Source organism: Lycorma delicatula, chromosome 6, assembly GCF_047948215.1.
Source record: "Lycorma delicatula isolate Av1 chromosome 6, ASM4794821v1, whole genome shotgun sequence".
NCBI lineage: Eukaryota > Metazoa > Arthropoda > Insecta > Hemiptera > Fulgoridae > Lycorma > Lycorma delicatula.
Window position 1 is genome coordinate 14,524,979 of NC_134460.1, and position 126,329 is coordinate 14,651,307.

Here is a 126,329-nt window from a genome sequence, read left to right on the forward strand (position 1 = left end):
ACATGGTCTAAAAACTACTAATGGTCTATTTTAATGGGTATATTATACATATAAGTTATACTCATTACATTGGATTGTTGTTCAAATGAAAGCCTTGGTGGCTATTAAGTTTAGAAAATATGTTATTTGATTGTATAAAACAGTAGAATAAAGATGATATGATTGGTTTAATGAAAAAAAAGTAATAGAATGCATGTTTTTTATAAGCTTTCTGTATCTTGAATATCTAGGAACCTAAAAAGATTATAATTATAAAAAAGGTCAGTTAAAATTTTGGTTTCATTTGGTTTGATCTGATTTTCAAAACTTCAAAACAATTTTCAATTGTCAAAAATTGTGATTTTGATTTTATTTGACTTTCATTTGGTTTTCAAATGAAACCAAATGAGTCACTTGTGATTTCAATTAGTTAATTTATTGATCTGTTATTAGAGCTGATCTGATGAAAAATCTGTTGATCTGGTTAAAGTTTGTAAATTTAACTAACTGATAAATTTTTTTATTTTTAGGTTTAGGTGAATCAACACAGACTAAAGAACCAAGTGTTTTAGGAACTACTGTTGCTAGGGATTCATTAGCACATGTAATTCTTTCCTTCAATTCTAATGTTGCGAAACAAAGCGCATTACAACATATACTGAATGGTTTAAGGGTTTTATGTGCTCGTGATACTGTTGTTGCTGCATTGGCTAGTAAATCTAAAATTGAAACTAATTCTTCAGTTATTTTGAAAGGTATGTATATCTGATAATATTTTTGTAGGTTTTTCAGTTTTTAGATTATAAAATCATATTCTACCGTGATAATTAATTAACAAAAGTGATTTACCGTTGTTATTTTACTTCTATATTAATTTTTACCGCAAATGAACTTGCAGAAACACCTGAAACAACGTTAACTATGACAATGCAGATGCAGACATCTGAAATTGCTCATGGGGGAGGTGAAGCGCCTGCATCAGAAGCTGAAGCAGCTGTTGCAGCTATTGTAAGTTATAATTAAATCAATTAATTGTTATTTAAGTTTATTTTCCTTTCTGTATCTTAATTATACTGATAATAAATATAATATAAAAAATTGGCGTGTGTTTTTTCAACCTGACAAGAATTATGTTTCCAATATGTAGCAGCACAGTGTTACCTCTTTGAACGGTTGATGAAAGTTCCACCAAGGAAGAGGTGCAAATCAGGATGAGTTGCAGTGTTCCACAGGACTTATGTTAGACCCTACATTACAGAACGTCACTTATGACAAATTCTTCTCCATCATGCTTTCTGAAGAGACAGCCCTGACTGGGTTTGCTGACTTAGCTTTGGCCAAGTCGGAATGAGAGGAGTTAGACAGTGGGAACGAGGTGATAAATAGGATTGTCTTGCTCCTGTGAGATATCAGGCTGCAGGTTTCGCTTGAGAAGACTCAAGTTGTTGCAGCTCAGACTAATGACGCTCATCTGAACGTTGTTTAGGGTCAAAGGCTTAGAAGTCCATTCTTTTCCTGCAGTGAAGTACCTAGGGGCATGGATAACAAAAACATCACATTTCTGAGGCACTTGACCTGGGTGTCAAAGAAGACAAAAAAACAGCAACAGCCATTGGTCAGATAACGACCAACATTGAGAGTTCTTGCATATCAAAAAGGAGGGTTTTGCCCTGTTGGTGCTCTCAAAAGTCTTGTATGGAGCACCATCTCAACCCCATAGGGGAAAGACACCCACTTAATGACATTACCGGTCTCCACACCACTCCCTCCTTTCCAAGCCCTGAGGGGCTTTACCGGAAGTCATTTTTAGACCCTCTAACTGATTACATCTCACAATCATCAGCCAGGCCTCAGTCTGGATGCCACCAATGTAAATGCCTCGACAGACATTTGCATCAGTAAAATACAAATCAAATTTTGCCTTCACATAGGTCATGGAGTACCAGTCTGATTTATCATGCTGGAAAAAGGGAGGCCCAGGCAATTCTTAATCAAGTTCTCAAGACTGTCTCTCTTCAATTATGCTATGGCACAGGACATCTTGGGTGAAGCAGCAGGTGCACTGGCAAGACTTGTATCTCTGGATCTGCTTTTCAGAAGAGAGAGTCAATGTACCAGGGTTAAGTAAGGCAGAGATGGAGGCATCACTTGTTCACAAGTGACAGGACAGGAGGATCAGTTAATGAAGGATAGATGGAGCCATAGACTCATTCCAAACCTCCTGAGATAGCTGGACCACAAGCAAGGGGAACTACAGCACAAGATGACTTTGTACCTGACCGGTCATGATTGCTTCAAAGCATACCTGTGTAGACAGGCATTGTAACTTAACACTGAGTGTGGTTATTGTGGAAGGGAGAGCACCATTGAACACTCATTCTTCAAATGCTACAGGTTTTTGCAGCACAAGGAAGCATACCCAAGAGAATTCAGCATGCTTACGCGCAATAAATCATTGAGACTATGCTGTAGAATGAAAGGAGAAGATGGCATGCAGAGTCGAAGATGTGCAGGGATGAATAAACCTTGATTTTACCTTAGGGCTGGTTCATAATTTAGGCATATCTGACTCCAAGAAGAAATAACAGACAAAAAAGATACAAAACAGGATTGTGATTGGATTGAAAGACTGTTAAGATAAGAAATAGATTATCTGGCAGGTACAATTTATTTGTATAACAACTTTTTTAATGAAATTTTGTGGTAAAGTTTTTCTTATTAGGTGGAACAACTAACATTTAATGTAGAAATTTTTCTTCAGTTATACTCCAAATAATAGCTGCTATTTTATTGGCAAGGGGCAAAGAAGATTGTAGTGAAGGGGGAAATGTTCATTATCAAGTAATCAAAATGTGGATTTCCTTTCATTTTTCATTGAACTCTGCTCCTAATATCACCATCATTTATTTCTATTCTTATCTCACAGCTGCTACTTCACTTGTACTTTTTACTCCATATTTAAGTTAACATTTTTCATTGAGCATTTTCCTACTTTGGTATGATATAGGACCTTTGTCAGTTCACCATTCATTAATAGTGTTCTGCCATTAGGGCAGGTCCTGTCATGGCTGCTGTTTTCCACCTTGTTCTATCCTTTGCTAACCTCTTTTTTTCCGCATATTTTCCCTTTTCCATAACCCCATCTATCATTTGAAATCTCTTCCTTTCCTTCCAAGCCTTCTATGGCATCCACTAATAAACCTTCTCATACAATGTCCAGGCCAGTTTCTTTTCTTATATTCAATCTCATTTAGTGTTTTTCTGTTCTCTCCAGTTCTCCTTAATATCTTTTCATTTGTTACATGTTCATTTGTTTGTTAATATCTTTTACATTTGTTATATAAATATCACCTGATATATTTATCATTCCTGCACCACACCCACATCTCAGAAGTCTCAAACGTTTTCTGTCTGTGTTTTTCACTGTTCACATTACAGCTCCATACACCATCACATTATAAATAAAACATTTCATTAATTTCTTCCTTAACATTAAGTTTAACATTTCTGACAGCAATCTTCCCTTCTTATTGAATGCCAGTTTACTTCTTGATATTCTTGTTTAATTTTTACTGTGCAAGTCAGATCATCAGTTAAGTACTTAATAGTACTGAATAAGTACTGAAATTTCTTCTTCACCTGTTCTAAATCTTGATTTCCTATCTTAATCTCAATCCTTTTCTCTTTTTATCTAATACCATACATTTTTTCTTCTTTTTGTTTATCCTCATACCCTGACTTTTAAGTGGGATAGAGTGGGATTTGTGAACTGGAGGTCAGGACAATGTAGAAGTTGAGGGAAAAATTAGACACTGCATTGAAATATTGAGGATTATGATGAAGATAAATGCAAACCAAAGAAAAGAAAGTGTGGGAAGGAGAGTGTTGTGGGACAATCAGCCATGATAAGAATGAGTATTATGAATTAAAGTATGTTAGCTTACTGTGTGGCAGGTTTTTTTAATGAGATAAGTCTTAATGTGTGTTTTTTTTAAGAAGATACAATTGTTTTATATGTTTGAAAACATTCACAGTTGATGAAGTCATAGTGTTTTTGATCCTGTATACTGTCATGGGTATATTTTTTAGAAAATCACTTTTTTTTAGGTGGGAAATGGCCAGTTATTAGGTTAAAGAAAAACTTATGCTAAATTTTTTATGGTTAAAATCTAAAAGAATATTACAAATTTGTAAAGATAAGCAAAAATCTTTTGTTGTTCCTATGTATTTAATTAATGGATCAGAAATTACAATTAAGTGATGGTGACTGATTACATACTAATAGATTTATCAGAGTGACAATAGATTTAACTCAGAGTAACATGGGTAATTATATTGTAGTTAGAGATTCAAATGATATATCGTATCATTTGATCTGAGACTAACTAATCTGTAATTCCTGAGACTCACCTATCCAGTGAGTCCCAGAAATTACAGTCTATGATTAATGCTAATAATAGTTCAGTAGATTGTACTCAAAGAGACACAATTACTAATAATAAAGGCAAAAAGGTAATTGAACTTTGGAAGCATTTAAATTAGTAATTTAAATGGTAGAATGTTGGGGATTTTATGAGCAGTTCAGGCAGTTATCTTAAGAGGAGCATCTGTAATTGACTTCTGCTGTGAATCTTTGGAAAGTTTAACATATTAAAAAATTATCAGCGTTTTCAATGGAGATTTCTCAAATTATATGCCTATTTTAATTAATTTATTAAATATTTATAGCGGTGGGTCCAATGAAAATGTACTGGCACCTTGGCTAAAGTTGCCTCAGTGTACTAAGTAAATATTGTTTTATAAAAAAATTAACAGAGAAATTTAAACCTGTTAGTTTGGCTCCAAAAAAGTAGCAGTTTGCTGTTAAATTAATTATTCTCTATATCAGCCAATTTTAAGCTCTTTGAATTATCATTTAACAGCAAGTTAGAATTAACAAGCAATGTGTGCAAGAATTGACCCCAAATGTTTGATCCATTAAAGTAGTTAAGAAAGGTAAACGTAAAGTTAAAGGTGATTGATTATCTATTGATGACAAAAGAATAGAATATAGTTACTTTATAAGAAAAAGAGAGCAATATATCTTACTGAATTAAAAATAATTAGGGGTTGAAGGTTTCTGGGGAAATATTACAGTATTTTAAGGGGTACAAGGCAACACATGATATGAATAACTTTAATTAAGTTATTTATAATAAGTTTATACAAACTCCAAATGGTAGTAAACATTTTATAATCTTTATTTATTCATTTAAAATTTTTTTAAATTCAAATTTATTAACTTTGAATTGTTTTCTATGTACATGACATATAAAAATCTGTAATTGATTAATATTAATAATTGTATATATTTAAAATAATCAAATACCCATCATTTACCTTAACAATTCTTATTTTTCTTAGAGTACAAAATCAACACCTGAGGAAAATGACAGTCCATTAGCTGCTTTTCCATCTCTTTCTAGTTCAGCCAGTGTTTCATCTAGGGCATCAAAAATGTCTGCTAGTGCAATGAGTGTTATTGCTGCTACAATGAAGTGCAATCCACAGGTGAGTCAGTTTTTTCATGATTATTTATCTTTTTGGTGAATAATGTATTAATAAACAAAATTTTAATATGTTGCGCCCAGTAATTTCATTTGGCATTTAGTAACTGATATATTTTTAATTTGTTTTACTTTTTGTAGGTATTAGGTCTTGCTGAAGCTAGTGCTCCTCCAGTGGCAACATTAGATGACTTTACTTCATTGTTAGGTCTTAATGATGCAAGGATGATGGTCGATTTGCTGAAACTGGCTGTTGCTGGTCGAGCTGGTGATAACGCTAAAGAAACTATAACAAATGTACTTGTTGGTGAGAACACATTACTATTGTTATATTCATTTTGTTATTCCTATAATAGTATCTTATAGAATTTGCTTATCAACTATTTTCTTGCGTTTTTGTTTACCTTAAAATTTATATGTAAATTTATGAACATTAAATATGTGCTTGTAAAAATGAATTTGTTTAGTTATTTATTTTTACATCAAATACATTGATTCTTCATGTGTGTTGTTCTAAATGCCACGTAGCATTTTCCTTGACCGTATTTGCTATGCATCACGTGAAAATTTAAACTAGCACACAATATTATCAATATGTTAGAAGTTTATATGACTGATATCGACAAGCTGTTTAAATTTTGAAAATCTCAGCTTCTGTTTGAATTTTATAACATTTTAGGAGCTGTTATTTTTTGGTGAGAGACATTTATTCAATATTACCCAGTTACCTTCATGTTTACATATTATTTTAAACATTATCTACTTATTTTTTTGTTATGTTTTTCTTATATCTAGACCCTCCCCCCTTTACAATTACTTATTGTTGTTTGTATTGTCCACCATTCTTGAAAAATCTATGCTGTCTTTATTTTGCTCTATTCTTTTAGAGCTTTTCTGTAAAAATCAGTAAGTTTCTCATATTTAACATGAATGCAGTATTTTGTTGAATGTTTTCATACAATAATCATAGTTTATACATTGTACATTTATACATTTTTGTAGATTGTTTTGTTGTTTAAAAACTCTTACTTGCAAATGTTAATAATTCAATTAACTAATTTCATAATGATGAATTATACTACATCATTTTAATCATAAAACTCCAAAAAGCATTAATACAGTTTTTTCGTGGTTCTTTAAAATTTTATTTCTTTATTTTTCTTTGTGTAGGAATGGCCAGAGAATACAACAGTGTAGCATGTATGTTGCTTGAATTATGTGTAACAGAGTTAGAAGATGTGGCTATAAATAATAATTGTAGCCTTCATTGTGCTCCTCAGCCTGTTGTTCAGAGAGCAGTCATCCATATATTGATGATGTTTCACTTAACGGACATGTAAAAATACAAGGTATTAAAAACATTTTTATTTAATATTTTTAAAATTTTATTATTTTATTATAATTCTGAATTCGTACTATGAAAAATTATGTTATTCAAAAGTTTTTGTGGTGTTAAATATCTTTATCTACATGTAATCATATAAAAAATTAATTTTTTTTCATCTCTATCTATTAAACTGGATATTAGATTAAAAACATCACGTAGTCTTAACCTTTTTCAACTTTAATCATACAACAATCAAAAGAAAAATGGAGACTGACTCCAAGGACATATTATAACAACTGCTTACAGGAAATGAGTCAGAAAAATAACTAATTCCATTACTTCATAATTCCTGTTTAACAACAAGAGTTAGCTGAGAGAGGCTGTTAAGTAATATCAGTAATAGGTTTCAAACAATACATCTGTAAGAAAAGATTCTGAAGAACAGAAGAAATCTTATTTATGTTTTAAGTATAAAAACTTATTCATCTGAACTGATAACACATTGAAATAAGTAACAAATTTATTTTGGTAAATCACAAACTTATATTTACTAAGTTATCGAGTCTTCATACTGTAGTAAATTTTTATTCATTTAGGTGCTGAAATGTTGAGAGTTGAATTTGACCGTCAATGTTCAACAGAAAGGAGGCATAATCCTTTAACTATAATGGATTCTGCTGGTAAAACGGTTGCTGTTAAATGTGGCCGAGAGTGGAGTGACTGGTCAGCACCTCTTCTTATACCGGGTAATTTAATTTTTATTCTCTTTATTATATTTCTCTTATGTATAAGGTAAATTGCTAAAATACTCTTTTTTTCTGAATGCAAAAAATATATTTATACTTGTAAAATTATATCAGTATTTTAAATTATATTGTAAATTTAAAAAATGAAATATTTTAAGAGAGTGGTTAATATCTGCTTTTTAAAATGGTATGCAGCTAGGGAAGGATTGAGAAACCTACCAATTCAAAATAAAAATTTAAATAAGTATCACATCCATTTACAAGATGGATTGACAGTTATAGTAAATCATAATTTACAATGGAAATCTTATTTCAGAATTTTAATTAATTATTATTTGTATTAACTTTAATTCATTTGAAGAACTACTGATTGTTAAAGGATTAATTATTATTATTATAAGAATTGGAATAGCAGTGTCAAAATTAATTTTCAATTAAGAGATAATTTAATTACCTGCAGCGAAATTGTTTTTTTTTTCAATTTTTAAATTCTGATTTGTATTTATTTTGATGTTGATATTTCTACAGGAGATGAATTAAAATGGAAATTTACATCAGATGGTTCAGTCAATGGTTGGGGTTGGCGTTTTACTGTTTATCCAATAATGTCACAAAACGGTCAACAGGGTTCTGATCGTGATGTTTTGTCACAGCCGTCAGTGGAATTAGTAATGTGTCTCTTAGAGCCATGCTTACCTCTTGCTCCTCATAGAAATTTAGTTACAAGATTGGCAGCTGCATTAGCTGCTTGTGCACAATTAAGCTCTCTTGGTAAGTATGTTTTTATATCAGCTGTCTTCCTGATCAACTCTATAATTTTGTTTCTTCATATTGTCAGAATATTTGTATTTATTTTCTTATATAAACAATCTAGCAGCTATGAGCTTGAAACCCAGTTAATCACTTGCATTGAATTACAAAAGAGGTATTATTAATTGATCTGTAATAGTTTTTATTTATCTATATTTAAAGTACTTTCTCAAAGCATCACAAAAGTTCTTCATATTATATAAATTTAATTTTTTATTTTGTATTTATGATTGTATTTGGCCTATTAGGATAGTTCAAATACAAACAGGAATTTGTTTCTATACATCTTGTTTGCATCATAATCAAAATCTGTTCCCTGCACCTTGTAAGTGTGCAATACACTTGTTTCATTATTATGTGATTCTCAAAGAAATCTTCAGATTGATTCTCAAGCCAGCTGCTTGCAGCTTAATGACTTTTTCTTTAGTGTGAAGTTTTTTGCCTTCTTAAAAATTCCTTCAGTGATCAAAATAAATGATAGATACCAAATCAATATTGTGAGTGTGACAGATAGTCTCATTTGAGAGTTGTTCAGACTGACCATTCTTACACATACATCAGCAATATAAAGACAAACATTGACCTGCGGATTTGACATTGATGTTTCTTCAATGGTAATGAAGTCCATGTAAGTAATCCTCTTTGAATCCCAGAGTACAGTATCCATGGTCATGGTCATGCCTGCTGAAAGATTTTTGCTTTTCTTGGTAGAAGAGTCACTATGTTTCCATCGTAAATTTGCTCTCCTTGATTCAAGTTTTAAATGGTAGACACAAACAAGTTCCATCACATGTTGCATTCGAAATAATCTCTTTCTCAATTAAACACTTAGATTTTTATTCGCTTCTGCTGTACATTTTTGTTATTTCATGATTTTAATAACTCAAAATCGCTAATCATATGTTAATTTCATAAATTCTTATATCATAAAATGATTTTGTTCAGTCATACAGCTGCCTGTAATAAAAAAATCTTTTCTAAGTTATGCTTGAAGTCTGTTTTAAAATTTCAGAATGCTTGACTCCATTTTTTTAATAATAGTGTGTGCAGGACTGTAAGCACTTCTTATTTGGACATTATTAAGGTGAGTGACTGATGTAGTGGGAGAAGGCTTGAACTAGTATTAGATATGCCAGTTTATACATTCTGTACTTGTTACAATAAGCGTTGACAAGAAAAAGAACAAATTTCTTTTATATATTTGAAACATCTAAGTATTTTTTATTAAAAAAAAAAAGTACAAAGAATGTTTAGCATGTTCATCTAGATTTCATTAACCATTTTAAACAATGTTCAAAAATTATATTATAGACTGATTAATTTTAATGTTGAACTAAACTATTGATGGATAAAAGAGGATATTATAAAACTATACTAGAAAAAATAGTGAATGATGGAGTTTTCAATAATTAATAAAGTTTCCCTTGAGAATTAAAATAAATTTTCCTTAATTTTTTAAGTGTTTGTTTTCTCTTTAAGAAGTAATGCATAAATTAAATTTGGATAGTATTTTTCTGGAAACTAGAGATCCAACATCAGATTTTCAAAGTCATTTTAAATTCTAATTACTGAATATATGAGGTCTGTTCAAGAAATATGTAGACTGTTTGAATTGTTCGAGTCCAGTTGATTCCAGTCAAATATACTTTGCGTCGCCTTGTTCGTACAGATCAGCTGATTACAACACAGTTTTTTTTGTTTGGCAGGTGTTAGAATGAGTGACTTGAACGAGCAAAGAGTTGCTGTGAAATTTTGTGTTAAACTCGGAAAGTCTGCAAGTGAAACTTTTGATATGCTCAAGACATCTTACGGCAATATTGCTATGAAGCGTGCGACATGTTTTAAGTGGTATGGACATTGTTGAAGATGGTCTTCAGTCGATTGAAGACAATGAGCATCCTGAACGTCCTTCCACATCAACTGACGACTCACACATAGACAAAATCAACACCCTGGTTCAAGCAAATCGACGTCTGACCATCAGAGAGCTTGCTGAAAAGTGTGGGATATCAGTTGGATCATGTTACGAGATTTTGACCAAAAAATTGAAGATGCACCACTTTGCTGCGAAATTTGTTCCACGCCTGATGTCGGATGACCAAAAAGCCCATTGTGTCCAGGCTTGTCAAGAATTGCTTGAACATTCAGGCGAAGATGAAAAGTTCTTGGTGATGAATCTTGGGTGTACACGGTTATGATATTGAAACAAAGGTTCAATCGTCCCAGTGGGTGGGTGAAACATCTCCCAGACCAAAAAAAGCTTGCTAAGTTCATTCCAATGTGAAGGTGATGTTGACAGTTTTTTTTCATGCTCAGGGCGTAGTCTACCACGAGTACCTCCCACCAAGGCTTCACAGTGAACCAGACTTACTACATTGAAGTTCTGAAATATCTGCGGGATGCTATTCGGTAGAAAAGGCCAGAAATGTGGAAGAGTGGTGACTGGTTTTTTCATCACGACAACGCTCCAGCCCATTCAGCCCTCAGAACTCATGAGTTTTTGGCCAAACTCGATCACTGTTCTTCACCATCCACCCTACTCACCTGACCTCACTCCTTGTGACTCCTTCTTGTTCCCCAAACTCAAATATCTTTGAAAGGAAGAAGATTTGAGACAATTCTCAAGATTGAGGCAAATGCGATGAAGGAACTGAAGAACATCACAAAAGAAGCATTCCAGGACTGTTTCCAATAGTGGAAACACGATTGGGAAAGTGTATGCATCGGGGAGGAGTGGAGGAGAGTACTTTGAAGGGGATCCAGACAAGGGTTCTAAATAATGTACATTTTGTTTTATGACATTAGTCTACGTATTTTTTGAACAGACCTCGTAATTGCAGATGTTAATGAATGAATTTTATGTATTATTACAGAAAATACAAAACTGCAGTTTCCTTTAGTGCAAGTGAAATGAGAAATGTTACTTATGTACTTTAAATTTTATATTTAAAATAAAAGAGAATCGCATAAATTGATGGTCTTTCTATTGGTTCTCTATTTCCAGTAACATCACCAACCCTGAAGGAGATCCCTTGCACCATGTCTATCTCACCACCAGGATCATAAACTTTTATGATCCTGATAATATTGTTTTCTTTCAGATTGTCTATAAGTTTTACTCTTCTCCGACCACTTTTTATTTATATTTTCTACTTATCCTTCTAGCAATGTTTTAATCAGTCCTTTCTGTCAAGGCACATCTCAGCCAGTTAGCTTTCCTAATCTGAGTTGTTTTAATTAAGCTATTATCGTTAATTCTGTTCACTACTTCTTGTTTTTTCACTTTATTCATTTAATCTTTTACAATCTCATCTGCATCCACATTTCTTCTATACCTTCAGCCCTTCTTTTTCTCTTATGTGTCTCATATCATTATGCAACCTTCTCTTAATTTGGTAACTGTAGGTTTAATTTGGTATCTTCTTCTTATTTGATAGGTATCAAATTAAACTTATTTTGTGCAGAATTACTTATTGTCTTCTTTACTTATTGCCTTAATCTCTTCTATCGATACATTAGTTTTCTTATAGTCTATTTTCATGCTACATTCTATCAAAAGGTCTACTAATTTTTTTGTCGCCTGTTGAATATTTTGTGCTTTATATTCTAAAATAACCACTACATCATCTGTAAACCTAGTACAACTTTGTCACTTTACTCATACACAGATTCCTTCATCTTCTTTTAGAACATTTTTGATACATATTCAATAATTCATATTAAATAATGTTGGCGATAGGACAAGGTTCTAAGATCAAACCATTTGGCTTGAGCATTGTTTATTTTCATAGCCATTTTCTAATTCAGGTACAATTTTTTAATTAATCTTCTGTTTTTCTCCAGTCCACTCTTTGACTACTTAATATTTCCATTAATTACACTTATTTCTTTATCTCTTTCTATATAATAAATGTTTCTCACCGATAATGCTTATTATCTGATTCTATTCCTTTTCCTTTCTCCTTTCCTAAATCTTTATTCTTTTTCCTGTAGCTAAGTCCTCTTTTTTTTTTATTCAAACTTTTGTTCAGAATACAGAAGTTTGAATGTTCAGAATACAGGATAGATAGAGGTTTTACTGAACATGAAATTTAATTAATTATTTTGTAATCTTGATATTTTAGTACACCATTTTTTTGATTGTAATCATGATTGTTCTTCTGTCATGAAAAGTCTTCTGTCATTACCTTACTGTTGTGTATTGTATTGTATATTTTCACAAGTGCTAATAATATCTTATCATTAAGATATTTAATCAGTTCTGTTCGCAGCTCATCTCTTCCTTTAGCTATTTTATTCTTCATATCTTTTGTTGCTTGTATAGCTTGTTTAGATTACTTCTACTTCAGCCTCTCTTCCACTTCAAAATGTATCTTCTATGGGAAGATCATTTGGTTTTATTTTAAGTATGCTCCTTCTTTGTATAACTCTTTGCCAACTCTATGTATAATTCTTTAGTGCCTATATTTTTCCACCACTTATCCTATGTTGCTGTTATTGCTTTCTTTTTTATATTTGTTCATATTGTCCTTTACTTTTTATGTTACCTTTCTTAATTCATTAATTTTTCTGTAGAGCCTCTTACCTTTTTCACCCTTCCTGTTCTTGTATTTTCTTATGGCTTCAATTTTTTTCAGTCATCATTCCATAATTTGTGACCTTTTTTTCCTCTTCATGAAGTCTATTATTTGTTCTGTTGCTATTTTTGAGACTTTTTCATATTCACCAAATTCATTTGCATTACATCCTGCATTGCCCTTCTCTTTAATAATTGAGGTAATAAATTTGATCACTATAAAATGCATCAATACACAAAAGCGCACAATAATAATAATGTACTAAATAAACAGACACAATTCAGTTATAAAACAGTTTTAAATTGCACATTAAAGATATATCTGCTTGATTAGGGAAAAAATAACATCAGTAATAACATCTGTATATTCCAGGATGAGAACAATGTCCCCAGTTACTGAAGAGGTTCAGAGATAGTTTCCTTGTGTCACTAAAAAGTTAAAAAAAATTTTTTTTCCATGACTGACGTAAAAAAATTACCTCCTACATTTAAAAATTTTATTAGTTTCATTTTAAAATAATGTTTATAAGTCTCTATCACTGCTGCTTCCAAGAGTGAAAAACTTTCAAATTAAAGATTTAATGATTCCAAATTCTCATTTACTTCTATCAAAATTCCCGTGACATAGTTTTTGAATTGTTGTTCTGAATGGCATAGCATTTTTCAAATCAAGTTTTATCTACAATGTTGCTGAAAAATAGGGTCTGGTTTTTTACATGTTTTTAATTAATTCTATCTTCATTGGATTGCTTATTTTAAGTAAGAATGTTAATAATAATAATATTATTATTATTATTATTCATAAATTGTAAGTGCACAATGTAGAACACTGTTAGATTGATTTAAAATATAATATAGCATAATAAATTTACTGTATTTATTTTGTATAAATTTACAATTATACACTAAAGAAACATGATGTAGTCTAGTCAGTACAAAATAAATAGTATAAAAAAATTTTTAATTAGATGATTAAGTTTTAATTTGTACATTTTTTATTTAAAAATGCTCTTGACATACTTCTGAATATTAAGGGTTGGTGAATTAGATTATTACATTTTTTCATCTTAATATTAAACACTTAATGCCATATTAAACACTTATTATTAAACACTCAATGCCATTCAAGGAAATGTAGAGGGTTTTCCCTGCAAAAACATTTTTAAGAAACAAATTTTTTATGATGGATTCTTACTTAAATAAGTATTACCTTACTTTACTGATAAGTCAGTTTTATACAACCAATTTCTGAATGAGTATAAAGTACTTAATTTATGACCATATTATATGCATCCATAAGATAACATGATATGCTCATGAAGATCTGAATTTAGTTGAAATTGATTTCTCTCTTTCATAAAAAGTGTGATACATTCATAAACATAGTAAAGATTATAAACAATTTTTTTTAAATCTGTCTTCAATATCTATTACATTTCAAACCAAAAATCACTTGATTGCCCTTTTTCTGGATGAAATACTTAGTTCTTATACACTTATTAGCAGCTTAACTTCAAAATTCAGTTTTATAAATCAGTTACAGGAATGCAGTAACTTTTTTCTATTTTTATAGAAATGCTGTATAAAGACTGTAATTAATATTTCAAGAGGGGTAAGATAGTTTTGCAACAGTGAAATAATGCACTGCATACAAATATATATGAATTTGTTTCACTTTATTAGTGAAATTTGTTACATTAAGGTGAAAAAACAAAGCCTCATAATTATAACATACGATGTCTTAATTGATAAGAATATTTTTCTGAGATTTTGCCAAAAAAAGGAGTGTCTGTAATTTGGGTAGAACTGAAAAAAAGTAAAATACTTTTTTTCATAAAATAAAACTGAAGAAAACTGCATCAAAAAGTAAAAATGCTTTTTAATTTTAGAATTTTTTTTTAATTTAGAGTTTTTAAAGTCATTGCCAAATTGAGTGTTAGCAAGTTATTGGTAATTGTTTTTTTTAATAATTTGATTCCAAAACTTAAAATTGTAAGAGATGAAAAAGTTTTATTTTTTGTTTACCTTTTTAAACGTTTTATGTTTTCAGCCAAATAACATTAAGATTGAGGCCAAGACTCTCCTCAAACTTCCCAATCTGTCTATCCCTAATTGCTGATTTGATAACAATTAATGAGTTTATCATTTATTTCTCAGGTGCTGCGGAACGAATGTGGTGTTTGGAAAAATTAAGAGAGTTGATGTGTTCACCACTTGGGAAACTTCTTGATATACCTGCATTTCTTCAAACAGATCGAGTTGATTCATCTTTAGCAAATTTATTACGTAGTTTACCTCAAGCATTATTACGTCAGTATGAATATGAAGATCCTGCTGTCAAGGGTGGAAAACATCTTATACACAGTCCTTTTTTTAAGGTAAACATGTTATATAAATATTAAAAAGATCTCATGTGGATACCACATGACTTCTTTGTACAGCTATAAAATTACATATACACATTTTTTACAATGTGTTTCTTAATCTTTTTACAATATGAGGTTAATAATTAGTAATAAATCAATACATTTAAATTTAAAAAAGTTAAAAAAAAGGAGATAGACGAATTTGGACCGACGTGCCTTCCTCTTGTAAGATCTAAATATTTCATTAATTAAAATTTTATTTGGCAATAACTTGGGAACCAATAAAAATAAGTACCACTATATCATTGAAAAGCTCTCAGTGATGGCTTATTGCTACAGTTAAGAAAAAGTCAAAAATCCAAATTGTTTGGATTTTGGGCTATTTTGAACACTTTTGGTCCAGTCAAGAGGAGGTGCACAACTAGATATTATAATAGTTACAAATAACAAAATTTGAATATCCTACGGCTAATTGTTTTTGAGTTATGTAAGATACATTTATACGTACAGACATCATGCCAAAACTACTCAAATGGATTCAGGGATGGTCAAAATGGATATTTCTATTGAAGTCTGAAAACCAAAATTTTTCAAAATCACAATATTTCCTTTACTGTACAAGGAAGTAAAAAATGTTGTACTTCTATAAATATTAAACTTTCTATTGATTAAATTTATAAAATATGTGTTATATACTTTTAGGCATTGGTAGCACTTGCTTGTGATCTGAATGTGGATGCTACATCATATTGTGCTGACCGGCACAAATGGTCTTGGTTTCAACGCTACTGTTTAGCTATGAGAGTTGCAGCAGCGTAAATTCATCGAACTCAACTTCCAGCTACATTTTGTGCTGAGGTACAATACATATTACTGGTTATTATTAAAAAAATTCTTAGTTTTTTTATTTTAGGTGGGTATAAAAATTATTTACGTTGTGCAGCTTTTTATCAGGAGGTTGTCAGTCTTTATTGTCTTCATGTATTTATTTACGAGGGATATCTCTAAAGTAAAGATTGCTGGGAAATTTCTCTCCTTTTTGGTGAACCTGTATTGTTCATGGCCATGCTAGTAATGTACACACTGCAATGTTTCTGTAAATTGTCATGTTGTAGTATCTTTGATTATGTTTGAGTTATTACATTATAAAATAAAAGCAAAATCGATATTGCCGCAGACTGTGAAATACGTGGAGTCATATGTTTTTGAACCGTCAAAATATAAAGCCGGCTGAAATTCATGACAGTTGGTTGCTGTGTATGGTGATAAATCTAATGAATGAATGAAATGTCTGAAAATGGTGTAAACGGTTTAGAAATAACAGAATTAATGTGCATGATGAGGAACATTCGGGGAGGCCCTTGATAATCACAGCGGACTTGTTGAAACGCGTCGATGATGAAATCAGAAAAGATCATTGCAATGATTACTGACCTGGTCCTTCTTTTTCCTGGTGTTTTAAGAGCTGTTATTGGTCGCATAGCTCATGATCATTTAGGTTTCAGAAAGGTTTGTGCATGTTGGGTGCCGAACATATTAACGGAACATCACAAAAAAATCTGAACGGGATCTGCTTCAGAATTTTTGATGCACTACACAGAAAAAGGTTATGAGTTGCTTAATTTAATTGTTACTGGCAATGAAACATGCGTTTTGTATTACATGCCAGAGTGAAAATGGCAGTCAAGTGAATGACATCATCCTCAATCACCAACCAAACCAACAAAGGTCAAGCCACAGCCATTTGGACACAAACTGATAGTCACAGTCTTTTGGGATCAGTTTGGCATACTGCTGATTGATTTTATGCCATGTGGAATGACTATAAATGCAGAAGCTTACTGCGAAACTGTACCTAAGTTATAGCACACCATTCAAAATCAGTGATCTGGGCAGCTGACCGATGGCATCGTCCTGCTGCACAATAATGCATGTCCACATTTTGCGGGTCCGACATGTGATTTACTGAGAACATTGGGTGGGAAATTTACAATCACCCACCACATAGGCCAGACTTAGCTCCTTCCGATTGTTTGAGAGATTGAAAGAATTTTTGAGATTTTTTTACAATGAAACGGTCTTTACTTTAGAGATAACCTCTCGTACCATGTGTAACATGAAAAACCACTTAAAGTTAAAATTAAAATGTGTTAAAGGAAAGTTTTATTCAAAAAGTTGAATCTGTGGTCAAAATGTGTTTAATTCTTTGGCTTACTGTATTGGGTATTTTGTTGTTTACTTAACTTTTAGGAAAAAAAATTCACTGTTATGAAAATTTCATTTTTTATGACTTTTTTAGTTCAAGAATGTATTATGAAGAAGACCTGCCTTCTACATTATAATACACTACAGTAGTCTCTTTCTTAACCATTTTTCATTCAACTGATCACTCCGTCAGCCAACTTTTCTCTTTTAAATAGTTAATCAGTGGTACAAAGGAAAGAATTTAATTATTCATTCAATCATCTTATATAAATCATACTGACCAACATCACTGATAGTGATTTGTTTTTAAAAAAAATTATTAAATTTTATTAGTCAAAGGTCAGCTATGAATTATATTTTCTATATGTTATAGTGTTCAGATTTATAACAAATGGAATGCTTAGATTTAATTTTATTGTTTTAGTTAATGAGCTATTTCATTATATCATTAAATAGAGTGTATTATAAACAAATGGACTGTCTAACCTAACATCAAAAGAATCATTTGCATGTATTTGTTTTTTTGATGTAAAGAAGAATAGTGAATCTGTCTTACATTTTAATTTAAATCTCAGGTGATTAACTGAAAATGAATTCTAAAATTAAATATCCATCAGTCTATTTATTTCTGTTAGTAATTCTACATCGCTGGATCTAATGGAATAATTAGACTAAAAAGAGATTTAAAGTTTTCTCTTAAATGGATCCTGAATGTAGATAATTAATATTACATTCATTGCATTGAAACAGTGTATATAACATTTAGGTCTAGTCCATATTCATAAATAAATAAATTTTTAATCTGATTTATTAATCAGTCATATAACATATTCTAGCAACCTGTGAGCAGGGTAAGTTACTGAGATCAGACTATAAGCCCATTGTTTAGAAAAAGCTACATTTAAAAACTTTAATTACAATTTAAGTTGATGATTAAAATTTCCCTTATCCATGGACCTTTCCTTCCTTTTTGAAAGACATTGTGATTTTTTTTTAAAGAACCTTAAATAATACAATTATTTAATTTTAAATGCAGATAAAACTTGCACTGTGCTTCTCAAGTAAACGAAACATTGTGAATTGCATAGTTAGATGTTTCATTAATGGTAATGATTACTTCTGATGCCTGTAGCATGAAATTTCTTGTTATTGTTAGATGATAAATTTTCATAGGATGATCAAATCGTACTGTTTTGTTCTAATGCACATTAATTAAATATTTCATTTTTCAATATTATTTAATTGTATTTATATGTTTATAATAATAATTCACCTCTGAAAAATATCATCTCTTTCAATTTCTTTCAAAAAGGAAGAAGGAAGAATAAGGAAAAAGAATGAAAGGTAAGGAAGATACTATGCCCACAGAGAAACTACAAAACAACTAACAAAAGAAAATACCTCAAGCTTATCTCTAAAGTAAAGACCATTTCTTTATTAAAAAAATCTAATCTGCAAACTTAATAAATATTCTTTATTTCTCTTAGACTACATATCTTACACTACTTTTGTATATAATCACCACATGAATTAAGACATTTATTATAGCAATAAACTAGCTTCAACATACCCTTATCGTGTTTTTCTGTCGTTAGTCCATTTATCCACTGATTTACAGCATTCTTAAGTCTATCGTCACCTGTGAATTGCTTACCTTTTGACAGTGTTCTATCATCCACCTCTTGCAAGGTCAAGAGACATCTTAAGATACTCAGGCTGTGACTTACTGAACAGCAATATTTTATTGACTGGCTCATCTAAATCCTGCAGAATATTGATTTGATTATTTTTTAAATAGCCATCTGATAATCCTTGTTATTACCTGATCCTTGTTATTACCTGAATTGTATGGAGTTTTAACTATCCAGCTGAATCTTAAATACTGTCAGATCTCTTCCAGAGATTTGTTTATTATTATTGTGTACAGTGTAATAAACATATTAATACATATGTTCATTTGTATGCGTTATGATAAAATAAATGAAGGAAAATGAAAATGCATATCATGTCAAAATGTAGCTGTTTACAAGTTAGTAAAAAATTTAATTCATTGGCATAGATAAAATAAACATTTCTTTCCGTGAGAATATTTTATGATTTTGCTGAGTTATCATGGTAATCATTAATATAGTCCCTTTGAAAAGTAGCTATACACCTATATAAACACTATTGTATCATGAGGGATTGTATTCCATGTCCCTGTAAGTAGTTTTTTTTTAAGAGGTTGGTAATCCTGTGTTGTGTGCTTTGCTTATGCGGGACAGGATGCCAACCTTGAGATGAGAAGTATGTCTGGTTCTTTGTTGTACATTGTGTGATCATAAAAATGTTATTAACTTTAGAACAGTGATTATTTCTCATTGAATAAGTCTTCCATGAGCATAGTGGGTACACATAGATAATGAAAGACCAGTTTTCCTTTAGATTTCCAGGTACACTAGTTTCTAATTGTCATAGTGTAAGAACACTAATCAAGAAATTTTAGGAGACAGGATCGGTAAAGGACTGATTGGGTGAAGTAGCAGACTATCAATACTCAAAGAAAAACTTCAAGACCTAGCTGCTATGCAATGTAGTCCCAACGAGTCGTTTGAGAAAGTCGGCCCTACAAAATCTATTAGTGTTGCAACTGCACACGAGGTAGTTCATAAGAAGCTCAGTCTCATCCTATATAAATTAAAAGCGGTTTAAAGTTTATCTGCCACAGTCTTTGGAAAGAGAATTAAATTTGGGTAAATGGTTTCATGTGGTTCTTGAATTTACATGACCAAAAGATTGAGGAGCAGATTGTAGTATCTGAAAAAAGAATAGGTAACCCAATATTCTTCATGGAAGCAATACAGTTCATTATTGTGAAGTCATTCATCAGTTGTGGGAGAGCTAACCAAGGACAAAGTTAATGCTCAGATTAAACAAGACAGTGCGACTGAGCATACAGCCAAGGCAGTCCATGAAATTACTGCAAGAGGTTTTCAGAAATAGAATCATTTGTAAGGCCTTATGGCCGCCTTATTCTCAAACTTAAGCTCACCAGATTTTTATTTTTGAGGTTATGCAAAACGTAATGTTTAAAAATAAAATCCCCATAGCCTTTGAGAATTTCAAAATGCTATTCATGATTTCACCAAGGTCAACAACTTTTGAAAGTCTTCCAGAACAAGAAGAAACGCTTGCAAGTATGTCTGGGATGTTCATGGTGACCATTTTCAACAACTACTGTAAAGTAAGTTAATGTTTTATATTGTTATACTAGTGCATGACAGGTGTATAGCTACTTCTCGAACACTTTGTACTTTTTAAAATTTGTGAGTCAGATTTTAAGTTATGAAGCAAACTAAGTAAAATCTAGAGATTGAAATTATATAGGGTTCAATGTTTTGCAAATTCAATACATTGTAGCAGAAATAAAAAGAAGCCTTTGATTAGCTATGTACATAGGGGTTTTTTCTGGGTTTTTTTTAAAATTGTGTATTTGTAAATGTATGTAAGATTAATTATTTATTTATTTTTTTTAAACTTGTATATTTTAATATCTTTTTTTTCAGGTCCAAAAGAAAATATCAGCAGTTGCTCCAAGAATTGGTGATGTCAAGAATAATCATGAAAATCATAATTTGTTTAAACAGGATCACGATGAACAGCTTTTAATGTGGTTAAATAGGTGTGACAAATTGTTGATGATTTAGTTAAAATATTAATGTAATTATGATGGATTATTATAATCAATAACAATTATAATTGTTATTCATTAATTGTTAATAATTAAAAATAAAAATGTGTTATTACTGTATGAAGTGCATAAAAAATTTTTCATTGTTGGGATATTTTCTTTTGATTAGTGATAAATTCATCTGTAATAGTGTTTATAAATAATGTTCATTATTATAATTATGTTGATCACATAAGTCATATTAAAGATTTATTATTTATTAGAATAGATCAAGGAAAAGGATCAGAAATAGAATATAAAATGTAGTTTGTTAAATGTAGAAAAAAATTGTATTTAAAATTCATTTTATTTAATAGAAATACAGGTTTTCTTTTAAAAAAACAAAGCAATTAATTTTAAAGTAAGAAATATACATATAAAGCTGGATTCAAAATTGAATAGTATTGGAATTATCTGCTTATATTTCTTTTCCTATATTGCAATTTTCCTGAAGAATCTTGAAATGGCAGCAAAATAACTAAACTGCCCAAAAGAAATCGCAGAGAAAGTGGAGCTAAAAATCGTCAAAAAGATGGAATTCATGGTACATCAAAAATTCCTCTCAAGTCTCTAATTATAAAATGTAGAAAAATCTACAAAGCTAATAAATTTAAATATCTGGGATAAATAATCCAAATCAATGGATTTAATAAAAAAAAACAGTAAATCAATGTTTAGATACAGAAGCCAATCAAACAAGTATTACAAAAATTGACAAACTAACAAAAGATATTTACAACAAAAAGAACATCTCAATTAAAGCCAAAAACCAGCCATTGCAATACAATAATCAAACTAGAAGATGTGTAACTTATCACAATACATCTATAGTTGAAATCATGTGAAATAATAAAAAAAAAACAGGAAAATCTTGAGAAAAATCATAGGACCGATAAAAGTAGGTGAAAATGGGTATAAATTCAGAAGTAATAAAGATCTTTACAAATATAATCCATTTTTCATTAAAAAATGTTTCCATTTTACATTCGATATCGTGAAAATTATGGGATTTATAGTTCTGGGAACTGTTTTATTCAATTTTTCAGTTCAAAAGCATAAGAAACCATCAAATTTAACCCGTATATAGTGTGATAAAAATTTCATCATGACCTCATCTCACCGGGGATCTGAAAGTCCTGAATCTTCCTATATATATATATATATATATACACACACACACATTATATTTTATTTACTTATGTGTAAGCTTATAAAATTATCTAATGCAATGTACAAAACCCAATTATTGATCACCTGTTAATATTACAATCTAATAAAATAAGCAATTTTGAAATAATTTAATTAATTGTAAAAACTGTGAACTGTGCTATAAAACTGGTTTGTTGTTTAATTTTTCATTTGTTTTTATTTAGAGAAGTTATTTTGTTGATATAATGCTTATTATTGCAATATTGAAAAGATTTTTTTTATTTTTATCTGTTCTGTTCTAAGTAAATCTGATTTCTTAAACTTTTATTTGCTTTTAGTTAAGTTTACTTAAACAATTTTCTAAGATTCTCTACAAATATTGTTATTAATTTTCTTTGCTTACTGGCAATTTAACAGAAAAAAATTGAATCCAAAAAAGTGTTTTTGGGGCTTTACAGCAATTTCAGAGTTAATGGAGATGCAGTTCTGGGAACCAATTTTTTTCCATTCAAAACAAATATATTATCACCATTTTATCTGATAATTTGTATCCCAAGAATTTCATAACAATCTCATTTTATCATTATGAAAAAAAAACAGGATGAAAATTTTCTGTAGTCTTAACTTTAAACAGCATTATTCCATAAAAGTGTATGTCAACTTTCTTCCTTGCTTTTACATTGAGAACATATCATGAAATTAATAACATATTTGTGAGATACTGTGTACAGATGAGGTATATATCAGTTTTAATATTTGAGCAACCTTTATTTAGCTGCAGGACTGATATTAAAAATTGGCTTGTACTCCTAATTTTAAAAATTGTATTGAAAAAGTTTTTTTGTAAATTACTGAAAAATTGGTTTTACTTTAAATTGATTTTTATGTTTTTCAGGTTTATGGTTGGGGTGATAATGATCATGGACAACAAGGAAATGGTACCACACTTGTAAATCGTAGACCTGGACCAGTTCATGGTTTTGGTGAAATACAAGTGAATAGGGTTGCCTGTGGTTCGTCACATTCAGTTGCATGGTATACACCTGATCAACCCTTACCACTCATGCAAGATCCAGTTTTATTTAGTCAAGCAAAAGATCTTCTTGGTGCTACCACTCTAGGTAATGTAATTATTGTGTTTATTTTTTCTATAACCTTTATCAATTTTCTGCATCTATCTTTTCTGTTAGTGCTATAACTGATATGGTAAATTTATACCTGATATGCTATCATTACCTGATGTATAGATTATTTATGTACCTGACATGAGATACAAATCTTATATAAATGATATGTGCGTGCTTACGAACAAAAACATTCTGTTTTTCACACTTTGAAAATGAAAGAAGTGGAATACTTGTTTTTGTAAAATAAATATAATACTGTTTATCAACATGACAAGCCCACTAAAATGCATTTAACCCACTTATGTAATTTCATCTATCTCTGACATAGCTTTACAATGAACACCATTACTTTCAGAGAAATTAATTCTGATGGTTGTGTCTTGTATCTCAGATGTTTATGCGTTCATTCTCATTAACTTTTCAGTAGATACAGAGTGATTCAAAATGTAGACCAAAAACATTGTTATCTGCACGTTAAAATCTAAGTTTATTTTTTGATGAGGTTTTTTTGTTCCAAGCATCCTTCATCCAAGAATAATTTCAGTAAAATTTATATATATACACACACACACACACACACACACACACATAAAGTATTCAGCATTAAAATTGGAAAAACTTGAAAAAAAATTAGGTATTTTAGAGAGAATCTATTTTATCTGACAACAAATTTAGGAATGTGAGATAATCTTAATTCAGTTTTATATTATAATTAATTTGTGTAAGAAGTCAAAACTTCTATGATTACAATTAAACATTTATTTATTATTTAATATGAAAAGGAATATAAAATTACATATGTGTATTATAAGTGTTTTTCCTAAGTTTTTCATGTATGAACAGCATAAATAAAAATTTAGGGTAAGAAGTAACTACCAGAGGATCAGTAGACCAAAAATGACATTGGTATGCTAGAATGATAGGATATGTTTACCCTTTTTCTAATGAGCATAATGAAAGATATAATTTTTATTACAATACTTATATTGGAAATAGATAAAGTTATTTTATATAACTTAGTCATAAGGTATTTGATCAAAACCTATTGTAATAATAGTTACAATACTAAATAACTAAAAACAATATTTTTGAATCTAGAAAAAATGTACAACATGGTCTAAAAACTACTAATGGTCTATTTTAATGGGTATATTATACATATAAGTTATACTCATTACATTGGATTGTTGTTCAAATGAAAGCCTTGGTGGCTATTAAGTTTAGAAAATATGTTATTTGATTGTATAAAACAGTAGAATAAAGATGATATGATTGGTTTAATGAAAAAAAATAATAGAATGCATGTTTTTTATAAGCGTTCTGTATCTTGAATATCTAGGAACCTAAAAAGATTATAATTATAAAAAAGGTCAGTTAAAATTTTGGTCTGATTTTCAAAACTTCAAAACAATTTTCAATTGTCAAAAATTGTGATTTTGATTTTATTTGACTTTCATTTGGTTTTCAAATGAAACCAAATGAGTCACGTGTGATTTCAATTAGTTAATTTATTGATCTGTTATTAGAGCTGATCTGATGAAAAATCTGTTGATCTGGTTAAAAGTTTGTAAATTTAACTAACTGATGAATTTTTTTATTTTTAGGTTTAGGTGAATCAACACAGACTAAAGAACCAAGTGTTTTAGGAACTACTGTTGCTAGGGATTCATTAGCACATGTAATTCTTTCCTTCGATTCTAATGTTGCGAAACAAAACGCATTACAACATATACTGAATGGTTTAAGGGTTTTATGTGCTCGTGATACTGTTGTTGCTGCATTGGCTAGTAAATCTAAAATTGAAACTAATTCTTCAGTTATTTTGACAGGTATGTATATCTGATAATATTTTTGTAGGTTTTTCAGTTTTTAGATTATAAAATCATATTCTACCGTGATAATTAATTAACAAAAGTGATTTACAGTTGTTATTTTACTTCTATATTAATTTTTACCGCAGATGAACTTGCAGAAACACCTGAAACAACTTTAACTATGACAATGCAGATGCAGACATCTGAAATTGCTCATGGGGGAGGTGAAGCGCCTGCATCAGAAGCTGAAGCAGCTGTTGCAGCTATTGTAAGTTATAATTAAATCAATTAATTGTTATTTAAGTTTATTTTCCTTTCTGTATCTTAATTATACTGATAATAAATATAATATAAAAAATTGGCGTGTGTTTTTTGAACCTGACAAGAATTATGTTTCCAATATGTAGCAGCACAGTGTTACCTCTTTGAACGGTTGATGAAAGTTCCACCAAGGAAGAGGTGCAAATCAGGATGAGTTGCAGTGTTCCACAGGACTTATGTTAGAGCCTACATTACAGAACGACTTATGACAAATTCTTCTCCATCATGCTTTCTGAATAGACAGCCCTGACTGGGTTTGCTGACTTAGCTTTGGCCAAGTCGGAATGAGAGGAGTTAGACAGTGGGAACGAGGTGATAAATAGGATTGTCTTGCTCCTGTGAGATATCAGGCTGCAGGTTTCACTTGAGAAGACTCAAGTTGTTGCAGCTCAGACTAATGACGCTCATCTGAACGTTGTTTAGGGTCAAAGGCTTAGAAGTCCATTCTTTTCCTGCAGTGAAGTACCTAGGGGCATGGATAACAAAAACATCACATTTCTGAGGCACTTGACCTGGGTGTCAAAGAAGACAAAAAAACAGCAACAGCCATTGGTCAGATAACGACCAACATTGAGAGTTGTTGCATATCAAAATGGAGGGTTTTGCCCTGTTGGTGCTCTCAAAAGTCTTGTATGGAGCACCATCTCAACCCCATAGGGGAAAGACACCCACTTAATGACATTACCGGTCTCCACACCACTCCCTCCTTTCCAAGCCCTGAGGGGCTTTACCGGAAGTCATTTTTAGACCCTCTAACTGATTACATCTCACAATCATCAGCCAGGCCTCAGTCTGGATGCCACCAATGTAAATGCCTCGACAGACATTTGCATCAGTAAAATACAAATCAAATTTTGCCTTCACATAGGTCATGGAGTACCAGTCTGATTTATCATGCTGGAAAAAGGGAGGCCCAGGCAATTCTTAATCAAGTTCTCAAGACTGTCTCTCTTCAATTATGCTATGGCACAGGACATCTTGGGTGAAGCAGCAGGTGCACTGGCAAGACTTGTATCTCTGGATCTGCTTTTCAGAAGAGAGAGTCAATGTACCAGGGTTAAGTAAGGCAGAGATGAAGGCATCACTTGTTCACAAGTGACAGGACAGGAGGATCAGTTAATGAAGGATAGATGGAGCCATAGACTCATTCCAAACCTCCTGAGATAGCTGGACCACAAGCAAGGGGAACTACAGCACAAGATGACTTTGTACCTGACCGGTCATGATTGCTTCAAAGCATACCTGTGTAGACAGGCATTGTAACTTAACACTGAGTGTGGTTATTGTGGAAGGGAGAGCACCATTGAACACTCATTCTTCAAATGCTACAGGTTTTTGCAGCACAAGGAAGCATACCCAAGAGAATTCAGCATGCTTACGCGCAATAAATCATTGAGACTATGCTGTAGAATGAAAGGAGAAGATGGCATGCAGAGTCGAAGATGTGCAGGGATGAATAAACCTTGATTTTACCTTAGGGCTGGTTCATAATTTAGGCATATCTGACTCCAAGAAGAAATAACAGACAAAAAAGATACAAAACAGGATTGTGATTGGATTGAAAGACTGTTAAGATAAGAAATAGATTATCTGGCAGGTACAATTTATTTGTATAACAACTTTTTTAATGAAATTTTGTGGTAAAGTTTTTCTTATTAGGTGGAACAACTAACATTTAATGTAGAAATTTTTCTTCAGTTATACTCCAAATAATAGCTGCTATTTTATTGGCAAGGGGCAAAGAAGATTGTAGTGAAGGGGGAAATGTTCATTATCAAGTAATCAAAATGTGGATTTCCTTTCATTTTTCATTGAACTCTGCTCCTAATATCACCATCATTTATTTCTATTCTTATCTCACAGCTGCTACTTCACTTGTACTTTTTACTCCATATTTAAGTTAACATTTTTCATTGAGCATTTTCCTACTTTGGTATGATATAGGACCTTTGTCAGTTCACCATTCATTAATAGTGTTCTGCCATTAGGGCAGGTCCTGTCATGGCTGCTGTTTTCCACCTTGTTCTATCCTTTGCTAACCTCTTTTTTTCCGCATATTTTCCCTTTTCCATAACCCCATCTATCATTTGAAATCTCTTCCTTTCCTTCCAAGCCTTCTATGGCATCCACTAATAAACCTTCTCATACAATGTCCAGGCCAGTTTCTTTTCTTATATTCAATCTCATTTAGTGTTTTTCTGTTCTCTCCAGTTCTCCTTAATATCTTTTCATTTGTTACATGTTCATTTGTTTGTTAATATCTTTTACATTTGTTATATAAATATCACCTGATATATTTATCATTCCTGCACCACACCCACATCTCAGAAGTCTCAAACGTTTTCTGTCTGTGTTTTTCACTGTTCACATTACAGCTCCATACACCATCACATTATAAATAAAACATTTCATTAATTTCTTCCTTAACATTAAGTTTAACATTTCTGACAGCAATCTTCCCTTCTTATTGAATGCCAGTTTACTTCTTGATATTCTTGTTTAATTTTTACTGTGCAAGTCAGATCATCAGTTAAGTACTTAATAGTACTGAATAAGTACTGAAATTTCTTCTTCACCTGTTCTAAATCTTGATTTCCTATCTTAATCTCAATCCTTTTCTCTTTTTATCTAATACCATACATTTTTTCTTCTTTTTGTTTATCCTCATACCCTGACTTTTAAGTGGGATAGAGTGGGATTTGTGAACTGGAGGTTCACTGGAGGTTGAACTGGACAATCAGCCATGATAAGAATGAGTATTATGAATTAAAGTATGTTAGCTTACTGTGTGGCAGGTTTTTTTAATGAGATAAGTCTTAATGTGTGTTTTTTTTAAGAAGTTACAATTGTTTTATATGTTTGAAAACATTCACAGTTGATGAAGTCATAGTGTTTTTGATCCTGTATACTGTCATGGGTATATTTTTTAGAAAATCACTTTTTTTTAGGTGGGAAATGGCCAGTTATTAGGTTAAAGAAAAACTTAAGTGATGGTGACTGATTACATACTAATAGATTTATCAGAGTGACAATAGATTTAACTCAGAGTAACATGGGTAATTATATTGTAGTTAGAGATTCAAATGATATATCGTATCATTTGATCTGAGACTAACTAATCTGTAATTCCTGAGACTCACCTATCCAGTGAGTCCCAGAAATTACAGTCTATGATTAATGCTAATAATAGTTCAGTAGATTGTACTCAAAGAGACACAATTACTAATAATAATGGCAAAAAGGTAATTGAACTTTGGAAGCATTTAAATTAGTAATTTAAATGGTAGAATGTTGGGGATTTTATGAGCAGTTCAGGCAGTTATCTTAAGAGGAGCATCTGTAATTGACTTCTGCTGTGAATCTTTGGAAAGTTTAACATATTAAAAAATTATCAGCGTTTTCAATGGAGAATTTCTCAGATTATATGCCTATTTTAATTAATTTATTAAATATTTATAGCGGTGGGTCCAATGAAAATGTACTGGCACCTTGGCTAAAGTTGCCTCAGTGTACTAAGTGAATATTGTTTTATAAAAAAATTAACAGAGAAATTTAAACCTGTTAGTTTGGCTCCAAAAAAGTAGCAGTTTGCTGTTAAATTAATTATTCTCTATATCAGCCAATTTTAAGCTCTTTGAATTATCATTTAACAGCAAGTTAGAATTAACAAGCAATGTGTGCAAGAATTGACCCCAAATGTTTGATCCATTAAAGTAGTTAAGAAAGGTAAACGTAAAGTTAAAGGTGATTGATTATCTATTGATGACAAAAGAATAGAATATAGTTACTTTATAAGAAAAAGAGAGCAATATATCTTACTGAATTAAAAATAATTAGGGGTTGAAGGTTTCTGGGGAAATATTACAGTATTTTAAGGGGTACAAGGCAACACATGATATGAATAACTTTAATTAAGTTATTTATAATAAGTTTATACAAACTCCAAATGGTAATAAACATTTTATAATCTTTATTTATTCATTTAAAATTTTTTTAAATTCAAATTTATTAACTTTGAATTGTTTTCTATGTACATGACATATAAAAATCTGTAATTGATTAATATTAATAATTGTATATATTTAAAATAATCAAATACCCATCATTTACCTTAACAATTCTTATTTTTCTTAGAGTACAAAATCAACACCTGAGGAAAATGACAGTCCATTAGCTGCTTTTCCATCTCTTTCTAGTTCAGCCAGTGTTTCATCTAGGGCATCAAAAATGTCTGCTAGTGCAATGAGTGTTATTGCTGCTACAATGAAGTGCAATCCACAGGTGAGTCAGTTTTTTCATGATTATTTATCTTTTTGGTGAATAATGTATTAATAAACAAAATTTTAATATGTTGCGCCCAGTAATTTTATTTGGCATTTAGTAACTGATATATTTTTAATTTGTTTTACTTTTTGTAGGTATTAGGTCTTGCTGAAGCTAGTGCTCCTCCAGTGGCAACATTAGATGACTTTACTTCATTGTTAGGTCTTAATGATGCAAGGATGATGGTCGATTTGCTGAAACTGGCTGTTGCTGGTCGAGCTGGTGATAACGCTAAAGAAACTATAACAAATGTACTTGTTGGTGAGAACACATTACTATTGTTATATTCATTTTGTTATTCCTATAATAGTATCTTATAGAATTTGCTTATCAACTATTTTCTTGCGTTTTTGTTTACCTTAAAATTTATATGTAAATTTATGAACATTAAATATGTGCTTGTAAAAATGTATTTGTTTAGTTATTTATTTTTACATCAAATACATTGATTCTTCATGTGTGTTGTTCTAAATGCCACATAGCATTTTCTTTGACCGTATTTGCTATGCATCACGTGAAAATTTAAACTAGCACACAATATTATCAATATGTTAGAAGTTTATATGACTGATATCGACAAGCTGTTTACATTTTGAAAATCTCAGCTTCTGTTTGAATTTTATAACATTTTAGGAGCTGTTATTTTTTGGTGAGAGACATTTAATTCAATATTACCCAGTTACCTTCATGTTTACATATTATTTTAAACATTATCTACTTATTTTTTTGTTATTTTTTTCTTATATCTAGACCCTCCCCCCTTTACAATTACTTATTGTTGTTTGTATTGTCAACCATTCTTGAAAAATCTATGCTGTCTTTATTTTTCTCTATTCTTTTAGAGCTTTTCTGTAAAAATCAGTAAGTTTCTCATATTTAACATGAATGCAGTATTTTGTTGAATGTTTTCATACAATAATCATAGTTTATACATTGTACATTTATACATTTTTATAGATTGTTTTGTTGTTTAAAAACTCTTACTTGCAAATGTTAATAATTCAATCTAATTTCATAATGATGAATTATACTACATCATTTTAATCATAAAACTCCAAAAAGCATTAATACAGTTTTTTCGTGGTTCTTTAAAATTTTATTTCTTTATTTTTCTTTGTGTAGGAATGGCCAGAGAATACAACAGTGTAGCATGTATGTTGGTTGAATTATGTGTAACAGAGTTAGAAGATTTGGCTATAAATAATAATTGTAGCCTTCATTGTGCTCCTCAGCCTGTTGTTCAGGAGAGCAGTCATCCATATATTGATGATGTTTCACTTAACGGACATGTAAAAATACAAGGTATTAAAAACATTTTTATTTAATATTTTTAAAATTTTATTATTTTATTTTAATTCTGAATTCGTACTATGAAAAATTATGTTATTCAAAAATTTTTGTGGTGTTAAATATCTTTATCTTCATGTAATCATATAAAAAATTAATTTTTTTTCATCTCTATCTATTAAACTGGATATTAGATTAAAAACATCACGTAGTCTTAACCTTTTTCAACTTTAATCATACAACAATCAAAAGAAAAATTGAGACTGACTCCAAGGACATATTATAACAACTGCTTACAGGAAATGAGTCAGAAAAATAACTAATTCCATTACTTCATAATTCCTGTTTAACAACAAGAGTTAGCTGAGAGAGGCTGTTAAGTAATATCAGTAATAGGTTTCAAACAATACGTCTGTAAGAAAAGATTCTGAAGAACAGAAGAAATCTTATTTATGTTTTAAGTATAAAAACTTATTCATCTGAACTGATAACACATTGAAATAAGTAACAAATTTATTTTGGTAAATCACAAACTTATATTTACTAAGTTATCGAGTCTTCATACTGTAGTAAATTTTTATTCATTTAGGTGCTGAAATGTTGAGAGTTGAATTTGACCGTCAATGTTCAACAGAAAGGAGGCATGATCCTTTAACTATAATGGATTCTGCTGGTAAAACGGTTGCTGTTAAATGTGGCCGAGAGTGGAGTGACTGGTCAGCACCTCTTCTTATACCGGGTAATTTAATTTTTATTCTCTTTATTATATTTCTCTTATGTATAAGGTAAATTGCTAAAATACTCTTTTTTTCTGAATGCAAAAAATATATTTATACTTGTAAAATTATATCAGTATTTTAAATTATATTGTAAATTTAAAAAATGAAATATTTTAAGAGAGTGGTTAATATCTGCTTTTTAAAATGGTATGCAGCTAGGGAAGGATTGAGAAACCTACCAATTCAAAATAAAAATTTAAATAAGTATCACATCCATTTACAAGATGGATTGACAGTTATAGTAAATCATAATTTACAATGGAAATCTTATTTCAGAATTTTAATTAATTATTATTTGTATTAACTTTAATTCATTTGAAGAACTACTGATTGTTAAAGGATTAATTATTATTATTATAAGAATTGGAATAGCAGTGTCAAAATTAATTTTCAATTAAGAGATAATTTAATTACCTGCAGCGAAATTGTTTTTTTTTTCAATTTTTAAATTCTGATTTGTATTTATTTTGATGTTGATATTTCTACAGGAGATGAATTAAAATGGAATTTTACATCAGATGGTTCAGTCAATGGTTGGGGTTGGCGTTTTACTGTTTATCCAATAATGTCACAAAACGGTCAACAGGGTACTGATCGTGATGTTTTGTCACAGCCGTCAGTGGAATTAGTAATGTGTCTCTTAGAGCCATGCTTACCTCTTGCTCCTCATAGAAATTTAGTTACAAGATTGGCAGCTGCATTAGCTGCTTGTGCACAATTAAGCTCTCTTGGTAAGTATGTTTTTATATCAGCTGTCTTCCTGATCAACTCTATAATTTTGTTTCTTCATATTGTCAGAATATTTGTATTTATTTTCTTATATAAACAATTTAGCAGCTATGAGCTTAAAACCCAGTTAATCACTTGCATTGAATTGCAAAAGAGGTATTATTAATTGATCTGTAATAGTTTTTATTTATCTATATTTAAAGTACTTTCTCAAAGCATCACAAAAGTTCTTCATATTATATAAATTTAATTTTTTATTTTGTATTTATGATTGTATTTGGCCTATTAGGATAGTTCAAATACAAACAGGAATTTGTTTCTATACATCTTGTTTGCATCATAATCAAAATCTGTTCCCTGCACCTTGTAAGTGTGCAATACACTTGTTTCATTATTATGTGATTCTCAAAGAAATCTTCAGATTGATTCTCAAGCCAGCTGCTTGCAGCTTAATGTCATTTTTTTTTAGTGTGAAGTTTTTTGCCTTCTTAAAAATTCCTTCAGTGATCAAAATAAATGATAGATACCAAATCAATATTGTGAGTGTGACAGATCGTCTCATTTGAGAGTTGTTCAGACTGACCATTCTTACACATACATCAGCAATATAAAGACAAACATTGACCTGCGGATGAGACATTGATGTTTCTTCATTGGTAATGAAGTCCATGTAAGTAATCCTCTTTGAATCCCAGAGTACAGTATCCATGGTCATGGTCATGCCTGCTGAAAGATTTTTGCTTTTCTTGGTAGAAGAGTCACTATGTTTCCATCGTAAATTTGCTCTCCTTGATTGAAGTTTTAAATGGTAGACACAAACAAGTTCCATCACATGTTGCATTCGAATTAATCTCTTTGTCAATTAAACACTTAGATTTTTATCGCTTCTGCTGTACATTTTTGTTATTTCATGATTTTAATAACTCAAAATCGCTAATCATATGTTAATTTCATAAATTCTTATATCATAAAATGATTTTGTTCAGTCATACATACAGCTGCCTGTAATAAAAAAATCTTTTCTAAGTTATGCTTGAAGTCTGTTTTAAAATTTCAGAATGCTTGACTCCATTTTTTTAATAATAGTGTGTGCAGGACTGTAAGCACTTCTTATTTGGACATTATTAAGGTGAGTGACTGATGTAGTGGGAGAAGGCTTGAACTAGTATTAGATATGCCAGTTTATACATTCTGTACTTGTTACAATAAGCGTTGACAAGGAAAAGAACAAATTTCTTTTATATATTTGAAACATCTAAGTATTTTTTATTAAAAAAAAAAGTACAAAGAATGTTTAGCATGTTCATCTACATTTCATTAACCATTTTAAACAATGTTCAAAAATTATATTATAGACTGATTAATTTTAATGTTGAACTAAACTATTGATGGATAAAAGAGGATATTATAAAACTATACTAGAAAAAATAGTTGAATGATGGAGTTTTCAATAATTAATAAAGTTTCCCTTGAGAATTAAAATAAATTTTCCTTAATTTTTTAAGTGTTTGTTTTCTCTTTAAGAAGTAATGCATAAATTAAATTTGGATAGTATTTTTCTGGAAACTAGAGATCCAACATCAGATTTTCAAAGTCATTTTAAATTCTAATTCCTGAATATATGAGGTCTGTTCAAGAAATATGTAGACTGTTTGAATTGTTCGAGTCCAGTTGATTCCAGTCAAATCTGCTTGGCGTCGCCTTGTTCGTACAGATCAGCTGATTACAACACAGTTTTTTTTGTTTGGCAGGTGTTAGAATGAGTGACTTGAATGAGCAAAGAGTTGCTGTGAAATTTTGTGTTAAACTCGGAAAATCTGCAAGTGAAACTTTTGATATGCTCAAGACATCTTACGGCAATATTGCTATGAAGCGTGCGACATGTTTTAAGTGGTATGGACCTTTTTGAAGATGGTCTTCAGTCGATTGAAGACAATGAGCATCCTGAACGTCCTTCCACATCAACTGACGACTCACACATAGACAAAATCAACACCCTGGTTCAAGCAAATCGACGTCTGACCATCAGAGAGCTTGCTGAAAAGTGTGGGATATCAGTTGGATCATGTTACGAGATTTTGACCAAAAAATTGAAGATGCACCACTTTGCTGCGAAATTTGTTCCACGCCTGATGTCGGATGACCAAAAAGCCCATTGTGTCCAGGCTTGTCAAGAATTGCTTGAACATTCAGACGAAGATGAAAAGTTCTTGGTGATGAATCTTGGGTGTACACGGTTATGATATTGAAACAAAGGTTCAATCGTCCCAGTGGGTGGGTGAAACATCTCCCAGACCAAAAAAAGCTTGCTAAGTTCATTCCAATGTGAAGGTGATGTTGACAGTTTTTTTTCATGCTCAGGGCGTAGTCTACCACGAGTACCTCCCCCCAAGGCTTCACAGTGAACCAGACTTACTACATTGAAGTTCTCAAATATCTGCGGGATGCTATTCGGTAGAAAAGGCCAGAAATGTGGAAGAGTGGTGACTGGTTTTTTCATCACGACAACGCTCCAGCCCATTCAGCCCTCAGGACTCATGAGTTTTTGGCCAAACACTCGATCACTGTTCTTCACCATCCACCCTACTCACCTGAGCTCGCTCCTTGTGACTCCTTCTTGTTCCCCAAACTCAAATATCTTTGAAAGGAAGAAGATTTGAGACAATTCTCAAGATTGAGGCAAATGTGATGAAGGAACTGAAGAACATCACAAAAGAAGCATTCCAGGACTGTTTCCAATAGTGGAAACACGATTGGGAAAGTGTATGCATCGGGGAGGAGAGGAGGAGAGTACTTTGAAGGGGATCCAGACAAGGGTTCTAAATAATGTACATTTTGTTTTATGACATTAGTCTACGTATTTTTTGAACAGACCTCGTAATTGCAGATGTTAATGAATGAATTTTATGTATTATTACAGAAAATACAAAACTGCAGTTTCCTTTAGTGCAAGTGAAATGAGAAATGTTACTTATGTGCTTTAAATTTTATATTTAAAATAAAAGAGAATCGCATAAATTGATGGTCTTTCTATTGGTTCTCTATTTCCAGTAACATCACCAACCCTGAAGGAGATCCCTTGCACCATGTCTATCTCACCACCAGGATCATAAACTTTTATGATCCTGATAATATTGTTTTCTTTTAGATTGTCTATAAGTTTTACTCTTCTCCGACCACTTTTTATTTATATTTTCTACTGATCCTTCTAGCAATGTTTTAATCAGTCCTTTCTGTCAAGGCACATCTCAGCCAGTTAGCTTTCCTAATCTGAGTTGTTTTAATTAAGCTATTATCGTTAATTCTGTTCACTACTTCTTGATTTTTCACTTTATTCATTTAATATTTTACAATCTCATCTGCATCCACATTTCTTCTATACCTTCAGCCCTTCTTTTTCTCTTTAAATAGTCCCTGTGTCTCATATCATTATGCAACCTTCTCTTAATTTGGTAACTGTAGGTTTAATTTGGTATCTTCTTATTTGATAGGTATCGAATTAAACTTATTTTGTGCAGAATTACTTATTGTCTTCTTTACTTATTGCCTTAATCTCTTCTATCGATACATTAGTTTTCTTATAGTTTATTTTCATGCTACATTCTATCAAAAGGTCTACTAATTTTTTTGTCGCCTGTTGAATATTTTGTGCTTTATATTCTAAAATAACCACTACATCATCTGTAAACCTAGTACAACTTTGTCACTTTACTCATACACAGATTCCTTCATCTTCTTTTAGTACATTTTTGATACATATTCAATAATTCATATTAAATAATGTTGGCGATAGGACAAGGTTCTAAGATCAAACCATTTGGCTTGAGCATTGTTTATTTTCATAGCCATTTTCTAATTCAGGTACAATTTTTTAATTAATCTTCTGTTTTTCTCCAGTCCACTCTTTGACTACTTAATATTTCCATTAATTACACTTATTTCTTTATCTCTTTCTATATAATAAATGTTTCTCACCGATAATGCTTATTATCTGATTCTATTCCTTTTCCTTTCTCCTTTCCTAAATCTTTATTCTTTTTCCTGTAGCTAAGTCCTCTTTTTTTTTTATTCAAACTTTTGTTCAGAATACAGGATACATAGAGGTTTTACTGAACATGAAATTTAATTAATTATTTTGTAATCTTGATATTTTAGTACACCATTTTTTTGATTGTAATCATGATTGTTCTTCTGTCATGAAAAGTCTTCTTTCATTACCTTACTGTTGTGTATTGTATTGTATATTTTCACAAGTGCTAATAATATCTTATCATTAAGATATTTAATCAGTTCTGTTCGCAGCTCATCTCTTCCTTTAGCTATTTTATTCTTCATATCTTTTGTTGCTTGTATAGCTTGTTTAGATTACTTCTACTTCAGCCTCTCTTCCACTTCAAAATGTATCTTCTATGGGAAGATCATTTGGTTTTATTTTAAGTATGCTCCTTCTTTGTATAACTCTTTGCCAACTCTATGTATAATTCTTTAGTGCCTATATTTTTCCACCACTTAGCCTATGTTGCTGTTATTGCTTTCTTTTTTATATTTGTTCATATTGTCCTTTACTTTTTATGTTACCTTTCTTAATTCATTAATTTTTCTGTAGAGCCTCTTACCTTTTTCACCCTTCCTGTTCTTGTATTTTCTTATGGCTTCAATTTTTTTCAGTCATCATTCCATAATTTGTGACCTTTTTTTCCTCTTCATGAAGTCTATTATTTGTTCTGTTGCTATTTTTGAGACTTTTTCATATTCACCAAAATTCATTTGCATTACATCCTGCATTGCCCTTCTCTTTAATAATTGAGGTAATAAATTTGATCACTATAAAATGCATCAATACACAAAAGCGCACAATAATAATAATGTACTAAATAAACAGACACAATTCAGTTATAAAACAGTTTTAAATTGCACATTAAAGATATATCTGCTTGATTAGGAAAAAAATAACATCAGTAATAACATCTGTATATTCCAGGATGAGAACAATGTCACCAGTTACTGAAGAGGTTCAGAGATAGTTTCCTTGTGTCACTAAAAAGTTAAAAAAAATTTTTTTTCCATGACTGACGTAAAAAAATTACCTCCTACATTTAAAAATTTGATTAGATTCATTTTAAAATAATGTTTATAAGTCTCTATCACTGCTGCTTCCAAGAGTGAAAAACTTTCAAATTAAAGATTTAATGATTACAAATTCTCATTTACTTCTATCAAAATTCCCGTGACATAGTTTTTGAATTGTTGTTCTGAATGGCATAGCATTTTTCAAATCAAGTTTTATCTACAATGTTGCTGAAAAATAGGGTCTGGTTTTTTACATGTTTTTAATTAATTCTATCTTCATTGGATTGCTTATTTTAAGTAAGAATGATAATAATAATATTATTATTATTATTATTATTCATAAATTGTAAGTGCACAATGTAGAACACTGTTAGATTGATTTAAAATATAATATAGCATAATAAATTTACTGTATTTATTTTGTATAAATTTACAATTATACACTAAAGAAACATGATGTAGTCTAGTCAGTACAAAATAAATAGTATAAAAAAATTTTTAATTAGATGATCAAGTTTTAAATTGTACATTTTTTATTTAAAAATGCTCTTGACATACTTCTGAATATTAAGGGTTGGTGAATTAGATTATTACATTTTTTCATCTTAATAAAGGCTTATTATTAAACACTCAATGCCATTCAAGGAAATGTAGAGGGTTTTCCCTGCAAAAACATTTTTAAGAAACAAATTTTTTATGATGGATTCTTACTTAAATAAGTATTACCCTACTTTACTGATAAGTCAGTTTTATACAACCAATTTCTGAATGAGTATAAAGTACTTAATTTATGACCATATTATATGCATCCATAAGATAACATGATATGCTCATGAAGATCTGAATTTAGTTGAAATTGATTTCTCTCTTTCATAAAAAGTGTGATACATTCATAAACATAGTAAAGATAATAAACAATTTTTTTTAAATTTGTCTTCAATATCTATTACATTTCAAACCAAAAATCACTTGATTGCCCTTTTTCTGGATGAAATACTTAGTTCTTATACACCTATTAGCAGCTTAACTTCAAAATTCAGTTTTATAAATCAGTTACAGGAATACAGTAACTTTTTTCTATTTTTATAGAAATGCTGTATAAGGACTGTAATTAATATTTCAAGAGGGGTAAGATAGTTTTGCAACAGTGAAATAATGCACTGCATACAAATATATATGAATTTGTTTCACTTTATTAGTGAAATTTGTTTGTTACATTAAGGTGAAAAAACAAAGCCTCATAATTATAACATAAGATGTCTTAATTGATAAGAATATTTTTCTGAGATTTTGCCAAAAGAAGGTGTGTCTGTAATTTGGGTAGAACTGAAAAAAAGTAAAATACAATTTTTCATAAAATAAAACTGAAGAAAACTGCATCAAAAAGTAAAAATGCTTTTTAATTTAGAGTTTTTAAAGTCATTGCCAAATTGAGTGTTAGCAAGTTATTGGTAATTGTTTTTTTAATAATTTGATTCCAAAACTTAAAATTGTAAGAGATGAAAAAGTTTTATTTTTTGTTTACTTTTTTAAACGTTTTATGTTTTCAGCCAAATAACATTAAGATTGAGGCCAAGACTCTCCTCAAACTTCCCAATCTGTCTATCCCTAATTGCTGATTTGATAACAATTAATGAGTTTATCATTTATTTCTCAGGTGCTGCGGAACGAATGTGGTGTTTGGAAAAATTAAGAGAGTTGATGTGTTCACCACTTGGAAAACTTCTTGATATACCTGCATTTCTTCAAACAGATCGAGTTGATTCATCTTTAGCAAATTTATTACATAGTTTACCTCAAGCATTATTACGTCAGTATGAATATGAAGATCCTGCTGTCAAGGGTGGAAAACATCTTATACACAGTCCTTTTTTTAAGGTAAACATGTTATATAAATATTAAAAAGATCTCATGTGGATACCACATGACTTCTTTATACAGCTATAAAATTACATATACACATTTTTTACAATGTGTTTCTTAATCTTTTTACAATATGAGGTTAATAATTAGTAATAAATCAATACATTTAAATTTAAAAAAGTTAAAAAAAAGGTGATAGTCAAATTTGGACCGACGTGCCTTCCTCTTGTAAGATCTAAATATTTCATTAATTAAAATTTTATTTGGCTATAACTCGGGAACCAATAAAAATAAGTACCACTATATCATTGAAAAGCTCTCAGTGATGGCTTATTGCTACAGTTAAGAAAAAGTCAAAAATCCAAATTGTTTGGATTTTGGGCTATTTTGAACACTTTTGGTCCAGTCAAAAGAGGAGGTGCACAACTAGATATTATAATAGTTACAAAAAACAAAATTTGAATATCCTACGGCTAATTGTTTTTGAGTTATGTAAGATACATTTATACGTACTGACATCATGCCAAAACTACTCAAATGGATTCAGGGATGGTCAAAATGGATATTTCTGTTGAAGTCTGAAAACCAAAATTTTTCAAAATCACAATATTTCCTTTACTGTACAAGGAAGTAAAAAATGTTGTACTTCTATAAATATTAAACTTTCTATTGATTAAATTTATAAAATATGTGTTATATACTTTTTAGGCATTGGTAGCACTTGCTTGTGATCTGAATGTGGATGCTACATCATATTGTGCTGACCGGCACAAATGGTCTTGGTTTCAACGCTACTGTTTAGCTATGAGAGTTGCAGCAGCGTTAATTCATCGAACTCAACTTCCAGCTACATTTTGTGCTGGGGTACAATACATATTACTGGTTATTATTAAAAAAATTCTTAGTTTTTTTATTTTAGGTGGGTATAAAAATTATTTACGTTGTGCAGCTTTTTATCAGGAGGTTGTCAGTCTTTATTGTCTTCATGTATTTATTTACGAGGGATATCTCTAAAGTAAAGATTGCTGGGAAATTTCTCTCCTTTTTGGCGAACCTGTATTGTTCATGGCCATGCTAGTAATGTACACACTGCAATGTTTCTGTAAATTGTCATGTTGTAGTATCTTTGATTATGTTTGAGTTATTACATTATAAAATAAAAGCAAAATCGATATTGCCGCAGACTGTGAAATACGTGGAGTCATATGTTTTTGAACTGTCAAAATATTAAGCCGGCTGAAATTCATGACAGTTGGTTGCTGTGTATGGTGATAAGTCTAATGAATGAATGAAATGTCTGAAAGTGGTGTAAACGGTTTAGAAATAACAGAATTAATGTGCATGATGAGGAACATTCGGGGAGGCCCTTGATAATCACAGCGGACTTGTTGAAACGCGTCGATGATGAAATCAGAAAAGATCATCGCAACGATTACTGACCTGGTCCTTCTTTTTCCTGGTGTTTTAAGAGCTGTTATTGGTCGCATTGCTCATGATCATTTAGGTTTCAGAAAGGTTTGTGCATGTTGGGTGCCGAACATATTAACGGAACATCACAAAAAAATCTGAACGGGATCTGCTTCAGAATTTTTGATGCACTACACAGAAAAAGGTTATGAGTTGCTTAATTTAATTGTTACTGGCAATGAAACATGCGTTTTGTATTACATGCCAGAGTGAAAATGGCAGTCAAGTGAATGACATCATCCTCAATCACCAACCAAACCAACAAAGGTCAAGCCACAGCCATTTGGACACAAACTGATGGTCACATTCTTTTGGGATCAGTTTGGCATACTGCTGATTGATTTTATGCCATGTGGAATGACTATAAATGCAGAAGCTTACTGCAAAACTGTACCTAAGTTATAGCACACCATTCAAAATCAGTGATCTGGGCAGCTGACCGATGGCATCGTCCTGCTGCACAATAATGCATGTCCACATTTTGCGGGTCCGACATGTGATTTACTGAGAACATTGGATGGGAAATTTACAATCACCCACCACATAGGCCAGACTTAGCTCCTTCCGATTGTTTGAGAGATTGAAAGAATTTTTGAGATTTTTTTACAATGAAACGGTCTTTACTTTAGAGATAACCTCTCGTACCATGTGTAACATGAAAAACCACTTAAAGTTAAAATTAAAATGTGTTAAAGGAAAGTTTTATTCAAAAAGTTGAATCTGTGGTCAAAATGTGTTTAATTCTTTGGCTTACTGTATTGGGTATTTTGTTGTTTACTTAACTTTTAGGAAAAAAAATTCACTGTTATGAAAATTTCATTTTTTATGACTTTTTTAGTTCAAGAATGTATTATGAAGAAGACCTGCCTTCTACATTATAATACACTACAGTAGTCTCTTTCTTAACCATTTTTCATTCAACTGATCACTCCGTCAGCCAACTTTTGTCTTTTAAATAGTTAATCAGTGGTACAAAGGAAAGAATTTAATTATTCATTCAATCATCTTATATAAATCATACTGACCAACATCACTGATCGTGATTTGTTTTTAAAAAAATTATTAAATTTTATTAGTCAAAGGTCAGCTATGAATTATATTTTCTATATGTTATAGTGTTCAGATTTATAACAAATGGAATGCTTAGATTTAATTTTATTGTTTTAGTTAATGAGCTATTTCATTATATCATTAAATAGAGTGTATTATAAACAAATGGACTGTCTAACCTAACATCAAAAGAACCATTTACATGTATTTGTTTTTTTGATGTAAAGAAGAATAGTGAATCTGTCTTACATTTTAATTTAAATCTCAGGTGATTAACTGAAAATGAATTCTAAAATTAAATATCCATCAGTCTATTTATTTCTGTTAGTAATTCTACATCGCTGGATCTAATGGAATAATTAGACTAAAAAGAGATTTAAAGTTTTCTCTTAAATGGATCCTGAATGTAGATAATTAATATTACATTCATTGCATTGAAACAGTGTATATAACATTTAGGTCTAGTCCATATTCATAAATAAATAAATTTTTAATCTGATTTATTAATCAGTCATATAACATATTCTAGCAACCTGTGAGCAGGGTAAGTTACTGAGATCAGACTATAAGCCCATTGTTTAGAAAAAGCTACATTTAAAAACTTTAATTACAATTTAAGTTGATGATTAAAATTTCCCTTATCCATGGACCTTTCCTTCCTTTTTGAAAGACATTGTGATTTTTTTTTAAAGAACCTTAAATAATACAATTATTTAATTTTAAATGCAGATAAAACTTGCACTGTGCTTCTCAAGTAAACGAAACATTGTGAATTGCATAGTTAGATGTTTCATTAATGGTAATGATTACTTCTGATGCCTGTAGCATGAAATTTCTTGTTATTGTTAGATGATAAATTTTCATAGGATGATCAAATCGTACTGTTTTGTTCTAATGCAAATTAATTAAATATTTCATTTTTCAATATTATTTAATTGTATTTATATGTTTATAATAATAATTCACCTCTGAAAAATATCATCTCTTTCAATTTCTTTCAAAAAGGAAGAAGGAAGAATAAGGAAAAAGAATGAAAGGTAAGGAAGATACTATGCCCACAGAGAAACTACAAAACAACTAACAAAAGAAAATACCTCAAGCTTATCTCTAAAGTAAAGACCATTTCTTTATTAAAAAAATCTAATCTGCAAACTTAATAAATATTCTTTATTTCTCTTAGACTACATATCTTACACTACTTTTGTATATAATCACCACATGAATTAAGACATTTATTATAGCAATAAACTAGCTTCAATATACCCTTATCGTGTTTTTCTGTCGTTAGTCCATTTATCCACTGATTTACAGCATTCTTAAGTCTATCGTCACCTGTGAATTGCTTACCTTTTGACAGTGTTCTATCATCCACCTCTTGCAAGGTCAAGAGACATCATAAGATACTCAGGCTGTGACTTACTGAACAGCAATATTTTATTGACTGGCTCATCTAAATCCTGCAGAATATTGATTTGATTATTTTTTAAATAGCCATCTGATAATCCTTGTTATTGCCTGATCCTTGTTATTACCTGAATTGTATGGAGTTTTAACTATCCAGCTGAATCTTAAATACTGTCAGATCTCTTCCAGAGATTTATTTATTATTATTGTGTACAGTGTAATAAACATATTAATACATATGTTCATTTGTATGCGTTATGATAAAATAAATGAAGGAAAATGAAAATGCATATCATGTCAAAATGTAGCTGTTTACAAGTTAGTAAAAAATTTAATTCATTGGCATAGATAAAATAAACATTTCTTTCCGTGAGAATATTTTATGATTTTGCTGAGTTATCATGGTAATCATTAATATAGTCCCTTTGAAAAGTAGCTATACACCTATATAAACACTATTGTATCATGAGGGATTGTATTCCATGTCCCTGTAAGTAGTTTTTTTTTAAGAGGTTGGTAATCCTGTGTTGTGTGCTTTGCTTATGCGGGGCAGGATGCCAACCTTGAGATGAGAAGTATGTCTGGTTCTTTGTTGTACATTGTGTGATCATCCCCTTCGATCATAAAAATGTTATTAACTTTAGAACAGTGATTATTTCTCATTGAATAAGTCTTCCATGAGCATAGTGGGTACACATAGATAATGAAAGACCAGTTTTCCTTTAGATTTCCAGGTACACTAGTTTCTAATTGACATAGTGTAAGTACACTAATCAAGAAATTTTAGGAGACAGGATCGGTAAAGGACTGATTGGGTGAAGTAGCAGACTATCAATACTCAAAGAAAAACTTCAAGACCTAGCTGCTATGCAATGTAGTCCCAACGAGTCCTTTGAGAAAGTCGGCCCTACAGAATCTATTAGTGTTGCAACTGCACACAAGGCAGTTCATAAGAAGCTCAGTCTCATCCTATATAAATTAAAAGCGGTTTAAAGTTTATCTGCCACAGTCTTTGGAAAGAGAATTAAATTTGGGTAAATGGTTTCATGTGGTTCTTGAATTTACATGACCAAAAGATTGAGGACCAGATTGTAGTATCTGAAAAAAGAATAGGTAACCCAATATTCTTCATGGAAGCAATACAGTTCATTATTGTGAAGTCATTCATCAGTTGTGGGAGAGCTAACCAAGGACAAAGTTAATGCTCAGATTAAACAAGACAGTGCGACTGAGCATACAGCCAAGGCAGTCCATGAAATTACTGCAAGAGGTTTTCAGAAATAGAATCATTTGTAAGGCCTTATGGCCGCCTTATTCTCAAACTTAAGCTCTACAGCCCATACAACCCATACAGTAGAGAAGTCAGGTTCTATAAGTTCTTCCTTATGAGTTTAATTTGAGTATATTTCTATCCTTGTTAACAACCGCAACCAGATGTCCAGACTATTGAGAAAGTTTCTTTAGCGACTTTCCTAGAGACTGTAAAAGCAACTGATTAATGTTTTGCAAAAAATTATCTTCACGTAATACTGATATATGGCCACTATGTTTAAAATCAGCTCATTTTCTGTTTCACAAAATTTAGCCAATAAATGAAAAATATTTGATTTATTTGATACTGCATAATTGGGAAAATTGCTCATTAAATACTTCTAGCATTCAGAATAAGACTTAATGATTAAATGAGTTACATAATAAATATATACCAGGCATGAAAATGGTAAATCTGTTGTACTGGTAGAAAACTACTAACACAGATTGAAGGATAATGCATCATGTAGTCTGTGTGTTTTGACCTTGTCTGATACAGCCTCAGCAAAATATCTGCCTTGCTAGGAACATGTAAAATAAACATAAGTGTAGGATCGGCATCTTTTAGACTGTGTGACTTAATGAAGTACTATATATCTATTCTCTAAAAGGTTTTGTTTTAATATATATGTATATGTACGTATATATATATATGCATATTTATTTATTGATTTTCATTAGATATTTGTTATTTAATTGTATTTATTCTTTCATAAATTATTACATTATTATAATCTATGGATGAAGGTACACTAGATATAAAGGAAAAATCAATCAAAACAATGAAATAAAAATAAATCAATCAAATAAAGCAGTAGGTAATTTTGCTGTTTATTTATTTTAAAATATCTTGTTTGTTATACAGGCTATGGTGCTGGTGGTCGTTTAGGTATTGGTGGAACTGACACTGTTTTAACACCGACATTGATTGAATCATTACAAAATGTATTTATTAAAAAGGTAAATTTACATAACCAAGATCATTTTTGAATTATTGTACAAGTGGTGTTTTTATGGTTGTATATTTTTCATTGTTTTTTGTTTTGTATCTCCTCTGATTTGAATGATTGATGTTAAGAAATGGAAGATCTTCGTCATACTTTTCTTTAAACTTAACAAACTTGCCGCAGAAAAAAAATCAGATGCTAACTAATGCTTTTGAAAAATAAACTTTCAGTGAGGCAGGAATATTATGTGCTTTAAGTATTTAAAATAGAGGTAAGGATGTAGAAAGAATTGATTAATGTTTAAGTTGATTGTGTACAATTATGTAAATAATTGGGAAAGAGTATGCAGTTGTCCCATCAAGTAAATAGGTGATTTGCTCAGACATCTCCAGAAAACTCACTAATTTCCTGGTTTGTGTAATCAGAGATTATGGTTGTCATTTGCTAATGTTTAATTGTGCTGAAAGTGGAAAAAAGTACAGTTCCAATAAATTACCACCCCAAACTAGATTTGGTTTAATATTCTGTACACATAAATAAAGTAAACTTAAAATATGATTTTATCATTCTTGAACTTTTTTTTATCAAGCTGGTTGTATCACAGATTTTACAACTTATTATAATCCACATTATTTTATTTGATGTCTTTATTTATTTGAATTTAGGATTATATTTAATATTCAAATACATAAAGTAAATTTTAGTGTATTTGTCTAGTTAACCTTAGTTGTAAAGAAACCTTATTTATTAATTTGGATCCATGATATTGTGCATCTTGGTGCAACTTGACATTCAGCAACTCTTAAAGCACATTACTATGGAATATTTATCAGTTAAACTGTTATGAATAAAATATTAAATAGCAAAGATTTTAATTAAATTAAAGGTCTGTACAGATTTGGCAAGAAAATTAATTTACAAGAACAGCTTGATATTAAGATTTGTACTTTTATTATTATTACTGTTATGATTTGTTATTAATTTTTATATTCCCAATTTTGTACTTTGTTAGAATTCAAGGTTGTTAACATTTCACCAAATTATTTGTTAAGTACCTGCACTCATTATAATCATTACTTCTAGTTAAATTTAAAGTTTTTTTTTGGATTTCAAAATAATATTGCATCAAAAATATTTTTGTTTACATCTATTATAAAAAGTATATTCATGGCACAAAAAATCACCCCAATAAGTATAGCACTCATGTACTGGTAACAAATGAATAAGTATTAGACTGTGTCTTAAGTACCGTGGTGCTGGTGATAGTTGTCTGACTAATTAAAATTAAATAAACATGAAGAACAAAAAGACAGCAATTACTACTTGGCAGTATGTACCTTTGCCACGCCACATGTTGTACACCAAGCACTGCCAATGTGCACTCACCAAGTCTCACCAAGTCTTTACTGCCAATTACTGTATATTAAATGACTTGTACCTGTGTTGAAGTTGTAATGTATAACTTTACCCTTTTAGTTATTACTTCTGTTTACTAGAAATTACTTTTTCAACATGATCATTGAAAAATTTGAAAAAAAAACATTTAGCCATTGGGTTAAAAATTGAGAACAAGAAACAATATCATTATTAAAAGTATGAAATCATTATAATCATTACTAATTATAAACAATACGTAATTAATTCTTTTATAACCTTTATTTGTAGTAAATTATTAATTTTTAATAATAAACAAAAGCTTACTTAAATTTCTTCATGCATCTAATTCAAACTTGTAGCAAGTTTACTATCCTCACTAAACGAATCACTATCACTGTCACTTTCATTTTCACTTTCACTATCAGAGTCTACATGTATAATACAATGTTCTGTCATTTCATCTATCAGTGGTTCCATTTTTACGTGCTCTTTTTCAACATTTTTTACATTTTCACAATAGGGTTTCCAGTCATCTTCATTCATGAAATTAATTTTCTCCGTAGTTAATTTTTTTAACATTTGTGAGAGAAAATGTTGTGTTATGACTCACCACATGTTTTTTAACGGCTGACCATACCACCTCATTCAGATTCAAATCAAGAGTCTAAAAACACGATGCCCATGTTTTTTCAAAAATTCATCCGTGATATTTTTGTACTTTAATTTTATGTAACTTCACTAATTCATATGATTGTAATTTCAGCATTTTTTAACTATATGGAATATGGGTTTTTTCATATCTTTTGGATATGGGTCATATCTTTTCTTCTAGTTAGAATTTGGCGCTTTATCAATACCTGTATTGATGTATTCCACCAATGTCTGTATTAACAGACATTGGTGGAAGATTTGGAATCAATTTTTGATGTGCCCATTTCATGAAATTGTCTGTATTCATGTTGTCATGGCAGTTGCCACTTTTTGAACTGGCTTTACAAGTTTGTAATACATTTGGAATAAAACTGATTTCTCCTACAGCATGAATTGCTATTAAACGTTCACCTTTATTAATCAGCACATGAAGTCCCTCAACAATACCATCAGACCATGACTGTCATACAATGCAAACTTAAAATGTATGTTTCATCCAAATAAACAATTGTAGCATTGCTTTGTCTGCACTTAGCCATTGCCTGCAAATATTCAATTCTCTTCCACCTGATATTGGATTTCTCAATTAAAAGTGCCCTGTTATTTTCAATTTTACCCCATTTGAAACCTAACTCTTTCAAAATAACAGCTTAAGTTCATTCTCTGCCTTTAAAATCAATAGGCGACTGAAGTTCTTGCTTTTTTTAAAGGACGTTATTCATTCTTCTTTGAATGAAATTCATTAACTAACTATTCTTTTAACTACACCTAAATCAAAACTGTCCAGTCCACTGACAGGTTTCAAATGTTGTTTATACTTTTTTGCTGAAAGAACATGTTGGGATGATGATTGAAGAATCATGTCTGTTTTTTCTCTTCTGAGTTTTTGAATTTGTGTTCTTGATATTCCACAAGGAGCAGAAGTTCTTTTTTCACATTTTTGAATGTCAGTTATATGTTTGTCATCAGTTAATTTACCTGCTTTTAGAGCTTCTTTTTTCATGAAATCATAAACATTATTGATAATTTCACGTGCTTGACTCCTAAGTTTTTTTTTCTTAACTGTGGATTTAAATTCTACCGTAACAAACTGCACTAATACCACACAAACAAAAAATAATATGTTACAAAAAATTTTCAAAAAACAATGAGTAATTATAAAATAATATGACTGCACAAAAACGCTATCCAAATGCCTTCATTGAACACGATATAAACTAGACTAAAGTTTATTTCTTTATACACACATTGTGTAATATGAATGACAGATCTAAATAAAATCATGACAAAAGACAACATCATTTCTAACTGCATGTATAAATTTTTATAGGCCTGTACATAATACCAATCTGAGCATTAGTCATTGGTTAAGGAATTGTCATTGTTTACAAGATTGATTCATTAAGCATTTTTATACATGTAATCAACTCAAGTGGAAAGAAGTGAACACACAGCAACATAAATGTATTGTTTGTAAGTCAAAAATTAAAAAAAAATAATAATAATTACGTGCAAAAATAATGTTTTGGAAAACAATAATATAATGAGATGTCAGCACATGACATTTTAAACTCATAGATTCGCTGGGGCAACTATACATATAAATTTTTTTTGTAGGTTGCTGTGAATTCTGGAGGTAAACATTGCTTGGCATTGACTGCAGATGGTGAAGTTTATTCTTGGGGTGAAGGGGATGATGGAAAGTTGGGTCATAGAGATCGTAGGTTTGTTTTATTTTAATTTTCCTATCACATTTTTAATTTCTGTTAACTGTCTGTTTAACATTTATTATTGTTTTTCTTCAAAATGTTGTTAGTTATAAAATTTTTTAAATGAATTGCTTGTAGTAAAAATTATGAATGAATTTATAAATACTGATTTTTGGTGATGTAAAATTCTAATTTCCAGAACCATTGACTTTTTTTTACTGTGTTTTAGTATGTGTGACCGTCCTTGCTTGATAGAGACTCTGCGTGGCAAAGAAATGATTGAAATTGCTTGTGGAGGTTCAGCTGCTATTACATCACATGGTGAGCTTTATACTTGGGGTAAAGGTCGCTATGGTCGACTTGGACATGGAGATTCTGAAGATCAGCTTAAACCTAAATTGGTGTGTACATTTTTTCTTCTTGATGACTTGTGTATTTTTTCTCATACTTTGTCTTTTAATTAATAAAAATACAAACATTGGTAATGAAGGTTCTTGTTGATAATGTCTTGTAGTTGTTTCATTATTTTGGTATAACTTGTTTAGAAAAGGTCACCTTCCCTTTCATAGAGTTCTTTCAAATCTGTCCACACTGAGTCTTGTTTTCTTGTGTTGTTGCATTAACTCTTTCAGGATGCACTTTGCACTTGTTTTGCTATACTTCAGCTTGTTACCGATAATGTTATGAATTGTGCCAACACTTACTGCAACTGGTTTTGCTATACGTTATACTCTAATATGTCAGTCTTCATGAATAATGTCGTCACTGCAGATTTCAAGCGAAGGAATTGACACTTCAACTGGCCGGTCAGGATGTTGCTCGTCAGTCATTGAGGTTTGACTGTTTTTGAACTGTTCTACCTACTTATGTATGTATTTTGAATGTCCCAAACTAAGTATTTCTCTGTTTTCCCAGCATGTATTATTTATTTATAGCAATATTTCATACTATATTCCCTTTTTTCTTCCTGCTATTATTTGTATGTTTTCATCTGTATTACATAAAAGTAAAATCAGCCTTAAAATAAAAACGAATTTTTCATTTGTGCTTCTGACTCAAATATCAAAATACGTTTTAACATACTAAATTGAAAAATCATTGTCAATACTAGATTCTATTTATTTTATTCTTTTTTGTTTGTTTTTTTTCCTAAATATATCAAAAGGTAGTACGATGTTTACATTGTTTTAATTTAATATGAGTATTTTCCAAATATATCAACATTATTTATTCTGTTTTATTTGTTAGCCATCTGATTGTCTAGATTAGGTGTAGTCATTGTGGAAAAACTAGACATTATATGAATAGGGGTTTTAGTTAGCAATTTTTTGGATTTCATCATTTGTGGAATCAATTTATCTGGTCACCCTTAATAAAAATCCAAAATTGTTAGAATAGATCAAAATGATAATTTTTGATATTTTTCTGTTACATTTAAGGGCAAGGGTAGATTTACCTTTGTGCATGTTTTTATAATACGTAAAAAGAAAATAATGATTACTTAGTATGTTTTACTAATTTCTTATTTTACAGTAGTTTCTAATTCTCTTTAGGTATAAGAATTTATGATAGTAATATTTATTACTGAATATTCAAGACTTTTTTCTAAAATAACATGTTATTATGAGAGAATATTTAGGGTTACAATATTTTATGTTTTGTTTTATATTAATTTTAATTTGAGATCTTTTATTGATTTTTATAGGTGCCTATGAAAATAGATTCTCTTGCTGGACTTGGTGTTATTAAAGTTGAGTGCGGTTCACAATTTTCAGTTGCTTTGATGCGTTCTGGAAGTGTTTATACATGGTTAGCCTTTGTATATTAGTTTTAATAAAATTTAAAAATATGTTATTTATATTTTACAAGTAATAACATTTTAAAAAATTGACCCATTTTAAAAAAATCTTACTTTATAATGGCAGAAATTAAAGTAAAACTGCCTCACTTTATCTTTCTTTCCAAAAATTAGCAACATTTACAGTCAAAAGAAGAAACTGTCAAGTAAAAAATACAATTTTATATTCTTACTTGTGAAGATAATGAAGTAGTAAAGTTAAAATAAACTCTTTAACAGACTATTCAAACCCATCTAATTTAGAATTCAACATAATTGGCAATTTTGAAGTTAATGCAAATAATAAAATTAATTCAAAATAATAAAATTAATTTAATTAACTACAACTGTATAAGGAAGCTTGGGTTGGAAGTCAGACACTTACACTAAAAAATAACTCTAGGTTTCTTGTAAGAGAAATCAGTACTTTCTTCAAAATGAATAATTCTAGAAAATATTAACTTTGAAAGCACAAATAGTGAATCAGAAAATGAAATTGATTGTATTCTATTTACAAAAGAAAAAATAATTATTATGTCAATGTGTCAGTTATATGCAGATTAATCCAGATAGTGCCCATAGAGTGATACAGTCAAGAAAAAGAAGAAGACAAAACTGGATATTTATAATTATGCTAATTATTATGAAAGAAAATACAACAAAATGTAAAAAGAAGTAAATAATGTAAATTAAATAAGCATAAGAACTGCAAATATAATTAAACATAAGTACGAAGGTATTGAAACGACTTCCAGTGTATTGTATGAATCCTTATTATGAGATGGCGAGTGTAAGAAAAATGAGGATAGATCAAAAACATGCATAAAATATACTGTCTAAAGATAAGAAATTAAAAAAAAATGTCAACTTGATTCTTTTATAAATGGGAAAAAAGATGAACCCATTAAGAAATTGGACAGGTGAAGGAGATCAAGAAATTAGTAGATTTTTTAAGAATGAGTGGTCTGTGTTTAACCTTAATATTCTATAGAAAAGTTCCATCCAAAATTAAAGTCAGAGTATTTTAATCGGCCTTTTTCTGATTATAATTTACAGTCTGAAGATAAGTGTAGGTATTAATCAGCTTGTGAAAAGTGCCATAAAAATTGATGTGCTGAAAAATGCTGGTTATAACACTAAAGGACGTTTCATTTTACACAACTTTTAAATTAATATAATGAAAAAAGTGAATGCTATTAAAGTAGTTTATCGAACTAATGTAAGTATTTAGCTTTTTATCAGAAAATATTAAAGATTAAGATGCTGCGACTTATTTGGTCACAGCAAAAGTAATCATGAAATTACGTTTTTAAATTTGAAAACGTACATAAAAAATATATCTTTCCAGGATATTTGAAAACAGATTTAACGTTTTACAATATTCTGTTCAGTGTTATTTAAATGGTTCAAATTCATATCACTAGCATCAGAATAGGAAACTAGAAAAATTATTTTGAGCTAATGCATTGATAGTTAATAACTGATTGCTGTTTCTAAATGTGTGTATTATATTTAAAAAGAACATGCTGATGCACATGCATGTTTCAGTATGTTTCTGTGCATCCTATTAGAAAGCTGAATCAAACATCACAACCTTTAAATATTACTTAGTGCTTTTCATTGCTATATATGATGCTTGTTTTTAAATTAGGTCTATTTTGAATTTGCCGCCTATATATGGAATGTAAATTTAAATTCCTATGTAACAGAAAAACTCTGACATTGCACTGATTTGTAAAAAGAGATTGTTCTGTTAGTATGTTTATTCTTCATGAAGATGTAATTATTTTATTATAAAGCAGTACTTTATATAGTTATTTTTACATAGATGTTAAAATCTGTTTTGGTAGTAATTTTAAGATTAAAACAAAAGAAAATAATTAGGGATAAACAATTCTACTAGGATTAATGTATAACAGTGTAAAATAGGGAACTATACCTAAAATTATAAGTTGAGATTATCCAAAATGGTTAAATGCTTCAAAACTTAAAAGCCATTTTGATTAAGTAGATTATCTGTACTATAATGATGACTACAATTTTATAAGTATCTTACTTGGATATTGAATTTCCAAATTAATTTTCAGATTTATTTTGTTATTAAATTTTGATTTTTATAAATTCCATTTTCATTTTTTAATCTTTTCCAGTTAACATCTTATTATTTAAATTTAATTAGATCTTATTATTTAAGTTTAATTAGCGATAAGTATTTCACTTTCATTAACATTTAACTTCAAAAATTTTCTTATTACTGGATGTCTTTACAACTCTTAAAATTTACTTGCAGAGTAGTGCATGCATTGTGGTATGCAATGGTATTGGAACGCATCCAGTTCATTATTGTTTACACATTTAAAAAGTACTTTATTTTTGTGTTGTATATTTTGAATATTGGTTTTGTTATTCTCCATGCTCATTTCTAAAAGTTTTATTAAGATTTTTCATAGTTGAGAACAGTGTTGTATTTTATTGATCATGTTGTCTGGGGGATAATAACCTGTCTAGTTCTTCACTTAGAAAAATATTCCTTCAATTTTTTGATATTTAAAAAATTTTTCCGTAGGGGAAAAGGAGATTATCACAGATTGGGACATGGTTCAGATGATCACGTAAGAAGACCCCGTAAGGTTGCTGCTTTGCAAGGCAAAAAGATAATCAGCATTGCTACAGGTATACATTTTAATGTTTTCATGAATGTTACTTTCATGATGCTTTTCATGAAAAGCATCATCAGTTAGATCCCTTCACCCTGTTCTACATTATTTATTTACTTCTTATAGATTTTTTAATCATTTTTCTATTGTAATTATACAAAAAATCTCTTCATTATAAATTTTCACTATTCTGCCAAATATTTGAAACGTTTATCCTCACCATATTTATTTCTAAAGTAAATCAATTATCTTACAAACATATTGTAATGGTAGAAGCTATTAGTAATAGAAAGTGCCAGAATAAGAAAGAAAGAGAAAATGAAGAACATAAGGAGACTAATAGATTGAAAAAGAAAAATCCAGAAACAACAACACAGAATTCTTCCTAAAATAGTGTAGAGGGTTCGGACAATAGAAACAGCTTGAAATGCTTGAACAAATAAAAGATAGATTGGCGGCTGTTAGTACAGGTCAACCCCTAGGCCTGGAGTACCAGCAAACTTTGGTACACTGTGATAAATGTGTGGTCATTTGACTTGGTGTGTGAGAGCATTCAAAGTGTCTATCTCTTGTTAACTTTGTATTCATTTTAATTAGCTGTTGTGAAGTTCACAGTAAAATCAGAATTGTATTTTTAATTTATAATTTACTTATTTTGTTAATAGTAAGTTATCCTAGAATAAATAAATTGTATCAGTAAAACTCTGTGTGCTACCTCACACCAATAACACACAACAATATCAAACCAATGACATGCAAAATATTATTTAGTAGTATGATTGATTACAACCAATTTAATAAGTTTAAATATAAACTTAAATTTAATAAGATTTTATTTAATAAGCTTATCTTATTCAAAATCATTTTGGTGGTTTATTAATGATAGTTACTATATTTTTAAATTAAGTATTTTTTCTACTGTTCTTATTTTTCTGTTGTTATTTCTAATTATAAAAAATATAATAAACTCTACCATGTTAGGTATCTTTAAACATCTAATAGATCATTGTATAAAAAAGCAGTCCAGTTTTGAAAAGATATAAAAATACTAAAAATAAATAAGATACATTTCTTTATTTAGCGTACCTACTTATAGAAATATAATTCTTTACCTTAATTATTGGTATTATATATTGATATATTGGTATTATATATAATTTATTTATTGAAAATTACATTTGGTTTATATAGTCATTGTTGTTCAGTATTTATTGAGATAAACCTTTTACTCTATTCTGTTTTATTTTTTGGTAGTGCAATAATAACACGGTTAATAGTTAAATTGTCACAGAAATCATTCTCTGAACAGAGCATTTCTTGGATAGTTTACTAATTTCTTATGTCAGCTATTTAAAGTAAATTTTTTAAATTACTTCTAGTCCATCAAATAATTTATTACTTTTGTCTAATGGTAAAAATATTAACTGAAAAGGAAACTTATACTTTTTATATGAAAAAAATATTTGTAGGCCTATGGTTGTTTCAATAGATTGAAGTTGGTCTTAGCCTGCATTTTCTACATTAAAAATGGCAAATTGTTGCTTATATGTGTTCTAGAAATAAAAATAATGATCATTGTTTGAAGTAGATTATATCTTAGTATTTTATATAGGTTCATTACACTGTGTCGCATGTAGTGAACAAGGTGAAGTGTTTACTTGGGGAGACAATGATGAAGGCCAACTTGGAGATGGATCAACAAATGCTATTCAAAAACCACGCCTTGTTGTTGCCCTACAGGTAAAGATATAACTTGTTTTATTTGATTTAAATTGTAATTATGGTGTAACTTATTTTAAACTAATTTCTAAGATTTGTATCGCATAAATGGGAGTAGCTGTTCAAACTATTCTATTCCCTTATTCAAATTACCAATCCGTTTCTTTAAATTATGATTATATTTTATTTTTTTTATTGTTGAACCTTAATATTTGTTTATTTCATTGTTTGAATTTTTTATATGTGAGCAATGTAACTTTACCAGCAAAATATTTTTTTTTTAGATGTTTGCCATTATTGTTCGTGGTGACGATTTGTTGTGTGATTATCATTTGAAAGAAGTTTTCTGTTTGGGTGGTAATTGACTTAATCCTTTGCACTCCTGTGTCCTGCATTGCAGTCCATGGTGTTCTGCCAATAGGGTCCAATTTGTTTAGGGTGTGTGCTGTCATTGGTATGACAAGTGGGTGCAGACCATACGAGCCATGCGGACACGTAAGAAAAATTTTGTTGGAGTCCAAAGGGTTAAGGAAAGTATATGATCTCCGTACTAGAAATGATGGGCCAATATCTTTACTGATGTTTTTGTCATTGTTTTCTTGTCGCTTCAGTGTATTAAGAGATTTTAAAAATAATAAGAGTATTTCACATAAATGATCATCCTCAGTACTAAATTTTTATTTCATAAAAATTAGCTTATTTTTATTACTCATGTTGATTCTGTTAGTGAACACACTTTCTTCTTTCCATAGAGGTGATTAATTAATATTAAATTATTTAATAATAGTAAATTAAATAAAAATAGTGTCATTTACTGAAGTAAGATGGGGAAAGTATTATTTGCTTGGAGAATTTTGTATTTTTGAACAAGAATTCATATAATAGTAGATCCAGGTTTCTATTGGAGCTGGTATTTATACCAGTTAATTCTTAATATTTTGTAAATTTGTCAAAATTTCATATTAACAATATATATGATTAATAAGATTTTGTAAAGAAATAAAAATTATTTTTATCTTCTTCAAATAAGATTTTCAGGTTGATTCCAATGTCATTACCATTCCAATGCCATTTTTATTAGATTGAAGTGTTTTATTAAATTACAAGTTATTGGGGGTCAAATTGATTTTATTTAAACAGAATCAAGAGATAACTAATTTGCTTTTTAGGACCCTAACAAAACACTAAACTTATCGTTATTAAATATTTATTATACCCACATATATTCTCATATAAATTATAATGTCATCTCTTGGGGCTCTCAAAGAAACCTGAATGCATTTTTAAGTTTCAAAAATGGGCTGTCAGATCATTATCTTGTGCTCATAACTATGAATCGTGTTGACCTATGTTTAAATACAATAACTTACCTTTGTGTTTAGATTTATAAATGTGCAATTTTTGCTAAGAAGATTGTTGTTTTTGTGAAATTCAACGCTATACATCAGCTTAAGAGAAAAGTTCTTATTACGTTGTCATTTTTAATAAATTGCCAAACCATTTGAAAAATCTTCCAACCAATTTATACAATTAAAAAATTTACTTTCACAAAAACAATATTATTCTGTTGATGAATTTTTTAATAATACAAATTAAAAATAAAATCTTTCTTTATTCTGTTTTAACTTGTACGTAAGTATGTGTTCAGAATAATTTTCATAAGTGCCATTTGAATTGTAGCTTATTTTGTAGTAATTTTTTATATGTATTTTTTATGTATACATGTATGTATGTATGTATGTATGTATTTTTGTTCGACCGTAGCAGCTGAGTGGCTGAACCAGTTTATATATATGACCTTGCATTGGAATCCTTACATTACCAGAAGTGTCATAGTATATAAATATACTATTTATGTAACAACAAAATCACAAATAAATTTACTCTTTATATAACAACAAAATAACCAATCACCAAACACAGTAACAGAACCTAAAAAAACTAATACCAAAAATCAACTTTCACAGGATCCCGCATTGTCAGCCTGTACAAAATTCCAAAATTACATCAGATAAAAATAAAAAATAAATAAAGAAAATTTTGTCCTTCAACGAAAATATTTAAATGCAGTCTAGGAGGGGAGGGGGAGGGGCTTGAATAGTAATTTTCCTACATTAAAGGAATGATTGGTCACTCATTACTTGATTTAATTAAATACAGCAAACTATGTTTAATCCTTTATTTTCATATCTTATTCTTTTTTTTGGTTCAATTTATTGTTATTTTTTGCATTTAAATAAGTATTTGGACTTTAAAACATTTATTTTTATCTTATAATTTGTTTTTATATTTATAATTTATCTTATGTTGATGTGATCTATACTTCAGTTTATCTTTAGTGTAATCATTATATTTAATAGAGTAATCATATTGGTTTGAACAATTTTTATTCTGTTTAAATCGATGTCTCTTATTTTATTTATGATTATGGACTGTCTTTAAACATTTTCATTTGTAACTGATATAATATATGTACTTTATTTTCAAATGTGGCTATAATGAAATAGCAACTGTTTATAAGTGTTGTACTTTTGTACGTTCATAATATAATCTTTTTCTATTTTAAGTTCATTAAATATTTTATAACTTCTATAATCCTTTAAAACTAATTATTGAAATCTCAGTAAAAGATTTTATATATTTTAAATTTAAGCGATAATTAATTATTTTCTGATCACATATAAAACAAGATGCATCTGTACACTTATACAAAATAATGATATCAAGGATCTGTTACACGTTTCTTAAATTTTAGTCCAATTTACATTATTTCAGTTTATTATATTACTATTACACTCTATTCTCTAACTTTGATTTAAATAAAATAAAAAAATTTCTCAAGTTAGTTTATTTTTCATAGTAGAATAGGCAACATTTTACATTGGAACAATAAAATAACATTTCCTGTAATGTTATTGTCCAGTTTTATTAAATACTTTTCCCTATGTGGCAATGTAAATCCAAACATTTTATTGCAGAATACTCTAATCAAGGGCAGTTGTGTAGTTGATACTAGAATTTGGTCAGCTACAAAATTGTTTTTACCCTTTGTATTGTCTCTAATTTTATACTTTTTCTTCCTGTTTTAAAAATATATTGTGAACCAAATTTCTGTACTGTTTTAGATTTCTTCTTTAATATCTTCTTTTTTTTTAAATTGTTTATGACCTTATCTCAATCTCTCATTTCAGAATATCATTTAATTAATATTATTAAAAAAAAATTATTATTATAATCAATTTCTTGATGCAAGTTCCAATAAATACTGAAAATTTGTTTTGATGTTAATTGTAATAAGTTATTTTAAATGAGTTTAAAAATATCATAACAGTATCTCTAAACCATTCTTTTTTCAGTTAAATTGAAACTTTACTTGACTGTATCACTTTTTTGGAATCAATGATAAATAGTTGAACTGCTTGCAGAAAAAGTAAATATACTCTTAACAAAGTATTGTGGTATATTTTAGTCTCATTTGTATAAATATTTACTATATTTTTAGATTAGGTTTCGGAATAAGGTTTCCTTTTTTTAGAGGTATTGACCTATATTTATTAGGTAATAGAAGAAGCCAACAGTGTACAGTAATAATTGCACTTATATTACTAATCTATAAGATCTGGTTTGTTGAATGTGACATCAACTATTCAAATTATTGTTTTTACCTATAAATAAGATATTTTCTTTTGTAAAAATAAGATTGTGTCTTGATCATAATTATGAATATTGTCTAAAAGAGCTTTTCTTCATCAAAATAGTATTGAAAAATTATTTTAATTCATAACTAAATTAAATCATTTATTAGGTCCAATGCATATAATATAATGGTCTCTATTTAAAATGATATTTGTGATTTAATGAGTACATACATGTATTATTGTTTTTTTTTTTAATTTTTCAATGTAAAGGGAAAAAAAATAACAAGAGTTGCTTGTGGTTCTGCTCATACTTTGGCCTGGAGTACGGATAAACCATTATCAAGTCGTCTTCCACTCCGTGTACCTTTGGAATATGATGTTTTACGAGAATTACCACCCACATTATTACAAAGCAGGCTGGTATTACTTCACCATTTTTCTGATTTGCTTTGTCCTGTTGTCACTATGTTTCCACTTACTGGTGATGTTAGCCTAAATTCATTACGAGGTACTCTTGTCTACGCTACCAAAGAAGCGACATTCAGAAAGGTAATTAATAGTCTTTTCTTGGTCATCTCTTTCTGTGCAAGTTTTATTTCACTGAATATTATTTATCATGACTACTGATTTATAGTGATGTAGTTTTTTTTTTCAAATTGCACTGAATATTGTTAAATAAAGTTAAGTAATGTTAGTTAATAAAGATAGTAATGTTAGATAGAATAACCTAACATGGTTGTTCATAATTTGAGATACGTCATCCCAAAACTGGCAGAGCTATTCTTAAAATAAACTTCCAGTGTCAGACTTTTTATAAGGAAAGTTAAAAATGTAGTGTTTTTGTTGCCTTTTCACTGAGACATACTTACTGTTGCCCAACTATAGGTACCAAGCCTAAAAAACTGCAAAAATTTTTCAGCTCTATAAGTGATATCTTGACTCTGTTCACCACAGGAACTAGCTAGTGAACATAATACTGCTTTATGTGTCATAACTGTATAAGAAATGCTGAAACAGAAAGTTTAAATCAGCAAAGCACATTGAAGAAACACCCCTTGAAGAAACAAAACATTACTAATTTGTAAAACTTGTTTCTGTTTGATGGAAGAGAACCTTTATTTTATTTTAGTAGATTTCTATAACTAACATCGTTTCTCAGCACCCAGTTTCCACTTCTCTCGATCTTCTACATTCTCCACTGCCATATTTTTTCCCTTCATTCCTTGTTTCACTTTATCCTTTATTCACTGTAAGCTGTTCTGTCAAACTAGTCCCTATCTTTACTCTTAAAGAGTTTTCTTCATGTAATTTCATGCATATACGAAGTTTTAATTTACTCCAATCTCTTAACTTCTTTCATAAATTATTTATGAGAACATTGTCTTATGCCTTTTCTAAGTTTATTGAAGCAATATGAGTCTTCTGCCACTTGCATCCATTTTTCTAGCAACAGTTTATGAGCAAAAAGTTCTGTTGTTGATCTCCCTGCTCTAAGATCTATCTGCTTTTCCTTGAATACCAGCAGTTTCCCTCTCAAATAAGGTTTTTAAAACTTTATCCGAAAAGTACCCTCTCCAAAAAGTAGAATACCTCCAAACTTCTATAATTCTTAGGGTCATCTGTTTTCACCTTTAAAGTAAAGATTTTGATGTTTCCACTCACTTCCAATTATACTGAGAAAAATTTGGATTAAGAAGACACTATTATTCACCACAGTTTGGATAGCATGAAGATGCATTTGCGTGAGCTAAAGTAAATATGTGAATATATAAAGTGAATATGAAAATTTAGTCACAAAAGCATTGAAAATATTAATCCCTTTCACCACATCTTACCTTTGTGAAAAGGTTTTTTCGTCTATCATTGCACTAAAAAGTAAATGTAGGAATTATCTTTTATCACTTGAAAACAATTTGCTTTTGTGTGTTTCTAACATAGTTTCATGTATGGAAAAACTTTTAAATGAAAAAAAAAACATAACCATCTCATTAGTTTATTTTCTTTCATCTGTACTTATAAATGTAAGTAAAATGTTTATACGAGGGCTATTTTTCAAGGTCCAATCAGTCGCGAAATAAAAACCCGTGCAAAAATTGGATGAACCTTTGCGCATATGTGTTGCGCAGCGTCTCTAGTATGGCCTTCAATCATGCTGCATCACTTCGTTTAGTTTTGAACACGCACGAGGGCTATTTTTATTTTCAAGGTCCGATCAGTAGCGAAATAAAAACCCGTGCAAAAATTGGATGAACCTTTGCACATATGTGTTGCGCAGCATCTCTAGTATGGCCTTCAATCATGCTGCATCACTTCGTTTAGTTCTGAACACGCAGCTAGCACGTAAACATGTCTGCAACAATAGCATCTCCCGCCAAGTGTGAAGTGCGTGCGGTAATTCAGGCTGAGGGGTGTAATGCAGCTGAAATTCATTGACGAATAAGTAATGTATGTGGCGAAACTTCAATTAGTGACAGCAAAGTGCGACAATGGTGCAGGAACTTTAAAGCAGGATGTACAGATGTTCATGATGCAGGCGGTCAGGGAAGGAATCGGGTGTCAACCGATGATCTCGTTGAGCAAGTGGATGAGGCAATTCGAGAAAATCATCGGTTCACAATTTCTGTATTGAGTGATTCGTTTCAAGGTCAGCTCTCTACACTATTGTGAGTGAGAGACTTCAGTACCGCAAACTGTGTGCGAGATGGGTTTCCAAGATGCTGTCCCACTATCACAAAACAATGAGAGTGGACGCCTCCCTAACGTTTCTCCAGCACCACCACAATGAAGAAGAAGATTTTTTGAACAAAATTGTTACCGGGGACGAGACATGGGTCCATTTTGAAACTGAAGAAACAAAAAAACAATCCAAACAGTGGATGCATTCTCATTCTCCCAGTAAACCAAAGAAGTTCAAGCGAACCTTCTCAAACAGAAAATGTATGGCTACTGTGTTCTGGGACCGGAATGGAGTTCTCTTGGTGGAATTCATGCAACGTGGCACGACCATCACTACAGCCTCATACTGCGTGACTCTTCAACATCTATGAAGGGCAATTCAGAATAAGCAGAGAGGAATGTTGTCATCAGGCATGACGAGGGTATTGGAAAGTTGATACCACACTACGACAAATGCCTAAATCGGAGTGGCAACTATGTAAGTTCTTGTTACAAAAAAAAAAATTTTTTCACAGGTCTTAATTTCGTGACCGATCGGACTTGAAAAAAAAATAACCCTTGTAATAAATGATTTTTTCTTATAAAATGACTTCATTATTGTTTATGTGTAAGTTTGTAGGCTAATTTCACAACCCCCCCTCATATCACTGTGACCCCCTAGGTTGAGAAATGCTGATTTAGAGTCTTACAGCATCCTGACATGTAGAGATACATCTAAACAGTTTTAAATCATTAGCTTGTAATAAAATCTTTGAGTATTTTACACTCGGTAATTTCATTTATGAAATTAGAGAACATTAGTCGAAGGTTAGAACTCTGGAGCATACCTGACTATACTGTAAATTTAATAGAGTATGAACTTCAATACAAGATAAATCGAGTCCTACAGACTAAATATAAGTGGTTAAAATATCAGCTTATAAGAAAACTCAGACTACAGTAAAATTGACGATCTACTTTATCAAACTCTTTTGTGAAATAAGTGTGAATAAAATCGATTTGTGAACATAGTTAAAAAAAATCCAAAACATATTCAGAAAAGTTTATTTATGTTTGACATTTTAGAATGACCCAAAAACAAACCATATTGATGAATTAAAGTTTTATTTTTTGTATGGAAGAATATGAGCCTGTACAAAGTTATTCAAAAATTTTTTATGGGTGTAGAAAGAATGGAAACTCGATAATAATTCTTGATATCTTGTATATCACCCTTCTTGAATAACAGAATAATTTTTGCAATTTTCCATTCTACAGGAAAAATATCAGAACAAAGTTATGAATTACACAAACACATTAGTGATTTATAAAGATGCTTTAAATGTATACTTTTAAAGTATGCTTTAAATGTCTTGGACAGAATCAAGTCAACGCCAACAAATCTTTGATACCAACTTATAGTCACTTTCCACTGGATGTTCTGTGACAAATGGAATTATCAGAAAAGAAGGTAATCAAGATAAAGCCTACAATAATGGCTTAGAAGGTACTGGTTAACTCCTCTACAATACTCTGCAAAAGTATTGGCATTATATTAACTCTCATTACACCAATCATTCAATAACCTTACTGCAAAATCAATAGTATAGTCCTTTTATATTTTAAAAATCAAAAGTTTTCTGATATATCAAGGGAAATTAAGTTTTCAATGTTATTTACATACAAATGTTACTTGTTAATCTGAATTTTTAATACTTTTTGAGGAAATGAAATTACTGATTGTACTTTTACTGAGTGTAAAATACTCAAAACATTTTATTATAAGCTGATTTTTTTACATTAAAATGGCTTTTAAGTAAAATGTGTTGGCCTACTTTTTAAATGTCATTTGAAATTTATATTTTTTTCTGATAATAATAGTTCAGATGAAACAGATAGGACATTTAATTTGAAATCAAAATTTTCTTTTGGGTATAAACCAGTTTATTATTAAGTAAAAAAATTCATAAAAATAGGACTCAACTAAATCTATTTAACTTGGTTCACATAAAGTATAATTTGATGAAAACCAATAAAAAGTTATACAATTTGCTTTAAAATTGATATTAGTTTAAGAGAAATGAGCATCATGAGAAGCAAAATAGCGTTTTATATTAATGATACAAAGAACAGAATGATGAACAACTATATAGACAAATTTTTGACATATTATATCAATGTTACCAATTACCAAATCTAAGGTCTTATTATGAGTAGTATTTCTAATACTATATAATAATTTTAGAAATACTAACATTATTGTGATCTAAAATCTTCTACATGTTGTGATCTAAAACCACAACAGTTAAAAAAATGCAGCAAAGCTGTACAGGAAACATCACTTTAAAAGAGATCATCAACTGAACCAAAAATATACAAATTAAGATCATTTGTTATTATTAAATCTCCTTTACAGTTAGATGAATTGTAGAAATCTTCAAAATCACTGTAAAAGCATACAGGTATTCACCAAGCAGTGATTCAGCAAAATTGATACAACTAAAAAAGTTGACAGTCAGAGATATTTAACCCACATAAGTTTTCCCTATCAGCTCTAACTGATAGCAACTTTTGGAATAAAACTGTTATAAGCAGTTAAAATTGCTATTACTTCATCCATTTTTAATTTCTAAGCATACAATACTTCCTAAATACATTAAATTTATAACCCAGGAACAATTCAGATTTCGTAGCCTTATCAATAAGCCATATCTCAGTGGTACAAATAGTATCATTAACCAAAGATAAAATAATCATAGAGAACCCTTCTGTCATCATCCTTGGACTTCTAATACTTTGATAGCAAATTAAAAATTTCCTCAAACAAATAAAAAATAATGAATTGCAGAAGGAAAAAATGAATGAAATAAAAGAAATTTAAGCAAAGAAGGTCCATTCTCACTAAATCCCACACAACTCACAATACAAGCATTGAAAATAATTTGTAAAAGTGAAGTCATTGTTTTTTTTAAATTGAAAGAATTATATTTAAATTTTCATTAGTCAGAAATAATTGTTACAAACTTAAGTTACTGTAGGAGTTGAGGTATTTGAATGTTGTATTTTTTTATGTTTTGAATTGTGAAGACTTGGTCATTATTTCTATGTATTACCCCTTTTGTGATAATAAAATAGCATTTTAGTTTTATAGACATTCATCATAAATAAAACTTTTTTTTTCTTTTTTTTTAACCTCTGGGACCACTGTTATTTATTTCTTCAGAGGATGAAATGAATGACAAGTAGCATATGAAAATGCTATGCCTGGTCAGGATTCAAGTCCAGGGCCTCCAGATGAAAGGCCAAGATGCTACCTACCACTCGTGCCACAGAGGCCAACCATAAATAAAACTTGGATTTATATAAATATATATAATTTTTTTTTTTTTTTTGTTCAATTACAGATAAGTCAACCTATACTTATATATTTATAGAAATTTAGAATCATATTTTTTCTTTTAACAAAAAATTTTTTTTCTATTTTTCTCTAGGTTATTCATGCTACAATGGTTCGACATAGACAGCATGGTCCTGTTATTGAACTGAACCGCATTCAAGTGAAAAGAGCTCGTGGTAAAGGTGGTCTTGCTGGGCCTGATGGTATCAAATCTGTATTTGGTCAGATGGTCAGTAAAGTTTCATTTCTTACTACTGAAGCTCTTTGTTTGCCACACCGTGTTTGGAAAGTGAAGGTTTTTGGTATGTAAATTCTAATTTTGAACTTCTTTTATTTTTTTAAATCTTTATACAAAACTATTTTTTAACATAATATTTTTAAAATCTTAGATCATAATGCTTTCAGTCACTTTTTCAACCATCTTTGTTAAGTATTTAATATTGTTTTTAATTGTTTGTGATTTCTCAGTTGTAAGGGTCTTAGCAGTCTTGACAATAGTATCACTAATTGCTAAACTGAATGTGATGGAGTTGATGCACAGCTAGGATCTGGAATTCCATGGTGAAATTAAGCATGTTTCAAGGTCTCCCTTAAAAAAAAAAATGGTTCGCTTGGAATTACCTATTCTTATAATCATATGCTGTTAGTTGTTTCTTACTTTTTAATTTAATTCTTTCGGTTTATTTTTATATAATTTTGAGCAGATTTTAAAATCATTGACAAAGTAACAATTTTGAACGAAATTTTAAAAACTATGCAGTTTCATAGATAATGATTTTTTTTTTAAATCTAAATTTTTTACGTGGAATCTACTGATATACCGTTGTTAGACACTAAACTGTTTTTCACTGTTAAATATTGGCCCACAAAATCATTACCTCTATTGTATTAAATTGCTGAGAGTTCATTGTAACTTCAGATTGCTTGACTTGTTTCATGCTCACTAGTTAGATGACATTAATTACAATATCTTTAACAGTGCATAAAATTTTTCTTTGTTTTTTAAGATTACACATATAATAATTGACCTTACCATCCAGCCAGCTAATCAGTGCCAGGCTGCAATAGCAGCAAATTTAAAGTTCTTTAACATACACAATTCAATAAAACTGTACCCAGTAACCTGCTAAGTTAGTGATCAATGGAAACTAGTTAATTAAAAGGAATTTCAGATCTTTGTATGTGTAATTCTTACCTCACATCCTTAAATTTCTAGAATCCTACACTCAGAACACCCGATTTTTTCATATTGCTCCAAAAATTAAGTGAAATTACTTTAAGAAATAGCTGACACTTCTTTGAATTATGTGGTTATTTGGAGCTTGGTAAATGGCTCTTTTAAGGGAACAATAAAACTAGATTAATTCTCTTCCGTTTTACTTAAATTTTTTTTTTTGTAAACATTAAATAAATTCAGAATTATTTACATAATTTTCTCATTCGGTGTAACTAGTAAAATTGTTTTATCATTTCGTTTGTCTATTGTTGCCACCATGAAAATATTATAATTAAAATATAAAAAACAGGACTTTCATCCCATAGTTAAGAACATGTATCCAAAATCGAAGTGATCAAACATTTTTTCATATTCTTTTAAATTTTGAGATTGCAATTGTTTTTTAGTTAAATCTATTGATGGAGAGTAACATACTCTTCTCTGCAACACCTTTAATATGCCTTTGACAGTGCCTTCTTCAGAAATTAATGCTTTCACTCTGCATTTTTCACTGATCTCTTTTCCTCCAACTTCTATCTCTCATCACATCTGCATACTTAAACCCCTTCATGTTTATAGCTTCCTCACTTTTGCCAACTCTATGACCTTTTGTAAGTCTAAGACCCAAATATTTCCAATGACCTTCTTGCATTTACTATTAGTTCCAGTGCTGCATGTGGTAGTTGTTCCTCCATTATATAATATGACCAAACCATTTCAATCTTCTTCACTCATCTGAGTTTCCAAGTCTGAACTCCTGTTTTCTTTCTTATAATATTCCTTATATGATCTACAATAATTAACTACAATTTATTAATATTGGAAATATACAATATTGTCAGTACTGTTTGTCTTCATTCTTTTTTATAATAAACAATAATTATTTACATTAAAATTAGTTCATATTATGTTTTAAAACCATCACTTTTTTCTTCTTTGGTATTCCTTCATTTTCTGAATGTATTACTTATATACCACAAAATTAAAAACTACAATAAAATTAGGTGCTGTATGTTCTCATACATTTATTTTTATATATTTATTTTCATCCCATATGAGATAAGATAAGACTAAATTACCTCAATTCGCAACAAATCTACACTAATATTATAAAGAGGAAAGATTTTTTTGTTTGTTTGTATTGAATAGGCTCCGAAACTACTGGACCGATTTGAAAAATTCTTTTTCCATTAGAACCCGACATTATCCCTGATGAACATAGGCTACTTTTTACCGCATTATTTAAGCAACATATTTTAATTTTTCTATCTTTGTAATTCATTAACTAGCAACTATCCGTCATCGTTGTCGTGTCTCTCTTGACGCTCGCGTTCCCACCACCGCCTGCCTCTGCTCCCTCGCCCCGCCCACACCCCACTCAGCTAGCTAGGCAGCAGCATGTGACCTAAGCATCACTGCGGTGCGGGAGGGGAGTTAATGTCACAAAATAAAGTGCCGTGCGGCTCATTCGCGCGGTCGGCTTCCTACGCAGCAGTTGTGTGCGATATCGAATATTTTTCCTTGAAAATATTTTGAATTTTTTATAATTTTTTAATCACCACTTCATATACAGGCTAATTCCTGTTCAACGTGTAAGCGAATAATTTAGTATTAGTTGATGTAGTATTTAGTTTTTTTATCATTTCAAAATGCCCAAAAGATTAAGATCTCTACTTTCTAGAAATAGTTTACAGGCTAGGGCAATAAAAATAAGTCGTGATAGAGAATCTCCATCAAAAACTGAAAATCGTCTTGCAAGTCAGAGAGAATACGCGTCGCAATCGCGTGCAAGAGAGTCAAGTATTGAGCGTTCACAACGGCTTGCTGAACAAAATTTGCGAACGTCTCAAGTCCGCACGCGAGAGTTGAGTATCGAGCGTTCGCAGCGGCTTGAAGAACAAAATATTAGAAATGTACAAGCTCACGCTAGGGAATCGAGCTCTTAGCGTTCCGAACGCCTTCGGAATCAGAGAGAAAGACAACATACGTCAACGGCTAGAGTTCGCAATCGAGTTTTAGCTCACAGTAACAGATCGGCTTTCAGATATGATCCACAGATTGATTATGCTCAACAGTCTTCCGTCCAAATCGGAGCCATGAATAAGATCTGCTCTAAATGTTCTGCCAAAAAATGGGTCGATGAACCTAATGGTTTGTGCTGTGCTTCTGGAAAAGTCAGTCTCCCCAATATTCAGGAGCCTCCACAGCCAATAAAAAGTCTTTTGACAAATAATCATCCACTATCTAGACATTTTTTAACCAACATATGTAGGTACAATAGCCTATTGCAAATGACTTCGTTTGGCACGAAAGAAATTAGAGAACAAAATTTTATTCCCACTTTTAAAATAGAGGGCCAAGTTTATCATCTTATAAGTAGTCTTTTACCACCATCAGGCCAAAATCAGGTCTCAATATAATGAGTAAGATATTTGATACATAGATCTATGTATCTTTGATAAGTATAAGTAAAGATTGCTGAGAATCAAACAAATTATTGAGCTCATAGTTTGTTCAGAGTTTTACAATCCAGGAATCCATGTATTATATTCACTCTTTTCATTTAGATCATGTTAATCCAAATTTTTTTTTAAATTTTGTATGAAAATAGTTTGAATATAAGAATGACTTCAAGTTGGCATTTCTCTACACTATAACAATTTGTTACTAAACAGTGGACAAAAAATCAATAATATTCAAATTACATACATCACTTGCTTAAGAAAATTTTGTAAATTGATGTGGAAGAGACTTTTATCGGACCATCCTTGGAGCTTAATAAATGTAATCTTCAAAATTAGGTGCATTTGGTAAAAAGTAAAACTTGAGGGTATGTAAAAAGATCTTTTTTTAGTTTGTTAATAAAAATAATTAAAAAAAGGAAGTTAAGTTAAAAGATAAGAGTAATTCTTTATTAATTATTAATTTTTTTTTCAGTAAGCAATATTAATAATAATAATATAATAAGCAATATTAATACCTATTAATATTAGTCATATCTAACAAGGAATAAATTACAGATGTATTATTAGAATTTTTGTGAATTGCATGATCATTAATTCAGTATTTTTGTAATTTATTGTGATCTAGGATTACTGTGCATTCGTGACATGAATCCAGATGAAAAAGAATTTCAAAATCTTGACATGCCATTTTCTACACCATCTGCTGCTGGTGTAGATGTGCCTTTGTCATCATCTCACAGACGAATAATTTGTCTATTTCTCAGAAACCTTTTTGCAGGCAGGGAAGCAATTTTTGTATTTACTTAATTTTTAAATGAAAATCAACCTGAAAAGTTTGTATATGTTATGGTAAATTTGATTAATCTGGTGATTAAACATAATTAATGGTTAATATATATAATCGCCTCCAATGTTAGAGTATAACATATATAATTTGTAATTTAATATTAATTAGATGAGGTTAGCAAGCTTAGGTTATGTTTAGTTACATTATGTTGAAATATGTATGATTTGTCACTACACAGAATCAACAATCAAACCAAACATAACCTACGCTTGCTAACGTTGATTAATGTGTAATGTTTTGATTATTTAAATAATAAATTCAGTAATTACTGCTTATAGTTGAGTTATTTTGATATGTAAAATGAATGGTATATTTAATAAATTTATTATGTTATATAATACTTATATTATTTATTAAAATTTTCAACACTGGAGGTGAATTATGCATATTAACCGGTAATTATGCATAATCAGTGAATTAATCAAATTTCTTTAACATACATATATAATATTTAAAAAATACTAAAAAGTAACAAACAATATGTTCTCTGTTCTTTAAGTTTTAAGATTTTTAAGTTGTAGATGATTGCTAAATTTTTAATTTGAAAGTGGTAGTCAAAAGAAAATATTTAAAGAACTGAAAAAAAAATCATTTGTTATTTTTACTGCAATTTCTTCTAAGAACAAACAACTATTAACTACACAAAAAATTGTTTTTACTAGTTCTAAAACTAATCTTGACACCATCTTATCCATCCAATGAAAATAAAAAAATTAAATAAGAAAAAACTGGTTGACCTCTATGATTTTTAATTAATTTATTCAGATTTCAATGCCAAGTAAAGTTACATCATTCAAATGACTGTAAAGAATATTTTACAGAACTCCACCCCATAATAACTGGGGCTGTTTGAACATCTTTAATCTTCAAATAAAATCATGATCTAACCACAAAAAACAGAATTAAAAAATTCTTTTCAATACCTTATCAGGCAAGTTGATCTCTGACTTGCAAAAGACAAATCTGGATAAAGTTCATTGAAAAGTTACAAAATAAACTTTATAAAAGAAATAAGAATTACTAAAAATAATTATGATAAAAAATTATAATTAATTAGGCTTACCATATTTTTTTGGGCTAACCCAAGACATATTTTTGAAATTACTTAAAAGTCTTAACAGTTTACTGAAACATTAAATTTTATTTATTCAGTTATATTTTTCACTAGACGACTTTTTTCAGAAATGGTTTGTTTGTTTTAATTACATCATAAAATTCACAACAAGAAAATTCTGAATTAATTTTAAAATTTAGCAGATACTAAAAGTCTACCCCTTTCTGCAGACCAAATGTTACCTGTAATTGAAAAAACTATCAACTGGAGCAGATATCCCAGGCAAAGACATTGCCAACTCAACCATTTTAGAAATATTACAACATGAAATATCAATCTTTTGAAATCCTTAAAAATTACTTTCCACTTCTCTTCAATAGTATCTAGTACTTTTTCAGAACTTGAACCACAACCTACCCTTTAGTTTTGAATTACTTGGTTCAACAATGTACATTCATCAAACAGGTCAATATTTATGGAATCTTTTATAATTTCATTAACAACTTGTGCACTCTCTTCTAAATCGGACCAGGCAATTTCAGTTGCTAAATTTATCCACTGAGACCTACTAGCTTTATAAAAATTGGCTCTCCACAACATCATTATTTTCTTTTAGAGTGCATAGCAATTCTTTGGCAGAAGATGGTATAAATTTGTGGGTTTTTCTTTCCTGAAGTTACAAATTAATTCAGAATATGTCTGAAATGCTTCTGTTGGTGTGTAGAATTAATTATCCAATTTCATTATTAAATACATTTCATTATAACTACATTATTAAATAACTGTACAGTACCATATAAAAATTTCAATAACAGTTCACTTCCTAGATTACAAAAAAATCAAATAATAATTTTGGGAATTTGTTACAAGATAAGTATGATAAGTACAATTATGAGTATATATTATAAGTATAAGTATGATTTTAGGCCATCAAAAATGGAAAGAATTGTTTCTATTGCAGGTAACAAACTAAGGAACCTTGTGCTGCTTTGAGATAGTACTTTTTTGTAATTTGTTTCCACAAAATCACAGAACTCTAAGTTTTGTTACTCTTACTGTATATATGTGAAAATATTTATAAATTTTTAAAACAATAACTTCTATGTCCAGGGGTAGAGAATCACATGCTGTTTGTAATGAATTATGTACAATGTGGGATGAACAACCAATTCCGAAAATAGGTCTATTTAGATCAATTTGAACTTTTTTGAACACATTTTCATTCCTTTTTCTTCATACTACCAAAATTACTGTTAGTATTATCAGCAGTATAATAAACGAACTTTTCTTCAAGTTCGTATTTTTTCACACATTGACAAAGATACAGAGTCAAAATTTGAGCAGTTTCACCTGACACTTCATCAAAATTTAAAGTTTAACTTGAATTCCCTCCTCCAGACTGAAATATCTTACAACAATCGGAACAAGTTTTACTTCACTTCTGTTAGAGCTATCCATTGTTACTGTGACATAATTAATGTTTTCCAAAGAACGCAACACATTATCAAATATAAATGGCAAAACAACGTTAACAATAATTGCCTCGGATTTGGTTCTAGCAGATGAAAATTTTGGGTTATATAACTTTTTAATCATTTTAGATGTGCAGTCTGGTGCTTTGAAACTGAGTTCATGTCTAACAGTACGGTATGAAAATGTAGCTTCTTTAGCAGCACACTCCAAATCACTATTATTGTTATTCGCTTCTTTGGCTTTAAAAAAATCTCTTTTCTGAAGCAGTAGCATTAATAGCACTCCTATGTTTAGCTGTTTTCACATGGTCTTCAATATCACCATTTCACCCTTTCCTTTATGTGCAACAGAAAATTCTCCAGTACATAGTGTGCAATAAACACATTCATTGTTACCGTCAACACACAATTTCAAAAATTTATATTCCTGTTGCTGGTTAACATTAAACACACATTTTCTTTTGCCCATTGCTAAATGATGAGACAGATGAGACAAAAAAACAAATAGAGATAAAATGATAAAAAACAAGTAGTTGAGTTTCTTCACACATGAAAACAAAATAAACACGTTATCCCAGTTGTGTTGCTAAATGACTAAGTAAAAGTTGTGGCAAGAACGGTAGCCACACCTCCGTCAAAATCTATGTCAACACTTGCTCCAAAGTTGGCTGAGAGATACACGGCTGTAAGAGAATGTTTAAAAATGTGATGTTGAACATATAGGTCTAAAATTAAAAAAAATAATCCTAGACAATCATAAAATTCTCAAACCCCGGACAGCATTAAACAACCAGGACTGTCCAGTCTCATCCCGAACGTATCGTAAGCCTATAATTAATAAAATTATTAAAATAGACAGGTAAAAAAGAACATTTTTAGATTATTTATAAAAAATTATTAAAATCTCAATTCGATGACCATTTTGAATAAAACCATCATCAGTAAATACGGAAATAATATGTATAAAAAAATAAAATTAAAAACAAATTAAAAAATTTTAATAAAGCAATAATAGTACATAATTAAAATGAATAAATAATTTTTATGAAGTACTATAAAGAAATATTTTTATCAGTGTATAAAATAAAATATAAAAACATATGCAGACCAAACTGTATTGTTTTTTGATGATTCCAGTTAAAAACTTAAAGTTAGCTTAAAAAGTCTTATCAACTGAAAATTGCTACTCAGATTGCTGTACATGACTTAAGCACATTTATTTAAGCAATCTGATTTGGAGGTTTCAGTTGTTTACACTTTTTAAACTAACTTTACACTTTTTATTGGGATCAAAAAACAGTACATCTTACTCTTTGGTCAAGTTGTTTTTATTTTTTATTTTTATGCACTGGGTAGAAATATTTGTCATGTCATGTTTCATAAGTATTATTTATTAATTAATTATACATTATTATTTTCTATTGTCTTTATCATTTTTTTATTATTACTTTTACTTTCTCGTCAAGCGCTATAGGTTTAGAAGGGAAAGTATAGTAATCTGTCCAATTTGGGCATATGTGGTTTTAACTGGATATTTACGTTTTGACACCTAAGGAACCCAAAAACCAGATGGAAATTTTCTGGATGTTCAGAAGTATGTGTGTCTCTAAATCACTTTATATCTTCAGAACTACTTGACCAATTTTGACCAAACTTGGTCAGATTACTTTTATGTATGGGGCACTGATGCCATTAAATTCTCAACTTAAAAGGTCACAAGGGGGTGAGACTATAAGGAAAGGTCACTCTCAGTATCTCAAGATTTCGGCTAATTAAGGTCTTATTTTTCTTAGGCGCATTTGTTAACAATTAAAAAATAATATTTCTAAATTTTTTTTTAGCAAAACCGCATGTCCACCTCAAAAAATTCTCTAAATGAACTAGTGGCTAAGTGGATATACTGTGTCATTAGTGCCTCCTCTCATCACAAAAAGCGCTAGTGTAGCACTGATATGCAGCTGCTGTAGTTTGCTATGTTGTGACATCAAAGGTGAGTGGTACAATTAAATAAATGAACAATATTTAAAGTGTAAAATAGTACTTAAAGTGATTGCTAGTACTGCGTCACACCTGCATGAATGAAATACGGTAAGCGTGCGTGTTTTAATTGGAATCATTTAATTAAATAAACAAAAAATATTATATTTAAATGAAATTAGAAATATTTTAAATTAAGTTGTGTGTGTAAGCTATGCATCAGAAAGAAGCCGTATGACGGGAAAGTCCTACAACTGTGTTGTCAGCTTTTTTTTTTTACGTATGTACTACTTTTTTATTGTCATTTGATGATACAACAATTGAGATAGTCAATTAATTTCAGTTGGAAAAATAATTTTTTAATAAACTGCTTTAGTACTACTTTGTTTCATTTACTATTTTACACAGTTCTTCCTTTGTATATAAATAACCATTACAATTAATACTTAATATTAAATTTATTATAATTATTGTAATTTATATATAACATATTATTAAGTAATAAGTAAGTATTGCATACTTCATAAGTAATACATCTTTTTTAATTAAATTAAAAAAAAAAATTGATTATTTATTAACTATTTTTATTATTATAACTATTTTCCAAATTTCACTGAAAATTACCAAATGAAAACTGTTACTTCTATGGAATGAACAGGGAAATAAAACTTAAAATCTAGAAATTATAAAAGAGAAAAAATACTATTTCTTAAAAAAAAAATATGGGCACCTTAAAATGAACTAACAAAACTATATTGACAAAAAAATTCCTTTGATATAATTACATAATTTTGCATTGTGAAACTATTACAAACCAATTATTTACTTGTAATGAATTTAACAGAATTCAAAGAATGTCGCTTCTAAATATCCTTTCTGATTTATTTTCAACTTTTTAAATTTTATTTGTAATTGATTCCTTTTAAATTATCTCTATCTTTCTGGTGATAAACTTAAGTGTATGCTAAAAAAAAAGAGCTACTTGTAAAAGTATTTTCTCATTTTAACACACAGGCTTTGATACTGGTTACTACGTCTTGTATAAGCATTTAAAGTGAGGCATCCTATTCTCCCCTCAATTTTCCATCTGTATATCAGGTCTATTTCTTATCTATTCTACCATTTATTATTTTTTTTTGTCATACTGAGTAATTATAAAGATTAAATCTGTACCTGGGTAAACGATACTGCAACATTTCAATACAAAATTTACAAATATTTCTATTACTGACAAACAAATAGTGTTAGACGAGGCAAAAACTTACATGATACAGATGTCCTGTAACACACCAGTAGAATGTGAATACCGGATGACAATGGGGGATTTGTAATACATAGAAACTACATGCATTAAAAAAATACTGAAGGCAGCAGGTTGTTTAATATAAATAAGATAAAATTTATTCAAAAATGACCAATAAATGGATGATTTTAAATAAAACTATGTATTCCAAAACTTTTCTCCTGAACACCTATATTTACTTCCTTGCTTTTTCTATTCAAAATATTTGCAAATATTTGGTTTTGAAAATAATTATAGAAATATACACAGATGCTTCAATTGAAGGGCTCTTTTTAATTTAAAATGGGTTTAAAAAAATTACAATAACATTAGACATAGATTAAAAATGAATTAAACTTGTTAATTACCAGGAACATAATCATGATCTACTTCAGTAAGATCAGCAGGTGTCAATGGCATGCCAGCTAATTGTTTCCATACAGGCTCAGCAAGATTTAAACTTAAAGGACTTCCGGTTCTAATAGCAATTCCCATCAACATACCTACAAACAAGATTAATAAAATGGCAGCTATGTAACAGAAGTTACATATATATTGTATAAATAATACAACTTGATCCACCTAAGTACAAAAATTATAAATTAAATAAGATGACAGTTACCATATCTTATAATAGCGCTTTTGTGGCAACCCACATCTTCAGTTGTAATTTAATTTTAAGTATTTATATCAAACTACATATTACACTCAAATACAATTAAATATATAAAAAAAATGTCTTAATAATATATAAAAAATCTATTTATAAATTAAAATTGAAATTCAAGAATTAAAATATAAAAACTTTTTTAAAAATCACAAATTAAAAGCTATTTTTAAAGATATATAAGTTATAGAAATTAAACATTTTAAAAGTTAAAAACTACATATATAAAAATATGATGTCAGATTTGATAAAAAAATAAAATAAAGAGGATAAAATGTTCAAAGTATATTGGCTAGCCAGTATTATAGTACTGTGTGGATTTGAATTAAATTGGATTTATGCATTATCATTAATTTTATTGAAAAAGTGTTGCCATCTACTGCAGTCTTTATAAGTGTGTTACCTTCATATTCTGTTTGCAGGTTGATAAAGTTGAATTTCCTTCTAAATTTATGTACATAAAATTTCTCCTAATTGTCTGAACTTTTATTTATTATTTATATTAAATTTCTTGATTTCCAATACTTCAAAATTGGTTTTGAATATCAGAAATAGAATGTTTGTTGTTAATGAGATGGTCAGCAACATTAGATAAACCCAATTTTCTGTTGTCTGATTACTGTTTTTTAAATGTTTTATTATATGGTTATTTGTATTGTATGCAGGTTTAAATTTACTTTTATCAAACCTTTATATTTTCAGCAATAATGTATAGATTATTACGCTTTGATTTAAGGAGAGCACCTAATGAAAACTGCAGAGAAATTGAAAACGACAACATTATACATAAATCCTGTGGAAAAACATAGGGAGCATCAGCTTCCACTTTGCGCACATCGGCTCTGAACCTCGTCTTCTCAGCTGCAGAATATTGTGCACTAATGTGGCTTAACAGCCCTTACGTTCATAGAATTTATGCTCAACTATGAGAATGATTGCCAGGGTTATCAGGTCTACTCCTGTGGAATGGCTCCCAGTATTGAGCCACATACCGCTCCCAAATCTGCGCTGTATGAACGCTCTTACAAGAGAGTACAAGAAGATTATGGATAATTGAAACCTACCAATGAGAACATTGAGGATGCCAATCATGGTCGCCTTTGATGATCTAGAAAGCCACCTATCAAAACAGCAGTTGCTGCTACGGAGGAAGAATTCAACCTGACTCAAATGCTGCGGGGTTTTGACTTGCCATGTAAGACATGGTCAACGTTAAACAGAATACAAACTCAGCATGGTAGGTGCGCCTATTTCTGTATAAATGAGGTAAAATACCGACGCCCCTTCGCAAGTGTGGTGCAAATCAAACTGTTAAACTCATCACTGAAGTGTCCCCTAGCACAGCTTATGAAGGGACTCCTGAAGATTTCCTGATGGTGACTCCAGAATCAGTAGCTTATATTAATTTGTTAGATGTTTGTTTGTAATTTTTTGCTGTAATTGGTGTTGTGTCTTGATGCCATACGCTAAATAAATAAATATATAAAATATTTTCTATAATTTATATATTTTTAAAAAAGCTTTTAATTTGTCATTTTTAAAAAAGTATTTATACTTCATTCTTGAATTTCAGTTTTAATTTATAAAAAGATTTTTCATATATTGAGAGACATTTTTATATGTATTTGAGTGTAATATATAGTTTGATATAAACACTTAAAAAGTAAATTACAACTGAAGATGTGGGTTGTCACAAAGTGCAAGATATGATATGAAAAAATAAGTTAAGTGTCATCTTATTAAATTTATAATTTCTGTACTTAAAGGGATCAAGTTGTATTATTTATACAATATATATGTAACTTCTGTAATAATCATTATATCAAAAATCGATAACATGTACTAGTTTACAAAAGTAGCATATTTTATAGGATCAAATTAAGGTTACTTGCATAGAGTAACAGCTAATTTTCATATAGCCCTTGGCTTCAGGAAATAAAGGTAAAGAATTTTATCTGATAATCATTTTGAAAGGGTTTACAGTTGTGTTTTAATTAATATAAAAATTTGGTACAAAATTGGTTTGTTATATTTGATTTGAAACACCTGTAAAATGTAGTGTTGTGTAGTATATATACAGGGTGATTCAAAGAAATGGGAAATTAAAAAAAATTAAATAACGTTAATGAAACATTTTTTTTAGAAAATGAATTTTATTTCATGTAATTGTACAAATGTTGCCATTTTAGGATACATACATTTTAGTTTATTTTTTAAAGATAACATCTTGCAGGTGATCTTCTCTTCTACGTAAACACTCACGAAGTCTCTTCGTTAAATTGTTCATGGTTTGACGTAACATCTGAACTGGAATTTCTGCAATTGCTTCTCGGATCTTTGCCTTCAGTTCTTCCGTTGTAGCAGGTCTACTGTGGAACACTTTGCTTTTAAGGTAACCCCACAAAAAGTAATCGCAAGCTGAGATGCTACGTAATCGCATGGCTACGTAACGAGCCGACGTCACTGTAATCGCAAGACCGTTGTCATCCTCAAAAAAGTAACACCGTAAGATGACATAGCACACCACACGGGTCACTTTCTGGCTGTGCAACGGTCGCTGGTGTAGCTGCGTAGGATTTTCTTGTGCCCAGTATCTGAAATTTTGATTGTTAACAAATCCACTGAGGTGGAAATGCGCTTCGTCTGACATCCACAATTCGTGAACAAACTCTTCGTCATCATTTATCTTCTGAAGCATTACATTACAGAATTGTGCTCGTACAACTGCTTCGTTCGGTTTCAGTTCCTGGACTTGTATGGAACTGAACTTGTATGGAGGGAATTGCAAGTCCTTCACTAACATTTTTCGAACACTTGAACTATACAATTGTAAAGATGCTGAGAGACAACGGATTGACTGATGTGGACTTCGTGTAACAGATCATTCAATTTCAGACAATTTCTTCTGAAATTGAGAAAGGGTGTACAAATTCACCTTGATTTTTTCCAGATGAAAATCTACAAATTTTGAACCAATTAACAATTGTTTCTGGGCAGACATTCCTCCATGCTTTGTCAGCCAAGATATAAGACCAGATATTACTCATCATAGAAGGCACTGTGCACGTAGTTCTGTTGTTGACTACTCCAGCGATCGGCTACAGAAATAAAAAAAAAATGATTAAAACATAATTATTTAAAATAAATATATATATTATTTTTTAATATTTAAAAAAGTAATGATTAACATTAGGTATGCAGTATCAGATAGAATTCACAGTTGACACTAATGATCGCTGTACACTATTAAACTGAATTCTATAGAAGACATTCCTATGACTACAAGGTGTGTATCTGGTAATGAGCCAAGTTTTCTGTACTTAATGTAACTTAACTAGGACAAATTCCTAGATAGGAATATGATTTTTATTATAGATTACATACAGTAGGTTTCTTGGATACAACAGAAACTGTCCTCCAATGTTACGTCCAGATTATAGATAAATAATCTAACATTTGTTACAAAATTATATAATAAAAATTTCGTGTACAGTGCTTGATTAGCTTATTTATCTCAAAATCTTTCTGCAATGACCCATGATAGTTCATCTGACTACTTGGAAGTGTCAGTTAATTTCTACAGTTAAAGAATGTTCCATATATATATATATATATATATATTTCATTTTATTAGCCACCAATTTTGTTATGATTATTTAACATTAGCTAAGTATATTTTTTTTCCAAACAAAATATTTAGTAGTTAATATTATTTTGTATCGTTTTATTTTTTGTTTAATTGTGATTAGTATTCAAAATGTATATTTTATTGTTATTTTAATTAAGGAACTTTTATTTAGTAATTTTTGTAATAGTATTTTAAGTTATATTTTGAATACAATATTTTTGTCATCCTAGATGTATAGTATATACTAACTACTATACATGTTATTACCATTTACCATTGATGGGAATTTAAACACCATTTATAATATAGTTAAGTTATATATATATATATATGTATATGCATAAATATGACACGATATAGAGTTGCCATTTGTATATAATTTATGTGTACATAGTTACCTACATGTGTATTAAAAATAAAACTGTAATTATTTGGTATTGCATTATGTTATTGTTACATTAAATCGACTTCTTTTACTAAGAAAAAAAAATTGTTTGTACTTTTTGCAGTATATTAAAAAAAAAAAAATTTTATTATTTATTTGAACATAAGATCTTTTATTAAATCATAGAATATATATGTGGAATGTAAGTATATTGCGTTTTGATTCATGTTATTTATGTAATATAATTGTTAGGTTTTCACCCCCTCTTGACGTCAGTCAAGGTTTGCTGAAACGTAGCGGTGGCTAGGGTGCCCACGGCAACAGTTAAAGAATTTTCCAATAATGTAACATATATATTATGGGTGCCCACGGCTACAGTTAAAGAATGTTCCAATAATGTAACATATATATATATATATATATATATATATATATATATATATATATGATTATTTAACATAATAGAAGGACCAAAAAATGTGTTGCGACGTTGACGGGACACCTTTGGGACAACCTTGTTATGGTAGATTTGAGTGAGAGTGGACTGTATGTGTTTGTAGGTGATGAATGAAGACAACACCTTGTTGATTACTGAAGGATTGTTTAACTGTACACCGTCTTGGCGGTTTAAAATAATTTTGTAACATAACACTTGTAACTTATAACTTAACGTTAAAGATAGCAAACATAAATTAAATAAAACTTAAAGTAATGAACAAGAATTGAGAGAGTCCATCCAGATGTAACCGCCTTGGGTGGTCAGGTATGAGTGCAGACTGATAGAAGACGCTATGTACAGTGCTCGAGAGAGCAGCTTGTGGTGTGATAGTCTGGTGACCGTAGTTTGCCATGGGCACCCTAGCCACCACTAGTTTTCAGCACCCAACGGTAAGACGGGGTGAAAACGTAACAATATTGCTAGAAAAATGTTTATTTCCATTTTTTATCTAAACTATCTGATCGGCATAAATTAAACTGTTTGCATTATAGTCAAGCAGAAAAAAGTAACTTTAAAACAGGAGATTGTTTGCAAGTGCAAAAGTGATTTGAAAAGAATTTTCAACAAATGTCTGTTAACAAACTAGACGGACATTTGTTGGTTTTAATATCATAATGTTTAAGTTATCAATTTCAATACTAAACATTTTATGTTAATTAATTTCTTAAGTAACTATTTAAATTAAATTTAAAGTACTGTGTGTTTCAAATGAATATCGGTATTTTAAAGCAATGTAATAATCTGTTAAGTTTCACATATGTTGATTAATTATACTTGAAATGAAAAAGCAACCCATAAACGTTTTCTTGTACCTTCTGCTTGAAAGTGCTAGTAGCAAAGATTGCAACCCCAACAGATATTGTTCTGTGTTTTGCAGTTTGTAAAATGTGAATCTATAATTACTGTTCAACGTGTTTCCATGTGAAGTTCCGTTGTGATTCTCCTGAGTGTGGCAACAATCCTGTATTTGTAAACAAAATTGAATGTTTTTAATGCTGTATCCCGACAGGAAGTTTATGGGCCATTGTTTTTTGAGGAAGCAAGTTGTCTGGAATCTATCTTAATTTTTCACAAACTTTTCTCTTTCTACAACTGCAGTATGAACTGCAGAACTGCAGAATTTTATTTGTCAAGATGGTACAAATCTCGCTAGCATAACTTACGTGATTGGTTGAATGAAATTTTCCCTGACTGCTGGAGTGGTCACAAGGGACCAGATGGCATTGTTTGCCGTGGCCTTCACGTTTGCCCAATCCGACTCTGTGCAATTTTATTCTTGGGTTTTTATAAAGGATCAACTTTATGTGCCATGTCACCGTGTTACTAGCTGACCTACCTGACTTGAGACACAGAATTGAAGCAGCTGTCTCACATCAATTACTTCAGACTTGCTGATTAAAGTATGGGATGAATTCTGTTGTCTGGATGTGTGCTATGTGATGAATTGTGCTTACATTGAAAATTTATAGGAAAAACCTTTGAGTGCTCTTTCATTTCATGTATAATTTATCAAAGTAAGTAAAACTTAATTAATAATACATAACTTTAAAACCTTTCAAAATTCATTTTGAAACACACAGTGTAACTGATAATTTGTTTAACTTTATACGATTATTTAATCTCACTATTTTAAGGTTATGTTTATCTAATTCTTGAATATAATAATTACCTGAAATTCATTAAAGTATTAATTTTCTTTGATTTAGATATTCATGAAGCGATTATAAATCTTTTACAGTATTTAGTAAGGGAATGTTTACTTTCATCTTAATGTCGTGTATATATATATATATATATGTTAACAACACTCCTGTGTTTCTTTTTTTTACGTCGTTAATATAAATAAGAAATAAAAGGGAGACCTTATATGAACCAGTTTTAAGAAATTAAATATTTTTTTCATAATCGGTATAGATATTGTTCAAAATTGTATTATTTTCTACTCTTATTTCATAGTGAATTTATTATTTTCATGGATTTGTTGATATAATTTAATAAAAATCACCCGAAATATGTGATTTTTTTACTGTTGTCAAGTGTTTTTTTTTTCATAATTTTAATATTTTTTATAAAAACACCTCTAAAAATAACCATTAACCATAAATGCATTATGTTTGTTTAAACAAACTTTTGATTTTACATTACATTTTATTCAGGGAGGGGGATGTATTTAATTATGTTTATACTATTTTTTATATATATAGTTTTTTTTTGTATGATTTCACCATATAAGTTTGAAGAGTGTGCGTGGGAACTGGAGGTTTTTGTAGTGTATAAAAAATTCCATTCCTGACCAGGATTTTAACTCAGGACCTCTTGATGGAATGTCGAGGAGCTACTAATCTGCCACGTAGATCGACAGATATAATTTGATGTTTTAATTTTAAAGTTTTTATTTTTTAATTGTAAAAGAATATCTCAGTTCATTAACTTCTTTATAAAAGTACAGACTTTTTTTTTATCAAAGTTTATTGTAATTAATATGTTTGTAATGATCTGTAGATCGATAGATAATGTTTTGAATGCTGCCAAGGGAAATTGACTGAATTTCTCTGTTGATGTGTTTGTCCTTGTGTTGTATTCATATTTGTGCTGTTATATGTAATATTATGTATGTGTTGCTTTCTGTAAACTAGTTTGTAAAATCTATGTTACATTTTTTTTTAAATTTTTTATATAATACGCATTTTTTGTGTTTGTTTACAATGATAGGTATGTGTGTTATTTTTGTACATGTATTGTATAGTAATCATTACTAATTAATGTATGTAATTAAAAAGAGTAATTAGATATTGTTTAATTTTCTTTATGGATGAAAAATATCAGAATACTATAAAATTTGTGATTTTAGCTCGTTTCAGCATCTTAAGTTTTCTCGCACTCCTCTGTCATTTTGGTTGATATTATTCTGTTTCCCAACTAAACAATTTATTATTTTTTTTAGCCATATGTTGTTTATAATTCATTTTTAATCTGTAATTTTTGAATTTAAGTTATATGGATTTAATTCTTAGATTTCAAATTCTATCCCCATCTCTAAACAACAAAATACACGATTCGCTACCATAATTTAAGTAATACGATAATGGTTTTGTAAATAATTCATCAACTCATCACAAAAGAAAAATCTTTTCTTTGAAGAGTTTAAAAATTCAATTTTCAGTCCCTATAAAAAAGGATTTTGCGTGGGTTTGTTTGTTGTATATGCTTACATTTTTATTTTAGCTTCTATTTGTGCAGAGTGGACCGATGGTAGTGCACCAGGTGGCTCGAACGATTCATTCATTCAAACGATTTATCTAAAATTATATTTGTGTTTTGGGGATAAAAAACAATCACAAGTCAAGAAACGGCTAAAAATGTTCAGGATTTTAAAGCTTTTTGTTACAAAAGGTTTTGTTGTTGTTAGTACGCTAAATTAATGAACGTTGTTTAGTTGCAATTGGAAAAAATATTTAACAAAATCAATTGTAATAAATCATTTCCATGGCAGGTCTTAGGCCCACCTTTTTCCTCATATATTATATTAAACTTTGTCTTTTATGTATTAACCTTGAGAGTTGAAATTTATTTAAAGAAATAATTTAGGAATTACAACAAATAACACTAGTTTGTATAATAGGAATTTGCGCAAATAACTACTGATGTATTAAAAAAAATATGTTTTTTGCAACAATGAAGTTGTAATTGATTTTACAGCTGAAAATTTAAAAAAAATAATTGTAAAAAACTGTGTAGTTCATTTTCATTTTGAACAATATTATATGTCATGAAGAATGAATAAAACCAATAAATGAACTTTGGTATTATTAAGAATTTTTTTTTCATGAAATATCATTTTAAACAACAACGTAAGCCTGTATTGGGCTTTATAAAAAGAAAATAACAGTTTTAAACAAGCATAATTAAATGTGTTAACATTATCTTATGTTTTCCTTTAATGTGGAATCAAATCTTTGTTTTACAAACCAGCAGTAGTCAGCTATAATACTGAATTCCTTCTGCCCAGTATTTAGTCCATAATGTTCTTATGAAATGTCTCTCCATGTTCACTGCTAACTGTACCAAAATTTCTTGAAAAGAAATCTGTATACAAATGTAGAAAATGCATTTTTTAGTAAAACTGATATCCTGTGACTTATTACAACATAACAATTGTTTCTGTTTTTTTTTTCTTTTTTATTACCTAAAAATTCTTTTACCATTTTCACAAACAATTTCCATGTTGTTAACTCCTTGTAGTTTAGTGTTCCTTCAAAAGCTAGGTCTTGAATCGGTTATTTATGTCAGATCCAGTAAATACACCCTCTTTAAGTTTGGCTTTACTTAATTGTGAAAAAGGTCTTTTAAATGTTTGAAGCGTTTATCCCCTCTTAGCTTTTATTTATTTTGTTTTTTATTTAAACAGAATGCTGTGTGTTGCTCTGCTGTACCATAAACATAAAAAGAACAGCAATATCTGTTTACCCAACTTTAAAAAGCCCACTAATATAGTCTTCAAATCCCAATAACCCTGCCAATTAAACTGTTTGTATGAGGTCTGTTCAGAGAATAATTGAACTTTTTTTACCCTTTATTAATTTTACAGATTATTGGTCCCCCTTCAAAGTATTCCCCTCCCCTATTCACACATTTTTCCCAGCAGTATTTCCATTTTGTGAAGCAGTCCAGGATAGTTTCATTTGAAATGGCCTTTAAGGTCTGTGACGAATTTGCTTTAGTGTCATCAGTAGTTTCAAATCAGCTTTCATCACTGATTTTAATTTTGGAAATAAGAAAAAAATCACAAGGATCTAGGTCTGGTGAGTAGAGCGACTGAGGGAGAACAGTTATCTGATTTTTGGCACAAAACTGATGAATTGGCAAAGCTGAATGTGCAGGTGCATTGTCGTGGTGAAAGAACCATGGTTGTCTCACCACAACTCTGGTATCTTTTTGCAGATTTTTTCATGTAACCATTATAAAACACTTTGATAGTTCAATTACCATTAAAATTACAACGGATTATATTAAATTTATATTTAATTTTTTAATTATCTTAAATTAAAGAAAAATAAAAAAAAACATTGCTTTCTTATATTATAAATGTGCTTATAAAAATAAGAATAACAATACTGTTATAGTGAAGCAGTTATAAGTTATTTTTATTGAGAGAGAGAAAACATTTTAAAAGTTCATTGAAAATTTTAATAAAATTATTAATTTTTAATGACAAAATTAATGTGAAAATAAAAAAAAATAGTTAATTAAATTTACTTTGGTTTGTTTTTAAATATAAAGTTTTATATCGATCGTACTAGAAAAAAATATATTGAATGTTTTATGGCAAAATTTCATTTGATATGTATTTTCACATTTTGTATCTAATTACTCATGAAAAAATTAAAAAAGTAATAACAATAAAGTATAATTTATCTTTACTTTTATTTTGTGTTTAGTTACAATAATTTGAAAAAAAGAGTTTTTAGGTTTTGGAAAAGTGACAACTTAATTATGTAGTTTAAAACCTGAATAAATTCAGATTTATGTATTGTGTGATGCATGCAATAAATGTATATTGTTTTACGTCAACTTTTGTATTTATAAAAATAAGGCTAATTTTTTTTTTTTTATTTATTTGTTTATTTGTATGTACATAATATACAAATGTTAGATGTGTATATTTTATATATTTTTTCTGTAATTAAAAAAAGTATTTATTTTCATATACAGTAAAACCCCTTACTATATAAGTTTTTTACAACCAAGTATGTTTAATACTTCTGTATGACTTCACTCATATGGCAGTAACAAATAAAGCACCTAAGGTATAGGAGTTGCTTTTTCTAACAATAATGTTGTTTTATTATATAACCAGATACATTTGACTTAGTAAAGAAGATAATATGATATCTCTTAATCCCTCATTTTCCTTGTGAACCTGGCATGATATGCTTGTTGTTTTATGAGAATAGTTATGCTTTTGGTTGTGACTCATTTCAGATTGCATACAATCGTTATGGTTAAGTATAGAACTTTTAACATTACGAGGTCTTCCAGGAGGGGTGGGCCGCTTAGGTGTCCCGCTGCCGGTGATTGGGTAGGAACTACCTTAGTTCCGATGGAAATTTGATGAGGGGTCAAATTAAGATTGTTATCCCGGTGAGGGATCCCTTTGGGGTTTCTCATTTTAGGTATGGTGTCAAGACCGGATTCCCGGTGGGGGGATCTCTATGAGATCCCCTCATTAGAGGCATAGCAATTAATTAAAGACAGAGTCCCGGCTGCCTGGGGGGAACGTCAGTTCTCGGCTAGGGAGTTTGAGGCGATGGCACCCCTGGAGCTGTGTTCATGCTTGGTTTTGGGTCTGGCTTCAGGGGGGATAAAAAAAACATAACAGGTCTGTTCAGAAAATAACCGAACACTAATTTTTTAATATTTTTTACTAATTTTACAAATTACTGGTTCTTGTTTTCTTTACTTAGTAAGAATTTAAACATTACTATCTCATAGAAGTAACAAATAAAGTCAAATAAATATAAAAATTTTCCATAATCGTGCATAGAAAATTATACAAATTTTTTATTGGCATTAAAATAATTACTGTAAAATCCATTTTATATGAATCAATCGCATTATTTTAAATAAATTCATTATTTATTTTTTTTATGAAACTTCCGAATCTCTTCTTTTTTTTATTTTGGTCTGTCTTATTTCAAGTATCAGATTGAATTTACTGTATTAATTTTAGAGGGAAAAAACAAGTTTAAATTTTAACATAAGTTATAAATTATTATTAATACATATATTAAAAAACATTTCAAATAAATTATTCTGTTTTACTTGTAATCATTACACGTTAAGTTATATTTCAGAAATATCCAGAATTACTTTCATCCAGACCGTGTCTCGTTCCATTTAGTCTGGATGAACAGGGTTTTACTATATTTATATAAATAAAAGATACTTTATTAATATAAATTTTTTTTCTATAAATTGGTTTTTTATTATTTTTTTTATTAAAATATGAAACATACCTATGCTAAGCAAATCGTAATATTCTGGGAAATGTGTGCTAATAGGTGTAGTCAAATTTATATTCCCAATGCTTAGTGTAGGATGAAATATGTGAAAATTATCGAACAAATAAAAAGTTTTTGGCTGTAAATTTTGTCTTATAGTAGCGGAATAGACTAAATTTAAATTAATTTAAGACATTATCAAAGATAGTTTTATTTTACAGTTTAAAAAAATAAGTCAAAGATAATTTTTTGACTTCGTTTTTGATTTAATCATAAAATAAAGATAATGTTTTTATCTAAATTGGCCAGAGAATATAGTAATTTCAGACTAATTTAGACAAAATTTTATAACTTTATTAAAAACGGTTTTACTACAGGTACGTAGATGTACATGAGTTAATCGATTCCTGAAAATAGAATATACAAACCAATTTGGGCTTCCTGATCACACTCTTCCTTTTTATTTTGTATTTTTATTGATTTTTAGGTTTTATTAACCAGTTATAATGATTTATAAACAAACTTTGAGCCACATCCTACAGTATTATGCAATGGACAATGATAATCATTGACTGTTGTTCAGGTTTTAATAATGGTTCACCTGAGTAATTTTTGAACTATTGAAAAATTATATAAAAGTATATTTCTAAATTTTTTACCGGTAGGTTTAAATTTTATCCCAAAATTGAAATTTGATAATTAAAAATGTTTATATTATAGGTAATATTTTATACATTATATGTACGAGACATATTTTTATGTATTTCAAATAAATTTGTAAGAAATATTTCTGTGATGGTTGAAAAAAATAAATACAATGTCACTCTTCCAAAACTTTATTTTTCTTAATGAATATAATGATTAATATTTTTATATAACTCGTTTAACTATGATTAAAAATATACATAATGAAATCTATTTTATATACTAATAAATAGTAGAATTGTAGAAATAGTTGGTGAATAAAAACAAAAGGTAATTTTATGTGTTGAAATTTTTTTTTTTAATACCACCTATTTGTTTAGATTATTATTATTGTTATATTTAAGAATGTTGATATAACAGATTTATGAAATCAGTTGGCATTATATTTAATGTGTTTGTTGTGATATGTATGTTGTCAAATAAAAAAGAAATTACATTTTTTCTGTTTTTTACAATTTATCATTTATATTGAGTGTTTACACTTGTTTTATATTTATTTAAAATTACCTGTGATCGTAATTGCATGTATGTGTTCTTTCAAAGAGAAATCTTATTACAAGATTGTGAAAAGATAAATTTTGACAGTAATATGATTAAGTTTGTGTGTAATTTTAAATTATTACCAGTTAATTGATATGCATTTAAAACTATCAAATCAAGATTTCAAGTCATTTACATTTCAAGATCTCTAGGCCACCATTTTGGGTTTTTCTTGTACAATAAGTTGTAACTAACTGATATTTTTTTTCATCGATAAACAAACCAGACTATTTAGAAGTTATACTTTATTTTATAAAGTATCTAGTTAAAAATGACAGGTACATCAGGGAAAGTCGTACTTTAATACTTTACCAGCTTTTATGATATTCTGTCAAGTCTTCAGAAATCATTGTTGAATTTGAACTGGTCAGCAGTTTTTATCATCCTTGGTTCATGAAGTAAATACACATATATTTCCTGTTGGATTGTTACCTTAGTGTAGGAATACCAGTCAGGCCTCACTGCGGCACCTTGGTCATTCCCTGCTCTCTATACCGTAGCTGGCCACTTTGACCATCTCAGAAGGTGATTTGTTCAACGGTTCCTTTAAAATCACAGCTGGTATAGTGTCTGGGTCAGGACTTCGCTTTGCCCAATTAGCTGACTACTGTCTGCACTTCGTTAAGTGTGAACATCCTGATCTCACATTCATCAATGTCCTTTTGTTCCTCTTCGTTACAAGGTCAGAGAATCATTGCTTGGTTCTGTACTTGCTCTTTTGTTATAAGAGTCAAACGTCTTCCAAATCGCTTTGTATTTATTTTATATGTTTTACCCCATGGGTTGTTGTTGAAATCTTCACATAGAAATTTCCAGTGTCCTTTTTGGAATTATTTATTTCATTGTTCAACATTCTCCTGTGCACGTAATTATCAACTGTTTCCTTTTATTTTTGTCCTTCAACTCTTCTCGATCTTTATTTTTTCCACTGATTAGCTTGAAGCTGCCTTCTCAACGTTGCGTTGTTTGCCGTCTATCAGTAGACCTTATGTTTACATTCATTTCTGTTGATCTCCTTCTCCATTTCTTGTTGAATCACTTTGAAGTGCTTCAGATGTCCATTAATAATTCTACCTACCCCTCAGTCAACAACTACATCTACCTGATGAATCGTTGGTTGCAATGGTTGACTTCTTGATACAGCTCTAAAAATTGGTTCATTAATCTCTAAGTTTGCGATCATATGGTCACTCATTATGTCGTCTGAAAGATCATACCATTTCCACTGTTATCCAGTATGGTTAAGTCGAATACTGAAAACATGTCCCTTTGGAACATATTTTGGAATGTTGTCATTTATGCAAGGCTGTGTCCATCTCTATTGCTATAAAACCCTTACTTCTGCTCTTGACTTGCCAGGCAATCTTACCAGTCACATCCAAGATCGCAATGTCACCTTCTGTGTCAATACACCACCCAGATCTGGCCGTTACATATATGATGGGCCGTGTGGCACTAAGCATATCAGGCCCTTTTTCTATGAGAACCTCCTCCACCAGGTAATGTGATAGAGTACTTTGATTAACGTTAGCAAGTACTACTTTAAGCATTGTCTGTTTGTCCACACATCTGGCCCCTTGTGTGGTGGTGATCCTTGTTATTAAAATTTAGATAATGTTTTCATTCTTGTGGCCTTTGCCACTACAGTTGTAATATAAATCCGAACAGTCTAGTCCCCTGGGCTAAAACCTCTTGTGTCCTTGCCCTAACCTGAAGCATCAGTGTTCCTCATCAAGTGATGAGGAATATATATGCCGATTTTATTATATTCCCCAAATCGGCATAAGACTGCTTCTTTAAGTATCAGAGTCCTACTTTCTTCAACATGTGGTGTTGCATTTTTTATTGGTATCTGGCCTGATCTAACTTGTCTTGTTTGATTCTCTAATTGCGAATCATCACCTCTGGAGGCTCTATTTTATTTCACAAAATATAATGCAACACCTTCTTGATTGTTTTCCTTATTGGTCCTCCAGGTAATAAAAAACCTACATTTGGACGTAACTGCAACACCTTCCTTATACAACGTATTATAACCGTCATCATTGCCTACACAATTATGATTGGTAATGTTTGATTCACGTCTGAGGCTGAGGTTGTTCAGCGGGTGTCACATCGTGGCTTACCCTGACGATGCTCTACTGCTGGACGAGGGAGGATAGTGGAGAGAGTTTGAATTCCAAGCCGCTCAAGCATGCAGGATACACGAGCTAAAGGGTCATCCAATAATAAGGTGGATTGTTATCATTTTCGGGCACAAAATTTCAACAAATCGCTTTGTTTTTTACCCAATCCTAAGAGGAGAATAATTCTTATCATATCGGGCACAAAATTCCAACCAATCGTATTCTTTGTTTTTACCCCATCATAAGGTGAGAGTAATTCTTACCATTATTAGGCACAAAATTCCACCCAATCATATACTCTTTTTTTAACCAATCATAAGGTGGTCAATAATCCTTATCACATCGGGCATAAAATTCCACCCAATCGTGTACTTTGTTTTTAACCAATGATAAGTCTTATCATATCGGGCACAAAATTCCAACCAATCGTATTCTTTGTTTTTACCCGATCATAAGGTGAGAGTAATTCTTATCATTTTCAGGTACATAATTCCACCCAATCGTATTGTTTTTTTTACCCAATCCTAAGGGGAGAATAATTTTATCATCATCATGAAAAAAATTCCAACCAATCGTATTCTTTGTTTTTTAACCAATCATAAGGTCAGAGAGTAACTCTTATCAATTTATATATGTTTGGAGTGTAGCTTTACATGTAAGTGAAAGTTGTATGATTGGATTACTCGAGATGAAAAGATAATAGCTTTTGAAATGCGATGCTATAGGAGGATGTTAAAAATCAGATGAGTGGATAAAGTGATAAATAAGGGTGTGTGGCAAATTGATGAAGAAAGAAGCATTTCGAGAAATATCGTTAAAAGAAGAGACAGAGTTACAAGCCACATATTAAGGCATCCTGGAATAGTCGCTTTCATATTGGAGTGACAGGAAGAAGGGGAAAATTGTACAGGCAGGCAATGTTTGGAATATGTAAAACAAATTGTTAGGGATGTTGGATGTAGGGAGTATACTGAAATGAAACGACTGCCACTAGATAGGGAATCTTGGAGAGTTGCATGAAACCAGTCAAATGACTGAAGACAAAAAAAATTTTGCTCGACTATGAATGAATTTCAAAGTCCTTGTTTACTACTTTTAACTAATATGTCCCTGGCCAGTATTTGACTGTGAGTTTTACTTAGGATATTTTTATAAGTATAACCTGACTAAAAAATGTTAATATATAACATGTACCTCTGTCTTATGTCAGTAGAACCGTCTGAAGAGACTTCTTATTTGTTGCAGAAGCTCTGACAATAGTCAGAACCTCAAAAAACCTTCACTGAACTTGTTTTACTTTAATTATAATGTTCACTCCAGCTTGAAATTCAGTTGTAAATGAAAAAAATGTTATAAGTCCGCAACCGAAAATCATAAAATGTTATCTTAATATACTTGAATGTTCCCCAACATGTCTCAAAGTAGTAACTAGAAAATTAAACCAAGAAACCACACATATTAATGAAAATCACGGTTCAAAAACCAGCATGTTAACTCACGATGATGTCAACTCGAGTGGATTTAAAAAACTTCATCTATGTTATATGCACTTCAACCATTAGCCTTATTGTGGGGGTATAAAGAGTCCTGGATTGTTTCACAGACACTTCCCGTAACCAATACAAACCAGAAAGAACTTGTTCAATCATATTTCTAAGTTATAGTTTAACTATAGTTATAGTTTAATTTACACTTATAGAACCAGATCAGAGGTAGAAGGAATTACGAATTAGGAAAATATGTATGTAGTGAGAAAGCCCGATCTATCCATAAGGGAATTGTAATATAAGATAATCAATCCTACCCAGAGAAAAGCTTAAGCTTCCCTCAGTCTTCATGAGATCAGAACACTTTTATGTAAATTAGAACAGCACGTAACTCATCAAAAATTTTAAACTGTCCAGTTTAAATAAATGCCATAACAATAATTCCTTTATGAAGATAAAGAGATTATTAGGTAGTTTCTAAAATGGAATTAAGTAGTTACCTGTGTACACATGTTCAAGGTACCTAAAGGAAAACCTGGACCATTCATGGAAATTTGTGGCATTTAATTGATGAATTTATAGTTCAGCCTGGCCTCCAATAAATATGTATGTATAAATAATGGTTGTGCCTAATACAAATTTTGAAATTAAAACATGTCTGAAAATTTTTATTACAACGTTTAAATTTATCATCTCTCTGAAAAATATGTGGTTTGTTCATTTACTAACAAGTGACAGGATTTAAATCTAAAAACAGTTATATAAAATTTACATAATATTATTGTTATGGAAATAATATAAGTGAAACCTGGCTGTACTATAAATTCATCATTCATCTATATTGTTTTTTTAAATATCCACTCAAACATAATTGATCTATTCATCTTATCAGCAATCTTATAAAAGTTGGTGGTACACTTATTTATTATAATATTAAAAAAAAATTACTACTATGGTTTTATTGTAATAGAATTTTATTTATTGATAGCCATTGTATACTAGATGTTATTCGCACATCTTTAGTTCATTCAAAATAATGTAAGTGTAAAATAAATTTTATAAGTATGATACTTTAGTGGAAAAATTAGAATTTAGAGCTGCTTAGAAAAAGATATAGGATTATTTTTATTGATTTATGAAACACCTATAGTTGTATTGTTATAGAATTATAGTTGTATAATATTTAATTTTGCTGTGTTTATGTACATATACTATAATATGAATTTTAAATAAATTTTGTTTTTAATAATCATTTCTTATTAGTTATACTCCTAATAACCTTTCTCCTCAGAATACTGAATATTTTTTCAATTAAGCACTACTTCATACTTCTTAACTAAAATATTATGTGCATGTAAGTATAAAAACTTTTCATCATCCGTTTGGACCGGTGGCATCCAGCCACTGAGACAGTAGACATTTTTTTTTAGTTCTTGTATTAATACGGGACACTTGACACATAGCTTTCAATTATTAAGGAATACATACAAATAGGCAAACATTAATCAGTGACTGTTGGATTTCGTACCAGCTGCTTTAATACAGAATGGATTACCCATCTTACTGTGAACCGTAGAGAGAATTTAGTGGATCTGAGCACAAGGCATTTACACAAAATATAGAATCAAGATCAGCACTCTATAATTACAATAACCGGCTCTATAAGGGACCGAAATTTCTTTAAACAATACTGGGATAAGTTTAAATATTAACTTCCTGACCTTTAAAAATATATTATTCTGATTAGTAGGAAGAACTATTATGAACAATAACAAAACCAGATGTGATAGGCCCTAACAATAGATAATTACCCGACTTTGTAACATGTACAGAAGTGGGTTTAAGAAAACTCTACAATAATCTTAACTGCTATAAAAAGATGACAGAGAAGGAACTCAATGAAAGAATGAATTGCATCTATCAACAATATATTCTCTATAAGTTTCAATTATAGCACACTTAAGGTATTACATACATTAGTTTAATAAAAGCAGTTTGAGTTGGACCAAAGTTATGGAGAAATTATTATATAATATGTTTATTTATGACAACAAAAAATACTTTTACTTCATTGAACTCATTTTCTTCTCAATAACTAGTTTTAGTACTAGTAGATTTAGTAATATATTTAATTTCAACTTTTAAATAATCACCTTATACTCTGTACTGAGTTAACATATGACGGTATTAAAAAAAACTCAATTCTGTTTTCTTACAGTAATTCATAACTAACATGAACTTAAATATAAGAAATGATAAGAAAAGACCTACGATAATCCTAATGATTTAAATAAGAGATATTATTACCTTTTTCACCTATGCTAATTTCTCAACTATCGTCATTTAAATTCAGTTGCTCATCTGTGAGCAGCTGAATTTAAATGATAATAATTGTTGCTGTAAAATTTGTAGTGTAACAACTTTGAGATTACACAAATGAATAATGTTGTTAACGACAAAGGTATTTTCAAATTTAAACAAAATCAGCTGAAGTAATCAACAATATTGGAGTTGTGATAGATCACTTGTAAAGTACTGGATTTCTAAACATGGGGGTTACAAACTTGCATCCAGAAAAGGGTACAATTGTTAGTCATAATGATTATAAAATTCCTTTTATACAGTTTTTTATGAAACACCGCCTCATCTGAAATTAACATACATGCAATCCGTTCCCCCCCTCAGACCAATGTGATGAGGATGATATGTAAATGAGGTGTAGTCTTGTACAGACTCAGACCGACCGTTCCTGAGGCATGTAAATTATAAATGTTGACCATTGTCTCCAAATAAATACTTAAGTGTTTCTTTATATTTTTATTTTTATTAAACCCTTCTCTTTTTTTTAAGATGATAAACAGTATCTCAAACCAATCCCATTATATATAAAACTGTTACACAAAACCAATAATACTCTTATCTCAAATAATAAATTATCTTACATGAAGTAACAAAATATTTTACATAAGTTTTGAAGAGCCTATCTGAAACTATAAGTGATTTTCTATGAATACAATATTAAATTCAATACTTTCGATCGTGGTAATCTATTAACCTCCATAATTAAAAGATTAGGATATGCAGATCTTTTACTTATATATCCTAAATTAAATATTCTACGCAATCAGCTAACCGTTTCATAAATTTCAACTTTTATTTTCCCCTATGCCCATGTTAATTAAACCTACCTTAACATGAATCCCACCAACTAACTAGTTCACTGTTTTACAAGAAACACCTTTTTTTTTTTAAGATCTCTTAACTTTATAAACCAACCTAATTTTCAACATCCTCCTGTACTACTGCATTTAAAATTCATTTATTCTTTTTCTTTCTGCTTTCCCTATTGATCACATTTTATTACCATGAAAATAATTTCAAAAAAAGTCATTCAGGTCCTTAAATATAGATCTACATTAAAATAGTAGTAGCAGCCTTCTTTCAGCAAATAAACTATTCTTTCTGGTGTTAGTCTACTTTTTATCTCTGCCATACTCTGTTCATAATTTGTAATTTTATTACCTGAACCATCAAAGTTCTATAAGCTTTTTCCTTGTGTATTATCTTCATCTATTTTAATATTTAATTCCTCATTATCTTCCTTTTATTTACATTTCACCTTCTTTTTTTAATTTAGATTTCTTTAAATGTTAAACTGATTTCATCAATGGTAGTTCTCAATCGGGGAAACAAAATATAATTTCTGCGCTTCAGTTAAATACTGCTGCTATCTTATCAATATAGATATGTTATATAACATAGTATTCAATATGGCTTTTACATTGCAACTGTTATTCCGATGTCTGTCATATTCTAATTACAATGTGCTTTTGCATGTTGTGAACATAAGCATAGTTTAACTAGTTTTATTCTCATTATATAAGAAGACTAGATTAATTTTTGAAATGAATAAAGAGTAATACCGACTACATGTAAATATTTAGTGTGATAGTGATATGGCCCTAAATAATAGAGGACATTGCGGTATAAAACCTTTTGCAATTACAGGATATGTGGTTTGTGTCCTTAATGGTAGGATTTCATTTATAATGAATTCAAAATATGTACCTGATGCTACACCAACAAATCTTCATACCATTGACCACTGACAAGTGTGTGTTTTTGCCATTTAGCAGAATGGTTTGAATCTAGGGGGCCAGGTAAGATAGTAAAGATAAATTCAGTCAATCAAAATTGAATTTGGATGGCAAAAATATAATTGTAGATATTTACTTAATGACGAGAGGGTATTTGGTGAAATACACTGAGACAGTAGACATTTTTTTTTAGTTCTTGTATTAACACGGGACACTTGACAAATAGCTTTCAATTATTAAGGAATACATACAACTAGGCAAACATTAATCAGTGACTGCTGGATTTTGTACCAGCTGCTTTAATACAGAATGGATTACTCATCTTACTGTGAACCGTAGAGAGAATTTAGTGGATCTGAGCACAAGGCATTTACACAAAATATAGAAACAAGATCAGCACTCTATAATTACAATAACCGGCTCTATAACGGACCGAAATTTCTTTAAACAATACTGGGATAAGTTTAAATATTAACTTCCTGACCTTTAAAAATACATTATTCTGATTAGTAGGAAGAACTATTATGAACATTACCAAAACCAGATGTGATAGGCCCTAACAATAAATAATTACCCGACTTTGTAACATGTACAGAAGTGGGTTTAATAAAATTCTACAATAATCTTAACTGCTATAAAAAGATGACAGAGAAGGAACTCAATGAAAGAATGAATTGCATCTATCAACAATATATTCTCTATAAGTTTCAATTATAGCACACTTAAGGTATTACATACATTAGTTTAATAAAAGCAGTTTGAGTTGGACTAAAGTTATGGAGAAATTATTATATAATATGTTTATTTATGACAACAAAAAATACTTTTACTTCATTGAACTAATTTTCTTCTCAATAACTAATTTTAGGACTAGTAGATTTAGTAATATATTTAATTTCAACTTTTAAATAATCACCTTGTACTGAGTCAACATATGACGGTATAAAAAAAAACTCAATTCTGTTTTCTTACAGTAATTCATAACTAACATGAACTTAAATATAAGAAATGATAAGAAAAGACCTACGATAATCCTAATGATTTAAATAAGAGATATTATTACCTTTTTCACCTATGCTAATTTCTCAACTATCGTCATTTAAATTCAGTTGCTCATCTGTGAGCAGCTGAATTTAAATGATAATAATTGTTGCTGTAAAATTTGTAGTGTAACAACTTTGAGATTACACAAATGAATAATGTTGTTAACGACAAAGGTATTTTCAAATTTAAACAAAATCAGCTGAAGTAATCAACAATATTGGAGTTGTGACAGATCACCTGTAAAGTACTGGATTTTTAAACATGGGGATTACAAACTTGCATCCAGCAAAGGGTACAATTGTTAGTCATAATGATTATAAAATTCCTTTTATACAGTTTTTTATGAAACACCGCCTCATCTGAAATTAACATACATAATGTGGACCCTATCATTACCAGAAATAATTATATACTTTATAACAGAAACTTATTACCCTGAAAAAAGTTATTATTTTAAAATAAACATAATCAATACAGCATTACAAGTAACTTGTATTGATAAAAGAAATGCTGATAATTAAATGTCCTTAATCACCAATGATAATATAAACCTGACAAGTTTATTACTTACCTGTGGGAAATGTGAAGTAAAAAAGTGTTTATATTTATCAATGGTCCAAGAATTATTGGTTGAACCCAATCCTTGAATACTTTCTATAAGATCTGCTCCAGGAGGAACCAACAAAGGTTTATTAAAATCTTGAGACACAGTCTTACTGTAGAAAGAAGAATGAAAAAATTAACAATAAAGTTATTTAACATTCTTACTTATGGACTACAATGCATGGTTTTGCCGGTAGTATAATCATCTTAAACTACGTTGTGCTCGTCTGCATTATTAAAGAAATATATATATATATATGTAAATAAATAATATATGTAGTATATTTTATATAAATAACCTAAAATAACCACCAAACACAGTAACAGACCCTAAAAAACTAATAATAAAAGTCGACTTTTGTGAGATTTCTTCATCATCAGTCTGTAAAAAGATCCAAAATTACATAAAAATAAAATTTAGAAAATATAAACCACAACACTTGAACAACATAACTCAATGCCAGCTGGAATGACAATGATAAAATGTGCCAATCTGGAATGATTATCATTTATTTATTTTATGTTTTTGTTTGATAACGTTTGACATTTTTTACCGAATGATAATGCGGGATCCCTTGAAGGTTCTGTTACTGTGTTTAGTGATTATTTGAATATTTTACTGTATAATATATATATGTATATATATATATATATATATATATATATATATATATATATATATATATATATAATAAAGATACTAGTGTAAAAGGTAAGTGTAAAGATTTCATCACTGCATATTTTTATATATATACAATACAAAATTATAAGTCAATGTTGAAAGAATCTGTCGATTACATAAAGCTCAAATACATTTTTTTCTTTAAAGCAGCCACCTTAGAAAATCCGGTTTTGCAAAGGTAGGATGTTGAAAATGCTAATAGTAAACAAAATGCTCCAGTTTTCAGTACAGAAAACTCTTTATCCTCCCCTGCCCAAAATTCAAAGTGTGATTTATTACTAAATTGTCTTTTGATTTCGCCACTTGCTGTGAAGGCTATAAAGATTTCTTCTTCGGCAGTTGAGAGCCCTTTGGTAGTATTTTGAAATGGATCCCTAACCCACTTGTAACTTGCTACAAAGCAGTCATCAGAAAGAAAATACTTTATAAAATTCTTTGCTAGCATGGCTAAATGGTTTTCAACAGTTAAAAAACAACTTTCACATGCTGTTCTTTAGCCTTGTAAGTTTTAACATTCATCCACATTTGTAAACATTTCTAGGTTTTAATTTCTGCTCCACAATTCTAATTTTCTACAAAAAGCATTATCACACATATCCACCAATGTATGTGTATTTGCTCCTTGGAGTTGAAGGTTCAAGGTAATTTAATTTCTCAAATATGTCAACCAAGTAGCTCAATTTTAAAAATGGCAATTTCTTCTCCTAATTCATAAACACATTGCAAAAATTTCCCCCATGATAACCATCTTGCCTTGCAATAAAAACCATATCTTTACAGCAGAAAAGATTTTTGATTTTAGGGATCTCATTTTTATATAATTTACTATGGTTACAACTGTCGTTAGAATAATATTCAGACTAGGACTTATTTCTTTGGAAGACAGAGCATCTCTGTGGATCATGCAATATGTCCAAACATACTGTGGAGATATTTGTTTCTCAAGTGCTTGTATAGTTTGGAATATTCCAGGCATTGAACGAGCACCATCAATGCATATTCCGACGCAATTTTTCTACTCTACCTTTGCCTCGTTTATATCATTAAGACAATCAATTAAGACAGCAAATAATGCAAGTGCTGCTTCTTTGAGTTCTATTGGTTTGCAGAAAAGTAGTTCTTCTACTGCTGACATATCATCACAAAATCGAACATAGGCAATGAAATGAGCATCTTTATTGCTATCTGTTGCCTTATCAAGCTGAATTGAAAACAATTTGTCATGCAACTTCCTGAAACCTGATGCTGTACATCTTCAGCTATATCACAATTTGACAGGTAACAGTATCATTTGATAAGTGTATGGACTACAGTTGTTTGGCAAAATTATATCCAAACATAGTCTGTTCTCAATTGCAGCTGGAAAAATACACTCTTCACCAATGGTGTGAGGCTTTTTACACCTGGCTATTTTATATGAAACTTTGTAAGAGGCAAATAAAGCTTTCATATTCAAAGTTTTTTTTAAAAAATGATGTTTGCTTTTCAAATGATTTAAATTTAATTCATCATCCACCAACACCCAACACCCACTAACACCCACTAACACCCACCAACACGAACCAACACCCACCAACACCCGCCAACACCTAACAACACCCACCAACACTCATCAACACCCACGAACACCAAAACCCACCAACATCCATCAACACCCACCAACGCCTACCAACACCCACCAACACCTAATAACACCCACTAACACCCACCAACGCCCACTAACACCAACCGACGCCCACTAACACCCACTAACGCCCACACACACCCACTAACACCCACCAACACTAACCAACACCAATACCCACCAACACCAACAAACACCAAAACCCACACCCACCAACACCAACCATCACCCACGAACACCCATAACAACCACTAACACCCACCAACACCCACCAACACTCACCAGCAACCACCAACGCCCACTAACACCCACTAACGTCCATTAACACCCACCAACACCCATTAACACCCAATAACGCCCATTAACACCCACAACAACCACGAACACCCACCAACACCAACGAACACCCACCAACACCAACAAAAACCAACACCAACACCCACCAACACCAAAACCCACCAACACCTACCATCACCCACCAACACCCACCATCACCCACCAACACTCATAAACATACACTTACACCCACCAACACCCACTAATACCCACCAATACCCAATAACACCCAACAACACCCACCAACGCCCACTAACACCCACCAACGCCTAAATACACCCACCATCACCCACCAACGCCCACCAACCCCTACCAACGCCCACCAACCCCTACCAACAGCAACCAACACCCAATAACACCCACCAACGCTCACTAACACCCACTAACACCCACCAACGCCCACATACACCCACCAACACCCACCAACACTCACCAACACCAACACCCACCAACACCAACACACACCAATACTAACACACACTAACACCAATACCCACCAACACCCATTGACACCCACCAAACATACTAACTCCTACCAACACGAACCAACACTTCCATCCAACAACCACCGACGCCCAAAGACACCTACCGACACCCACCTACGCCCACCAACACCCATCAACACCCACCAACCCTCACCAACACTCACCATCACCCACCAACACCCAACACCTACCAACACCCAACACCCAACAACACCCACGAACACCCATAAACACACACTAACACCCACCAACACGAACCAACACTTACCAACAACCACCAAAACCCACCAACAACCACCGACACCCACCGACGCACACCAACACCCAAAACCCACCAACGCCCACCATCCCCTACCAACGCCAACCAACCTCTACCAACGCCAACCAACACCCACCAACACCAACGAAAACCAACCAACACCAAAAAACACCAACACCAACACCCACCAATACCAACACCCACCAACACCAACACCCACCAACACCAAAACCCACCATCACCCACCAAACCCAACACCCACCATCACCCACTTACGCACACTAACACCCACCATCACCAACATACACCCACTAACACCCACCAAACACGAACCAACACCCACCAACACGAACCATCACCCACCAACACCCAACACCTACTAACACCCAACACCCAACAACACCCACGAACACCCATAAACACACTCTAACACCCACCAAGACGAACCAACACTTACCAACAACCACCAAAACCCACCAACAACCACCGACACATAAAGACACCCACCGACGCACACCAACATCCAAAACCCCCCAACGCCCACCAACCCCTACCAACGCCCACCAACCTCTACCAACGCCAACCAACCACTACCAACGCCAACCAACACTCACCAACACCAACGAAAACCCACCAACACCAACAAACACCAATACCAACACACACCAACACCAAAACCCACCATCACCCACCAAACCCAACACCCACCATCACCCACTTACACACACTAACACCCACCATCACCAACTTACACCCACTAACACCGACCAACACCCACTAACACCCACCAACACGAACCAACACCCACCAACACTCACCAACAACCACCAAAACCCACCAACAACCACCGACACACAAAGACACCCACCGACGCCCATCAACACCCAACACCCACCAACGCCTACCAACACTCACCAAAACTACTAATAACCACCAACACCCAATAACACCCACTTACGCCCACTAACACCCACCAACGCCCACATACACCCACCAACTCCCACCAAAACCTACCAACACCAACACTAACACCCACTTACACCAAAACCCACCAACACCCACCAAAACCCACCAACACCCATCAACACCCACCAACACCCACTAACTCCCATCAACATCCATCAACACCCACTAACTCCCATCAACATCCACGCACACCCACCAAATCCCACCATCACCCACCAACACTCAACACCTAACAACACCCAACACCCACCAACACCCACGAGCACCCATAAACACACACTTACACCCACCAACACGAACCAACACCCACCAACCACCACCAAATCCCACCAACAACAACCGACACCCAAAGACACCCACCGACCCATACCAACGCCCACCAACACCTACCAACGCCAACAAACACCCATAAACACCTACCAACACCCACCAACACCCATCAACACCTACCAACACCCACCAACAACCACCGACACCCAAAGACACTTACCGACGACCACCAACGCCCACTAACACCCACCAACACCCAGTAACACCCACCAATAACCACCGACACCTAACCCGACACCCACCAACAACACCCAACACCCACGACACCTACTAACACCCAACACTCACCAACAACCACCAAAACCCACCAACAACCACCGACACACAAAGACACCCACCGACGCCCATCAACACCCAACACCCACCAACGCCTACCAACACTCACCAAACCCACTAATAACCACCAACACCCAATAACACCCACTTACGCCCACTAACACCCACCAACGCCCACATACACCCACCAACTCCCACCAACACCCACCAAAACCTACCAACACCAACACTAACACCCACTTACACCAAAACCCACCAAGACCCACCAAAACCCACCAACACCCATCAACACCCACCAACACCCACTAACTCCCATCAACATCCATCAACACCCACTAACTCCCATCAACATCCACGCACACCCACCAAATCCCACCATCACCCACCAACACTCAACACCTAACAACACCCAACACCCACCAACACCCATAAACACACACTTACACCCACCAACACGAACCAACACCCACCAACCACCACCAAATCCCACCAACAACAACCGACACCCAAAGACACCCACCGACCCATACCAACGCCCACCAACACCTACCAACGCCAACAAACACCCATCAACACCTACCAACACCCACCAACACCCATCAACACCTACCAACACCCACCAACAACCACCGACACCCAAAGACACTTACCGACGACCACCAACGCCCACTAACACCCACCAACACCCAGTAACACCCACCAATAACCACCGACACCTAACCCGACACCCACCAACAACACCCAACACCCACGACACCTACTAACACCCAACAGCCACCAACACCTACCAACACCCACCAACACTCACTAACACCCACAAACACCCACTAACACCCGCCAGCACCCATCAACACCCACCAACACCACTAAAACACCCACTAACACCCATCAACACCTACCAACACCCAACAACACCCAAAAAAAACCACCAACACCAAAACCTACCAACACCAACACTGACCAACACCAACCAACACCCACCATCACCCACCAACACTAACCACCGACACCCAAAGACACTTACCGACACCCACCGACGCTCACCAACGCCCACCAACCCCTACCAACGCTAACAAACACCCACCAGCTACCACCGATACCCAAAGACGCCCACCAACACCCAATAACACCCACCAACGCCCACTAACACCAACCGACAACCACTAACACCCACCAACGCCACATACACCCACTAACACCCACCAACACTAACCAACACTAATACCCACCAACACCAAAACCCACCAACAGCAACCATCACCCACGAACACCCATAAACACCCACTAACACACACTAACACGAACCATCACCCACCAACACTCACCAGCAACCACCAACACCCACCAACACCAACCATCACACACCAACACCCACGAACACCCATAAACAACCACTAACACCCACCAACACGAACCAACACCCACCAAAACTCACCAGCAACCACAACACCCACCAAACACCACCGACATCCACTAACGCCCACCAACACCCGCCAACACCAAAACCCACCAACGCCCACTAACACCCACTACCGCCCACTAACGTCCATTAACACCCACTAACACCTAATAACGCCCAATAACACCCACAACAACCACTAACACCCACCGACACCCACGAACACTCACCAACCCCAACGAACACCCACCAACACCCACCCACCCCAACACACACCAACACCAAAACCCACCAACACTTACCATCACCCACCAACACCCACCAACACTCATAAACACACACTTACACCCACCAACACGAACTAACACCCACCAAAACCCGCCTACACCTAACAACACCCACCAACACCCATCAACACCCACGAACACCAAAACCCACCAACACCCATCAACACCCACCAACGCCTATTAACACCCACCAGCACCCACTAATACCCAATAACACCCAACAACACCCACTAACGCCCACTATCACCCACCAACGCCTAATACACCTACCAACACCCACCAACACCAACAAAAACCAACACTAACACCCACTGACACCAAAACCCACCAACACCAAAACCCATCGACACCCATCAACACCCACCAAACCCACCATCACCTACCAACACCCACCAATACCCACTAACACCCACCAACAACGAACGACACCCAGACACCTACCGACACCCGCCGACGCCCACTAACACCCATCATGACCCACCAACAACCCATCAGCACCCACCAACACCAAACACCTACCAACACCCACCAACACCCACCAACACTCACCAACACCCACAAACACCCACCAACACTCACCAAAACCCACCAAAACCCGTCAACACCCACCAACACCCACAAACACCCACCAACACCAACCAACACTCACCAACACCAACACCAAAACCCACCAACACCAACCATCAACCATTAAAACCCACGAACACCCATAAACACCCACCAACACGAACCAACACCCACTAAACCTACCAACACCAACCAATACCCACCAACACCCACCGACAAACACCGACACCACTAACACCAGACAACACCCACCAACACCCATCAACACCCACGAACACCAAAACTCACCAACACCCACCAACATTCATCAACACCCACCAACGCCTACTAACTCCCACCAACACCCACTAATACCCACCAACACCCAATAACACCCACCAACGCCCACATACACCCACCAACACTTACCAACACCATCACCAATACACCCACGAACACCAAAACTCACCAACACCCACCAACATTCATCAACACCCTCCAACGCCTAGTAACACCCACCAACACCCACTAATACCCACTAACACCCAATAACACCCACCAACACCCAATAACACCCACCAACACCCACCAACGCTCACTAACACCCACCAACGCCCACATAACCCACCAACGCTCACCAACACTTACCAACGCCATCACCAATACACCCACGAACACCAAAACTCACCAACACCCACCAACATTCATCAACACCCTCCAACGCCTAGTAACACCCACCAACACCCACTAATACCCACCAACACCCAATAACACCCACCAACGCCCACATACACCCACCAACGCCCACCAACACTTACCAACACCATCACCAATACACCCACGAACACCAAAACTCACCAACACCCACCAACATTCATCAACACCCTCCAACGCCTAGTAACACCCACCAACACCCACTAATACCCACTAACACCCAATAACACCCACCAACACCCAATAACACCCACCAACACCCACCAACGCTCACTAACACCCACCAACGCCCACATACACCCACCAACGCCCACCAACACTTACCAACACCAACACCCACCAACACCAACAAACACCAATACTAACACACACTAACACCAATACCCATCAACACCAAAACCCACCAACACCCATTAACACCCACCAAACATACTAACTCCTACCAACACGAACCAACACTTCCATCCAACAACCACCGACGCCCAAAGACACTTACCGACACCCACCTACGCCCATCAACACCCATCCACACCCACCAACACTCACAAACACCCACCATCACCCACCAACACCCAACACCTACCAACACCCAACAACACCCACGAACACCTATAAACACACACTAACACTCACCAACACGAACCAACACTTACCAACAACCACTACAACCCACCAACAACCACCGACACCCAAAGACACCCACCGATGCACACCAACATCCAAAACCCACCAACGCCCACCAACCCCTACAAACGCCCACCAACCTCTACCAACGCCAACCAACCTCTACCAACGCCAACCAACACCCACCAACACCAACGAAAACCCACCAACATCAACAAACACCAACACCAACACCCACCAATACCAACACCCACCAATACCAACACCCACCAACACCAACACCCACCAACACTAAAACCTACCAACACCCACTAACGCCTACCAACACTCATCAAACCCACTAATACCCACCAACACCCAATAACACCTACCAACGCCTACATACACCCACTAACGCCCACCAACACCCACCAAAACCTACCAACACGCACCAACACCAACAATTACACCCACTAACAGCAAAACCCACCAACACCAAAACACACCAACACCCACCAAACATACCAACACCCACCGACAACCACCGACACCTACTAACACCTACCAATACCCACCAACACCCACCGACAACCACCGACACCCACTTACACCTATCAACACCCACCAACACCCATCATCATCCACCAACACCCATCATCATCCACCAACACCACTAAAACACCCACTAACACCCATGAACACCCACCAACACCCATCAACACCTACCAACATCCATCAACACCCACGAACACCAACACCCACCAACACCCAACAAAACCCATAAACACCCACCGACGCCCACCAACACTCAACGCCGACCAACACCCACCAACACCTACTAACACCCATCAACACCCAACAACACCAACACTAACACCCACCAACACCAACCAATACCCACCATCACCCACTATGACCCACTAACACCCAACACGCACAAACACCCAACACCCAACAACACACATAAACGCCCACAAACACCCACTAACACCCACCAACACGAACCAACAACCACCAACAACCACCAAAACCCACCAACACACACCAACACCCACCATCGCCCACCAACCCCTACCAACGCCCACCAACCCATACCAACGGCAACCAACACCCACCAACACCCAACAACACCCACCAACACCCATTAACACGCACGAACACCAAAACCTACCAACACCAACACCGACCAAAACCCACCAAAACCAATCCACACCCACTATCACCCATCAACACCCACTAACACCCATCAACACCCATCAACACCCATAAACACACACTAACACTCACCAACACGAACCAACACCCACCAACAACCACCTACATCCACCGACGCCCGCCAACTCCTAACAACACCCACCAAAACCCATCAACACCCACGAACACCAAAACCGACCAACACCCATCAACGCCCACCAACACCCACAATACCTACTAACACCCATCAACGCCCGCCAACACCCACTTATACCTACCAACACCCACTAACACCCACTATCACCCACCAACACCCAAAACCTACCAACACCCAACACCCACTAACACTAAACACCCATAAACACCCACTAACACGAACTAATACTCACCAACAGCCACCAAAACCCACCAACAACCACCGACGCCCACCAACACCCAAAACCTACCAACACCCACCATCGCCCACCAGCCCTACTAACGGCAACCAACACCCACCAACACCGAACAACACCCACCAACACCCACCAACACCAACACCAACCAACACCCACTAACACTCACCAACACCCACCAAAACCAATCAACACCCACTAACACGCATCAACACCCATCAACACCCACTAACACTCACCAACAACCACCGACCCCCCACCAACACCCGCCAACACGTAACAACACCCACCAACACCCACCAAAACCCATAAACACCCACGAACACCAAAACCCATCAACACCCACGAACACCAAAACCCACCAACACCCATCAACGCCCACTAACACCCACAATACCTACTAACACCAATAAACGCCCACCAACACCCACTTATACCTACCAACACCCACCAACGCCCACTAACACCAACCAACACTAAAACCTACCAACGCCCACCAACACGAACAGACACTAACACTAACACCCACCAACACCAAAATCCACCAACACCAACAGATACCTACCAACACCCAACACCAACTAACACCCAACACCCACCAACACGCACGAACACTTATAAAACACCCACTAACACTCACCAACACTCACCAACACCCACCAACGCCAACCAACGCCCACCAACCACTACCAACGCCCACCAACACCCATCAACACCCACGAACACTAAAACACACCAACACCCACCAACGACCACCGAGGCCCACCGACATACACCGACGCCCATCAAGACCCACTAACACCCACTATCACCCACCAACACACAACACCCACCAACACCCATAAAAACCCACTACCACCCACCAACACGAACCAACACCCAACAACACTAATTTACACCCATCAACACCCAGCAACGCCTACCAACACCCACGAACACCCACTAATACCCACTAACACCAAATAACACGCCAACACGTAACAACTCCCACCAACACCCACCAAAACCCATCAACACCCACGAACACCAAAACCCATCAACACCCACGAACACCAAAACCCATCAACACCCACGAACACCAAAACCCACCAACCCCCATCAACACCCACCAACGCCTACCAACACCCACTTACACCCACCAACACGAACCAACAAAAATCAACAAACACCGACACCCATTGACGCCCACCGACACCCACTAAACACCCACTAACACCCACCAAAACTAACCGACGCCCACCAACACCTATCAACACCCACCAACACTCATCAACACTCAACAACACCCATCAACAACCAATCCATCAACACCAACACCCACGAACACCAACACCCACCAACACCAACACCCACTAACACCCAACACCCATCACCCACTAACACCCACCAATACGAACCAACACCCACCAAATCCTACCAACAACCACCGAAAGACCCAAAGACACCCACCGACAACAACCGACACCAACCAACGCCCACCAACACCCAACACCCACCAACACCAAAACCTACCAACACCCACCAACACCCATCAACACCCATAAACGCACACTAACACTCACCAACACGAACCAACACTCACCAACAACCACCGACATCCACCGACGCCCACCAAAACCCATCAACACCTACAAACACCAAAACCCATCAAAACGCCCACTTACACTTACCATCGACCACTAACACCCACCAACACTAACACCCAATAAACACCAAAAGCCACGAACACTTACCAACACCCGCCAACACCTAACAACACCCATCAACACCCACGAACACCAAAACCCAACAACCCCCACCAAAACTAACCAACACCCACCAATCCCCACCAAAACTAACCAACACCCACCAATCCCCACCAAAACTAACCAACACCCACCATCGCCCACCAACCCCTACAAACGCCCACCAACCCCTGTGTTAAGACCTGTTTTGGATCTGTGCCATTATACAAGAAAATTATTATTAATAAATATTAGATGCAGAGAAATAAAAAATTAATATGTATATAAATTTACCTCATCTTTCTGACTTCTAAGACCAACAATCAAAGGTTCCCAGAAATTTGGATCCTGACCAGGATCATCTGGTAAAACAGATGTTTTTGAAGATTCCTATATTTATAAAAAAATACAAAGGATTAAAAAAATTGTTTTGCAGTAAACTAGATGCAATGAATATGTTGCAATCCGTTCCCCCCCACAGCCCAATGAGATGAGGATGATATGTAAATGAGGTGTAGTCTTGTACAGACTCAGACCGACCGTTCCTGAGGCATGTAAATTATAAATGTTGACCATTGTTCTCCAAATAAATACTTAAGCGTTTCTTTATATTTTTATTTTTATTAAACTCTTCTCTTTTTTTTAAGATGATAAACAGTATCTCAAACCAATCCCATTATATATAAAACTGTTACACAAAACCAATAATACTCGTATCTCAAACAATAAATTATCTTACATGAAGTAACAAAATATTTTACATAAGTTTTAAAGAGCCTATCTGAAACTATATGTGATTTTCTATGAATACAATTTTAAATTCAATACTTTCGATCGTGGTAATCTTTAACCTCAATAATTAAAAGATTAGGAAATGCAGATCTTTTACTTATATATCCTAAATTAAATATTCTACGCCATCAACTAACCGTTTCATAAATTTCAACTTTTATTTTCCCCTATGCCCATGTTAATTAAACCTACCTTAACATGAATCCCACCAACTAACTAGTTCACTGTTTTACAAGAAACACCTTTTTTTTTTAAGATCTCTTAACTTTATAAACCAACCTAATTTTCAACATCCTCCTGTACTACTGCATTTAAAATTCATTTATTCTTTTTCTTTCTGCTTTCCCTATTAATCACATTTTATTACCATGAAAATAATTTAAAAAAAAGTCATTCAAGTCCTTAAATATAGATCTACATTAAAATAGAAGTAGCAGCCTTCTTTCAGCAAAAAAAACTATTCTTTCTGGTGTTAGTCTACTTTTTATCTCTGCCTTACTCTGTTCATAATTTGTAATTTTATTACCTGAACCATCAAAGTTCTATAAGCTTTTTCCTTGTGTATTATGTTCATCTATTTTAATATTTAATTCCTCATTATTTTCCTTTTATTTACATTTCACCTTCTTTTTTTAATTTAGATTTCTTTAAATGTTAAACTGATTTCTTCAATGGTAGTTCTCAATCGGAGAAACAAAATGTAATTTCTGCGCTTCAGTTAAATACTGCTGCTATCTTATCAATATAGATATGTTATATAACATAGTATTCAATATGACTTTTAAATTGCAACTGTTATTCCGATGTCTGTCATAGTCTAATTACAATGTGCTTTTGCATGTTGTGAACATAAGCATAGTTTAAATAGTTATTCTCATTATATAAGAAGACTAGATTAATTTATAAATGAATAAAGAGTAATACCGACTACATGTAAATATTTAGAGTGTGATAGTGATATGGCCCTAAATAATAGAGGACATTGCGGTATAAAACCTTTTGCAATTACAGGATATGTGGTTTGAAAACCATAATTTGCAGCACAAAAAGGTATGCATTTCATGTCATTTTGGGTGGTTTTGTGTCCGTTATGGTAGGATTTCATTTATAATGAATTCAAAATATGTACCTGATGCTACACCAACAAATCTTCATACCATTGACCACTGACAAGTGTGTGTTTTTGCCATTTAGCAGAATGGTTTGAATCTAGGGGGCCAGGTAAGATAGTAAAGATAAATTCAGTCAATCAAAATTGAATTTGGATGGCAAAAATATAATTGTAGATATTTACTTAATGACGAGAGGGTATTTGGTGAAATACACTGAGACAGTAGACATTTTTTTTTAGTTCTTGTATTAACACGGGACACTTGACAAATAGCTTTCAATTATTAAGGAATATATACAACTAGGCAAACATTAATCAGTGACTGCTGGATTTTGTACCAGCTGCTTTAATACAGAATGGATTACTCATCTTACTGTGAACCGTAGAGAGAATTTAGTGGATCTGAGCACAAGGCATTTACACAAAATATAGAAACAAGATCAGCACTCTATAATTACAATAACCGGCTCTATAACGGACCGAAATTTCTTTAAACAATACTGGGATACGTTTAAATATTAACTTCCTGACCTTTAAAAATACATTATTCTGATTAGTAGGAAGAACTATTATGAACATTACCAAAACCAGATGTGATAGGCCCTAACAATAAATAATTACCCGACTTTGTAACATGTACAGAAGTGGGTTTAATAAAATTCTACAATAATCTTAACTGCTATAAAAAGATGACAGAGAAGGAACTCAATGAAAGAATGAATTGCATCTATCAACAATATATTCTCTATAAGTTTCAATTATAGCACACTTAAGGTATTACATACATTAGTTTAATAAAAGCAGTTTGAGTTGGACTAAAGTTATGGAGAAATTATTATATAATATGTTTATTTATGACAACAAAAAATACTTTTACTTCATTGAACTAATTTTCTTCTCAATAACTAATTTTAGGACTAGTAGATTTAGTAATATATTTAATTTCAACTTTTAAATAATCACCTTGTACTGAGTCAACATATGACGGTACATATATAACATGAACTTAAATATTAGAAATGCTAAGAAAAGACCTACGGTAATCCTAATGACTTAAATAAGAGATATTATTACCTTTTTCACCTATGCTAATTTCTCAACTATCGTCATTTAAATTCAGCTGCTCATCTGTGAGCAGCTGAATTTAAATGATAATAATTGTTGTTGTAAAATTTGTAGTGTAACAACTTTGAGATTACACAAATGAATAATGCTGTTAATGACAAAGGTATTTTCAAATTTAAACAAAATCAGCTGAAGTAATCAACAATATTGGAGTTGTGATAGATCACTTGTAAAGTACTGGATTTCTAAACATGGGGGTTACAAACTTGCATCCAGAAAAGGGTACAATTGTTAGTCATAATGATTATAAAATTCCTTTTATACAGTTTTTTATGAAACACCGCCTCATCTGAAATTAACATACATAAAGTGGACCCTATCATTACCAGAAATATTTATATACTTTATAACAGAAACTTATTACCCTGAAAAAAGATATTATTTTAAAATAAACATAATCAATACAGCATTACAAGTAACTTGTATTAATAAAAGAAATGCAGATAATCAAAATTCCTTAATCACCAATGATAATATAAACCTGACAAGTTTATTACTTACCTGTGGGAAATGTGTCGTAAAAAAGTGTTTATATTTATCAATGGTCCAAGAATTATTGGTTGAACCCAATCCTTGAATACTTTCTATAAGATCTGCTCCAGGAGGAACCAACAAAGGTTTAATAAAATCTTGAGACACAGTCTTACTGTAGAAAGAAGAATGAAAAAATTAACAATAAAGTTATTTAACATTCTTACTTATGGACTACAATGCATGGTTTTGCCGGTAGTATAATCATCTTAAACTACGTTGTGCTCGTCTGCATTATTAAAGAAATATATATATATATGTAAATAAATAATATATGTAGTATATTTTATATGTAGTATATATATGTAGTATAACCTAAAATAACCACCAAACACAGTCACAGACCCTAAAAAACTAATAATAAAAGTCGACTTTTGTGAGATTTCTTCATCATCAGTCTGTAAAACGATCCAAAATTACATAAAAAAAAATTTAGAAAATATAAACCACAACACTTGAACAACATAACTCAATGCCAGCTGGAATGACAATGATAAAATGTGCCAATCTGGAATGATTATCATTTATTTATTTTATGTTTTTGTTTGATAACGTTTGAAATTTTTTACCGAATGATAATGCGGGATCCCTTGAAGGTTCTGTTACTGTGTTTAGTGATTATTTGAATATTTTATTGTATTATTTATATATATATATATATATATATATATATATATATATATATATATATATATAATAAAGGTACTAATGTAAAAGATAAGTGTAAAGATTTCATCACTGTATATTTTTATATATATATACAACACAAAATTATAAGTCAATGTTGAAAGAATCTGTCGATTACATAAAGCTCAAATACATTTTTTTCAAAATGTTTCTCTTCTTTGAGAAAGTAATTTTTCCATTATAATAAACTAAGTCAGTCTTTCTCAATCTGTGAGGCGCGCCCCCTAGGGAAGCATAATAACGCTAAATGCGGTGTGTAAGCATATCAAAAAGAAAATATTATTAAAAAATTGTATTAATTTATTGAAAGGAAAGCAAAAAAAAAAACATTCTGACATAATAAATACAAATTTACATTGACATAATACAATTATAAATAGGATTGTATCAGAACTGCACAATGTATTTGATAATTAACTTATCAATACTAAATTAAGAACAAGTTTAATAATTATTAGTGATTCCCTTAGGTCTGTCTTGCAGGGCAAAGTTTTTCAAAGGAAGGTTTAATATTAGAAATAGACACTCTGAATTCTTTTTATATATTTGCCGAGATCTATATTTGTCTTTAAAGCAGCCACCTTAGAAAATCTGGTTTTGCAAAGGTAGGATGTTGAAAATGGTAATAGTAAACAAAATACTCTAGTTTTCAGTACAGAAAACTCTTTATCCTCCCCTGCCCAAAATTCAAAGAGTGATTTATTACTAAATGTCTTTTGATTTCGCCACTTGCTGTGAAGGCTATAAAGATTTCTTCTTCGGCAGTTGAGAGCCCTTTGGTAATATTTTGAAATGGATCCCTAACCCACTTGTAACTTGCTACAAAGCAGTCATCAGAAAGAAAATACTTTATAAAATTCTTTGCCAGCATGGCTAAATGGTTTTCAAGGTTAAAAAACAACTTTCACATGGTGTTCTTTAGCCTTGTAAGTTTTAACATTCATCTACATTTGTAAATATTTCTAGGTTTTAATTTCTGCTCCACAATTCTAATTTTCTACAAAAAGCATTCACACATATCCACCAATGTATTTGCTCCTTGGAGTTGAAGATTCAAGGTAATTTAATTTCTCAAATATGTCAACCAAGTAGCTCAATTTGAAAAATGGCAATTTCTTCTCCTAATTCATAAACACATTGCAAAAATTTCCCCCATGATAACCATCTTGCCTTGCAATAAAAACCATATCTTTACAGCAGAAAAGATTTTTGATTTTAGGGATCTCATTTTTATATAATTTACTATGGTTACAACTGTCGTTAGAATAATATTCAGACTAGGACTTATTTCTTTGGAAGACAGAGCATCTCTGTGGATCATGCAATATGTCCAAACATACTGTGGAGATATTTGTTTCTCAAGTGCTTGTATAGTTTGGAATATTCCAGGCATTGAACGAGTACCATCAATGCATATTCCGACGCAATTTTTCCACTCTACGTTTGCCTCGTTTATAAAATCATTTAAGACAGCAAATAATGCAAGTGCTGTTGCTTTGAGTTCTATTGGTTTGCAGAAAAGTAGTTCTTCTACTGCTGACATATCATCACAAAATCGAACATAAGCAATGAAATAAGCATCTTTATTGCTATCTGTTGCCTTATCAAGCTGAATTGAAAACAGTTTTGTCATGCAACTTCCTGAAAAGCTGATGCTGTATATCTTCAGCTATATCACAATTTGACAGGTAACAGTATCATTTGATAGATGTATGGACCACAGTTGTTTGGCAAAATTATATCCAAACATAGTTTGTTCTCAATTGCAGCTGGAAAAATACACTCTTCACCAATGGTGTGAGGCTTTTAACACCTGTCTATTTTACATGAAACTTTTTAAGAGGCAAATAAAGCTTTCATATTCAAAGTTTTTTTAAAAAATGATGTTTGCTTTTCAAATGATTTAAATTTAATTCAAAGAATTCTCAGGGTTTGTTAACGTACTCACTATGAAGTGTTTCCAAATGTTGTTTAAGTTTATTAGGTTTCATGCTGTCTGATGCCAAAACTTTTGAGCAAATAACATACACACAGGCCTTTATTCTTCACTTACTTCAGTACTGGCAAATCCAAAATTTAAGTATTCTTGAGAATATTTTCTTGATTTTATTTTCGGAACAAGCTCATCTGTGCACTTGTAGATGCTTCACTATAATCTAATATTCGTTTACACATACTTAAAACTTTATCCATGATTCTGTATAAATCTACTGCCGTGAATATTTATAACCATGAATTGTGCAATAAACACACAAATTTCAATATACACATTCATGATAGATTCAACAGTGATAGGAAGATCGTCTGAGACTGGCTGGAATTGAACAAAATGCAGCATTTATACAAGTTTGTGCAGACGGTCATTCAGACGTTCCAGAATGCTCAAGACAAATTGGAACTTCTCGCAAAGCTGAGAGCTGCAAGAATGTCTGATAGATATGGTAGACATAATACAGAGCAATAGATAGGCATCGATTCTGGTTTTGTCAATGCAACGGATCAGTGTTGCCAAATATCAGTAAATTTACTTATTCTTATAATTAAGGTTGTAATGTAGCTTTAACATCAAAATAATCAAAATATGTTATTACTGTATACATAGTTATTGTATGAGAGAGGGACACAATGAAAATTTTGATTGAATATTGGGTCGCAAATACTGAAAGGTTGAGAAACACTGTACTAAGGAGAAATTTTCTATGATAATAAAACCTTGTTTATGTAAATGAAAGACCAGTAATAATTTCCCTGCAAAATCAAAGCATCATTGTTTTGCAAAAAGCACATATAAAATTATATAGAGTGTATTACAAAGTTCTCCTGGGACTTTCATGACCTATTCTACTCGTGAAAATAATGGAGAAAGTTCATATACACATAAAGCATATCCTAAAATGGTTTGTTTGCACATTACAGCTAGTGAAAAAGTTTGCTTGGGTTTCAGCTATCCCAGTGAAATGAGGTTGTACTGAAATGTTTAGGATATTAATTAATGGGGAAATTGGTAATTTCTTATGGTTTTTGACCTGAAAATCAAATAAAATAAAATTCAATCAGTTTGAATGCGATAAGGTCATAATTGTAATCGTTTGGTCGCCCAAGAACGGTTTTATTTATTTTAGTTATTTATTTGGTGAGGCGAGTAATCGGTCTTTGATTTCAGTGACTGTATCTGTATTCAACACTGACGCAGATCTTTTGTGTTCCTTGTTATTAATAGAACCAGTCTCTCTAAATTTTGCGACTAACCTTAATACTGTATGTTTTGTTAGGAGCTGGTTTATCCGGGTACTTATGGCGAAACAAATCTTGCACTGCAACCACAGATTTCGTACTGAAGTCAGACTCAACAATGAAAACACGTTCATCTAGCGAAAACACCATCTTGTCACTAGCAATACACTGAACTGTGTTGTTACTATTGGTAGTGTTCTACTGCGTCGCCGCGATGTTCAGATGTTGGACGAGTCCATTTCAGTAACGAGTAGGGGAGTAAGCTTGACTTTTGAAATTTCATGGACGAGTGATTGATGGGTTGCATTTTATATGGGACACCCTGTATATCTGGTACCATAACCACAAGGATTGTGGAGGATCTGACATAAGTTACAAGAGACACTAAAAACTATTATTCCCAAAACAACAAATAACTTATGCCTTGTATACAATAGACAGAGAAGTATGAAATGTTTTCCTACTCACTCCACCAAGTTAAATATACTTTGGTACATCAGTCATGCCAGCCTCACTGCAGTGTAGATGATATTCATTCCTGTACATGACACTTTCACCCTTTTCACTATACTAAAAATAGCATTATATTTTTTATGGATTTATAGTAATCATCATTGTTAATCAGAAAAATGAACTCTGATAGGCAATTCTTGCACTTCAAGTGCTTTAAAAAACAACAATAAATAAAACTAACCCATCTTGTTAAAAAACAGCAAATTAATGTACCAATTTTGTTAAGAAATACTGGATTAATTACAATGCCTCTTTTTAGTGGAGGATTTAACATTAAGTAATTTTATTCTAAATTCGATGATTCTATTTCACAATAATACTTCATTTCTTCTATTTAAACTTACAAGTTTTTTATACTATTTACACAGTAATACAAACTAGAAACTATCTTCACATAGTAAATAAATAACTAAATATTACATTCAAATCATATATACGAGTAATTATACATCACAGAGAGATCGCATCACTAATGGTTGGGTGTCCTATTCCACAGAAAAAAAGGAACAGCTTTAGAATTTGCCTTCAAAGATTAAGGCAAACCCTGTAAAAAATTTGGTAACAATACATATATATGCCATAGGAATCAATTCAGCTGCTGCACTGGCTTCATCTGTGGTGTTATGCTAGGCCTTCTAATAGCTGGAACATTAGCATTTCTTCATTGAGGTAAATGGGCATACTTTCATCTGTGTCTATAAACTGTCGAAGAAGTAGTTTCCTAACTGGAGGGTTACAAAAAAAAAAAACTTGCCTAATATATGAAGCCAATTCTCCCATTTTTCATAAAATTTAATATAATCTAAATACATATTAAAGGAGGATGCAGTAATATAAAAGAAAGAGGCATATTGTTCTACGTACAACCAGACATAAAGAAATGTTTATCAACTATTTGGAATTCAAGGAAATCTTCAACATTAAAATTGTATCAAAACTAGGTCTAAAAAGAGTAAACTATAAATGAGTTCCAGAGTTCATGGATTATATCTCTCATTCATACTTCCAAATAAAATTTATACTAATTTTCCTCACTGATCAAAATTATTACTTTGCATGAAAACTATTAAAAAAGAATTTGATAAAAAAATCCTGCAGTCATCAAAATGCGAGTGAACAGACCAGACTGTACATGTTTCATGTATACATGAAAATACATTATGTGTAAATGAACATCAAATCTCCTAATAATTTGTTATCAGGTGCATAAAGCTGTAAAATTCTTAGAAATCCCAGCTAGTTAAGTCTAGAAAAACTGGAGAAAAATTTGTATAAAATATAAAAAATCCAAAAAAACACCTTCATAAAATTAAAAATTTAAAAGTGATCGTAGTCAATGTCTTTACAGCAGGCTGAAAACCAGGTCAGGCATGATAAAAAATCTGATAATTTTAGTACGATAAAGCACCTGATCGTAGTTACAGTTACTGGATAGTTAAGGTAGATGTTCTGCGCAGTAAAGAGCTATATAATGTATATTTTTCTTTTATTTCTAATAATTATGAATACTGAAAAATAACTCTAAAAATATACTTATATTTAAGATGTTCAAGATATTTAAGAAAATGTTCAATCATATTTACCTGAAATAAGTCATATTTTCCACCAATTATTATAAGGGGTATTGGAAATGGATCCATTCTTAAATAATCCTAAATTCAATAAAATTATAACATAAACGGTTATTAGAAGAACACCAACACGAATGTGAAGTAATGTAAAAAAAATTAAATATTCCAAGAAAAATAAATCATAAGTTTTAACATTTTACTGTTTTTAACAATTTTTTCATAGAGCCAAAATTAATAAAATCTTATGTCAAGTAGTTTAGTATCAAAATTAAAAAAAAATCATAATTAAAGAAATGAATACATGATTCTACAGTACAGATCAGGATATTAAACTTGATGATAGGAAATGATAAAAAAAACAAAAAAAGTTTTTTTGTTTTGATAAAAAAAACAAAAAAAAAATCATTCCCAGTAGTTTTATTTATCATTCACAAATAGTATGACTCAACTGATCCAAAATTTTCATACTGAAGATTCCATCTATACGTCGTTTCACGCTTCAATTCAAATAACTAATTATTCTAATGCAACTTTCTTTATTAAACATTAAAATAATATTTCCTTTTAGAAGTAACCTTTAATTTGAATTTGAAACACTGAATGTCACAAGTTCCTGAAATTAGGTTTCAAAGTATGTCAAAAAATTCCAAGATACAAGGCATATTCATAAGGTAAGGGCCATCGGCTTATATTTAAATATTAGCAAGTCTGAACACAGTTTCACATATGCAGGGCCATCTATCGGCTATTTACGAAGCCACTGCAGTTGTTGCTTAGATTTAGTAGTTGTTTGCCTGCTGTTGATTGCAGATTGCAATGTCCAAGACAATCGTTTCTCCCACCAGTTGTAAAGTGCACACTGTGATTCGAATTTTGTGTGCAAAAGGATCTTTAGTTGCTGAAATTCATCAGGAGTTGTGCCTAGTGTATGGACCTACAGTAATGAGTGAAGGAAAGATTTTAGATAATGGTGTCGAGAGTTTAAAAAGGGCCACACAAATGTGCATGACAAAGAGTAGAGTGACATGCCCAGTATTCAGATTGATGTGAACCAAAAACTGTGACGTGATTGGCGATTGATGTTTAGTGCTCTGGCTGATGAATTCCCGCATGTTTAACACAACTCTATCTACACGACTGTCATGGAAAAGCTCAGACATCACAAATTGTGTGCAAGGTAGGTACTGAAAATGCTCACTAACCAACAAAAAGAGCAACGAATGTGCAGTGGATGAGTATTTTTGGATCCCTATCAACTAGATGGAGATGATTTGCTTTACCACATTGTTACGGGTGATGAGACGTGGATATCATACACCAACACAGAAGTGAAACAACAGCCAATGCAGTACCACCATTCAAGTTCCCCAAAACCGAAAAAGTTTTAGCAATCTCCGTACTAGAGTGGAAAAATGTTGGCTGTTTTTTTGGGACAAAAAGGGCAACATTTTGGTTGATTTCATGGTATGTGGATTAACAATTACAGCTGACTTGTACTGTGAAATGCTTACTAAACTGAGATGTGCGATCTAAAATCGACGATGCAGGAAACTGTTGTCTGGTGTAATCCTCCTTCATGATATACATCCTCACACCGCTGCCTTAAACAAGAAGATTCATGATTTTTTTTTGAAAAGTGTTTGACCTCCCTCCATATAGTCTAGACGTTGCACCCAGTGACTACTTCCTTTTCTTGTATTTGAAAAAGTGGCTTGGTGGACAACGTTTTGAAAACAACGAGGAACTGGAATTCCCAGGCAACGAACTTCTATGCAGAAGAGTTTAAGAAACTGGTGGAGCATTACGAAAAGCGCTTAGAACTAAATGGCAATTATGTGGAAAAAGTGAAGTAGATATGTAACAAACTAAAACTGTACGTAAAACCCTTTTCTCATGAGTTAATTTTTAAAGACCAAATGGCCCTTACTTTATGAATATCCCTTGTAGATTGGAATTTGTCTAAATTACTTTGTATAAAGCAGCTTAAAAAATTGCCCAGATTATTTTATAATAAGTGTATTAAAAGGTTCTGAATTATATTTTCTTTTAGAAGTTTCAGACTTCTGTCGATATTCATAAATTTTTTGAAAACATTCCTGAAATCAGTTCTTAAAAACCGTTCAATTACTTCATTACCTCACTGATGATATTCTCAGCTTGTACAGTTTTCTTTTCAGAATAAATTTTAAGAAAGGAATCAAGCAAACATCAGCAGATGTCAAGTGAGGAGAGTTTGACGCTCCAGGGAGTTCATTGTTCTGCAGATAACAATTTTCTAGAAAATGTTTAAAAAGAACTTTTGACAAGTATATGACAAATTTTCAGATCACCAAGGAGAATACTGTAACAACTTCCAACTGATTTTTTAACTTTTAATGCTATTTAATCAACAGATTTGCTTTTAATATTTTAAACATACTCATTCCTTTGGTCATTTATAACAATAAGACTGATATTCACTACAAATATCATCAATACTAATAAGACTCTCTTGGAAACAGTTGTCATTTGATTTTTTTCACTTCCAATTCACTCTACATTAATGTCTGATTCTGATCTTTGAAGCAAAATTATCTTTTAGCAGACTGTTCTATGACAGAAAATATAATTTTATGATGTTACAAACATCATTTGTGTTAACACAAACACAGCTATTATTATTATTATTATTATTACTTTGTCGAAACTGTGATGCAGAAAATTAATAAAATGACTTCCTGTCACAATTATTATTTTAAATTTTATTTATGCTGAATTTTTTGCTACTTCACTAATGTTTCATTACATGTTAATTGTACTTGGATATACTTCTCCTAATATGCATGTTTAGGTATAATGACATAAAGAAATAGGGGCATTATTTGAACAGTGCCAGATTATAACAACCAATAAGGTAAAAAGGAATGACTGTAAATTTATTGGTTCTATCATTGCAGATAAGCTTTCATTATAGAGCAACATAATCCATAATTAAATGCTAAAACAAAAACTGACATGATTGAACAAGTTGACAATTAGAAAAAAAAAGTTGAAAATAAGTGTATATTTTCATAGAAAAGAAACAAACATTTTTTTTAGGAAGATTGATCAAAAGCCCAAAAACTAAACCAAATAGATAAATTGTTGATATGTAAGCACATACATTTATTTGTAAATGTAAATTATGTTAATTGGTTAGTTAGACCATACAGTATACTTCATTAATTATCTATTTCCTTCAATCTTTATTATATTTTTCATGTTTCTTTAATATCAAATTAAATTAATGAGAAAATTATAACAGTACCTGTCATCATGTATTCAACTGTACAGCTGTGTACAACAATAGACAATTGTTTTAATAGCCCGGTAGCTGTGCAGACGACCTAATTGATATGAAGAATTCAGCGTGCTTATAATAATAGTACAAAAATTTACACGATGGGCACTTTCAAATGCAAACATTTTTAATCAAAGCAATACAATTATAAATTCTAGAATACTTTATGATGTACATAAAAAAAAATTCTGTCAACATTACATTGCTGACCTCTGATGGTGGCAGCAACTCTATATACTGCACAGTTTCCATATCTACATACTTCCATACAATTCCATTTCCATATCACTATGAACAAATTTTAAAGCTTCTTAGATTAATTAATTCATCAAGCAAAAATATTTGATAACTCATGTAAAACATTGGATGCTTAAAAACTTTTAATATTTAGATAAGTTTTCTTTAAACTTTAAGAAAAAATGTAGCTTAATTAACCCAGAGATTTTAAATACTGACCCAGTTTTATTTTGTAGATATCTAAATTTGATAATCTCAAAAAAAACTGCTCCTCATTATCTTTTACACTCGTAATAATTAAATTCAGGATGATAAAAATACATAAGTTAAAGTATTTAACCAGAAATATTTGCAAATTCTGACGATGTTTTCATTTTTAAAATTCACTTTTTTTCAAGAAAAATATACAACAGGTTTAAATATAAGTGTTAAATTAGAGGCATGCTTTGAATTGAAATACTTTATTTAAATTTTACTTTGTTTAAAAATAAATACTGAGGGATATGAATAAGAAAAAGTTTAGAAATTACTCGCTCAATCAACCTAACACAGTCTTATAAACATAAAATAGTAAAATGGTGATACAAAAATTAAAATGCACTGCCTGCATTATATATTACTTAGGGCAAACCAGAAGTATGTTTGGTGATAGCAGTATCAAACACAATAATTTACAGATACAAATACAAAAAAAAAAATTAAGAAAATGAACATATATCACATATATTATTTGACCACATACTAAGGAAGTTTCATATGCACTTTCAGACAGCATTAACAAATACTACCAAAAGAGTAATAATAACTCTTTAAAAATATCTCTTGGAAGCACATTTCCATACAATACAGAAAGTGAGAGTTTTTTAAACAATTTAACCAAATCTCACCATGTTGATCAATGAATTTTCTATATCTTTACAGCTGTTCAAAACAATAAGAATATGATGTGTTAAAAATGCAATGTATATTAAGAATAACTAAATTAAACTATTAAAGTATAAATTACACTTAGAGGATGATCGCTAGGTATTTTCTTTTTAACATTATTTATAAGAGTACTGGAATCTTTTCTTTGCATCAAAAAAGTTTTTATAATACTTAATAATGTGTGAAAAAACATTTCCATAGAGGTTGTAATATTATTGTGTATAATTTTTATTACCCATTATAAATTTAAGAAAATCTATTTTTAACAAACACAATTAAAAAGTAATAATGATAATATTATGTTGACCAAACAAAATTATTATATGTTTGACAATAAAAACTATTTACAAGGAAAAAAATGGCCAGTAGCTTACCATTATAAATTATTTTACCAGTGTATTGTCTTATAACACATCCCATCACAGAAAAATGCAATTCCCAACATTTGTTTTGAAAGCGCAGACAAGGAAAATAGTGGAAAATTATTTAACATTTTATTCTACTTGGAACTATAAACTATAATCTTATAAAAAAGTAAATAAAAAATTTATTTACTCATGTAAGTGAGAAAAATTCATTTATGAGGTATATGTTAATAGTTAATTAAGTGAGAAAAATTCCAGGACATTTATTTTATTCAAAACATTCATATACAGTCATCATACACTATTGTCAATTTATACTAATATCTAATATACTTAATAATCTGAAATACAGCCTGATAAGTTTATAAAAACTAATTTAGTGTGATCTTTAAACATTTTAGTACGTGTTGTCATGGTAAGATGTGTTCAACAAGTGAAGAAAGAATGCTCATGAAAACCTTTTACATCGAGTGCATGAATAAATTATTGAAAAGTTCACAGGCAATAAAAAAAAAATATTGAGTAATCAGTAAAAAAATTTCACAAGAGATTATCATTGTGACCAAAAATGAATAATGACAAAGTTAATTTTAGGAGATGTAACGAATGAAAAGTTGAGGGGAATTGATTACATTTCCCCAAACATATCTCTCAGGAAGTTAAAACAAATGATTCATGTGATTTGAAAATAAAGTTAAGATAAATTTTAAATATATTATATTCAAATTCTGCACGAACTTAACAAGATGATAAAAAAATTACTGATTAATGTAAACGGTTAAAAGTCAATGGTTTAAAAACTTTGCCCAAATAGACTTGACTTTCTTTTTTAATGAGGCTTTGTTTCTTCTCAGTGGATACAGAAACATCCAAAACTATCACATATATAACATATAGACCTATATCTATACTATTACATAAAGAGGAAGAGGGTTTTTTCTAAAACAAAAACAATAAACTACTAAATCAATCACAACCAAATTATTACCCACCATGTTTCTTAACATAAGTGAGAAGGTTTTTAGATATATTTAATTTAAAAAAAAATATATATATATATATATATATATATATATATGTGTATGCACTAGTGGAAATTTTTCAGTTGAAGCACAAACTTCAATGAATTGAATTAATGAACTACGAACTGTGAGTCTCTGTCACTGTGTGGGCAGGGTCTGAACTGTGAATGATTTGAATCAATCAAATGAATAATATTACAAAAGTAATAGAATTAAATTAACATTAAATAAATTTTAAAAATTCTGTTTAACAATAATAGGCTTCCTGTGGGGACTTGCCCATTACAGCCAGCCAGGCCAGGGTGTGAGGTATGTGAGCACCTTGTGGGAGGTTAGACCAATCACCAACATCAACTGATAATAAATGGGGTGCCCCTGGGGAACTGTTTTGGAAGGTGCAATAGGGTGCTCTTATATCTCTCCAAACAATCGTACGAT

At 31.6% G+C, this 126,329-nt stretch overlaps 2 protein-coding genes across 3 annotated transcripts; both read left to right on the forward strand.

The window, feature by feature from the left end:
• The first annotated feature begins 872 nt into the window (after nucleotides 1–872).
• LOC142326488 (E3 ubiquitin-protein ligase HERC2-like) lies at nucleotides 873–21,179 on the forward strand. Of its 2 annotated transcripts, XM_075369067.1 has the most exons (8): nucleotides 873–987; nucleotides 5,383–5,529; nucleotides 5,667–5,832; nucleotides 7,449–7,598; nucleotides 8,127–8,369; nucleotides 15,142–15,362; nucleotides 16,053–16,208; nucleotides 21,101–21,179. In XM_075369067.1, exons 1-7 carry the CDS (start codon nucleotides 901–903, stop codon nucleotides 16,167–16,169), a joined length of 1,131 nt encoding a protein of 376 aa, XP_075225182.1. In that variant the 5' UTR covers nucleotides 873–900; the 3' UTR covers nucleotides 16,170–16,208; nucleotides 21,101–21,179. The 2 variants fall into 2 exon arrangements, with proteins under 2 accessions (XP_075225182.1, XP_075225183.1); XM_075369068.1 differs by lacking the exon at nucleotides 21,101–21,179 and having other exon boundaries at nucleotides 16,053–16,214.
• A 993-nt stretch (nucleotides 21,180–22,172) lies between these two features.
• LOC142326568 (E3 ubiquitin-protein ligase HERC2-like) lies at nucleotides 22,173–80,078 on the forward strand. Its single transcript, XM_075369148.1, has 21 exons — nucleotides 22,173–22,190; nucleotides 23,309–23,534; nucleotides 25,145–25,369; nucleotides 25,501–25,622; nucleotides 29,810–29,956; nucleotides 30,094–30,259; nucleotides 31,121–31,300; nucleotides 31,875–32,024; nucleotides 32,553–32,795; nucleotides 39,521–39,741; nucleotides 40,435–40,645; nucleotides 45,824–45,918; nucleotides 49,551–49,657; nucleotides 49,872–50,043; nucleotides 51,348–51,451; nucleotides 54,046–54,152; nucleotides 55,749–55,876; nucleotides 59,764–60,042; nucleotides 65,640–65,847; nucleotides 74,441–74,589; nucleotides 78,759–80,078. The coding sequence occupies exons 1-20, from the start codon at nucleotides 22,173–22,175 to the stop codon at nucleotides 74,476–74,478; spliced, it is 3,147 nt and encodes a 1,048-aa protein (XP_075225263.1). The 3' UTR covers nucleotides 74,479–74,589; nucleotides 78,759–80,078.
• The last annotated feature ends 46,251 nt before the right edge of the window (nucleotides 80,079–126,329 follow it).

Bases quoted from the DNA above. Each gene is read 5' to 3' on its own strand.
- LOC142326568 (XM_075369148.1), top strand. The intron at 54,153-55,748 runs GTATACATTTTA...TATTTTATATAG, and splicing joins GATAATCAGCATTGCTACAG to GTTCATTACACTGTGTCGCA. The intron at 65,848-74,440 runs GTATGTAAATTC...ATTTTTTTTTAG, and splicing joins TTGGAAAGTGAAGGTTTTTG to CAAAACCGCATGTCCACCTC.
- LOC142326488 (XM_075369067.1), top strand. From the start codon at position 901: ATGACAATGCAGATGCAGACATCTGAAATTGCTCATGGGGGAGGTGAA. The intron at 988-5,382 runs GTAAGTTATAAT...TATTTTTCTTAG, and splicing joins AAGCAGCTGTTGCAGCTATT to AGTACAAAATCAACACCTGA. The intron at 15,363-16,052 runs GTAAACATGTTA...ATATACTTTTAG, and splicing joins TACACAGTCCTTTTTTTAAG to GCATTGGTAGCACTTGCTTG.